The sequence below is a fragment of the Engystomops pustulosus genome, chromosome 4 (genome assembly GCF_040894005.1).
Source record: "Engystomops pustulosus chromosome 4, aEngPut4.maternal, whole genome shotgun sequence".
NCBI classification, from domain to species: domain Eukaryota; kingdom Metazoa; phylum Chordata; class Amphibia; order Anura; family Leptodactylidae; genus Engystomops; species Engystomops pustulosus.
In genome coordinates, this window is record NC_092414.1 from 71,098,390 (window position 1) to 71,220,285 (window position 121,896).

General features: G+C 40.0%; 1 protein-coding gene across 3 annotated transcripts; it reads left to right on the forward strand.

Annotated features, from left to right (window-relative positions):
- Window positions 1–60,416: 60,416 nt before the first annotated feature.
- PPARGC1B (PPARG coactivator 1 beta) lies at window positions 60,417–117,146 on the forward strand. Of its 3 annotated transcripts, none has more exons than XM_072146207.1 (12): window positions 60,417–60,534; window positions 97,488–97,655; window positions 99,332–99,526; window positions 101,896–102,012; window positions 102,264–103,302; window positions 105,058–105,094; window positions 105,695–105,759; window positions 106,231–106,915; window positions 107,442–107,517; window positions 110,486–110,604; window positions 110,743–110,897; window positions 112,149–117,146. In XM_072146207.1, exons 1-12 carry the CDS (start codon window positions 60,463–60,465, stop codon window positions 112,250–112,252), a joined length of 2,832 nt encoding a protein of 943 aa, XP_072002308.1. In that variant the 5' UTR covers window positions 60,417–60,462; the 3' UTR covers window positions 112,253–117,146. The 3 variants fall into 3 exon arrangements, with proteins under 3 accessions (XP_072002308.1, XP_072002309.1, XP_072002311.1); XM_072146208.1 differs by having other exon boundaries at window positions 107,445–107,517; XM_072146210.1 differs by having other exon boundaries at window positions 105,698–105,759.
- Window positions 117,147–121,896: the final 4,750 nt, after the last annotated feature.

Consider the following 121,896-nt stretch of genomic DNA (forward strand, 5'->3'; position numbering starts at 1 on the left):
CTGAGAAGTTGCTACTAAAACTTCAAACCTTCTCACATCCATAAAAATAATGGAAACGTAAAACAAATTATGGATATAAAAAGAAGACCAATGGCAAAAGGTTTCTATCAAAAAAAATTTGTGGTATCACTTTTTGTCTAAAAATTATAACATTTGAAACTTTGAAAATAGTCATTTTTTTCAAATTTTTCCTAAATTTTTGAATTTTTACCCCCCAAAAAAGGAACGGATCACTGAAATGACACTACTAACATAAACTACAATGTCTCACGAGAAAACAATCTCAAAATCACAGAGATATCTTAAAGCGTTGAAAAGTTATTACCACAGGAAGAGACACTGGTCAAATTTCCAAAAAAAGTTGCGAGCCTTAACCTGCAAACAGGCTGCGTCCTTAAGGGGTTAAGTCCCAATTTTACAAAAGCAAAACCTTATTTAAGATATTTCTCTATAAATTATTGACACAGAGCCTTTAAATCTGTCCTCCTCATCTGTAAAAACTTTGTGCTTCTACTGGTACAGACAGGTTCACATCCAACAAATAGTATTACTGGAGTGAGATCTATTTCCCACTATATACTGAATACTCGCTTCCCCACAGTGATGCGAATTAAAAAACTAACACATGCTTCTCTATAGTGCTATATTTTGTGACTGTGACAGTCACAAAACTTTATTTGTGATAACCTTTTTTCACATTTTTTTTTTTACAGGACAAACAAATAAAGAAATTCCAGTTGATATTCACATATTCTTTTCATAGGTTTATTTAACAGGGGAAATTTACTATGGGTTTAGAATCCCCCTTTTCTTGTGCTATTTGTGAAACATTTACTGTGGTTTTAAAGGGGTTTTCAAATTTCAATCCCCTAGTGATGTTAACACAATAAAGATCATTTTTAACCCTTTACTTCCCAATTTTACTAGGTTTTATTGCTGTTTCAGCCCATATCACTCTCCAGGCTGCTCAGTGCAAAATTCCAGGCTGTAGGTGGCATAATGGGGCACATTTACTAAGGCTCCGCACAGTAGTGGTTTCCCTACTATTTCCGATTTGCACCGCATTTAACAGGGGTGTTGGCACACGCGATCGGATTGTGGTGCAATCGCGCCGACTTTCATGCAACACAAATCGGGGGGCGTGGCCGTCGGACAACCTGACTGATTCGGACTAAGCGCAGGATTTAAAATTCAAATTGTGCCCCATTGTACCCCATGATTTGGGGGATATGATAGCGCTATAGTAATAAAGATGTGTTATTATTATTAGGCCGCACATGGACGGCAGTAATGACGTTCTTTTTACAGCGCATAAATGAGTAAAATAAATAAATATTACAAGAAATTCTATGGTCAAATCATTTCTTTTGCACCTTAGACTAATGTCACAAAGAAAACGGCTTTACTGTCCTATTTCTATTGTTCACGGACCACCACCATGATATATATTGTACCGCTTATTAGTGCATATTAGAGGGGGTGAGGACTGAAACTCTGTGGGACCTTCACCTACACAGAGAATTAAGAATCCATTGATCATACATTCCTTCCACTTTAAGTCCAGTTGGCCGTTTAGGGATCTGCAGTTTGTCCTGTTCATTTGTGAAAGAGGCGTTGGTACGGCAAGGGTGGGGGCGTGCGTGTATGCTAATATTCTCTGACACACTCCAATCAGCTGCTGACAGTGTCAGAGGAGGCGTTCTGGAGCTAATGTGTATGCGCAGAGCTGTATGCTACAGCGAGTGAGATCACTTTCCTTGCTGCTTCTCCATGATCCGGTGCAGCAACTTTTCTCTGCACAGAGTCATCTTGGCTCTGCGCAAGTTTTTTGTGCCGAGGGAAGCAGCTGCGCCAGGGTCGGTGCCAGCACCAGGCTTATCGGGGCAACTGCCGGGGCCCAGTATATAATATAGCCATGTGGGGCTGTATATAATTAGACTATAGGGGGCTTTATATAAAATAACCATTAGGGGGTTCTTTGTCATGGTAAACTAGTAAATATTTTAGGGAACAGGAGACTGTTTTTGTTTTTGTATTCTTAATGCTGCCATGTGAGTTCACTGCAAAGGGGCCCAATGAGGCTCTTTCACCCAGGGGTCTACTGAAACCTGGAGCTGGCCCTGAGCTGCGCACACCCAGCAGATAGAGTGACCTCACTTACTGTAGCATAGCAAGATGACTGTGTGTGCAGAGCAAAGTTGCTGCACGCCGGGATAGCGCAGCGGCACCCAGCAGAGTGATCTCACTCATTGTAGCATAGTAAGATCACTCTGCGCATGCACATTATCTCCAGAATGCCTCCTCTGACACTGTTTACAGATGATTGGACTGTGTCAGAGAATATTATCATACAATCACGCCCCACCCTTGCTGCAGCAACGCCTCTCAGACAAGGTGAAGATAACAATGGTCAGAGATGGGGGCTCGGTAAAAGGCCCTCTTAAGAAATGCTAGATCTCTGTTACTTGAATCTATGTGAATAGGTCTCTACAGGACAGGGAAGGAACGAAAAGGCATCACTTAATCCCATTTTATTGTATGCATTAGGGATACAAAAATAATGTAATAAAATAAGCTTGTTATTTATCAAGTGAAATACACATTTACTGATAAATAGCTAATGTGCAAAGCTAATCGTTGTTGTGCCGTGTTTAATTACGATCATTGTATTCATCATGCTGAGATGTCACTTATAGCTCACTGTGAGAACATTGTAAATGAGTGGAACAGAATCATTCATGTTTACAGCGACAGCTTGTATGAAGGATACCGCACAGTTAAGCATTGTGGTTTGTTCTGTGACAACCTTAATCAACTGTGTATGATTTACTACTGATCCTAGATGCTGCATTTCATTTATTAGTTAGATAACCATCCAAGTACAATCTGTTGGAGCCTCTTTAATGAGCGTCCAAAGATGTCTTATTTTATGATCTTCCAGGTGGTATGTGAGAATCTATTTTCTAATTTGCACTTATATAAGGAATGTGAATTGATGTGTTGATTCCAGTAGGTACTCACATGTTCTGCTGGTCGAAAAGAAAAATGTGAGTCAAGCCTGTCCTGTTATTTCTGCTGTCTTAAGGGAGAAATGTGTAGAATCGAATCAGAGAAGCTAAAATCAATGATATATATATCGGTTGATATGATTTAGGGCAGTGGTGGCGAACCTATGGCATGGGTGCCAGAGGTGGGACTCAGAGCGCTCTCAGTGGGCACTCAGGCTGTTGTCCCATGGTAGAGTTCGCCAGACAGGGAATCTCCTGCAGTCCCAGGACTTGCCTTGCTTAGCATTATTTAATGTGAAGCATCTCAGTCTAGCTAAGACTGCAGGAAGAGAGATGAGGTGTGGACAGGGTCATGTTATCATTGGAGCTCCTTGTGTCTGACCCCTGAATCTTCCTGTTCCAGGGGGCTGTCCACGGAAGCTCCAATTGCAATCCAAATTTCCTCTCGTTCTGACAAAGACATTGGTGCCCTCTGGTCCATTGAAAGCTGTGGTACAGTACGGTGCAAGAAGATTGCAATAAGTCACTGCTTGAATTGCTGTATTGGCACTTTGCAAAAAATGTGCAGGTTTTGTGTTGCAGTTTGGGCACTCGACCTCTACAAGGTTCGCCATCACTGATTTAGGGCATGATTTCTGAGTAGAATGTAAAGTAAATTATGATAGGACTCCTAGGAGAGACACTGAGAGTCAACATACATCCAGTTAAAGGGGTATTCTCATCTGGGCATTCACTTTCAGTTTCATTAATCTGCCATGTATAAACATTTCTTCAATTAGATCTTATTAATAAATGTAGTCATATGGGCCCTTAGAAACAAGACTCTGTCCTTGGATAAGGCCACCTCTGCTGGAGAGATTGCACAAAGAAACAAAAAGTTTCTGAATATTAAATGTCCGAGGAGTGGATGGAGAGGCTGGGCAGTCATATTGTATTCCTTCCTCCATGATAACCACTCCCATACCAGTGGATGGAGGGACATGCAGATGTCCTTGGACATAAGAGTGGTTAACATGCAGGAGCAGTATCCAGTGGAAGAGAGCTGCTCACTGGAAGTCCTACTGCATTCAGGTCATGTGACCAGCAGCTCCCCCTATTAGTGTCTTGTACTTACCCTGGTAAAGTTTGTTATAAGTGGCCAACCCCTCTAATAGTTCCCAGCATCACTTGATGTGCAATTATAAGTGATTATTGCAAGGTTTTAGAGTTCCGTTTACTCTAAAGCAATGCCCTGTATTCCAGATTCATTCAGTTTTTTTTCACCACAAGGCAGGAAGATAGGGGGAGCATAAGGGGTAAGCACCCAAGGGTTTCATGATATTCGGAACCTTGGGATTTTCAGACCCTGATAACCAGACCTGTTCAATGCATAATATTCCTCATGTGTGACAAACTTTATTGTAACAGGATATCTGCACTGGCTGCCGATATTCACTCATCTCATTTCCAGATGGAAGGGGAACAGCAGGACAATGTATCCCAATGTGTGTGTATACAGTGTGATACGTCCTTGCCCTCCATTATAAGGACACCATTGGGAATCCTTACAATTTATCCTTAAAATGGATAGAAAAAACTAGATGCAAATATAGCTTTAATATAACTTAACAAATAGGCCATTTATCACCATCCTGAGATGGTACATTTTTTTCAAATCTGACATGAATCACTTAAAACGGTCATAACTTTGCTTAACATCTAGGTGATTGTGAGATTGTTTTCTTGTGACAACATTTTGGGGGGGATTTCATAATTTTGTCAGTCGGCGCCATAAAAATGCAGACACAAATGAGATCTGCACCAAAATCTTACATGGGTTGCGCCTGTTTTTCTTTTTCTTTTGATTTCAGACCATTTTTTTCCTAGTCTGTTCTATGCCAAAAATTGCGCCTAAAAAATCCAACAAACTCAACATAAATGTGGCGGATGATGTGGAAAATATAGGCCACGCCCACATGCACCAAAAAAAGACGTACGAGTCGGGATAGTCGGAAACATCTATTCTGTCTGGCGGAAACGCATTATAAATGATCCGCAACACTTTTGCGCCAAAGAAAACGAGAGTTCCCAACACTTTTGGTGCATATACGATAAAACATCTCCCCCTTTGTGTTAGTTGAAAAATTCGGGGGATATGTTTTGCGTATTTTTATGAATGTTATTTGGTGAAAATTTGGAAAAATCTTGATTTTTGAAATTCAAAATTTTCTACTTTTACATCTTAACACCAAAATGACTTCACCAAGTGGGTCCAATAATTTTGAGATTTATCGTAAAGATTGATGTGGATGCGGTGATACCAAATATGTGGGGGGTTTTGTGTCATTGTACTGTATTAGGCCGGTGACACATGTGGTGTTTTGAACCCATTTTTAAGCTGTTCGTTAAAAAAAGCATGCATTTTTTTACCTTTTTTAATTACGATAATTACGATTAAAAATGGGCCAAAAACGGGTTCAAAACGCCACGTGTACCACCACCCTTAGAATTTTATGGGAAATGAAGACTCTCACTTCATTTAATTATTTATTTTCATTAAAAACACTTTTTTTAAAAACTGTATTGAAAAAACAACTGCGCATGCTCAGTAGGTTACAGCTGGTTCCTGCACACAGATCGTGCAGCCCCAGGGGACTTATTGGATCCTGGGGTGCCATTAGAAGATCGGATCCCCCTGGTAAGCAGCGCATGCAATGGGTTAAAGAGCTTCTGTGTTAAACATCTAGCAACATTGTGGAATCCTTAACTTCTATTGAGTGTGCAACAAGCCTGCTAATGCATGGGATAGGAAGGTGTTGTGAAAGTGTCCCTCTCCATGTTAGTAGCTACCTGGTGAGATTGATGACCTCATTAGGAGGTCCCTAGCATGAGAAACTTGGTAATTGCAGCTGTATCATTCTGCCTGGAAGATCAAGAGTTAACTATACTTTCCAATTAAATGCTTTGTAATTGCTGTGATGGAAGGGGTGTGTTGGTTGGACAAGTGCCTGCCACCTCATAAGGGGGAGTTTATAAAACCCATTATGGGTGGAAGCACATGGTCCAGACTCAGGGAGTCAGTACAGAGAAGTGTGCAGCACATGTCAGTGCTGCAGAAGTCAGTTTTCCAGACCATAAAGCAGAGGTGTCTCAAGCTAGCTGTCTGACACCTTGGGCAGTCAGGATACTAAAGCCCAGAGCAGAAGTCCACCATCTGGACTCAGCTCCATCTCTACTAGCCCAGCCTGAAGCTATTAACCAGGCAGTAAGCAACCACCTTCTTGCAGACCTGCACTCCGACCAGCTATCTCCTTCCAGTTGCAGTCTGCTGATGTTTAAGGCCGTTGCCTGCTGTTCGCTGTATAATAAACTGTAAGCTATTATACACCGACGTGCCTCTGTGTAATCCCTGGATTAGGCTGTTCACCATAACGGGCTTCCCATCCTCCATTATCAGGAATCCCTATCTACACATCAGGGTTACTCCACTGAGAAACCAGGCCTATCAGCAGCTTCCTCCATTTTCATGCACACACCACCTGCTGGAGATCTGCCTGGCTCTGAACAAGGCCTCCATTTACCAAGCATTACGTGCCCAGGGCCGCAACAGACTGCCACGCTGGTATTATGGGCCCCGGCTTTATCCAGGCCACAAGAAAGGCTAGGCCCCGATGGGGAATGTTGCAAATGTTAAACACAAAATGTGTTTCAGGGCTCTTAGCCTCTTTGTCAAGCAGACAAGACTTATACTCTTTAAAGGGAATGATGTTTAGAGAGAAATAAGCAGATAAGAAAGAACATTCCCATCCCATTTCCCCTAAACTCTACTCCTCTGTGAATGTCATATTGCAGGGTTTGACTGGATATGCTGTAGATGTTTTGTGCTTACCCTCTTATACACTCATAAAGGTGGAACTTACAGCGTAGGTGGAATTGGCCTCTAAGACCAAAGGAGCTTTTCTCCCACAGTTAAACTAGAGTCACGATATGGCTTGGAAGGTTATAAGCTTTTCATGCTGCATCATTACGAGAAGTGGTGGATATCTAATATTCCAGCTTCTGCTTTCAGATGAGTCAGTCATAGAGCAAAACATGATCATGTAAAAACAGTGGAATTTTTTGCTATGTGTAAGAACTTCCACATAAACAGTACTCCGACTTCCTAAGTTTACCATTGAATATTAGCTTTTTTAGTATTAACTCTTGAAAGCTTTTTAAGGGAGTTTACAAACTCTCAAATCAAAACAGCAATGTATGTAGGTCATATTTCCAGGCATATATTTTCCATGTTTACCAGCAATTTGTCCTTTTATATTTTATCTATATGTAAAAAAGCTTTTTGGTGCACCATGACCATGCTATTCCTTCTGGTGTATGAGTAAACTAGGAGGCATATTCATAGCCCTGACCCACCAAGAAACTAATTTGTATAAAAATAAAGATTGCTAGCCACAACCATAATTATAAACATAATCATATGTAATAGTTTCTTCTCACACAATATACTTCCATGCAATTCTATGTCTATGAAACCTTTGTCCAACTTTTATTGTTACTATCATTATAAAGTGTTATCATGGTGAGTCTACCAGTATCAAAATCAAGCATGATAAAAAAAATTACTCATCCAGGCACTGTGACTGTGGTAATCCTCTTGTGATTGTTATGCATGGCCTCCTTCCTTCTAAATTAAACTTTTAAAATTATGCTTATGAGTTAAATGGGCTCTAGGGGTGTTTTCAGAGCCCCTCTGTGCTGCAGATTCATAGGCTGTTACACAGTCTTCCCTCCCCTTTAACTCCTTTAGCACTTCCCCCTCTCTTTGCCAGCTGTAATTTCACACAGCGGGAGGGAGGACGTGTAACAGTCTGTGTAGCCAAGGCACAGATCTCCACTTTCAGATGATGTCAGACTAACCATTCCACCCCAGGAACGCCCATCTGACAGGAGATAAGCTTATTAGCATTTAGGGCATTAAACTATCCTGATACTCCCTACTATCAGGTGGGTGCTCCTTGGTTGGAGCAGACAGTCTGGCACCCCCCATCTGACAGTAGAGATGTGAAAAAAATGGCATTGATAACTCAGGGACAGTGTGGACTAGATAGAAAACTAGTGCTGACAACCAAATCACAAAAAAGCATCAATGTAAATTTATTTCAAATGTATTAAGCAATGGATGTCTGGATTTCGAGTCACATACAAAATTGAGTGGAAAATCACACTACAGGCTGATCCAACTTTGATGTAATGTCCTTAAAACAAGTCAAAATGAGGCTTAGTATTGTGTGTGGCCTCCATGTGCTTGTATGACCTTCCTACAATGCATTGGCATGCTCCTGATGTGGTTGTGGATAGTCTCCTGAGGGATCTCCTCCCAGACCAGTACTAATGCATCCGCCAACTCCTGGACTCTCTGTGGTGCGATGTGACCTTGGTGGATGGAGCGAAACATGATGTCGCAGATGCCCTGCAGGGTGTTGACTGTAAGCACAACCCCCACTTGGTGTACTGTCCTGTCTCTTTGTAGTGCCTCCAGCCTTTCGGACACTATACTGACAGACGCGGCAAACCTTCTGGCCACAGCTCGCATTGATGTGCCATCTTGAATGAGCTGCACTACCTGAGCCACTTGTGTGGGCTGTAGAGTCTGTCTCATGCTACCAGAAGTGTGAAAGCACCACCAACATTTCAAAATTGACCAAAACATCAGCCAAAAAACATAGGTACTCAGAAGTGATCAGTGGTCCCCACTTGCAGAACCACTCCTTTATTGAGTGTGTCTTGCTAATTGCCAATAATTTCCAGCCGTTCGCACAATAGCATGTGTAAATGAATGTCTAAGTGTTGCTTCCTAAGTGGACAGTTGAATTTCATAGAAGTTTGAGTTATATTGTGTTGTGAGCAGGGCCCTCACTCCTATTGCTTCACATAATTATTATAACAGTGTAACATCTTATATTGCCTGTACCATATAATCTGTAAAGCGCTGTGGGATTTGATAGTGCTATATAAATAAAGATTTCTTATTATTATTATAATTATTATGAGATAAAATATTTATCATTGAAATAAAACAAGTCACAGAATGTCCTAGAAAGTGGTTTGTGTTAATAGCATGTTAAGCAACAGACACAAATATGTAGCAAAAATCACATGAATGGAGGATTTTGTTTGTAACCTTGATGTATCCAGTCCTTCTGGGTGAATACATCGTTCCTGGTCAGTGACACCACTTGACCAGAAGGTTTAGCAAACAACAGTCATAGTATCTGGCTCCAAAAATCCCCAGCCCTTCTTCTATGAGTGCAAACTCAGTTTGACGTGCTAAAACTGGCAATCAATGTGTATGTGCTATTGGGGAAAGTATAATAAACAGTGTTCTTATAAATTTTCTTTTGCTCATGATAACATTTACTAAATATCTTTCAACAGATCTCAATATCTAGACCAAGCAATAATATGAAAGTGAATAGTTACAAAACCACAAATTAAGAAAGAGGTTAGAAACCTGGTTCAAAGAAAAAAACTTTTAAGACCCCTCAGGTACAAATAGTAACTGTCTCCAATTGTTCAATGAAATGATTCTAAAGGCTCAAACTCCAGTTATACAGAATTTGTGTATGGCACATTTTACTATATCATATACTATACTGTTCTTGCAGGAAATATAATAAAGTGTGACACATTAGTAGTGACAAGTGATTCTTTTTGACTTGGGATTTCTTCTGCTTGACCTGACATCTACTACTGCTGCTACAACTCCACGCGTCTTGACTTTGTCTTGTTTCTGACTATCCTCTGCTCTTCACACCAGTACCACCAGAGTACCCACCTGAGTCTGTTGCCATCTATACTGGAACTCATTTAGCAGATAGAAACCAGGTGTTTCTGTCCCAGCCAAGTCCAAATCTTTGTAATGGGAAGGAATATATATTGAAAACCGATTGACTCACAAAGACAATTCCAGCGGGTCCACAAGCTAAATGATAATATTAATTTTTATTTATATAGCGCCTTCATATTCTTCAACGCTTTACCAATCATGGGGGATATAAACAAATAAAATAAGACAAAACAAGTCAAACATAGCCATATGGAAGGGATAGGAGTAAGGGACCTGCTCACAAAAGCTTACAGTCTATGAGGATGAGGGGGTGACACAAGAGGTATAAGAGATAATAATAATAATTCCTTTACTTATATAGCGCACACAGCGCTGCACAGAACTTGCCAAACCGGTCCCTGTCCCCAATAAGGCTCACAATCTAATCAACCTACCAGTATGTTTTGGAGTGTGGGATGGAAACTGGGGGAACCATAGGAAACCCACACAAACACAGAGAGAACATACAAACTTTTTGCAGTTGTTGACCCTGGGACGTGAACTCAGGACCCCAGCGCTGCAAGGCTGTAATGCTAACCACAAAGCTCTGCTCATTTTCACACTTTGGAGGACATTTTTTATACAGATTTCACATTAAAAAGGAAAGTCTCTAAAATACATTTCATACCCTACCTGAGAGGGCTGCTAGTTTAATGTGGTAAAATCAGGTGACAGGGTCCCTTTAAAATCCCCTTATGCATATTTGTGGACTGTCAAGAGGTGTGACTCCACCAGAATATGCCATCAATGAAAAGTCCTGGCACAACCCTTAGGAAAAAAAGAAAAACAGAAAGAAAAAAAGTCCTGGCTAAAATCACTATTAAGGCCACTAGAATAACATGGGCTGCATTTGTAGAATGCTTCAGTATTGTGCCGGCCAGCTGCCAGTTCTCAAGCACATTAGACATGTCCCCTCACTCTCAATGTATTTTGTTGTAATCACCAATGTTGGACACTGGTTCATTTTGGGATGACCTACATATCTTCTTCCAGTAAGTCAGATGAGAACATTCCCTGTGTTGTGGCCCTGTTATTCTAAGAACTAATCCAGCCCTGAGGTAAGAAATGCCAGCTAAATATTTGTGTCCATCCTCAGTGGATCCCCGGATGCAGATACATTGTAAAGCTGTCATATTGGAGCAGGTAAACAGGCAGCAATGTAGCGTGTAAGAGAACTTTACTCATCAGCATCACTGTCTTCATTGTTCGTGGAAAACAGCCGGGAACACAAGCAGGCAAGTAAGTAATGGAGGCATGGAATTCCATAACTGAGGAGGATATTATCAGGATTATTAGAAATAGATTAGATTGTGGGTTAAGCCCATGAACATAAGCAAGAACTATTCACAAAAATCTAGTGCCCTCAAGCGCTTTTCAGAAGTCTTCTGAACCCTTCTGAGTTTGGTGAAACCAGTCAACTTACAGTGTGTTTCATCATGACCAGGCCCTGATCCTAATTGTTTTCTATGTAAATAAGACCATGTAGAGGGGTCCTCCGGCATCTTCCTCTATCTTTTCTGCAATGTTAACTAATCTTTGCTAGGCCAAACTTGTGTATGAGCATGGGGGATTCATGAGAAATAGCACTTAGCTGTCACCTATTGTGTATGGCCGCCTCTAAGCTTCTTCCTATGATAGGGGTAGTATAACCTAGGGCAGACTAGTGACAGTACCAATTATCCATCCCTTTGACTGTGGATGCCTACCCTCCACCCCTTGATGTCTCCTCTACTATAAGGCATGTAAAATCTAACCAATTTTTAATTTCCAGCACAACGTATTCAAGCATGGTAATTAATGAATTGTTTTATGTGTACTATTAGCGGCAAGTTTTAAAATTTTACCATTTCAGTAAAAGTCATGTTTTAATATATCTGCACTATTTCTTAATATTTGTGGCTATAATACTCCATGCATTTGGCAATATTAGGGATCTGAGCTAGATGGACCCTTGCTGTGAGCTGATGTCACTCAGATAAAAGTAGGGGGCCCCATTGAATGTAGCTCAGACAGTGGTACACATAACTATTCTAAATTATCATTAATATTCTAAAATTTCTCCTACTTACATGTTAGCCTAGCTACCTGCCCAGCTGGCACAGCGGCAGTAGTACTGACTACTACCGGTAGTACAAGTTGGCACGCCAGTCCCACGTGCCACTGCTTCCCTCCTGTCGGACATTGCTGGTGGGGCCCACTTATAAGTAAACTGGTCGGGAGTCTGGCCATAGAGATAATCTGACCCTGGATATCACTGTAATTGTTCTTCACACTGCTAGAACACCAAAAGAGATGTCCAGTGTAGGGAAATTACACTGAATTATTATAATCCAGAATTATTTTTAAAAATAGTAGAATTTTTATGTCTAGTGTTAGAGCATAGCCACAGACAGTACAGAGATAGCAACTGCACTCATGCCCTGGTGCTTGAAGTAGGATAGAGCCCATTTTACTTCATAGAAAATAACCAAAATATTACAAATGGTACATGATACATAGGGAACTGCACAGCTCTGGTACTGGGGCCCAAGAGCTACAAAACTGCTCATATACTGATTGATTATCATCAGCAAATATTTCTATCTTTGCCAAGAACATATTAGAAAGATTGGATAATGATCTGCCCACATTTTAACCTAATCTGATGGAAAAGATGAAAACTAGACTGGAACTGAATGTTCTCTGTGCCCAAACAAAGTACAAATCAAAGTTATATATCTGTATGTATATATATATGTACAGTATATCCAGATGGTTTATTTATGTATTTATACTATTGAATGAAATTACATTAATTAAAAAAGTTTAACAGAACATATTCTCATGAGCTCATCAAAATGATAACTTTATTTTTTTATTTTTATGAATTTATTTTCAAGTATAGGCATATACCGTTTATGACATAAGGTGGTAACACGCCCATTTCATGGTTATTGACCTCCGATGGCTTGGTTGATGTCAATGTGTATTTCATGGTTAGAAATGATGAGACAGGTGTTTTTTCTTTTTCTTGTAAAATACCTTACATTGTCATACTGATTTTGGGTGCTAGCAACCTTGAACATTTGTCTGACCTCATCTTTATAACACATTGACCTTTTACAACAACTGGTATAGGCAAAGCGCTAACATGGTGATTAGTGGACAATATTGTGGGTGTTAGCTACTTGTGTGTCATTTGGTACACCCAAATGGAAAAAAGTCAAAGATAGGTTGTCTGCCCTCTTCATTTGCCTAATACAATCATGAATTGGCATGTGCTTCACTACATATATACCTTATAATAAGGTATAATAAACTATGATTGACCTCACCTATTTCATTTCAAGCTTTACCTGTCTGTACACCTTTACCTGAAGAAGGAAAGAATAACATATTTAGCTATATCCGGCCTCAAGAGAAACATAAATGACCAAAGATGTCAATAAAATATATTGAGATGTACACAGCTGTATAATGGCACCGTACAACCTCGCACTGTACTTAGCCAAGTTCGGATTTTTATATTAGATCTATGATTTCATAAGAAGGAATATGGATTTTTTTTTTCTGTATTTCATGAAAATTTGACAGAAAAGGATTATGCAGGAGGGGAAATGTATACACAATAAACCCTGTATAGAAGCATTTAGAGTGGGGCCTAGCAATAGGGATCTGTGCTCTTCCAAGTGGGTCAGCCAAAACCATGTGTCAGGATCAGTGGTAGAGGACCCACTGTACCACCGTGGATGACGATGTAAGCTGACACCTGGGACCGGAGTCTAAGTGGTACCCTGTTTTCACTAGAGCCCACCGCAAAGCAGGTTGGACTTGTTGTGAGTCGTACCACCAGGTTGTTCCACTGGCACGACTGGCGTAGTACAGAAACGTAAGGCAAACTCATGGTCAGGGACAGGCAGGAGGTCGAGACAGGCAGCACAGGATCACAGTCGGGAACGGAATCAAGGTCACAATGGGAAATCAGGATAATCATAGAGGGCTTGGAATACAGCTTTCTCTTAGGCAAAAAATCACAAAGATCCGGTACAGGGGCACAGGAAGGGGCTGGGAATTTATCATGGAAGGCGGCAGGTCAGCGCCAATTATCAGCGCGCTGGCCCTTTACATCTTTTCAAGCCTAGTCGGACCACGGGAGCCATGGAGACCGCCGCTTGAGTCAGGAGAGTTGAGTTCTCCTGCAGGCAGGCTTTGGGGGCACTGGAAGGCACATTGGAGCGCCTGCGACCCTGGATATGAGTCACAGGGGCACTCGTGACACCATGCCAGTTTTACTATGTCATAGTATTATTTTAAGGTAAGGAGACTTTTACCACAATGGCATTTGCACCATTTGCAATGGCATCTGCACATGTTTAAATTCATAGGTTTTCAGATTGATCATTATATTTTGCATTTATTAGTTACAATCTTTCTGTTCTGTCCTGACATTCCTACCAATATACCGATTACTGATTTTCATGATTTTAGGTGGATCACTATACAAGCCTATCAACTTCTATATTTTATTCAGACATAGCTGGTGAAATAATACAATCTGTTTCTGTACTATACTGCTAATACACATATAATGATCTCATTGATGATTACAAGACACAACTCTGATAACTGTACTTCGGTATAAGCAACTTGATCATTACATGGTGGTTCTATTTACACATTTACTTGAGCTGTGAGGTAATCTTCTTATATTTGTTATCCATGGACTCCTTTCTTCTAAAAGAAACTTATGCTACCAGTGCCTCTTGTGCTGTAAATTCACAGACTGTTACACTGTGCAGGAGAACTCCTTCCTCCCACTGTGTGCTAAAACTCCATGATGACATCTGATATATTCGTTACAAACAAATGAAGCACTATTCATATGGAGGTAAGTTGCAAAATTATTTTCTTTATATAAATCAATTTTCAAACAATACAGGTGTTTTTAATGGCAATATAACCAAATATATTCACCTTTTTTGAATATCACAGTCCATTTCCTCTGATGCAAATATTCAGGTCAGGGTTTGGAGACCCAAAGCTGATATCGCTGTGGGACTAGCCAAGTGTGATATTGTGCTGATTATCTGTTATATTCATATCAATACAGCTACCCTTATTATTCAATTTGTTTTTAAGTTTTCATTGCCTGGAGACCAAATGTATATGTTTACCTTACATAAGGGACAAAATCTCCAAACTAAGCTCATGAAGCCACTAATGACCGTAACCTACTTGAAAAAATTGAGTAATGCATACAATTACCAATATTTTACACATACACACAATAAACTGCATTTAATAATCTGGTTCTTTTACAGAAGGTGTAGAAGGAAGGTGATTGGGGCAGATAAGAATGATATGGGTAATACTCAAGTTCAAGATCTAACTTCTGCTTTTGCTGAATGCCCATTAAAGTGATGAAACAGTGATCAGATTTTGATGTACTTTAGCTAGTAGACTTCCTGTTCTGAAAATGCTATTTTAATAGGGGATTTAGAAGTTTAAATAAATTCTGGACACACTTGACCAGTTGCAAATGTCACCTGTTCCTCACCACTGAGTCTGCAATGTTAATAAGCTCAGCAGTCCAGTGTTTGCCCAAAGGCTGACTTTTTGCTTTATCCTTGAGACACCTTGATAAGTGCAATAGGTGTGTGGTTACATATTCCAATAAAATGACCCTTTCTCACATAAAGGTAAAGCAATACTGCAATAAGCAGACAACCTGGCACCAATGGTAACAAGTCAGGGGTTACCACCAAGATATAAAGTAAACACATTTAATGGACTTCTAGAAAGTGTGAAAACAGATTGAAAACTTTGTACATTAGATAGCAAAGAAACTACTGCAGTGATGTGTGTGGATATCTGCTGCCTCAACAAATATTACATGGAAAGAACCATGTGCTGAAAGGAAACCTTTTATCTTAAAACATATTGGGGCACATTTACAAAGGGCTGTGCACGTTCTTCTAGGCTAAAACGGCTTGCACAGGTATTTAAAAAGTGTCTGCGCTCGCGACTCTTTTGTGGTGCAGCTGCGCTAGCCTCCATGTAACACAAATTAGGGGGGTTTTCGTGGGACAGTCTGGCTGATTTGGACCATGCATTGTATTTAGCTTGCAAATTGTGTCGCACACCCTTTGTTAAAGTTGCACCACAAAAAAGATGGTGAACTCTGTCGGGCCAGTGCAGGGAAGCGACTGATTAATGATTTCTGGCGCACGGTCTTCGCACACAGCATTATACACAGGCAGAGCACTTTTGGTGCATTTTCTGACTTTCTAAGTAAATGTGCTGCGTTGTAATACTGGACGGGTTAATATCTGGGACCATATCTTGAAAATGATCACCCTTTACTCAGAACAGATTTCATTTGAAAAATTTTAAGTTGGACTTTATATTATGTATATTGCACCCCCCAAAAAACACTTTCCAATGCAGATTTTGGTGATACCAGGTGTAGATATTCTGCATATATCAGATATAATGGAAAGATTTCCAAGTGCCCATTGATTGTGATTATTCCTGATTTTGTCCTTCAATAACTGATGCAATAAGGTAGTAACATAACTGAGCTGTAACCAGATTTTTCCTGCTTTAAATCTTTGTTCAGCTACTTTCTCTGTATGCTTACTTATACAGGGACAACTTTAGTAGGACTACCAACTATTACACTATTCTATGAGGATTTTCTTGGGAAAAAAAAATAATAGCCTATCCATCCACTTCAACTGTAGCCAAACCTGCAGGAGGCAAACATGGCTGCTTTATGATGTATAGGGATCATATAGCAATCATATGGCAGGCAATACAAATAGAATGGGGTGTTCAAAGTCATACCCACAGAAATTCTATATTATCTATGGATAAGCCATTTATATGTTTTACACTTGCTGTGCTTTATGTGCTATGATCATGACAAAAAAAAGCTTGTAAATCATTTGTGCGCGTGTGTATAGTACAACACATCTGTTTGCAATATTATCTAATACATAGTGGATATAATCAGTAAGGAAATTAGGGAGAGAATTGGAGGACGGTTCCTGGGGTGATATCACTTAATCAACCAGACAGGTAGGAAGAGCAGAACCTGCTCACCTGGTCACCACCTTGGGTTTAAGCTCAGAGGAATATAGGACTGCAGTTGTGAGACAGTGGCCCCAGGAAAACCACTGCCAGTGGTCTGTGGTGCAAAATCACAGGGAAGAAGTGATCTGTTTTTTATTAGTCCCCCAAAAAACAAGGAGTCTAATCCAGAGAGGCGCCAATGAATCAAAACAGTCCAACAGCAAGTTGTGGGAGAAAATGTTGCATGAAAAACTTACTTTTTAAACTAAAATAATAAAAGCCAAGAAAACTTTTAAGTCCTTGTGGTTGGACTATTAGGGTTCTGTTTGAATTGAGCAGCGCCTCTTTTTATTTTTTGGCTACCTGTTTTAGCCATCTTCTGCCCTGTAGTTAAAATCAGTAGGTTACATATTGCATCTACTATATTATTTAAGCTGATATAACTACTGATAGACCCAACTTGTTCTCCTAATAACCTGCACACATGTGCTAGCACCTTAGGCTGATTGTTATGGGAAACGTCTCCTAAGCTGTCTCCATCTTTGGTTGATGCAAATTGATATTAGTTTATTCTTATGTTCTTATGTTATACAATCAGTTGGTCCAAAAAATTGCAAAAGGAAAAAATGCAGAAAATAAACTTGTGGGAGGATGCCATTAACAGCAGTGCATGTTGGAGGCGTTATTATGACAGATACTGATTGATTCTGTACCAACCATGATGAGGAACACCTCAAAGTTGGTTACTGGTAATTACTTTATATTAATCCTTGTCAAACCCTGTCTAAAATTGGCAAACGTGTTTATTGCCGAGTCCTAATATTCCCACCACTGTGCATAGAGAGACCATAAACAGAATAAAATATAATGAATTCTAGAACACCTCTCATTCATGCTCTATGTTATCACTTTTCATTTACACAGGAAACTCAGAATACAATTCATTCCCATGTAATTGCTTTGTTTTATTGGGTTGCACTTGCCAAATCTTTTTTATGGAGTTTTGCTTTGATTTGTTGAAGTTAAAGTTCCACTATATAACTGAAGGTCAGGTTTATTTGTGCAGTCTGACCAAATCCTGCACTTATCTGGTTAAGGATTTAAAGCTACAGTCAAGGGCAAATAAAATAGAGCCTGTAAATTTACAAAAGTATAAACTGGTGGTAGGCTGACCATAAAAGTGCTTCTTGGATCCACAAAGAATGAGAAAAGTAGGTAGAGGTTGATGGTCTGCACAAGTAAACAACATTTACACACCAAGACATTGGTTTACATATGCAGCATACCTAGTGGTGATGACCTACCTACCAACCTTACTTTCTCCTAGTAGATTTCAGGCAATAGCCAACATAGGGTAAAGCTATGTGACACTGTGGTGTTGCCACAGAACTCTAATATTGGACCATTGACTGCATGCATCTTCTAAGACGCTACATCAATCCTCACTTTTGGAGATGTGTGTGCTAACAGTCTAACAAAGATGCCTTAATAATTTGTGCATTTAAAGAACCATCAAATAGTTAGAATATTTAAGGCATTGAGGGTTCCTACACGTAATGAAGTCCCCTCCTCACTATAATCCATGGTCAAACCCCTCACAAAATTAAACGAGTTGTACAATGATTGCATGTTATCTCCCATCCCCAGGATAGGACTATTGGGATCCGCATCAATCAAGTGCAGTAGGTTGTTTTTTACAGCACCAAACACATCACCTAACTATCTTCATTATTCACAAAGACAGCAAATAGGAGTAATGGAGATAACCAAGCTCTGTGATCAGCAATTTCTGACACTCCCATACTACTGAATTAAGCAGCAGGTTGCATGCCCAACCTATAACATTAATTAGTGAGAATGCGATTTTGGAGGTTCCAGAAGTTGAATCCTCACATATCAAATGGTTGTCCCTTATCCTGTGGATAGGAGATTAAATTCAAACTTTATACAACCCCTTTAACAATGACCCAGTATGTAACACATACAGATATACCAATGATTTTCTGTAATACGCATTGTGTTTAGGGACCTGCGCCTAAAAGGGCGTTCCAATGCCGATTCGGATCATGCACCACATTTAAAGGTGCACCAAAAAAAGTTGGTGCATGCCTCCTGAGCAGTACAGAGTGCACTAGGTTAATGAGCATCATGCGCCAGTATTCAATAATCTGGCGCACTCGCCGCCACTACTTTTGATAAGGAAAGGAACTACTTTTGATAAATCTGGGCCATCATGTATATAATTTTAACTTATGAGAATACATAATATAATTTACTTTCTATTATATCATATATATCGGTATCTATAAACATTGTATGAATATATTTGAAACGTAATGAGTCTTTGATGAAGCTGACATGTATCTGATTTCATCTGCAGGAAGAGGCTTGGGGCTTACCAAGTGTCAGTGTGTCCCTTAGGATCATTAGCATTACTGGAGATTACATTAATTCTCCACTCTTTGGTAGGGGAAAGGTCACACTCTATAACCCCGTGTTGTCTCTCAACAGGGAAAAGTCTTACCATACAAATCCAATACTTAATAAATACCAAGATTCAATTCATGCATCCACAAGTTTACATCAATGGGCTTTACCCAAGTTCACTTTTTGGTTAAATGAAAATTTGCAAATATTTTTCTATAGAATTCCTACTCGTTTCAAGCTCCTTCATTCTCTCTGTTTTAGCCCTGCTAGAAACACAATGGCCCATATTTATCAGTACTTACTTATCTTAAAGGAGACCACCTCAAAAACATAAAAAACCTATTAATACTCACCACCGCTCCTCTTCACCTTGATCCATTGGCTTATGGTTGTTTTTATTAGTGGCTTCTGTGGGTTATTCTGTGCCCTACTTAAGAACAACCGACTTACAGACGACCCCTAGTTACAAACGAACCTCTGGATGTTGGTAATTTACTGTATGTTAGCCTTAGGTTACAATAAACAGCTGTAACCGTTATCACAGGTGTCTGCAATTAAAGGGGTGTTCTCATCTGGGCACTTACATTCAGTTTCACTAATCTGCCATATATAAACATTTCTTCAATTTAGATGTTATTAAAAAAAAATGTTCCTGTGTGAAGATAATTTCTCATAAATGTAGCCATGTTGTCCCTTAGAAACGAGATAGTTTCCTCGGATACGGCCACCTCTGATGGATTGAGTGCACAAAGAAACAAAAGGTTATTGTATATAAAATGTCCTGGAGTTACTACATGTCCTACAGCCGCCCTGTGGTAATGATTGTTGAATCCTGGTGGTCCGGCAGGACTTTATAGCGAAAGTCTGACCACCGCTGCCAGAGTGTGATGTGGTCGTATCCGAGGAAGCTATCTCGTTTCTAAGGGACAACATGACTACATTTATGAGAAATTATCTTCACACAGGAACATTTTTATAATCAACATCCAATTGAAGAAATGTTTACAAATGGCAAATGAATTTAATTAAATGTAAATGCCCAGATGGGAATACCCCTTTAAGATTTATTGTTAATTCTGATTCTTATGACAATCTTGCCTGATTGCTGCATACACTGGGGCATAAAGATTTCTTTAGGCCTTAAAGAATGGAAGAGTAGGGAGCTTATTGTTTAAGTCTCTTCCATATACTTTAGTAATATCAACATCCTAAAAAAGTAATTGAAGCATCCATCTTTAAGGATGAGAACTTCCCCCACTGCAAATCAGCTATGTGACATTTGGGTGCACCAGAAAAAAAAACAAGTGGTCATGATGGTGCTAGAAGCTCTGTTTGTTATATGTATGTAGCCATATATATATATATATATATATATATATATATATATATATATATATATATATATATATTGGGAGGGTTTTTAAAATATTAAACCTCTGATGCTCACCTATCTCTGTGCTCTTAAAAAATTGTCAGCTCACCTGGACATCAAGATTTATTCAGGATCTTTTCAGCGGTTTGCAGCGGATAACCCGGGTCTCGGGCAGGCGACATAAGAAATAAGAAGAAAAAACTCCAGTTCCCGCTTTTAGTAAAAATACTTATCTTCCAGCTTTATTTCTCAGTTAAAAAGCAGATACATAGTAGGCAGAACCACAGGGAAAAATGGGAAAACAGAGCACAAGACCCCTGCTAGCCTACGGGTTTCGATGTATCTGATTTTTAACTGAGAAATAAAGCTGGAAGATAAGTGTTTTTACTAAAAGCGAGAGCTGGAGTTTTTTCTTATTTCTTATATCTCCGTGCTACTGTTCATGCTTGACACTGCCCTAAACTGCTGTGGTCTGTGCCCTGACACATGTGGCTGTTGTCTGCACCATGACCTCTGTACAGGCAGTTCTCGGGTTACGTACAAGATAGGTTCTGTAGGTTTGTTCTTAAGTTGAATTTGTATGTAAGTCGGAACTATATATTTTATCATTGTAACCCCAGCCAAGATTTTTATGGTCTCTGCGATAATTGGATTTTAAAATTGTTGGGTTAACAATAAATCTTCATTGCAGGCACCTTTGATAACTGTTATAGCTGTTTATTGTAGCCTAGGGATTAATTAAGTACAATAAATTACCAATTATCAGAGGTCCGTTTGTAACTAGGAGTCTTATGTAAGTCAGGTGTTCTTAAGTAGGGGACCGCCTGTATAGAGAAGCTGTAGTGCCGTCCTGATCTGCTACAGCCTGACACACATGTGGCTGTGGTCGGCACCTTGACCTCTGTATAGAGAGGCTGCAGTGCCTTCCGGACCTGCTACAGCCTGAGGCACTGTATACAGAGACTGGCAGTGATAGACTGCATAGTGGCTGATTGGGGGTGCAAGAGGAGGTGAATATAAGAGATTTATTATTTTTATAGCCCCTCCCCAGCCATACATTATTTTTTAAATTCCTGTACAAGCCTCCTTAATCAGTTATACTACAACTAGGCTTAATATACTGTATATGTTGCTTGGAAAACCCCTTTAAGGTAAGCTTTAAAGAAAATAACTCTGGCGCCATTCAGATCTTAGGCTATGACTTAATGTGATAAGCCTGCGGGTAAAATATCATAAAGTGCGAGTTTAAATGCAACCCCCAATAGCAGCTGTATGAAAGTAAAGTTCTGATTGCTGAGGATCAAAAATCATGCAAATGGAGTTCAGCTCAGTTACAAAATCCTGCAAAACAAGTAGTTTACATTTTATCTAAAGTAAAACAGTAAAAATTTTAATTTTAACTCATGAGACTTGTTGTCATTGTGGGATTCTAGGATCCGATCTGTCGTTCTTTAGATTGCGTGGTTGAGTGTCTCAAATCGCCCTTTACCAAGGCGCCTGTGCAGTTCAATAGCCAAAGCTCTACATCCGGACTTCATTGAGTAAGTGCCGAAAACCAATGCGCATGGACAGTGCAGCCAAGACTTGCTAAGGGGCGATTTAAGACACTAAATCACTGGCCCATGAGAACCTGTGAATAGTTTCCCAAATCCCCTTGACAGGTCCTCTTTGAACATAGCCAGACAACTTTGGACGTGGGGGTGGCAGCTGCTATCGGTTAAATAAACGTTCAGATGTTAAAATAATTCTTAAGCATTCCGTTCACATTTATAAAAATGTTCATATCATTGCTATTAATTGACAATACATTTTAAATCTTTACACCAAATACATTCCTATACATGGGGCTTCCTCATTCTCTCACAAAGGAAAATAAACACCATTCAATTGGATTTCATATTTCCCAATCATTTTGTCAGAGGTGTCTTACCCCTCTTTTCATAAAACTTGTTTTGCATGTTTTGCTGATCTGAGTCTACATGTATATTGGGGATAGTTATCAGCTAAAAAATTATTTGGCTGAGAAATATCTAAGTCTATTGACCTTATCTCCAAAGAATCAGGCAATACTACAACTTCTCTAAGGAAGCAAACAAAGGGAGGGGTATCCATAGAGCCTATTCTCAAACCTGACAATTTTTTTTTACTTTTTAAAAAAGTTAGATTGCTGCCGGCTTCTTTTGGATATCACAGTTGGGATTGTACAGCATAGCGAACATGTAATTAATTTGTTTCCTAAATTATTACAGTTTGTATAAAAAGGTGCCTCCTATTACTATACAATGTATACCTGCTTAGTGATACTTGTCCTGCTGAACAGCATTCTCCAGAGGGGGACATTTAGCCTGGGCTGTTAGACACATAGTAAACTGGATAAGTGGATTATAGTAACAAATTTAATATGAATGTGAAATGTTACTGCTGTTATTTTTTTACTTCAATTATCCAGTTAATGTGGCTTTGTGTGTGCTCTATTTACTAAACCTCCATGAATATCTGCCACACTTAGACAAACAAGGCAATATTGTATTATACTTTGCTAGTGTAGGAGAGATTTAACTTGGTAAAAGCACAATTAGAAGTCTGAGATGATTTTATAGGAATAATAAGACAAGACGTTCTGATGTTGGAACAAAGCCTTCTTAAGGTCATATAACCTTCAGATGATGACCCTGTACAATTCAGATTGAGATTGAAATTTAATATTATATATATATATATATATATATATATTTACAAATAACATCTAAAGAGCATAAATTCCAGTGCACAAGTAAGGGGGTGTACCACGGCCCAATCGCATCAGTGTTTCTATGGAAATGCATGTGATCAGTAACCAGCACCCACTGTTTTTTTTGTATTGTCTAAATGCAAGACATCGGGTGCTAGTTACCGATCGCATGCATTTCCATAGAGACGTATATGCAACTGGCCTGTCACATGCCCCATGCGCTTCGATTCCGTTTCTAAAAGGAATTGAAGCTTTACACGTGACCATACCCAAAGTGAAAATGGGCAGGATTTGCAGGAGATAGACGGGTGAGTTGTAATTTAACAGTGCCCAGTGCTCACACTAACAAAAACAGAACAAAACAAACTGAGATATGAGCACATACTCAGTTATACCTAAGAACAGAGCATCACAGACCCTATGACCCAGTCTCAAGCTTTTGCTCAAGTCTTCATAGTGATTTAAAGTTTTTCGGCTTTCTTCCATAATAACATGTGGAATTTAGGAAAAAAAAAGTTAAATTTTGGTCTTATTTGACTGGAGCACCTTCTTAATAATAATATTTAAGAATAATTCATTTATTTATATAGTGCACACAGATTACGCAGCGCTGCACAGAGCTTGCCAGATCAGTCCCTGTCCCCATGGGGCTCACAACCTACCAGTATGTTTTGAAGTGTGGGAGGAAACTGGAGGGACCGAAAGAAACCCACTTAAACACGGAGAGAACATACAAACTCTTTGCAGATGTTGACCCTGGGACTTGAACCCAGGTCCCCAGCGCTTCTTCATTATGCCTGCTGTGTTCTATACAGAGCTTTGTGCTAACCGAAATTTAGACTTCTTATGACTTGCATTCACAAATGACTTTCTTCTTGCCACTCTACCATAAATTCAGATTTGTGAGACCGTAGGCCTCTTGGCTGCTTTTCATTGGCTGTGCTGTCAGGTTAGGCGGATGGCCATGTCTTGGTATGTTAGCTGTTGTGGCATATTCTTTCGATTTGTGGATGATGAACTTTAGAAGTCCTCTGTGAGATGTTCAGAGCTTGGGCTAAGTTTATAAAATCTAACCCTGCAATACACTTTGCCACAACTTTATGCTGAGCTGTTTGATGTGTTCCTTGGTTTTTATGATGCTGTTCGTCCACTTATGTTCTCTACAAACAGCAAGTCCTTAACAATACATCTGTAGTTATACTGTGAATAAATTATATAGTTATACTTTTAAAGACAATTTGATACACTGGGGTACATTTACTTAGGAAGTACTCAAAGTACTATTCCGTGTATAATTCTCAGTGCAGGGATTCACTAAGATCGTGCGCCAGAAATCATGAATCATGGCACTTCCCCACAGTGGCCGACAGAGTCCACCATCTTTTGTGGTGCACCATTAACATAGGGTGTGCAACACAATTTGAAAGTTAAAATACGTCGCTTGGCCGAATCAGTCGGACCGACCGAGAGCACACCTCCTAACTTTTGTCACATGGTGGCTAGTGCAGCTGCCCCACAAAAGGGTGATGTGAAATACAAATTTGGCGAAGCCACCAAAAGAACGTGCAAAGTCCGAAAAACTGTGGAAATAGCCCTTAGTAAATGTGCCCCACTGTGGATGATATATAATTCTCTTTTTTTTGTCTATGTGTGGCTTTGTTTTGGTGCAGGTGTGGTACAATTGCTGTTTACATTGCTCTAAGTGACAAGTGACAAAGTCACTTTGACACTTAAAATTTTCTTGCACCTAATTCTTTGAACTTGCATAGACAAGTTTTCAAAATAGAACTGAATTCATGTATTTAGGTGCAAGTTTTGGTGGAAATTGATTCCACTCCCTATCCCGGGTCTATGTGCTGCAACTTTTGACGTTTTTTTGGGACTTTTCATACGACTGCCACAAAGAACCCCCATAACATAAGATGTCAAATCCTTATAGTTTTCTATATCTCTGCTTGCTGTCCTTCTATAGGAAGCTTCTATGTTTATTTCCAGTGGATAGAAATCTGACCATGGTCATGTGATGTCACACAGGTGCACGGCTCATTATATCACACAACTCTGATTACTCACTAACGAGCCGTGCACCTGTGTGACCATGGTCAGATTTCTATCCACTGGAAGTAAACACAGAAGCTTTCTATGGAATGACAGCAAGCAGAGATCTAGAAAACCATGAGGAATTAATACAGAGAGTACATTGGAAAATTCCATACTTTTTCACCATCAAAACAATTAATTTGCTGAAATGAGAATACTCCTTTAAGGGGTATCATCGTACAGAGGGCTGGAAATATACGCACACCATTACAATTTTTGTATAAGAAAAAAAGTTTAAAAATGTATAGAGTTTATCAACATTTAATGTAGCAGGTAAATTCAGACAATGCAGGCTTAGTCATGAATGTGTGTCAGAATTATATGGTACAATAGATGAATGCAAATTGGATAGGGGAAAGCGAACAATCAAGTGATATCTCTAACATTTAGCAATCACAATTATACTGAATACAACATAGTTACAGACCTGTAAAGCCAGAAGTGCTTCTGCCTGAGGTCCTATTAACCGGTTAGGGACCAGAGTAATTAACCACAGACTAAACACAATTTTTGAAGGAGAAATACAGGATTCTTATTTTAAAACAGTTTTTGGTCTGAATTTTTACTTTGTTGGATTAAAAATTGATACAATTGATACAGTACTAAAAATTTATGTTTTTCACATTTTAGCTTTTTTTCTGTAATAAAGCGCTAAACCTAAAATAAACATATTAATAATATTTTCTTTGAGGTATATTTTTTAATGAATTAATTTATTTTTTAAACATTTGTTTATATCCCTAAAAGGTTAGACTAGGCCTTTGGGATTTTTTTTTTCCTTGCATTTTAATTCTCCTCTGTAACTGGGGTAGCTCTGCAGCCCCAGTAACAGGTAAAAAAAATCAGAGTTTTCTACATACACTGCAGTTCATATAACATTTGGAAAAAAGCAGCATTTACTGTGAACCATAAATGATGGTAATGCCAATTATATCAGCATGTACAAGGGTCTCCAGTTTTAAAATGCCCATCAACATGGGAAAAAGATCTTTACTTAGGTTCCCTTTATACTGCATTTAAAGTATATGCCTGGTAGTAGAACTGGGAAAGTTTAAGAGTAGATGTCAAATGTATCCACAGATGTGGATACACGTGCAAGCAGTTTGCATACGAAAGAATGTGCAAAGTCTGACAGAAAACTGGACAAGGTCCTTAGTAAATGTGCCCCATATTCTTAACCAGGATGCAATGTTGCTGCTAAACATGACTATCATTCAAGGAGACTAAACCTTTAGTTTTGCTAAATAGAAAAGGATAGGTGACAATTCTACCCAGGAGAGTAAGTGCCTATCCAGAGAAATTAAACAGTGTGGACTATGGGGATGACATATACCGCTGTATGTCTCTCCATTGACAAACTTCAGAGGCCACAATTCTACTACACCATTCATAGAAACAGCTTGCCACTAAACCTATGTCTGCTTTCTTTAATTAGGCAAGGGCATGAGATAAGCAAAAGATAAAGTGCAGATTAGCTTTGTGTTGCCTTTACATAGCAATATTTGCAATCTCTTGTAAAACAAGGTTTCATTAATGATATAGCAAATCATAATGTCCTTTTCAATCTGTTTCAAAAAGATTTGTTCTCTTTCATACATGAAAGGCACAATAGACATGGTTTACAGAGATATCACAAAGCGGAAAAGAATAGAATAGCTTGGATACGAAGAGGAGGTGTGTGATAATCCTGATGTGAAAATCATGGTAATAATGGAGCTTTATACTATAAATGAAAATTCTAAAGAGATTCATATATGAGCCCACTGTGCCTAGCGCTGTATGGACAAGGACACACTGTACAGGAACTGTAGTGAGCTACTATGAACAGTACATGTGTAGGGTGTAATGTGCCAAAAGCCAGATGCCACACAAGTGATATGGCAGCTGTTTGGCTGTGCTAGTCATTGTCAGAAACAGACCTCTCCAGAGAAAGATACAAAGAAGACCTGAGCTTTCCGGTGCCGCTAGTACAGTGATGGCGAACCTTTTAAAGGCCGAGTGCCCAAAATGCAACCCAAACCCAACTTACTTATAGCAAAGTGCCAACACAAAAATAAAAAAAAACACATATGTGTTAAATATAGGGACTTGTGTAATAAATTGCTGTCCAATGCTCGCCTAAAACCGTTGTGGACTAGTGATGGGTCATTCACGATGTGTTTACGTGAACGATGTGAGCCGCATCACCTTAGTGAGCCGATGGCTCACTAAACCCTTCCCCTAAACGGCTCACCAAGCCCCCTTTAACCCAATAAAATCGCGTTCAAAGTGGAGTGGTATGGGGGGACTGATTGGCCTGTGTCTCCCTATTATATATTTAATGGGGAGCCTTCAGGAACCAAAAGAACCAGCTCTTCTTAGTGAGCGGAGCCTAATAAGCCAGCTCACTAAGAAGAGCCGAAATTCCCATCACTATTGTGGACTGTTCAGGGGAAGGATTGGGGGGGGGCAGAGCTTGAGTAAACCTGCAGCTGATTGGCTGAGGCTGTGCTGTCAGCCACCTCAGCCAACCAGCTTTATAGATAGAATTGCCCCATTTTAATATTGATGTATTTTATATGTGACCCCCAATCCTATGATGTGAGAGCAGATTTATCAACCTGCTCTCTTCTCCTGGCCGCATTGGTTTTTATGGGAGCCACAATTACATTCAGTGCTCCTAGACCGAATGCAAAGTTACAGCGCATGCGCAGCAACTCTCCATTGGTACTACAGGAGTGACTGATACTTTCAGCACTCCCCGGCTGAATGCGTCTTGTTTCGTCACTCCTATAGACATATGTTTAGCAGGACAGGAGGAGGTTCATTGGAGACTGCGCGTGTGCCCACAGGAACGGCTCTGCATGCCAGCTGTGGCACACGTGCAATAGGTTTGCTGCGCTATTAGAAATGCCAAAAGAAAGGGAGAGCGTAAGGTCACATATGACGGAACATGACAATATTACTGCAGATAGTCAAACTTTTTTGTAATTCACAAGGACTTTGTACAGTCATGAACAACAACAATCTTTGATAGGAGAAGGAAGAAAAACAGTTCACAGAATTAGACAGGCATGACACCATGTCAGAGTCCAGCCAAAACAGGAACATTGAAATCTGCCAGCAGAATTAGAAAGCCCCTTGCTGTGGTTTAACACACTTTTGATATGGTCACTCGTGGTAGCTAACTGAATGTCAACAAAAAACAATAATAAAGATAAATAAACAAACCAAACAAACCAAATCGCAAATCACATTAACGATACCTGCTATTATTCTCAAATGTGCAGAATTGTCCCTTGTCACATTGTACCACCATTCTGAATAATACATGTTTATAACTACCTTTCCCTATTCCAATTTTAACTCATCAGATTTTCCATGGTTGAATTTAAATGGAACCTATCAGCAGAAATTGAATGAATAAACCCTTCCAGATCATATTTCTTTAAAGGAAACCTACCACTTGACATGGTAGGTGTAAGATGCATACACCGAGCACCAGCTTAGGGTGAGCTGGTGCCAGTCCTTACTTTCATTAGTGTCCTAAACCGCTGTATCGCGGTTAAAACACTTTTTATTCTTTACACCCGAAGGAGGATCGGCGCACCGTGCCGCGCGACTGTGCGCGCGCCTACATAGGAAATGCCGGGGAGCTGCGCGCACTGTCGCGCGCTTTGTGCGCCGAAGCTCCTTCGGCTGTAAAGAGTAAAAAGTGTTTAAACCGCGATACAGCGGTTTAGGACACTAATGAAAGTAAGCACAGGCACCAGCTCACCCTGGTGAGCTCACCCTCACGTCAAGTGGTAGGTTTCCTTTAAGTGTGGTGGCATCACTTAGAAAACAGCTTTGGTGTGAACACCCCCAGAATTCCCCCTCCCCTGTGATTGACAAGATGCACTAGACTTTAGGAAAGCCCTTTAGTGATGTCAGTGAATGCAGGGTAGACAATGACAATACAGGGGGATTTCTGGAGCAGGGAGAGCTTGATTGCTGTGCAGAACTCATCCAGGTTACTTTATACAACCAATTTACATCTCAGTTCAAAGAAGATTTTCTGGGTGATGTCACCATACCGGTCCATGAAAGAAACATAATCTGAAAGGTGTTAAGATGTTTCACAACATATTGATAGTGGTTTATAAGGTCAAATTCTGCTGCCAGGTTCCCTGTAAGGGGATTTTCCCTGGAGTCTAAGTGGTACCCGGTTTTAACCAGACCCCGCCGCAAAGCCGGTTGGACTTGCTACGGCGTGGTACCACCAGATCGCTCCACAGGTGCGACTTTGTCCGCGGTGGCGGCCAAGGTGAAGTACAAAGTCTTATAGCAGAACCGTAGTAATGGACAGACAGGAGGTCTGGACAGGCAGCACGGGATCGAAGTCAATAACGGAACCGGGGTCACAACAGGAAATTGAAAATAAGCACAGGGCATCAGGAACAAAGCTTTCTGTAGGGCACAAGGCACAAACATCCAGTGGGGTGTGCAGGAAGAAGCTGGCTTATCGGGGATTTTGGGAATGGCCAGCACCGATCAATGGTGCACTGGTCCTTTAAATCTTCAGGAGCCGGCGCGTGCACACCCTAGGAGGCAGGCACGTCAGAGCGCTGGAGCAGGAACGAGGACAGGTGAGTCAGACCACTGGGACGCTGGGGCATGGAGAGGAGCACCAGTGAGCCCACGACCCAAGACGTGCATCGTGAGAGCACTCGTGACAATGCTATAGGGAACATCTAATAAAGGGGTAATGCCTTTCTAAAGCTCTTATTCATCTAAAATGTTCAGCATGATAAAGCCTTACTGTGTTCACAAGGATTATCAGCCGGCTTTCCAATGATTCATAAACATGACAGACATTTTCTGGAGACCAAATTAATTTGCTTATGTTCATATTGCCAGTACCAGATATTGCTCACAGCCTTTCGTAAGAGCAAGCGTGAACCTCATTAGCCTCCATCTAAACAGCTCAGGGTTCATTAAAATTTAAGTTGTCATTTTAATGTGTCCAGAATTCAGCAGCTAATAACGTATACACTGATTTTCTACAAGGAGACAGCAGTAACTTTAATGACAGTCACTTGCAAATCATGATATTATACTTCCTTAAAAGCTGAATGTTCAATATATGTCATAGTGCACTTGAATGTTAAATTATGTGCATTTTTAGTTAGCTAAAGAGCATTCTCACCAACCCGGATATATGGGTTATCGAGTTCTCCTCCCAACTCAAATATTCTTATTGGTTTGTGCACTTTTTAGGTGTATTTCATTGCATTTTTTAAAGAAAATCTACCAACAAAATCAAGCATGGGCAAAGCTAATGCACTTACTCATAGATCCAGGCACTGTGACTGTGGTAATCATCTTATATGTGTTATCCATGGTCTCCTTCCTTCTAAAAATCAATTGTTAAAATTATGCTAATGAGTCTGAATTTAATATATAAGAGGATTACCACAGTCACAGTGCCTGTATCTATGAGTATGTGACCCTGGTTTATCCGGCTTGATTTTGACGGTAAATAAAAAAAAAATAAACCACCTTTGCAAATAGTCTTAAAATTAACATTATACTGTATAATTCTAGACCTGTTTGAGTTCTAAGTAGTTCTATGGTTGAACTTGCAGGCCATGTCTGTGTTTAGTGTGCAGTGGTTACTATTTTTACTATAGGACAGTGATGGTGAACCTTTTAGAGATCAAGTGCCCAAAGTGAGACTCAAAAATCACTAGCTTTTCCCAAAGTGCCAACATAGCCATTTAGGCAGTAACAAACTTATTGAATCTTTGAGCTCCAATCCGACACCTTTTCACTCTTCGGACAGGACCAAGCAGCACAGGATGGGTCACTTTACAATAGCAGGGCACTACTTGGACTACCTGAGACTGCAGGAAGATGCCATGTCTGGCAAACTCTGTGCCTGGGAGACAGTCTGAGTCTGGGTGCCCACAGAGATGCCTCCGAGTGCCATCTCTGGCACCAGTGCCATAGGTTCGCCACCACTGCTATAGGATATAAAGGTGCCTTCTGATTTACATCTTGAAATGTTATGTTTGGGTGGCTTCATTATTGCAAGGGTATATAGACATGAGAACGGGTGTTGTGCAAAATGTGATACAAATTTTGACACATACATAAAAAGTTATTGTTTAACCGAACTGCCAACTCTTTACAGTTGATTTGCAAATGCAAGAACATGACTGATCCCAACAGGTACAAACATGACTAATGATGTTCAGCGCAGAGCCTCTCTCAACATGTATTGATTTGTTAGGGCCCAGTGTGTATTTGCAGTAAAATCCACACAATAATTAAACTATAGCTTTCTGCACAAGGATAAGACTTTAGATGACACAAAATTAGCAGACTAAAATGCTAATTCTTTTTTTTTTTGGGAGGGGGGGGGGGTGAGGGACAACAAATCTTCCACTGTTTTTTAGGCTTTTATTTTATGGCATGTGCCATATGGTCTAAATGACATGATGATGGTGGGGAGTGTCATGTTATTTCCTTAAAGGGGTTGTTCACTTTCTGCAAATAATTTGTAAAATTTTACAATGTAGATCTTGATGAAGCTTCATTGTCTTCTTCCTGTGTATAAAAACGGTTGCATGGTCATGTGATGTCACACAGGTGCCCAGTTCAATATAACACAACTCTCTGTGATATTAACTAGTGTACCTGTGTGACATCACATGACCATGGACTGATTTTTGTCCCTAGGAAGTAAACAATAAAGCTTTCTATAGATTTACGTGATAGAAACCTAGAAAACCATAAGGAATTGATACAGAACCTATATTGGAACATTGTATAACTTTTGATTACACAAACAATATCAATTTTTTGCTGAAAGTGAACAAATAAAAGTGAAGGGAGGAGGGTTTAAAGGGTTATTCCCATTTCAGCAAATAAATTTTATTGTTTAAATAATGAAAAGTTATACAGTTTTCCAATATACTCTTTTGTATGAATTCCTCACGGTTTTCTAGATGTACACCCATGCCCCTCCGGCCCATCCGGCCTAGGCCGTGTACGCGTACCTGCTCCCTAGGGTGTGCACACCGGATCTCAAAGATTGAAAGGGCCAGCACATCGCTGATTAGTGCTGGCACTTCTGGGTTTCTTTTAAAGACCAGCTGTTCCCATAATCCCACGCCGGATCTTCAAGCCATCCTATTTCTGTGTTTCTGGTTCTGCTTTCCTGAGCTCCTGTGTGTTCCCGTGTTCCTGCTTGAGCCTGACTACGAGACTGTCTCCTGCAAAGGTACCTTGATGTTGGCTGCCACTGTGGGCTAGTTGCACCTGTGGATGACATGGTGGCACCCCACCGCAACAAGTCCATCCCGCTTTGCGGCAGGCTCTGGTGAAGACCAGGTGCTACATAGATTCCGGTCCCAGGTGTCAGCTAGAACCACCTCCAGCAGTGGTCCAGAGTGCCCACTGACCCCGCACCCTGACATTCCTCACTTCAGAAATCCCTCTTCACTGTAATTGATGGTCCTACATCCAGACAGATCACCAACAAGATTTCCTTCATTCTTAGGTGAGAAGAGCTTGACTTCAATGCTGAGCTCTCCACCTCCGTGACTTTATACAACTGATTTACATCTCAGCATAAAGTTGATTTTCTGAAAGTTGTCATCACACTAATCCATGAAAGAAACATTATCTGGATGGTGTTAATCTGCTTCGCAACATACTGTTAATGGTTAATTAGGTCAATTTCTGATGACAGGTTCCCTTTAAAACATTTTTTTCACATTTTTTACAATTTCCTCTTTTGTTAACTAAATTTACCATTGCTCATTCGGACATGCTTAAGTGACAATACCTCCAACATTGTGAATTGTTTACCTTATTTGTAGACAACATGATGCTATATTTACGAGAGCACTTTGGAGCCTTTTATTTCCCAGTGAAGAGATAGGGGGTGATTTTCAAGATACAGAGGTCAGAGGTTATTATTGTGTTTACTGAGAAATGAGATAACAGATTCAATTTCTCACAGTTGGTGGCTGAGAAAATATTGGAATTAGACAGAAACAACCATGTTCACGTGTATTAATGTTTATCAGTGTATGTATGCCTTGTAATTTGTAATGTCACTGCCGTGTATATTGATAAGTAATATGTTAGTAAGTAGATATAATAATTTATTAGTAATATGAAAAATTACACAGACCAAATACTGAACATACATGCTGGTCCCTCAAGAAGGCTGATAAACGGGAAATAAATGGGAAGAGGAGATCCCAACTTTTTACTTCTGAGACTTTCAAAGCATGGTATTTGTACATTAATTTTTTAATATCGAATGGATCATTATGATACAGCCTGTTTTTACCAATAAAAAATGCATTGAAAAAGTAAGACCAAAAAAACGGGGCCAGATCACAATAGAATAAATATACTTTGTTAACAAATTGCTGAGCATGCTATCTTGTGGCATTCTTATTCTAAGCAGATGTTTACCAAAGAACAGAATGTTATATTCTGAAATTTTTCTGTTTGTACTGTATAGCCTGGAAAATAATTATATTATACAAATAAAGACAGTATAACAAAAACACATAATTATAACTAAAAAGAAATATTTCTAAACATTTGGATCTCGCTTTATAACTCATTATAGAAACGACAAATGCATCACTGCTGCTGAGTAATGTAATTTATTCTATGGGAAACCTTCACAAGTATATATTCCCCAAAAACTTACTCAGAAGGCCATTGGTAAGGCATCAACTTTGGTAGGAAAGACTTCAAGACTTATATGGAATATGCACCATCAATGTTCTAGGTCTTCTTTTTCATAAAAGGTGCAAAATAAAAAACACTGGCCAAGAAGAATGATATGCTTGGCAAAATATAATTTAAATAATTAGAGATATAATTCATCCATAATTTAATTTTAATGATTACATTAACAGTTTGTCATAAATCTGTTATATCTGTGACTGCATCATCATCTGAGGATGGCTGAAGATGCGGTGATAGTGCCAGGTTGTTTCATTCTGCCTCTTCCTAGTCTGAACACTGGTATATTCATTCTCCTTGCAACTTTGATTGATTTGCATCACGCCCATCTCCTGAAGACTCTGGTCAAGTTTGCTAGTAGTTAACATGCTGTGATAGACAGAATCTCTTCCTTCTCCCATTGTCATCCTATCTAATGTCATAGTACCTTCCATACTGGGCAATGGATTCTCATATATGGATCAGTACTCATTACCTGCTATATTCTTGTAATTGTACTTGGCTACCTGTGTTATTCTGCCCTCTGTATTCTGGTATATTTGGCCCTTTGCCTGTATTCTGGACTATTAGTTTGCCCAGTGATTTTGTACTGCATTGTCCTCCGTCTCCGTGTCCGTGTTTGAACTTTGTCACAGATAGAAAGTAAATTGTATAAGACAAGTACTGATGGTGGGTGAATTGTAACAAAGTACCCCTGTGGTGTTTGATAAATAATACATTTACAGTACATGGAATAAAAAAAACATGTATGACAAGTTACTGTGGGATTCAATATGCCTCCTTTGAAGTTTCCATCTCCCCTGTTCATCACCATTGTTGTAGAGATGGGCTGCCTTCATAGTTGGGATTATTATGCACTGCCTATTTCCCTAATATTTACACAAATGCTGTTGTTTATCAGCAAGAAAATTGAAATATGATATTATGATATATGAAGACAATAAAATGGCTTAGTCTGTGATGCTACACTTAGTTCTGTATGTAAAAATACTATATGTAAAAAATGAGTCATCATTTTATTGTCCATCAAATCCCCCTGCACTTTTATCAAGTAATCTTGTAAGCAGCAGTGAGTCAGGCCATTGAAACAAAAGTTTCCTTCCTAAAGCTTTATCAGTTTCCTTATGAATTATTTATAAGTTCTATGTCTTATGAAGCAGGTGATAAATTGAAATGGAAGTTACCTTATACAAACCAATGAAGAAAAACTTCATTCTTTCATTGTATGAAAACACAGCATTTGGAAGAGATAGGTAGGTTAAAATGAATGCTACCTGGAGCTATTAAAGTAAAAATGTAACAAGCAAACGAGAGTAAGATTCAGGCATATTGGTATCTACAGCTATATCCAGGATCATAGATTTGTTCTATTAGGTCCTATTTAATGTCTAACTGAGCAAGAGGATGAACATTGTTCATGACAAGACTTCAGAAGTTAGATGGTCCTTAAAGGAAACCTACCATGATGAATCTATCTTTGGAACTAGATCTGATTGTAGATTCCTAAGCCTGCCTCTGCCCTAATCTGTAATTTAATAATCCTGGAAACTAATCTAACTTGTTAAAAACTTTATTTTTTATATGTAAATTAACTGCAGAGGCTCCCAGTGCCTGACCAGGCTCATACACGCCCCATATTACTAAAATAAAGTTTTTAACAAGTTAGGTTCGAGGATTATTAAAGGAAATCTACCATTTGTTTTCATGGACTGTGAACCAAACATACCTTGAGAATGCTATAGCCACACTGATGCAGAAACATATCTTGTTTAATCCCTGATCCCATTGGTTTTGCTAAAAAAAAATTATAAAATTCTGGACCTTGGGAGCTGGGTTGTATGCTGGCTGCCTTTCATAAACACATTACACGGAGCTTCCTGAACTCTTCAGACAGGACTAATCAACTTGAGCTGGATGACTCATTTACAGCAGCTGGGGGATGGTTCAGCAATTGATTACTTCTGCCTGACAAGGACAAAACAGTGGGGCACACTTAGAAACTCGGAAAATGCACTAAAAGTGCTATTTCCGAATATAATGCTGCGCCAGAAATCGCGAGCCTGTCACTTCCCCGCACTGGCCCAACAGAGTTCACCATCTTTTTTGTGGTGCACATTTAATATAGTGCGTGCGACACAATTTGTAAGTTAAATATGGTGCTTGCTCCGAATCAGTCGGACAGACCGACCACACGCCCTCTAATTTGTATTGCATAGAAGCCAGCTCAGCCTTGCCACAAAACGTGCACCACAATCGCAGCACAAGCCATTTTAGCCTAGTAGAACGTGCACAGTCTGACAAAAGTGTGGCGCAAAGCCCTTAGTAAAGGTGCCCCAGTGATTGCATCATTCTTTGGATCAGTGCATAATTAGGGTTAGAGGAGAGCGCCGGGGCAGCTACAGCAGTGAGTCTCATTATCATAATTTTATAAATGTTTTCAGCAAAACCAATCAATTAAGGGATTAAACAAGATATGTTTCTGGATCAGTGTAGCTACAGCATTCTCAAGGCATGCTTGTTTCACATTGCATGAAAACAAATATGTTCACCAGGACTATCAAAATGTTATGTATTAAGCACTAGAGCATGGATTGACTGGTCTGGCACCATGCTCCTGCACTTAGTCATGGTCTCAGTGACTGCACTGGAGGTACTCGCACTGACATCGATGCATACGGAGAGGGAGGTGACGTCACACAGGCGTGATTAATTAGCAGTCCAGAGCGCTGGACATCTTATCCCCACGCTCCAGCCTGCTTATTATAAGTCTTTCCAGGCAATTCTGGGGTGTCAAGATTAAAAAAGAACGGGATGAAAAGGAGCATAGGTGAGTATGTGTAGTTTGATTTTTGTTAATCTTAATGGTAGTTTTCCTTTAAATGTTGGAAACAACTTTCTAAGATGCTCATAGAGCTGAAGTCTATATGACAGACTGTTTTCTGACATTACCCACTTGTTGTTACCCCTATGTTGGAAAGGTCATGAATATCAGAATGGTGGCTGTCTGACAGTCAGACATTCAGCACCAAAATGAACACAGAAATTGGAGAGAGAAAGAACAGCTAAATTCTCTTCGTGGAGCTAGATGAGTAACTGCATCTCAACTCCCATTCAAGTGAATGGAACTTGAGATAACACAGCCCAGTCACGACACAGAATAGAGCTGTTCTTCCAGACTTCTCTGTGTGTAGAGTCCAGCTGATCCCTCTCTGTGCTCTGGTTAAGGTTACCTGAACTCAAACATGTGCAATTGCGGACTAGAAACAACAGACTCATGTGTGATCAGTGTGTATGGTCTGCTCACACACTGCTGACAATTGAAAGAGATTGCTTGAGCACCTTATACACTGGGTTATTGAAACAACAGCTATCACAGAGTGAACAACAATGGTCCTTGCATGTAGCCAAAGCCTGAAGAATTGTGTATGCAGCAGTTAGTGGAGTGCCTTAAAGGGGTGTTCCCACCAAGCAAGTCAGGCCCTATCATATCGAGACATGAGTGGAGCAGACGGCCGCGCATGTCCGGTCTCCTCCATCCACCTCTATGGAGCTCATGGAGATTGCCAGAGCTGACAGAGAGATGACTACAGCAGAATGGGCATGTGCTGTTTGCTCCATATATCTGACAGATCCCATCGGACCTCCCGTTCTTGTGATCTGTGGGAGTCTCATCAGTTAGATCCTATCCCTGCAATTGCACACAAGAGGGTTGGGCCCTCTTCATACACCCATTGCTAACACCCTTAATCAATGCTGGCAGACCCACATTAGCATTTAAATGCCATGGTGCATGGGTGATACCATCTTGGGATGGATCGTCATTGTGACGTCATTTGGGTGCTGGTGACAGACTATTGTGGATCCAAAGGAACATTCCTATATACTGCAATACAGTAGTATTGCAGTATATGTTTGGATCAATGATACCCCTAGGATGCAAGTAGAGGGTCTAAAAAAAAACCCAAAAAGTAAAAATATATAAATTTTTTATAGAAAAATAAAAGCTCAAATTACCCCCTTCCTTTAGAAGTGACATAAAAATAAACAAATATAATAATAAATGTGTTCCATCCAAAAATGCTCAATTTATCAAAATATGAAAAAAGTTATTTCCGGCAGTGAGCCCCTTAGATAAAAATAATAAAATCTATATAAATATGGTATCTCCATGATTGTACTAAGCCAAAGAATACAGGGGAAGTGCCATTTGGAGTACACAGTAAAAGGTGTTAAAACAGCGACAAGTGTATTTTTTTTTCAATTTCACCGCATACAAAGAATGGAATATTAAATATTATCTCTAGGAAGTACAATTTGTTACTCAGAAAACAAGCACTCATACAGCTCTGTACACAGAAAGTGGGGAGTGAAAAATTGAAATACAAAAACAAAAAAGATGTTAAAATAAATTCTTTCCCTTTTACTATTAAAGGAAATCTACCATTTGATTTCATGCATTATGAACCAAACATACCTTGAGAATTCTGTAGCTACACTGATGCAGCAGCATATCATGTTTAATCCCTGAGTTGAGTGGTTTTGCAGAAAAAACAATTATGACATTCAGAACGTTGGGAAAGCTGGATTGCTTGCTTCTTGCAGTACATAAACACATTACACGAACTGTCTGCGCTATTCCAGACAGGACTAATCAATTTGAGCTGAATCACTGATACACAGCAGCTGGGGGATGGTGCAGTGATTGATTACTTCTGCCTGTCAGTGATTACATCATTCTTCTGAGCAGTGTAAGAAGAGAAGCGCTAAGCCAAGCAAAGGAACAACAGGGAGTTATTATCCTAAATTGTATAATTGTTTTATAACTAAACCACTCAGCTCGGGGATTAAACAAGATATGATACAGCATTAGGGTAGCTACAGCATTCTCAAAGTACGTTTGCTTCATAATGCATCAATCAAATGGTAGGTTTTCTTTAAGAAACTGTACGTTCCTTTAAGAAGTTCCTAGAATGAGAGCAGCATTTTCTATTACATTTCAACACAGCAGACAAGTGAAGTGGTTTCAAAACTTTTCTCAGAAATTCAAGATATACAAGGTTAATTCTTTAAAAAGAGAAATGTTAAGGGCAGTTGAAAACTCACAGAAGGGCACAAGAAGCTCAGTATAATTTCAGCGGTCTTAGGGATCGTTGATCTTTATGACAACAATTCATGCCCTTTGGTTACGTTGTCAGCATTCAATTTAAACTATTTCAAAATATTTTATAAAATGTTTCAAATATCTTCTGGACAATTCTGGTGAGTAAAAATGTCATTTTGGAAAACCAAAGTGTATAATAACAGTAACAACACTGATATTTAGGAAATTGCTCCTAGTTTTCTAGCTAAATGTGCAGATCTGCAGGTCCAGATAGCACTTTTTTAGGTCACAAAAGCAGATTTTACTAGAGGGAGACACATAGATCCAGGCACCGTGACTGTAGTCATCTTCTTATTTTTGTTATCTTCCTTTGTTATTTTAAAATTAAAGAATCATAGTATCATAGTATATACTGTAAGGCTGGAAAAAGATATAAGTCCATCAAGTCCAACCTTTTTTTACCCAATGTAAACTCTTAAAATTTTTCTAATAAGCCAGGGGGATATTTCCAGCTCCCCTCAATGATGTTTTCTCACAGGCTGTTACAATGAGCAGGACAGCCCCTCCCCCCCCCCCCCGCATTTCCTGTTGCTGCTAGGTTACACAGGCAGAGGGAGGAGGGAGAGGGGGAGACATATACTTCTCATTGTGACAGCCTATGACACTGCAGCACTGAGAGGCTCTGGATACACCTACCATAGCCTCTCAGACTCATTATCATAATTGTAAAAGTTTATTTTAGCAGGAAGGAGGCCAAGGATTTCCCCCCAATTTCTGTTGCATGAAAGCTGGTGCCGCTGCGCCAAAATCCGATTGCGTGCGACACAATCTCCTGATAAATACCTGTCACAGCGGCGCAAATCCCGAAAATGTTGGGAAGTCAGATGGAAATGCGATCCACGGACCCTTAGTAAACGCTAGTCTTGATTGCAGCATGCACCTATTCTATGATGAATTGCAGGCGTCTTCATAAATTGACTCCAGTTGGGGATTGGAGTAAATTTTAAAGAGCTGTAGTGAAAATTAATAAATCCAGTAGGGCCCATTGGCTCTACCCTTTTCTTCCCCCCAACATACTCCTTTTCTGGGAACTGCTGAGGGTGCCAAAAAAAAAAGCTAAATTTTTACAGATGTGATCAAATGGAATAGAAAAATAAGCCATCCTAACAAAAATGGCGTAATAATCACACAGTATAGTTATGACTGTTGTAGCATAAAAAAAAGGTGAGCATAGCATTTCACACCCTCACTATGTCACACTACCCTATGGTGCATTGAACTTGTTTATTTTTAATAAGGATATTCCAAATTGCACCATATTTATCACAGTGGTGATGCTGGTTGATATATTTTATTAATCTTTAGGCTGTTGAGTCTAAATTTACACCATTATTATTTTGCTCCAGGCTTTTGCACAGTTTTGGTACATGTTAACCCATATCTTCTATTCTGCAAGTAACACTCCTCTCCCACGCACCAATGTTGAATGACTGTGGTGCAAGCCATGTACTCCATTGTGTTCTCCATTGCTGTAGATTTTCATCATACTTTTGTATATATTCTCAAGGCTTTTCATTTTTCTTGTTATGGGTTGGGTGTGAATATGTCTTTGTTTAATAATTACAGTTATTATACAATAAAAATTTTTCTGCTTCACTATAAGCAAATGAAATCTTAAAAAAATGAATGATTTATAGCAAGTCTTCAGGCTGAAACAATACCCCCGTCTACTCAGCTGTTCTACTATAATATATTGCATAGCAGTGTAACAAAATACTACATAAAGTACCTTTTACTTGCTCGGATGTATAGGTTTTGTCAGTGATATCTCATCTTACAATGGAAGAGTTTAATATATTAATAGGAAGATCTATATATAGAGGACTTGCTGTGGTATGGCTTCTTCTTGCACTTGTTTTAATATTATGTTGTTGCTTTTATCTTAGAAACACTTAATACTCCATAAAGCTCTCTGTAAAGGCCTATATCTGTTAGGTTTATGCTACTGGTCTGTTGGTAAATTTCCATGACTCAATAATACAATGTGTTGGTAAAAGGGTTGCTAATGAAAGCTTCACATTGAAAGCCATTCATTAACAAACTACTTTTGGTTTGCTTTGATGCTGGGTAAGATAGAAATGTAGACTGGTGGGAAGAAAGGATTAACCAGCACTCTTTATAACTCTATAAACTTTCTGAGTGTGGTGTGCTACATAAGTGTTCTGTGGGTACCGATAGAGTTAAAATTGGTAACAAGAGGCAAAAAATGTATCGTAAGGAAAGTTCCTTTCAAATATGTTATATTTCCCCCCTCATTAGGGGAGAGGGGATTTTACACCTCTTTGAAATTATACATCTACATTAGATTAATCCTAATATAAAGTAATGGTACATTTTTCAGACACTTGCAAAAGTATATCTATTTGTAATTAATTGTAATCTATTTCTAATTATTTCTATTTGCCAAGACCCATCCAGCCCACATAACATAAACATACCACATTGACTTCTCAGATTTCAGACATTAATTAGAGTTAGTGCCAGTGCTTAGCAGATGACAAAGTTGTATTATTAGGAACTGACAGAGGCAAATTGCCAGGTGCACATATATGAGCCAGAAAGCAAGCCTTCTGCTGTCTTACACTTATTACATAACATAAAGCTTTTATATAAGGTACATTATTACAGTAAGTGCCCTTCTATATAACACATTGATGAACAATCACAATCGCCCCCTAGTATATAGCCAGCCAGCCCATGCCCTCTAGCATATAGGCACCCAGTCCATGCCCCTACTATAAAGCCAGCCAGCCCAAGTCCCATAGTATATAGCCAGCCCATGCCCCCTAGTATATAGCCAGCCATCCCATGCCTCTAGTATATAGCCAACCCCTGCCCTAGTATATAGCCAGCCAGCCCATGACCCCTGGTATACAGCAAGCCCATGCCCCCTAGTATATATCCAGCCAGCCCATATCCACTAGTATATATAGCCAGCCCCAGGTATATATCCATCTAGCTCATGCCCCCCAGTATATAATCAGCCAGCCTCCTGCCCCCAATTTCCAATATGTAGCCAGCCAGCACATGCCCCCAGTATATAGCCAGTCCCCTGCCCCCAATATATAGCCAGCCACCTCATGCCCTCAGTGTATAGCCAGCAAGCTCATCCCTCCTAGTATATAGCCAGCCCATGCCCCCTAGTATACAGCCAGCCAGCTCATGCCTCCCAGTTTATAGTCAGCCAGTTCTCTGTCCTAGTGTATAGCTAGCCATCCCAAGCCCCCTAGTATATAGACAGCCCATGCCCCTAGTATATATCCAGCCAGCCCATATCCACTGGTATATATAGCCAGCCTGCCCATGACCCCAGAATACAGCCAGCTCCAAGTATATAGCCAGCTAGCTCATGCCCCCCAGTATATAGTCAGCCAGCCTCCTGCCCCCAATATATAGCCAGCCAGCACATTCCCCCAGTATATAGGCAGCCCGTGCCTCCAATATATAGTCAGCCAGCCCCCTGCCCCCAGTATTCAGCCAGCCATCTCATGGCCCCCAGTATAAAGCCAGCCCTCTGCCCTCAGTATATAGCCAGCCCCCTGCCCCCAGTATATAGCCAGCCACCTCATGCCTTCAGTGTATAGCCAGCCAGCTCATGCCTCTTAGTATATAGCCAGCCCATGTCCTCTGGTATATATAGCCAGCCTGCCCATGACCCCAGAATACAGCCAGCTCCAAGTATACAGCCAGACAGCTCATGCCCCCAGTATATACAGCCAGCCCATGCCCCCAGTATATAGCCAGCCAGCCCCCTACCCCAGTATACAGCCAGCTAGCTCATGACCCCCACTATATAGTCAGTCAGCCCTTTGCCCCCAGTATATAGCCAGCCAGCTCATGCCCCGGTATATAGCCAGCCAGTCCAAGCCCCCTAGTATATAGTATATAGCCAGCCAGCCTCTGCCCTCAGTATATCCAGCCTATTAAAAAAATAAACTCTGTACTCCCCTTTCCAAAGCGCCCTGCAGGTATTCTTTTTTCTTCCTGTGCTCCAGCAACAACAGTACCCAGCTTGCTGGCTATGCAAATATTATTACGTCAGCTGCCTGCTGACATCATTGTATGTGCATGGCCATCACACACAGTCCTGTCGCTGCCAGCGCACACGCTATGATGTCATCAAGAAGCTAATGTCATATTCATTGCTGGTGTTGTACATGGGTAGTTGGGAGACATATTTATTTGTATATTTATATCATATAGTGTATGTAGTGTGTGTATAGTAATAAGTATATCAAATGCATGTATGAAATGCATATATAGAGTATGTGTATATTTCTGTATAGCATTTATTTGTATTCTGAAGTATAATGTGCAAGATGGGGACGGATTCAAGTATAAGGGGCTCCGATCATGCGAGTCTTGTTATGCCACTCTTGGTCAATTAATTTTAGTTTGAATTTAGTTTTTTTTAATGTCTGCTTCTGGTCATTGTCATGCAGGGACACTATGTTGTCCTTTTCACACCCATAGTACTGTACTTAAGTGCAAGAAGAAATTTTTTAGGATGCTCACTATTAAACCTGGAGACCACTATTAAACTTGGTCAAGTATTCAATACCTTTGGCTGTGAGAAAACATCATCATCATCAAGCTTCATCCAGCTTCCACAATCGAATGTGACAGTTCCTTCAATTTCTCAGATCGGTAGATAGACCACTTTTGCCCTCGATTCTTCCAGAACTATTGGCACCCTTCCATTAAAATCTTATTGAACATGTTTTTTTCCATTGAGCCTTTTGTGCATTCAAATGCCATCAGCGGCTTTGTTGGCAGCATTGATTGCATGTGTTATATGTGGGGGGGAGCTGAACCCGAATCCAGGGGACCCGAAGTTTGGGGGACCAGCCCCCAAAAATGGGCTATTTATGATGATCTGTAAAAAACGGATGCCAGACTGAAGCAAGCTGTGAAATACAGACACTAATGTCTGTTTTTTTACAGCAGCTTTTGGTCACAGGTACAGGTAGCCTAAGTCACGCTGAATATATAATAGACTACAGAATACTTTTATTGGTAGATTTTTGATTTGATTCTCAGACTTCTGTGAGCTAGAATAATAGATAAGCTGTATATTGTCTTTATAGCACTTTGTTTTTTGGTTCATGCTTCTAGCCACATTGTACCCGTGTGGCTGGGAATACATAATCAGAATGCTGCATTTCAGTATTAGATTGTGCAGCCTGCAGTGTACATGGAGTGACTGAGGAACACTGAGTACCTGGCTACTAGACTTTACAATCTCATTTAGGTGATTGAGGGACGGGTAAATAGATTGGCTTGCTTAAGGTCACAGAAACTGCTTTATTAGTATTGCTCTCAAGACGTCTGCAAACATTTTGTAGAAGTGAAGAATGCTGCTATTGTCACTGTAGCAAGATTAGAAGCTAAACATCTCAATAAACATTAATTGAACCTAAAATCAGTGAAGTGCAAAGGCAATTAAACACAGGAAAGGAGGTTTGGTCCACAGATAGGAGTAAAATAGAGTTTGAACTGGGATATCTCTAAGGATGACTGCTTCATCATAGTTAGACTATGCTGAGTAAACCAATTGGCAGAAGGAGGATTGGTAAAAAACGTTATCAAAAGGGTCGTCACTTGAGGGGGTGAAGAGGGTGCAGTCACAACCGGGCCCAAGAGTCTTATGGGGTCCTTAAGAAGTCACTTTCCTACACTAAGAGTAGTACTATAAATCATACATTATAATCAGGCCTGGCATAGACTTTGCCCTGGAGCCCATCCATTTCAAGTTATGCCACTAGTTATCATGTAACTTAAACAATCCATATAATAACATAGCTTGGAGTCTTTCAGTGACTTTTAATAACCTTATAGGATGTAATTACAAAATAATATCCACCAAGCCTCTGTTTTACTGTAACCTTTGTTAGACAGACACTGATAAGTGATGTCCCCAGCTATATATGCTATATACATTTTTCTACTATGCTTAGTGATGTGGTGATTCTATGGAAAAGTTAATCTACCCACAATATATTTGTAGTAATCCGTGGCATTCCAGTATCTGCTGTCATATTAATAGTTTTAGGCAATTGCTTTATTAGAATCCAAAAATGGTGTATTCTATAAAGTGGGGATAAGTGTACGTATGAGGGTAGCCACATTCAACCACCATGGAGGCTCTCCTTTGATTGAAATTAATATCTGTAGGAGTCAGAAAGATAATGAAGTTGAATGTCTTGAGAACCAGTAGTGGCGATACTGGAGCGGTGGGGGGAGTTGTATGTACAGTTTTATTATGTCACTGCCGTCCTAGAGCACCCATTTAATGCTGTGGCCCTTTCCCATTTTTTACGTTCCTGCTCTTTACTCCCCTCCTTCCATACACCAGACTTTTTTTTGTGCTTACAGAGCCATATGAGGGCTTGTTATCTGTGCGACAAATTATACTTACTATTGTCATTAACCAATTAAGGACCAAGCCACTTTAGGGCTTTTGGACAGAGACAGATTTTTTAATTTTCCCTGTATCACTATAAGTGGTTACACCCTTCGAACGCTTTAACATATCCAGGTAATTTTGAGATTGTTTTCTTGTCACAAATAGTGCTTTAAAATAGTGGAAAAATTTGGTTGAAAATGGAAATTCTCAATGTTTAAAGTTCAAAATAGTTTGCTTTTCAGACAGATAGTCATAGCACCCCAATAACTTCATAACTAACATTTCCCAAAAGTCTGCTTTATGCTGCCATGGTTTTTCATGCATCTCCTTTTTATGTTATGGCGTATTGAATTGTGGGTGGAATTTTCACATTTTTATGAAAATCGCCTAAACCTATTTATACATCTTTCAAGTGACTTTGAGAGGGTAAAGCCCCATAAATTACCCATTATAGAAACTAATGAAACACACAGATACCTGACATATTTTTATCAACATTTTTGGAGCATTTTTTAGTTTTCTTTTTTTAATATTTTAGTCTGCCTAGTGTGCATGAACCTTTACGGAGTCTCTCTGCTGATTTGGCTCTCGGGTCTCATAACAACAGATCATGGCTACCATTGAAGTGGCTTGCATTTGACATTTAAAAGTTTAAATAGTAGGTGTTTTGGGGGAATTAATAGCATATTAATTGAAATAGATACAGTAAGTGTCAGGCATGCACTTGAGCCTTTACATTATTCTTTATTAATAGCTGATACTGAACGATATGGACAAAAAGAAATGATCAACTAATCAACCTACGTATTCTGCAAAGATCTGGTCCCCACACAGTTCTATCAATGCCAAAATAAAAATAAAGGAAAAGTATAATCTGTTATAAATATAACAGAAAAAGATATACTTCTTGGGCAATTTTTTTATAGCGACTTGACAGAATTGTGTAACGCTCTCAGGGGCACATTTATGCATTTCTGTTGGACTGACTTGCACAGGTATTTAAGAAGTGTCTGCGCTGCGACTGTGTGCCGTCGGACGGTCCAATTGATTCAGACCGTGTGCCGTATTTAACTTTCAAATTGTGTTGCACGCCCTATATTAAAGATGCACCACAAAAAAGATGGTGAACTCTGTTGGACCAGTGCGGGGAAGCGACACATCAAAGATTTCAGGCACACAATCTTAGTGAATAGCATTATAGACGGACAATGCACTTTTAGTGAATTTGAGTGACCTTGTAAGTTAATGTGCCCCTCTATGTTAAAAGTGCACCAAAAAAAGTTGGGCACACTTCCAGTAGAGTGTAGGGTGCACCAGATTAATGACCATGCCTCGATATTCAATAATCTGTCGCACACTGCACACAGAGCAGTTTGCACTACTTTTGATCAATGTAGGCCAATGTATTATCACGGATATTAATTGCATACCTTGCACTTTCACTTACTATAGAAAAGTTAACAAACCACAACACTCCATAAGGGTACAAATAGATGGTGCGACCATGAAGCGGCTGTGATGCAGTTGTGATGCGGCCAGGAACATCAATTAAGGAACGATGACAATAATTCATAGCAAAATTATCTTTTAGTGACAGTTTTGTTTTAAGAGTACATGAAACTATCACTAAACAATCATTTCGTTATGAATTATCATCACAATTCTTTAATTGTTGCGGCCGACCACATAACAAATGCAACATGGCCACTTCATGGCTGCACCGTCTATTCACACCCAGAGGATTAGTCACTGGAGAATATCATTCCACCTGTTAATGTAAGCTGGTTCTGCAGCAGCTGTGTTCAGTTTCTCTACTGTCAAAAATGGTTTTGATTAAACTAGCAATAAGCAGCTGCTAAATCCAGTCTCATTGTATTACTAGTGCAGTACAACAATTCAGTAATGTTTTTAACAAAAAGGGTAATATGAATTTTGAATTGTGATGAACCACTCCATGGTTAATAGATAAAGACCTCATGTGATTTTGATGTGATCAGCAGCTACAGAATTGGGGAAATATCCTGATTCATATTTATGTAGGATGTTGAGATTTTTCATTGCAAAGAATCCAGTGGAAGAAACTGAGGCGATTACTTCGTAGTAGGGCCTGATAATGTGTTTGACATACATACTTACAATTCCCATAAAATAACAATTCTGTTATTATTCCCCTTATCAAGCGGGTAAACAAATAAATTAAAAAAAGGAAACAAGAGGATGAGAGTATAGTACAGTATAGACCAAGAATAGAACCTTTATTAAACACAGAAATAATTAAAAACATCTAAAAACACATGTAAGGTATGTGTGACCCCCAACCACATCCAGGCACAACAATATATTGGACAACTATTTAAAAATAAAGTAAGAGTGGAAGAATGATGGTAGGGATGAAAACCCCACACATATCAGCACACTCAGCACATATTTTTCTTACTCGAGCATAAGCCGAGTTTGGGTTTTCAGCACATTTTTTGTGCTGAAAAACTAGGCTTATACTCAAGTATATATGGTAACTTGTTTTGGTTATATCTCCCTAGAAAGCTGAGAGTCTATCCATGTGCGCTTATACCCCTGTTATTTGTCTCCCTATCATCATTCTTTCTAGAGTCGACTCTTACTTGTCACAGGTGCTCCCGTGACCCATATCTCGGGTCGAGGGCTCACCTGTGACCCTTCGTCCTCGCTAGGGCAGCGCCCTCTTACCTGTCCCCGCTCCTGTCTCCGCTCCATCGGCCGTGTGTGGGCGTTCTTGGCTCCTAGGGCGTGCGCATGCCAGCTTTGAAAACAACCTTATCTAGTTGATGTGCCACTAGCCAGCTGGGCACTTTGCGACTAGTGCTGACAGATACATACTATGCAAGGCCCTATCTTCATAACGTTACTAATAAATGCCTCTCTATGACTGCTTTCATTCAATGAAGACCAAAGGGTGGCAAAAAACCCATTCTATAACATTATAGCATTATAAAATTATAGCCATAACCATCCATGAGGATGGTAGAGGATTCCAGCATAGTGAACATCAATGCCATAGGTTTTTTACTGTAATTAGAAATGACAATGGAAAAGAGTAACAAAACCTGAAGGATAATAGAGGATGGAATCCATACCCCAAACGTATGTTTCAGATCACTCCATACTTGGGGTGACACGTCGGGTACTTTGTTACTGTACGTAGGGTTTTACCTTGTCAGTAATACACTGTTAGTACAAAGTCGGGGTCCCATCCCAGTGTGTTCATGTTTTGTTTTAATTTGTACTTCACAGGGTACTAAAGTACAATAGAGAAGTACAGAGGACACTGCATACAAGTTTATTAAAGGGCCAAAGCCACTCTAATAAATGTGATTGGTAGCGGAGCTTGAAAATTCATAAAAGAAGCCTGCCCAATGATAAATATTACTACTGTCATTGTGTCAGGTTTCGGGGTCAGTGGACCCCCTGGACCACTACGGGAGATGATACTAGCCGACACCTGGGACCGGAGTCTATGTGGCACCTGGTTTTCACCAGAGCCCGCCGCAAAGCAGGATGGTCTTGCCGTGGCAGGAACAGGCACAGAGTCAGGGCAGGCGGCTGAGATGCAGAGGTTAGAGGTCAGGTCCGAGGTCAAAACACCAATACAGGCAGAACAGAGAAGTGGTACACACTGGGAATCTTTCACAGTGGCAGTGAGCGCAAAGATCCGGGAATCCAGGGAACAGCCAGGCTTTAAGGAAACCCGGGAGAGCCAGTGCCGATCAGAGTTGCGCTGGCCCTTTAAATCCTGGTGTGCCGTTGGGCTCGCACCCTAGGGAGTGGGGACGTGCGTGTAGACCAGGCCAGACAGGAGCAGAAGCATGGAGAGGTGAGTTTGCTGCTGAGGGCCGGGGGGCAGAGCCACGGGTGTGCCCGCGATCCGAGACATGGATCGTGGGGGCACCCGTGACACACTGTTCATTTTGCTCTATTTGGTTGATATTTGTGACCTGAATTGAGTTAAAGGATGATTTTTGTAGTTTGTGTGTTTTATGGTTGAAACAGTGTTTTTTAAATTATGAATATGCTGATCAATGAACCAGACAAAGGTTCCTTATGCAGTGCAGTATGGCCAATGTCCTTGTGGAAACATAGCATGTCAACTATAGATCTGTCAACTATAGATCTGTCAACAAGCCTTTGTTAATTCTCCTGGTGGTATTGCCACAACATATGAAGGGAACTGATGGCCTTTCCAAGCGGATTGAGAAACAGGACAGGTGGTGGGATTAGTCAGAAGGTCAAGTGAAAAAGAAAATAAGAGGGAAATAAAGATCCACAAGTAATAATGAGAGAAACATATACAGCCTGTAAATGTAGCCTTCAAACCTGATTTTCACCAACGGGCAGAAAGCTTTATATCCTGTGCTTGTCGCACCTCTAACTACTAGAACTGGACAGATGGAGTAGTTTAGCATGTCACACTACCCCCTGCTGTGACAAACCACCGCAGAAGCTGCTTTGTGTTTATAAACAAGACAGGTTCAACTAAACATACCGGCAGTACCACCCTAACGGCTAGCCACCAGCACAATGGCCTGTCAGATGCTGCAGACACTTGAGACAAAGTATCATGTACTTTATTATTAGTTTAAGGAGGCAGTTCCTAAGCATAGGCCATTGTTACTTGTATACAAAAATTTACAATAGGTGTGAAAAAACACTAAAGAGACTTTCTGAAAGATATTTATTGTGTACTATCAAAGCCACACGCCAAAGCATAAGTGTGATTTCTATTCACAGAAATATTGCAATATTTGGAAAAGTCACTTAATGATTAATGTTTAATGCCCATGGCCTACTTTTGTTTGCTGTAGGTATAAAGGTGCTATAGGTGTTATATACACTCACCGGCCACTTTATTAGGTACACCATGCTAGTAACGGGTTGGACCCCCTTTTGCCTTCAGAACTGCCTCAGTTCTTCGTGGCATAGATTCAACAAGGTGCTGGAAGCATTCCTCAGAGATTTTGGTCCATGTTAACATGATGGCATCACACAGTTGCCGCAGATTTTTCGGCTGCACATCCATGATGCGAATCTCCCGTTCCACCACATCCCAAAGATGCTCTATTGGATTGAGATCTGGTGACTGTGGAGGCCATTTGAGTACAGTGAACTCATTGTCATGTTCAAGAAACCAGTCTGAGATGATTCCAGCTTTATGACATGGCGCATTATCCTACTGAAAGTAGCCATCAGATGTTGGGTACATTGTGGTCATAAAGTGATGGACATGATCAGCAACAACACTCAGGTAGGCTGTGGCGTTGCAACGATGCCATGGGGCCCAAAGAGTGCCAAGAAAATATTCCCCACACCATGACACCACCACCACCAGCCTGAACCGTTGATAGAAGGCAGGATGGATCCATGCTTTCATGTTGTTGATGCCAAATTCTGACCGTACCATCCGAATGTCGCAGCAGAAATCGAGACTCATCAGACCAGGCAACGTTTTTCCAATCTTCTACTGTCCAATTTCGATGAGCTTGTGCAAATTGTAGCCTCAGATTCCTGTTCTTAGCTGAAAGGAGTGGCACCCGTTGTGGTCTTCTGCTGCTGTAGCCCATCTGCCTCAAAGTTTGACATACTGCACGTTCAGAGATGCTCTTCTGCCTACCTTGGTTGTAACGGGTGGCGATTTGAGTCACTGTTGCCTTTCTATCAGCTCGAACCAGTCTGCCCATTCTTCTCTGACCTCTGGCATCAACCAGGTATTTCCGCCCACAGAACTGCCGCTCACTGGATGTTTTTTCTTATTCGGACCATTCTCTGTAAACCCTAGAGATGGTTGTGCGTGAAAATCCCAGTAGATCAGCAGTTTCTGAAATACTCAGACCAGCCCTTCTGGCACCAACAACCATGCCACGTTCAAAGGCATCAAATCACCTTTCTTCCCCATACTGATGCTCGGTTTGAACTGCAGGAGATTGCCTTGACCATGTCTACATGCCTAAATGCACTGAGTTGCCGCCATGTGATTAGCTGATTAGAAATTAAGAGTTAACGAGCAGTTGGACAGGTGTACCTAATAAAGTGACCAGTGAGTGTATATATAATTATACAAACAGTCCCTCCAAGATTTTGATTGAAGAAAAATGGCAGCACTCCGAGATAACTTGTGAAACAAGGAGGTACTGATTCATTCCAACAAGTGTCAAGCTACGATTCGGATCCTATGGCCTGGAGCCTTCTTAAAGCTAGAAGAAGGCTCCAGGCCATAGAAGCCCTACGTAGCTTGGAACATGTTGGAATAAATCAGTACCTTGTTTCACAAGTTATCTCGGAGTGCTGCCATTTTTCTTATATATATATATATATATATATATATATATATATATAATATATATATATATAGTATTATACAGATTCTCTAAAGTGCATTGCCTTACTAGTTATAAATATTATAAATATTATAATATAATAATATTATACATGTTATAAATATTACTCATTGCTTAATAATACTTGAAAGGAAATCTATCATCAAAATCAAGCATGAATAAACCTGGGACACTTACTCAGAGGCAATGTGACTGTGGTGACTGTAGCCATGACCTCCTTTCTTCTAAAATCAACTTTTATAATTACGCTCATGAGCCTGAAGACCTCTGTTAAGTGTTTCCCTGCAGAGTCACAGGCTGTTACAATGAGCAGGGAAGGTCTCCCCCCCCTGCACTTCTTGCTGCTGCTAGATTACACAGGCATAGGAAGGAGGGTGAGAGCAGGGGGATGTGTGAGACATGTACTGCTCATTGTAACTTCATGTGAAGCTGCAGCACTGAAGGGACCTTCAGATTCATTAGTATAAAAAGCATAAACTTAATTTTAGAAGGAAGGAAGCCATGGGTAACAAATACAATAAGATTACCATATTCACAATACCTGAAACTTATGAATGTGTGTTCCTGGTTTATCATGCTAGATTTTGATTTTGATTTTTTGCAACAAGTTTTCCATCAATGACATTCATTTAGTATTTCGTGCTGACATTTACGTGTATCTTGATTGTATTTTGTTGTGTTTTATAGTATTTTCTTTTGTACAGTTGTGTTCAACTTTATGTTTCTATACAGTAGAAGCTAAAGGATCGAACATATACTGACAAATTGTATGCCACATTTGTCAGTTACAGCTGATGGGCACTTTAACATAGGCTCCCATAAAAAAACTACATGTGTTTGTCATTCTATTGAACTGGTAAACTATACAGCTGTACTAATCATAAATATGTTTGGCCATTAAATTCTAGAGGAACATTTGGGCTAATGGGGGTCATTTACTAAGGGCCCGATTCGCGTTTTCCCGACGTGTTACCCGAATATTTCCGATTTGCGCCGATTGTACCTGAATTGCCTCGGGATTTTGGCGCACGCGATCGGATTGTGGCGCATCGGCGCTGGCATGCGCGCGACGGAAATCGGGGGGCGTGGCCGAACGAAAACCCGACGTATTCGGAAAAACCGCCGCATTTAAAAACCGAAAAAGTGTCGCTCGGGAAGCGCTTACCTTCACCTGGTCCGAGGTGGTGCATTCCGGCGCATTGAGATGATTTTCAGCGCAGCAGCGCCACCTGGTGGACGGCGGAGGAACTACCTTCACAAATCCCCGCCGGACCCGAATCCTGTGCAGAGAATGCGCCGCTGGATCGCGAATGGGCCGGGTAAGTAAATGTGCCCCAATGTGTTTGCATTACCCAAAATGCTTCTCCTGAATTTTCCGCTCCATTTTGACAGATTGGGGCAGATTTACTTACCCAGTCCATTCGCGATCCAGCCATTCGGGTCCGGACGGGATTCATCAAGGCAGTTCCTCCGACTTTCACCAGGTGGCGCTGCTGCGCTGAAGTTCCCTGAAATGCACTGAAGTTCACGATCCTATCCTGGATGAAGGTAAGTGCAAGCTCCGCGACACAATTTCCTTTTTTTAAATGCGGCGGTTTTTCCGAATCCGTTGGGTTTTTGTTCGGCCACGCCCCCCGATTTCCGTTGCGTGCATGCCGGTGCCGATGCGCCACAATCCGATCGCGTGCGTCAAAATCCCGGGGCAATTCAGGTACAATCGGCGCAAATCGGAAATATTCGGGTAACACGTCGGGAAAACGCGATTGGGCCCTTAGTAAATGACCCCCATTGTTGTAAGATACCACAATCTTCTACATATACCAAAAAGCAATACAAGCAAAGAGTAGTAAGAGAGGTATCACATCCTTTTACCACTTGTTGCATAGTAAATCTTCTTCCCTGTGGATATCAGGCTACATTTTTTGATGCACGGAAACCTGGAGTGTATCTCTGCTATCACTGACAGTCTAGTTTCAGCATTGTGGCAGGGAAATAAAATCCTCCTTCATTGGGTCACCATAGAAACTCATGGCATCATACCGACATCATGGGGTTTCTGTTTTCATGTGGTAAAGGGGTGAATAGCAAAGAGTTGCCATCTGCCAGTTACATCACTGCCATCAGTCAATTATATACAGAGAAGACAGGATGCACATCTGATATCTTTCCTAAATCCTTCAATCTAAACCAAAAATGATAAATATTAAAAAATACAGTAGCAAAAAAATGGCCACTTTTTGGGGAAAAAGCTAAATAAATAATAATACCGCTCACTGTACAAGATATTACCAATTATTGTAACAATGCCAGGCATATCATTTCTTCATCCAGAACTCCAAGCACATGTTTGGCAGACTGCACACCTCTCTTAGAAGCTTAGCAATCCTTAGAACAGAATTGTTGGGCTTGTAATGGCAGACTGGATTTCCCATTCATTAGAATACTTGACTGTAAATCAGTGAGTTCCCCTAATATTAAAGAAGTTTTGTAATACCTGGAATATTCCCCTCCCTGCCATTTCATCAGCCAAAGAAGACTGAAGGAGAGTACTGCCAATAGAAAGTCAGAGGAATTTAGCTATTCAATTTTATTACTTTATTATATTCTTCCCCTTGAGCAAATTTGGCCTGATCTCAGAAAATCCCTTAAATCTTAATGGCTTCTTAAGAGCACAATAAGTCGTTACCTATTTATCTGCTACATATAGGCAAATACATACATGAATAGACATGCATTTTCCTGCAGCCCTCTTCTTCCAGTCCCATACACCAGGAGTGTAACTACCGCAGTAGCAGCCATAGTAGCTACTATAGGACCCACAGGGTAGGGGGGCCTATCCAGAGAGTGCTGAGTTCATGGTAGATGGAAGACCACCTCAATGCGCTGCCACTGTAGATGCTGAGCACCAGACATGTACAGTATTACATCATATGGAAGTCATTCCATCCATCCCTTCCTGTTATGGCTACTATAATCTGCAACAGCTTCCGGGTTAGTGAAGAAGTCGTGTCAGCGAGGAGAGGAGGAAGAGCTCCTAGCACAGTATTCTGAATAGCAGAATGAGATGAAAGTTACCAGCTTGCTGTGTGTGCTGTGTTCTGTCTTCCTCCTCCCCAGCTGTTTCTTCCTTATACTCCTGTCCAGACCCCTTCACTGGCATCCAGGGATTGAGAAATGAGTTGGATCTTATATCTACCTGCAATACACACTATGTAAGTGCTTGTATAGATAGAAAAGATGTTCAGAAGATAGTGTATAGAACAGAACTGCCAATAGAAAGTCAGAGGAATTTAACTACTGAATTTTATTACTTTATTATATTCTTCCCCCTTGAGCAAATTTGGCCTGATCTCAGAAATTTCCTTTAATCAAAATAGCTCCTTAAGAGGACAATACTTGGTTACCTATTTAACTATGAGTATGAGTTTATTACATAGTATGGTGTGTAGTACGGTAGTTACTAGTGTGTGAAAGTGTATAAATATGTGTGTGCGTGTATAAACGTTTGTGTGTGATTATATACATGAGCAGGGCCGGATTAAGGGTGGTGGGGGCCCCTGGGCGCAAGCTGGTGGGGGCCCTTCCAACAATGATTTTGGAGGTTAGTAGCCTGCCAGCCCCCCTGTAGTATATAGCCTGCCAGCCCCCCTGTAGTATATAGCCTGCCAGCCCCCTGTAGTATATAGCCTGCCAGCCCCCTATACCTGTATGCTAATTACCCAACAAATATACTACCAACAAATATTGATAGTATATAGCGTGCCAGCCCCCTGTAGTATATAGCCTGCCAGCCCCCTGTAGTATAAAGCCACCAGACCCCTGTAGTATAAAGCCACCAGCCCCTGTAGACTATAGCCACCAGTCCCCTGTAGAAAATGGCGATCTTGGTGATCTCCCCCAGCGAAGGCAGCTGTGTCTCACTGACACAGCTGTCATCCTAGACCCCTATGTGCATTGCGAGCGGCCGCCGGCCGCTGCGTATTGTGCACAGAGACACAGAGCTGAGCTAAGTCGCTGACTGTCCGAAACTGGTGGGGGCCCCTTAAAAAGTGATGTCCGAAAGTGGTGGGGGCCCCGGGGCTCGAGCGCGATGAGCCCCTCCTTTAATCTGGCCCTGTACATGAGTGTACTTTGCATTGCATGAGTATATTAGGTTGGTTTGCCATCAATGTTGCACAATCTTTCAGGATCTATACAGGCAGCAAAATACATATTTTGTTTAAACAATGGAAATGGATGTCAATTAGCATGTCAGCAGTCAACAGGACACTGACAGTAAGTAAGGCTGGTGACATTTTGCATAGTGGCTGCGGTTTTGCCACAACAGATAACTGGCAGTGATTCACATTAACGACAAAGTGGATGTCTGAAACAATTCAGCAATTTTGCACCGACTTGTTTTTACCACACCCCCAAATCTGTACATGCTACGCCTATTTGTAATACATGATAATATTGTCAGATACAATATTTTACTCATGGTGGGAAAACAACCTGACAGGTTATAGATTATTGGAAAGAGGTGCTAAACTTGGCCTTGCCCCAGATAAAGGAGAACCTAGCTACATCATTTTAGGTTTTATGGGTCCAGTTTCAGGTCCAGTGGTGGGTGCTAACAGCGACTCTGCTATTAGCTAATTTGCAATGGATATTGACAGTAATGTCAAGTAATCCCTGGGCCTAATGATTGATTTACATAATAGCTGACAGTCTGGCCATTGTCATAGTATCATATGGAGGAGTCAGTGCACATGACTGTTGTTTTTGACTATGCTGTCTGTTCTGTAAGAAACGAAAGTCCAGCTCACCACCACAGCCACAAATCCTTGGGTGCACGGAGAGACACGTCAACCCCTCAGCATACAATTGGAAGGATACTCCAGGACATCCATGGGATAAGTAAAATCACTTGCAGTTTATTGATTCCATTTAAAAAAGTACATGTAACATCACTTCATGGATAAGGACGCAGCAACACCAATACGTTTAGTCCCGAGGGACTTTGCCATGTTTCAACTAATAGCCATGGTCCCATGTATTTCTACAGGCTCATGTACATGACTGTGGTTTCCATGGCCCCACGTATGAGCCGACTTTCTGAGCCACAAAACTCAAAGTGGATCCTAATTCTGTCCGTATTTGCGGCCCAAGAGCAGTGTCTGCGCATGCGCACTGTCCATATGCGTTGCAACTAGAAGTAGCTGAGATACGCAAACTACTTCCTAATTGCAATGCGTATGGAGGGTGCACATGCGCAGATCGCTGGGGCGCATCAAGTCACCAAGCAGCTCACTGTGCATGACAGAGGGTTTAGCACAGGGTGGATGTGGGAAGGGGAAGAATTGAATATTGACGAGTGGGGGGAGAGCGGAACCTGTATGCTAATTACCCAACAAATATTGCTATTTGAAATTAGGCACCCCCCACCCCTCCTTCATTTCAGCAGGAGACTCGTTGGCAGGGAGCCAGGTAGACTTTATCATTGGATAGTGCATGAACGGAAGGCAACTAAGGTATGATAATAACATGTATGGAATGTACTTATCAGTGCATATTAGAATCTGTCACCACTGAAGTTTAGCCTTCTGGTAACAGGTCCCTTTAATGAGGACTGTTTTAGACATTTAAAATCCTACAAACAAAGTAAAAGTCATATTCCAGGCTGCAAAAACTCCTCTTCCAAAATTCATGTAGTTTACCAGGTCTAGAAACAAGATTCCAGTACTGGGAAAGGAGAAAAGTTTGCTACACTAAAAGTAGCTTAGAACCTTTAAAGGGAACCTACCACCACGAATCTACCTATAAAAGTAGATCGGGTGGTAGGTGGATCAATAGGACGTGACGCCCCTGCACTTTTTTGATAACTTTAATACTGGTAACATGTAAATTTTGTTAAGAGGCTACTGGGGCATGGAGTAGCCGGAGGTGAGGTTACACGGCGTGGCTACTCTACGCCCCAGTGGCGTTGCCCCTACCTGAAATCTTCGGAGCGCAGCTCCTCGTAGCTACATGCCCTTGTCCGACGAACCTGCCGTGTGTGCATGAAGATTGCAGGTTCGTCGGACGAGGACACGCAGCTAAGAGGAGCTGTGCAAGGAGTAGCCACGCCGTGTAACCTCAGCCCCGGCTACTCCATGCCCCAGTAGCCTCTTAGCAAAATTTACATAATACAAGTATTAAAGTTATCAAAACAGTGCGGGACGTGAGGATTAGCCCTTAAAAGGGCTATCCTCACGTCCTATTGATCCACCTACTACCCAATCTAATTTTATAGGTAGATTCATGGTGGTAGGCTTCCTTTAAGATCCTTCCAGGAAATCCTACATATACACATGATTATTTTTTTCTCAATCTGAGGCTCATAAAAAGTTATGGTCTTTTTCCTATATTTTATATGTAATTATGACTACTTTCAGCAAGAAGTTAGCTATTTATGGCTGGCTTTGGTTTGCAGATCAGACTGGACCTTGCTAATGTAAAGACCATTCCCTAGCATTCTTGTACACATTAGGTTTCAGCACACCCTTTTTATTGTTGACAAACACCATAGTTACTTTATCCAGGGTCAGGTAATGTATGTTTGCCTCTGACCACTTGGTTATTACAAATTTCATTGTAAGATGTTGTATGACTGCTCAGACGGTTGTGTCAAGAGGTTCTGCAGCAGCTGAGGTGTGACATACAGAGCACCCTGTAAATCAATGTGGAATGTAATATATAATACAGGCGGTCCCCTATTTAAGAACACTCGACTTACATACGTCCCCTAGTTAAAAACAGACCACTGGATATTGGTAATTTATTGTACTTTAGTCCTAGGCTACAATAATCAGCTGTAACAGTTATCACAGGTGTCTGTAATGAAGATTTATTGTTAATCCTGATTCTAATGACAACCCAAAATATTTTAAATCCAATTGTCACAGAGACCAAAAAAGTTCTGGCTGAATTACAATGATAAAATATACAGTTCCGACTTACATACAAATTCAACTTAAGAACAAACCTACAGACCCTATCTTGTATGTAACCTGGGGGCCTGTATTGTGCTGCAATGTATTAAGTAAGTGCTTAGTTGGTCATTACTAAGAGGTTCTGGAGAAACAGATTTATTAGATAGGATGAACCCTATAATGTATTCTGCTATTTATTATATCACTAATGTGCTTCAATGTTGACTGCTGAATTCAGTCATCACAAAGAGGTTCTGCAGCAGCTGAGCTTTGAAAATCAGAGACCCCTATAATGTATTATGTGAAATATAACAACTACTGTATTCCTCAGCACATTATATGATTGCAGTTTTGGTCATCTCTAAGAAGTTCTGCAGCAACTGAGGCATTGTGCAAATGATCATATAACTACCATGCTACTAAATTGATAACAACTGCTGAGCCACTAATCTCAAAGAGGTACTGCAGCAGCTGAGTTGTTCCAAAAATCCTGTGATGTAGTGTGCAATACATTTTATAGCTACTGCAGTCATGTCTAAGAGGTTCTGCCGCGGCTGTGATCCCAATATTCACAATATTATTTATCTGTATATATGTACCGTGCTGCAGTGTATTATATAACTTCTGAGCCGCTCATCTCTAAGAGGTTCTGAGGCGGCTGTGATCCCTATATTCCCAATATTATTTATCTGTATATATGTACTATGCTGCAGTGTATTATATAACTGCCGATCATCTCTAAGAGGTTCTGAGGTGGCACCTACCAAGGACCCTCTAATGTGTTGTGCAATGTATTATATAAGCTCCATGCACAGTGTGTTACACAACTGCTGAGAAGGTAATTTTCGTAGAGGTTCTGCAGTAGCTGAGATGAGAGATACCAAGAAGTCCATGCTGTATTATACAACTACTATGCTGCAGTGTGTTACATAACCGCTCATCTCTAAGAGGTTCTGCTGCAGCTGAGGTGGGGAATACCAAAGAATTCTATTGTGTAATACATTGTATATAACTAATATGATACAGTGTATGATAGTGTGGTCATATCAAAAGAGGTTCTGCAGCAGCATCTGAAGTTTGACATCCCCTAAAATATACAGTGTAGTAGTACTGTATTAGACAGGTGCAGGGCTGGGGTGGGCACCCTGGTGGTGGCAGAGGGGTCCGGTGCCCTGTTGCTGCTGTGCCTCCCCTCTGCCGGTCCTCCCGCCTCCCTCTCCTCCTCCTCCTTCTCTCTGAGCTCTCTAGTCTCCTCTCAGCCTGGGAGCTGCACTCGCTGAAGATGGCGGACTGCAGCACACTGCTGGATGAAGCGCTGGAGTCATTCGTGTTTAGTTACCTGACTGACAGCCCGGTAAGAGCAGCTCTCCCCGGGCACAGGTCGGGCACCTGACGTCGGGCAGTGGCTGGCGCTGGCACTTGGTGCATTGCTAGTGAATGACAGGTGGAGTTGCCCATTTTTCTGCGGGCACCCCGTTAGTGCACCCTGCTCTGCAGCTGCTTCACGTGTACATTTTCCATTCTGGCACTTTTTACCACTTGGTCAGACCCCTCAGCGCCCCACAACGTGACGGGCATGCATTGGCACCCCATATTCTGGGGGAGCAACTCAATGCAGCATGCTCCTCCAGTGCCCTCTATATGCCGGGCGCCCCACTTCTCCCTTCCCTCACGTGTCCCTCTCTGTGCCCCCCACGTGCAGCCCGCACCCCAGTGCATTCTACCTGCTGGCACGGAGGTGCCCGCACAGGCTGTCATAGGCTTCATTCATTCCCGGTGCTCTTACACGTGGAGCGCACCGCGGGCGCATGGTGCCCACACACTGTGTGCCAGCAGTGAGCACCGGGTGCCCGCTTACCCATGCGGTGTGAGCAGGATGTAGCATGCGGTGCTGGAGGGGGCGTGTAGCCGGCCTCTGCCTATAGCAGCCTATACTAGCGCTCACTTTTACAATCTCGTGTCCATGTGGCACACACTGCCAGGCAGGGCTGTGGGCATCTGGGCTCCGCTGCAGTTATGTCATTTCACATTGATACTCCCTGCCTAGTGTGTAGATGTACAGCAGGATGTGCAGTGCTAATCTGCTGCTATTGTTACTTTGTTCTAAGTGGCTTCCTCTGTGCAGGGCATCCTCATCATATGGTGATCAATCCTAAAACTATCCATCCATGCCAGCACCTGCTGCAAAGAAATCTTAGAATATTGGGAGATCTCCTTAAAATAGCGTAATCCGTAATAAATATGGCGCTTTGTTACTTGTATACCACGTTAAGGTGTGACTATAAATTTGATAATGTATGAATATAATAACATACGTTTGTGATATTGGCAATGCTCTTTTGTCTGCTTCATTGTATGTTCCATTTTTATTGCCTATGACCATGTGCTCTAGGAGTGTAATACAAGATGTGTGTATCCACTGTGTATCATATTACCATCCCGCTATTCCCAAAGTACAAGCGCAGAACAGATAAATCTGACTATTTGGTGAAACTCATCCCAATAGTTTACATAGGGTTGGAAGTTTATCTGCTGAGTGATCTTTATTCATGGGGTAAAATGTCTCATTGTAACGCGTTATGAAAACGTAAAGCCAAACCTGATGCGGCCACCTTCACTTTCATTGACTGTAGTGATGGCCGTGCTATCCTGTGATCACTGGCTACTTGATATGTATTCTATCCAAAATTGCAGCAGAAAATGCTTCAGCTCAGCTACCCATGCCCATAACATGTCAAGCTGCTGCAGGTAGATGTGAGGGCACAGCCACCCAGTGCTCTGTCTACGGTGCTCTTCTGTGCCCATTGTCCACAGCAGCATTTTGTGTTCTGTGAGTCATAGCCCTGTCAGTTTCATAACATCCCTACATAATGGTTACAGAGCAGGGCTGAGCTGGGCATGTGTGAGTGTGATGCAGCCAGCTCCAGGCTATTATTCCAGGCTTTGAAATCCTGCTATATTGACATGTAGAATGGATAATGACATGATGGCATGAATCATCTCCAGCGAGTCTGCAGCAGTAGGTTCCAGGTAGTATCTTACTCAGTCTAGATTGATCAGTCCCCCACAGTGATGCTTGGCATTTACACATAGTATTTGTTTGGATAAGAGACACGTATTGGCTAATTCACACTATGTCGCTTTCTAAAGCAGTGCCAGATATGGTAAACTTCAAAGCTTGACATAAGAACTGTGGTACGGTAATGTCTTTTATCTGTATAGGTTGCTATAGCAAGATGCCTTTGGATCTGAAACTTAAATCTCATTGTAAAGCAACAGTGAAACTCTTACCCAAATCTTGGTGCCCATAGTTCTATACACCTATATGTAACCCCACCTTATCCCATTTGTTGAAAATAGCTTACCCTTTTAATTGCATTAACAATCAATACATGGTTGATATAAAGTTCAGACAGATATCGAGATCCATTGGATATTTGGCTCCTGGAATTTTAGACCTATACAATACATATATAATTTTAACATTTGGCTTGTAGTTTAGGGCCAATATGAGTCTCGATGTCTTCTTAATGTTGATATTAGTTAAATAATTGTCTGGATATACCACCTACTGATAGGAGTGGGGTGGTGGCCATTAGATTGACCATTGGTCATACATCCATCATTATTTTGTCTGCTTGTGGTTTTCAATTCTATTTGCTCCCTATCTCATAGACATAGACCATCAACCTAGACATCCAGATCATATAGAATACGTCACAATTAATAACCCTTGCTGTGACTTGTGGGGCCACAGTTGGTATTTCTTCATTAGAATCTGCCAGACAAGACATGTCATAATGTGGCACACATTGCACAATATTGTGTGCCTGCCCTCAGTATGAAGGACCTAAGGATCCCTCCCTCCATTCAAAGATTACGATGAACAAAGGTTATGAAGTATCTTGTGAAGCAAGAAGTCTCGTGAACATCACTAGTACTATGAAAATGTAAGAACTGGATTAGATTACTGAACAGTGAAATGGAGATTACTGGCGTTGTCAGTGGTAATACTGGTTTGCTTAAAGGCTCACTGATGTGATTATCCGGGAAGGAAATATGTAAAAAACGTTTCCCAGGGTGGGATAAGGAATACTTTGCCTCAGTGCTACCTTGAAAGGCAGCTCCCTATACATGAAGCATGATTTACAAGAAGCCTAGTGAAAATAGAGATTTTTGGGGTTAAAGTCAGGCCTTTTTAGATTGTATATTTTTTTTTATGCTTATAAATTTATTCCATTTCCATATTTACCGCCTTTTGTGTAGGCTCCAAGCATGTTCTTTATTGCTTTTCTGCCCCACAGGCTACAGCCACATGAAATAAGATTAGAAATATAACCCGGTATGTTAATCCCTTCACTGGTCTGACTGAATGGATGTTGCAAAAGTGATTAAATAGTCTAAGCCGCTGGTAAAATATTATCCAGCGCGCTTGTGTGGTCAGCAGTTGGTTGGTACTAGTTAGGTGCTGGAGTGGCGTGTGCTTGTTCTCTATGTAGTCTCTGATGCAACTACGTGTAAGGCTTCCTGGAGCAGTCACATGCTTTGTAAATTATAAATGGAAGGCGTATGCCCTGACTGCTGCTGACGTCCCTCCTTACTACCTCACCAGCCCCCTTTACTCCCGCCCCGTGGCCTGCCTCCTCCTTACTACTGTATGACGAGTGAATGGAGCAAAGTCTGCTTGAAGCATGTTTCTCTATGAGATGAAGGCTTACCAGCAGAGTGCCTCCCCCTGTCTGTCTCTTCCTCTCTAACATGTGCTCTGAAGTAAAGAATTTACACATTTCAGAAATTTGTGCCTGAAATTAAATTCTACCAATTTGGATACCACTCTGTTTGGATTTCTGCAAGCCCTTTTAAAACACAAATCTACTACACGTTGAGTAATTTATTGAGCATTTTTTTTTTGGCCGCCAACATATTCTGATTTTTGTTAGTGAACTTTATTGAATACAATCTGAGTAGACGACAGCATTTTAGAAGAATTTGTTTGAAAAAGTTTTTACAAGTTCGAGTTAACAAGTGTGGTGATAACGCTAAACTTGCTGATGGGGGCAATAAATCCATTTTGTGTACTTATATGGCACTATCGCGCAGGTTAATTGACGTGTTTACGCCTGTAATTCTCTGTAGTCACCCAGATGCCATTGAAATCCGATTTGTATGCTATGCCTGGAATAAAAAGCTCATGATTCCAGGCACTTGTAGATGTCTGAGTGGAAATCTAGTTTTTTAACCTTCAGTACACATTGTAAGTTACCTCAGTGGCATAGAGTTCATTAAGAACTGATTAACCAGTACATATTCCAGAGTGCGGAGCATACATTTATCAGGAGCTAGATACCACCGTACTAGGCATTTGGACGCTATGTCAACCCTTTTTAATTACTTTACAAGTAGAGTAGTGATAATGCAGACCTGCGGGCGCTGGTTAACCTGTAACAGAATTGGAGTAAGCTTGTAAGTCTGCTGAAGGGATTTACATTGTATTTCTCTAAATCTCTTTGGAGTTTATTAGTAGGAGGCTGGGGCTCCAGGGCTTATTATTCAGGACATTCTTTGGAGATGTTTTCTTGTATACTTGAAGTGGTTTCTGCAGATTGTATGAAACGTTGGCCATGGTTTAAATTGCTGTGATTTGCATATTGAGGGCTTACTAGGCCATTTTGTATGTGGGAGTGTGTTTAGTACCTAAAATGAGATGGAAGTGAAAAATATTAATAGTTTAGTTAATATGAAGGTATAGTCTAATTTGGGGGAAAAAGTGAAAACCAATGACCTTTACAAAGAATTGCAATCCATATTGGATGCCAGCTGCCATTGTCTTTCTGGATATTCCCAGCACTTCCAGTGTTTTTCTTCATCTGTTTCCTACTGAGGAGATAAACAAAGAATAGATCAACATGCAGAAAGAATAAGTAATTTTCACCATCTCCATGTAATTGGCAGCACCCCAGCCTCCTGCTGCTTGCTTCACAGAATGTGACAGAACTGCAGAGATTTATTAGGCTCCAGAACTGATAGGAATTGCCACATTTTCCACCATTGCTTATGAAGTAATAAAGTTTCTAATTTAGTTTGTGTCTGTGATATTTTTTTTTTAACTGTTAACTAAAAAAATGGAACTATTTCAGTGATTACAACTGGTGTGTTAGCATTTCACTTGGCTCGCAAAACAGTAAATTGAGTTGCCTGAAAATACCTGCTCATGTATGTAAATACGCATGACCGAAAGCCAAGCATCAATCATGGCATCAATCTTTCTCTGGTATTAACTAGTTTGCATATACTGTGGGTAAGCAAACAGTAGGGATGGTTGGAGACAACTTGAAATCTTTTCATGGAATTTTCTTTGGTAATGGAATAAACCTTTATCAAAGGAAAGTGACAGGTTTATCAGATTACAATGTGTTAGTAACCCCAATGCTTTCCAGGAATGTGCTGAATATTAGGTAAACCATCTCTTCTTGGTGACCAGTGATGCCAAGACACTTAATGTCCTTTATAATCTGGGTATAATGACACTTGGTGTTTTAAGTATTTACTAAAAATAGCTAATTCTAATGGGCATTGTTCTGCTTCAGCTCTGCTTTGGAGTGCTTCAGCACTGGCACATTCTGTAAGAACACTGTAAGGAGCCTGGACATCTATGGACACCTTTGTCATGGGAATAAATTACTTTTACATACTTAAAATATGGAAAATACAGTTGCACATAGTTACAGGTACAGTAATCTGCCCTTACTGAAGACTTGGGTGTTGTCCTTCTGTTACATTTTATCTCTCGCTGGGCTCCTGTGAACATGGAGAATGACACTAGCCAGTAGCTTTCCATTTTTCTATCTATAAGCAGAATGGCTGCTAGTTAATTACTGGAGATGCATAGATTCTACAACATCCACATTTAGAAAAAATGTAAATGAAAACTATTCCGAAAGGTTTTTCACCGCTGCATTTAAAGGACATCTACCACCAGGATGAAGGATTGTAAACCAAGCACACTGACATACTGGTGTGTGCCTCCTCTATCAGGATCTTCTCTGCCCTAACCTTCCTGTGTCTTGCTCTTTACAAAAAGTATTTTTTTTAAATTATGAAAATGAACCTGAGGCACTCCGGGCTCCATATGTGTTAATGGGGCTTGGAGCCCCTTAGGTTAATTTGCGTAATTTTGAAGCTTTTTTTTTTTCTTAAAAACCAGGGCGTAAAAATCTACAAGAAAAGTGGATTCTGCCAGTATGTCAGTGTGCTTTTTTTATAATCCTTGATCCTGGTGGTCGATGTCCTTTAGGAAACAAATAAACAATATTACAGTCCGTGCAATAATATGAAGAACTTATAATACATACTTATAATGTTATTGCTTTGCTGTGACTCCATATATGGTGCAGTCCATCTGCACTTCCCCCTTTACTTATCTTGGAGGAGTCCATTCAGATGACCTTGTTTATTGTTAAAACATGGGAAATATGTCATAAGCGTGATCCACAAAAGAAACAAAGTGTTGTCTATAAATAACACTCTTTACAAAGACACATAATATATCACTGATGTAGCAGCACAGGAGCAGTGTATTGAGCGATATATCATAATGCAGACAAGCAGTAGCAACCAATTTATCCTGCATACAATTTAGTAGTGAATGGTAAGTTAGATTGTATATGTATATAACTATATTATGGTGAAGGGGATAGTGGACAGCTTTTGGACACTATACTATTTGGTGGCCCTATAAGATTATAGATTGTTGATACACCCCCCCCCCCTTCCCCAAGCTTCAAGGTCGCTGTTGACAAGTATCTAATATTTAATACCCTTAATCCAGGAATACACATCAGAAAGACTGAATGTTTGATACAGGATTAAAAGTAACTCTCAGAGGAATAGAAAATTAGGCATATGAATCCTTCACGTGCCAATGACTGCCATCTGGGGTGTGTTGGGCTGCCTCCAGCCACATTAGCTTGTGGTCCATTTTGGCAAAACGGTTTTTTTCAGGTCATGTTAACCTAATTTTCTAAATTAACCTTCTAATATTTCCACTCCAATTTAGATAACTGTTAGATATTCACTATTAGCCATACATTTGCATGAACAATGTTTGCTAAATGAGAAGAGTCAACTTGTAGCAGAGTAAAGATCTTCTTTTCTTTACTGTCCTGCCTCGTCCAGTCATCACCTTCATTACTGGTCAACCATATGGTTACATCCAGGGACAAGCTTGTCTGAGTTGTGGCTGCACCATAGTCACTCCATGTGGACCCAGCGTTACACGTCACGTGTCTGAGAAGGTGACAACTTTATCAAGGAGTGACTGAACCTTGGATGCTTTACTCTTTACTGGAGCCCAGTGCCAATTACTCTGAGACAAAGTGTAGAAGCCATGTGTACAAGTCTTGATATGCTATTGACACGAGATTAGTTACTGAAGCTTTTTTCCTGATGTCTGCACATTTTAATCAGTGTCCCTGGAAGTGTTGAATATTTCGCGGAAGACCTGAGTCTTGTAAACTACAAGCTGTTGCTTCCACAATGAACTCCTTGACATTTACGTATATGTGTTCTTTTTAAGGCTGGAGCTTGGAGAGCGAGCGTGGAGAACACAATGATTTTGAACTTTACCGACACTTTCTAAATCCTTTGGTAAAATAATTGGAATTGGCTCAGTGCATGAAAGGATTTGTAAAGTTTGCTGCAATTCTTGAACTTTGCCACCAGTGACCATAAAACACATTCCAAAGCATTTCATGAAAGTCACATTTAGTAATATATTATATCCCCTTAGTTACTTTCTCTCTTGTGTGGCACATTCTAAGCGTCACTGCAAAATGCCATTAGAGTTCTTCGCCTCTGGGTGGCGCTTCCAACATGAAACCATTTTATCTGACATTTTACCTTGATTAATTTCCATTTCGGGTGCAGTTAAATGTTTATTGTATGTATGGACTTTAACCCTGCGGATCTGGAATGGCTTACTCTGACTATATAGTGGGGCAGATTTATCAAGCTTTCTAAAAGTCAGAATATTCTTAGTTGCCAATGGCAAACAATCACAGCTCCCCTTTAAAATATTCATGAGCACTGTTAAAATGAAAGCTGAGCTGTAATTGGTTGCCATGGACAACTAAGAATATTCTGACAGCTTAATAAACTGCCCCATTGTGTTAGCCATAGGTATCATGCCAATACCATGTGCATTGTAATCACTGAAGACAGATGCAGAACATGTCCATCAACATGCATCCCACATATTATAGTCGCATGTTACCTCTCGCTTTAGTAAAATGGTTTATTTCTACTAGTTGCGGTGACAATACCTTAGATAAATCACTGTAATGGAGACCTTCCTCTCCACACGCCATGTATATCCGGAGGAATAGCATTCCCTGTATATTGTTCCTATAAACACTGCAAATTGGAGACTCCACAGAAGTGTGACACATCCTGCTTGCCAGAGGAGCATGTGACTAATTTCTAACTTTCCCAAACTATGTTGAACTAACAAAGGTTCTCTTTTTTCAAAGAGATTAAATAGGAATTGTTACCCAGTTTTCCACAGAACCTGAAACACATTTGTCTGGATATACCGAGGGTGCATCATATTGTTTTGACATAACATAACATAAAGGAAACAAAGTGAATTTAGAGATTGATCCTCAGGGCTCACACGCGCTAGTATTGATACCATAAGTCCAAGATCACGATACGTGAATAGTGCCACACTGCCAGGGATTGGGATACTTGCATCTTGTTGATATGACAGTTCCAGCCATTGAAACTACCCTTTGTAGTAGATAAGTCTCCCTCGTAGATCTCCTTAATGGCTTTGTGTACCCTAATGGTGTCTGGATTAGGACAAATACAACCCTTATCAGATTTCTTTCTATGGTAACTTGCATGGAAGAGCAGTAACCATGCTATTCAAACAGCCTAGATCTGTTTTATGTGTGATTAATATGCATGATTAGTCTTGTACAATGCTGCTCTTGAGCTAAATAAATCATATAATTTGTACTAGTAATTGCCAATGCCAGCTGGCAGCAAGGGTATACAGGGCTTGTCACATGTACACCATGTACCAGGATTCTCCCTAATGTAATAAATGGAGTCTTGATGACAAGTGAACGCACCCCTACTCCTTTCATTCCTGGTAACTATTCATGTGCTGAATGAGGTTCAGAGAAGCGAAACATTGATGTTGGTATAGGAGGAAGCGAGCAGATTATTTACTAGTTATCTGCTAATCGATCTTATAAAACCTATGGACAAGGCTGTTTCGCTGCCACATAAACCTTATCGCTCCCTTCTCTGCAGTGTCAGAGGCCTCCAAAATCTAATAATTTATCATGTGCTATGTTAAACCTCTTTGCCCCTTTAGGCTATAGGCACTGGGAACAACCTTGGTTAAATAAATGTAGGTTATTCATTGAAAGCACAAGGGCAGCCAAGCATTTAACAAGATTGGTTCCCAGTATTCCCCCCTGGAGATCATGGGTGCTTTTTCATTTCCTGCAGATCATTAACATAGACTTTAAAGGGTGTCACAGGCGAAAGCTCAGGCGCTGGATTAAGCAGAGCTGCCTGGTTTACCTGTATTTTGGGTGTGCTACATATGCAAACCAGGCTTCCTGACTGTCTGCAATGCTGGTGTTCATATGAGGAAGTAGAACTGCACGTACACCGTGTGTCTTCACACCACCGCAGCAGACAAACCACGCTGAACTCAATGGATTATTATATTGTACTAACCCTGCTGCTGTTCTAATTCTATCCTACGCCTTCTCGCTACACAAGTCCCCATCCTACGCGCACATTTTTAAAAGCTCTAAACGTGAAAGCTTTGCCTACTGTGATATTCTACTGCTCGGACCTGATATTTGGATTCCATCAACATGAGCCTGGCATGAATTTTGACTGTTGCATATTTTTATGGAGCTCTTTGATTAGATGATGAGATAAATAATGCAACATCACTGGTTTTGATGGTGTTTAATGCATTAGTAGACTACCTAGGTTACTGCAGGCATCTGTTTATTTCATGTTCAGAAAAATAAAGCTGTGACAATGACATTGGAGACTGAAACTGTGTCACTACTTTTTCCCTGGGAAACAAGGGATTCCTTGCATCAGGTGTCACCATAAAGCTTGGGGCTCTGTACTTGGCACTGTGAGAGGCGGGGGGTCATGAAATCCAACAAGCACATGGTCCTTTTTCTGTCCATCATCGGTATAAGCAATCTCTTATCTGATTTCTAGGGGTCTGACACAGGTTATAGAAGTGAATGGAGCAGTGGCTGAGTATGTGCGCTGCTTTGGAGGGTGGTAACAGATTTGATTGGGTTGCAGTAGTCAGACTTTGACATCCTTTGATTTTGTCCTGTGTCAAATATTGTAGTGATCAATGGTAGCCCATTCATCTTAAGCAACACTGAACCATCAGGATTGGATTGAGTAGCTCCCATGATCTATAAAAGTGGCATAGTGATGTTGCAACAATGATACGACTAACATTAGGTACTGCAACCCATTAGCTATATGGGATTTCTTCACAGCTGCATTTACTATTATTAGCTGTGATTTTGGGATTGCAATGTTATACGGCCATAAGCCCTATCCTAATTGTTGATAAATATAAATGCATCTTAAAATTTGAAAGAGAGCCTGAGGCTTTCTTTCCTCCCGTGACTATAACATAATTGCCCGCATGGACAGCATGTCAAATGTTCAGTTCCGTTGCTTTGTATTTTTCATCCTTTTTTTCCTGACACACAATGAATCACACTGTTCACAAAGCAGAACAAAGCACTGGACTTTGTTTCCACTATAAAAACCCCAGTGCAGAGATCTTGGGACATAGGGAGGTTGTGAGTGACTGCTTCCTTGTATGTGGTTTCTAAGAGCGCTAGGCCAGGATTTCCAGATTTAGATCGCGTTCCATTGCTGGCTAAAGTGCTGTGTGACAAGTCTTGTGACTCTGTATCAGACTGGAATGCATGAGAGGGGTTGTAAGGCGCTGCCTCTATTCTGCTCTCTTCAGCTGGGAGAAGGTTTTTTGCGATTTCCTTTTAAAGGCATTATTCCAAACAAAACCTTGCTGATGTTCTTGGGGAGGGTGAACGCTCATCCTTCTGCTCGCTTCTTTTATAGCCGAATTGCAGTTTAACCTCTGATTTGTTTTAAGTGGGAAATTGCAGCCTCTTAGTAGTACATTTGTTCTATAGTCTTCTCTCCAGCATGTGACGTATAACATATGCACTGCAGAGACATGATATGCAAGCAGTGCAGAGCTGCATGGACGTCAGCCGCTGACAGTGATGTGCAGCAGTGTTTTGCATAGAGATGAAAGCAGTACTGGCGAGCGTGATCACTATGCTTAATGTGTATAGTGCTTTCTGTCCAGGGTCTGATACTAAGAATTGATGATGGAAAGCTTTTTACTTGGTGTATTCCTCTATAAATGCCATGCCCGTGGTAGTAATTCTTAATATTGTACCTATAATCAGACTTTATGTATAACTAGGCTGGTAACCTTGGGAGAAATGGTGATCTCACTGATTGTCATGCTTCCCTGTATTAGTGCACTTCCAGACATGGTCATCGGTTACAGATTAGGACTGCCCACTGGACCCCCAAGGACAGGAAGCAATTATTTAAATCAATACATTATAATACTCAATATTTCCCCCCCAAACTGTGTCAAGTCGCTTTACCCCTCCTGCCCTGTAAAATGCCCTTCACAGATCATATTTCCTTTCAGGCAATAAGACAGCTTCAGATGCAATTTTTGTAACTAGTTTTATTTGCTGGCAATTTGTTATCCTGTTGAACACATGAGTTATACCACCAACCAATGGGGGCTCCCCCTAATCATCCCAAATGCCACAATCCACAACCCATTAGCATCTGTAGGGAAATAAATGGTCCACAAACTAAGAAGCTAGGCAAGTGCAGCATAATTTGACGTCATTTTAGCATCTTCTATCTCTAGACATAGTTCATGCCTTGAATGCTGAAGCTTGCGTGATATTCCAGCCCGTGCTTCACTGGTCAGTAAAATGAATAGTGCGTCCTATTCCCGGAGGATGTGCTTTATTTGCTTTACGTTCTGTGATCATGTGACTGGCGTGCTTCTTTCAGGTGCGTGATGTGAATGAAGATGGGGATAAACATGGGCTGCAATCTGTTATCTAGCCCTAAAAGCTGTGTTGTTTGGTGTGTCCATGGTGCACAGGTGGATGAAGGCGAAGCTCAGTCAGCGTGACAGATTTATGTTTAGCTGATGGTGGAGACATCTGGACTAATGAGAGGATAACCTCTAAACCGGGTGGACACGAGGACTGCTAATAAAGGAGGATTGTGGAAGCATACTTTAATCTATGGACGTCTTTCCATATGTACCAGGTCTATTATGTGTCCGTATATATGGAGAGCCTTCATATAACTACCAGATTAGCTTGTTATCTTCCACCATATAATACAGATCATGGAGCTCCTACAACAGATTCTGTACTGTCTTTTCTAAGTAGTTGCTAGAGGCCTGATGGCGAAGATCATTACCAGAAACGTTAGACAATTTGGTAGTGCTGACAACATATGGAGGACAAGGGGACCTCGCTGTCAGTGTATGTAACAGTCTGCATTCTGAATCCCAGCACTGCACCTAGTCCTGAAGAGGAGGCCACCCTTGATTATATCTTTATATAATAATTATTCTTTATATAGCGCACAAAGATTATGCAGCGCTGCACAATGCATGTCAAATTGGTCTTATATGTGTTGTAGCTTGAAGATCTGAATGATTCCCTCCCTTACAGCAGTGGAATATTTCTTTATTTTAACATGGTGGGCACTGCTTGCACAATTGGATACATTTTTCCATAAAATAGTGTAGCCTACTTCTTTATTTTCTCTTAATGTGTATATCAGTATACTGACATAAACCAGCCAGATGGAGGCTGAGGCCTGTTTTGGGATAATGTAACCCTATGGATACATAAATATACATCATAAACCTTGGTGCTATATACACTGATCACACGCCGGTCTAATGTTCACCTACTAAACTAATACTATACACTCTGTGTTGTGTGACTATCTTCTGCATGTGCTTGTAGTCAGCTGACCATAGCAAAAAACATCAATCCATTGCTGTCCTTAATGGATTCCATTTCTGGATATCTTTGGGTCTGGGGAAAGCTTTTTAATTGTGCAGGTGAAATGGGTCATTTGTATTTTTTTTTCCATTACACATAGTTCTGATGAAATCATTTTTAGCAGCAAGGATTCCCCTGAACTTGCTTTGAACTATGTTCCAGTTAAAAGGGGGTGAGGGGGCTTTTTCTTCCTTGAATTATACAGCCTTTATTGTACTAAATTTAACTCAAACTTTAAATCGACTTCTGTGGTACTGAGAATCTGAACATTTCTGACAGCTGCAATGTCTCTCTCTTCTTCCATTGTCAGTCTATACTGTCCATAGGTTTTATCTATGAACAGATGAAATTGACAGCATGTTATTAAGCTGTCTAGGGAGGTTACTGTATGTACTTTGGTCTGGCGAGCTCTTGTTATAAAGGTAGTGCAGTGTGTCCTAATATACAAGATGATTGGCATGTGTCTACTGCCTGGCACAGTGTGGGTGAGAGCTATCCCCGTACAGGTAAAATGGATGACTATTTTACTATAGAAGCCATTGTACTTGGTAAAGTCCTCTTTTCATAGGAAATAAAATTTATTATCTACTTTTTCTTGCAATTATCCAGGATTTACAGTAAGTTGGTGTTGACGTGCTAGAACACATCCATTGTACTTGTTGTACAGTTATCACTATGACTAGGCAGCATCTGCTTTACGAACTTTTAGAAGACTTGGTTGAACCTGTGTGTCACCTATAAAAGAGCAGCATTCTTGGACAGGAGCCAGTTTATATATTTCTTAGTTATTCCACTAGTTACCAGAAAACAATAATTCTCTGATGAAACTCGAGAAGTCCCCTCTGCATACAGTGATCATACCAGACATTGACTCTAAACAGTAGCCGGCCTATTACCAAACACTGACTTGTATAAGTGGCGGCAGTTGTTTATTTTCAGTCAAGAAGGAGGCATCAGTGTGCGGCACAAAGCTATTAAGTCAGGTTGTTAACATACCCCGCATTGTCAGGAGAGCAGCACAAGACGTCCTGTGCTGCCAGAAAGCCCAGTTATTTTAGTAACTGCCTTCTCAGTCTTTTATGGATTGATCCTCAGATCTTTATTCTCATCTACCTGCTGTATTTTTATACTTTCAGGCTAGGCATATGCTTTACTATACACAACAATGACCTAGCTTTGGCTTAGAAATAAAACACATACTTTAAGCTTTGGCCTTGTATTTTAGACCATAATTTCTAAAATATTTCATGTAGGTTTTATTTTTGGCCAGCTGTAGCCAGCGTACCAAAATGTTATCAGATACAGGCAGTCCTCTGGTTACGTACAGCATAGGGTCCGGAGGTTTGTTCTTAAGTAGAATTTGTAGGTAAGTCGAAACTGTATATTTTATAATTGTAAATCCAGAAAAAAAAAAGTTTGCCCCCAGTGACAATTGGAGTTTAAAGATTTTTTGCTGTAATGGGACCAAGGATTATTAATAAAGCTTCATTACAGACACCTTACAGCTGATCATTGCAATCTAGGATTATAGTAAAGCATGCAGAAAGCTTCACCAGAGATCATAGGGGTCTGTCTGTAACTATGGGTTGTCTGTAAGTCGGGTGTCCTTAAGTAGGGGACCACCTGTATATGTGAAATCAACTTTATCAGGAACATAAGACTCCTATATGTACAGTATGCAATAAGCTCTTGTGCTCACCCTAGTGGTGGCTGCAGGTATGTCAGAACATAGTTCACATAGTAAATGCTATATATATATAGAGACGGTTGACTATATTTGATGCCAAGCCTTGAGTTGAAGACCTACTTGGTTGATTTTAGTTGTGCTGCAATACTACACCCGCACAATAGAAAGAAGTGGAGCTGTCACACAACTTATTTTAGTCTTCCATTTAACAATTTGTCTTATGTATACACTGCTTATCTTTAGCTAAATGCATCATCAAAGAAATGCTTTATTTTTTATTATCCAAAACCATGTGAAATAGTTTTCCCTGGGAATACCGTTTATTTTTTCCCATTCATTGTCAGGATTTGTTTCAAGCTAGAGCCAAACTGGATGTTTAAATCTCTGTGGGAAGATTTGGACTTGGCAGCGGCGTGGAGACAAAATAACTCTGAGACTACATATTGCACTTTACTGGTTATTGGTGCTTAGCTAAAAATGTGAATTGTTAGAAGAGCAAATGTTCTGGTATGCAGCAAGCCTGTGGCAAAGGATACACAAGATATCTTGGCTGCCTTCAAATGGCACCAAAGCTATTTGCGGGGCAAGTGACATTCTGTTTGGGTAGCCTCATCTTTACTGTTCCAGAAGGTGGGCTGGGCTGCAGTTTTCAGCTGGTTGTTTTACACTGCCCCCTTGTGGGTGTGTTTACATGTTCACTACTTTACTTCTTAATATCTTATCATTATATCTCAAAGCTTGGCTCTGTTATTTTATCCTTTTGTGTACATTTTTTTTCTGGTAGGACAATTTAGAGCAAAGGTTCTCTTCGATGGTCAAATATCACTGTGAATACTGTTTAAAACTCCATTTTTTTACATTTTCCACTTATTGAACAAAAGTGCAATGTGGACTCTATGGTAATAAATGCTCCTGGAAGAAGCTGAAACTAGTTTGTAATGGAGAAGCTGCCTTGCCAAGTCTGGCTTATCTTGATTCCAGGGAATTACTGTACATCGCCAAGTGATATCAAGATGTTTAATAGTTACACAATTCCCCTTCGCCTGGCTGAACCTGTAGTACAACCTTTCAAGAACTGCAACAATCGAGCTCTGTGATATCCCCTCCTTCTTTCCGTTGGTCTCTAGGATTTACAGTATACAAAGAAAGGCTAGGCCCGGGGTTTAGGGAGGCAGTTGGTATTACATCACTAATTCTGAAGCATGCCAAGGCTCATTTTTGTTTCATTCAGCATGAGATTTTTTAAAAATTTGATTATTTTCTCCTATCACTTTTACTGGTGATGACTTCTGGTGCAGTCAGTCTTCTCCTTAATCTATAGGAAGGGGTAACTGTGACCTCCTGCGAATGGAGCAGCCAAGTCAAACAGCATTTCTGTGGACTATAGCAGGGAGCCGAGCACTAGAGTTCTGCACAACTACTTTATTAGGGACAATGAGAATGGCAACACCCAGTTGTCAACTAATTCATATAGTTACAGGAGGATTAACCGAAAAATGGCATGACACAGAGTTATAAGGAAATATTAATTGTATTCTGATTAAAAGTGGTTACTAATACAAACATGTTGGTAATTTTTTTTAAAGATGGAAATAACAGATGTATCTATCAAAACCTATTTCCCACTTCTTGGATGGTGACCAAGTAAAATCTAGCAGAAGTATTAGCAGCTTCATCAGGAATTCTTAGAACCTGGTGCTTGCATCATATTAAGAATTGCACAATCTTAATGCTGTTAGAAGGATTTTTACATCCTTTTTATGGAAGGGATGAGTGAAAATGGAAGTGGAACCTCAGATCTATATGTGACTTTATGATCACAAGATAAGTCTCATGAGCAGAATAGAGTACTGTACTAGATAAATTGTACCCAAAGCAACCTGTAGACTTCACTCCTGCCAGTTCAGCATCACCTACAGATGTGGACTTTCTTATCTATTTTGAGCTTATGACTGTACTTGGCCTTTAATATCTGCACCGTGTGTTTCTCTTAAGCTCACAAAAGCAAAATAAAGGGCTAGAGGTTAGATGCATGCTCATGTATCCTGTATGGTGCGTTCTAGTTACAAGGCTGTCTCAAGAGCAACACACAATCGATTATGCAGTCAGTAATTGGATCTCCTGTAGTGGCAAGAGGAAGGAGAATTAGAAGTTAATTCATGAGTAAGCCTATCTATTTCACCCAAACCAGTGACAATCCAAAAATAATGAGCCATGTACAGTGGCGTAGTGGTGACGCGCGATGCTTGGCTTTTTCTGTCACATTCATACATTGATGTGAACTGATTTTGTCTTTCATTCCTTGCAGAAGTATATTTTTAAGGACTAAACTGTAAATACTTAATATTTATGTCCTTCACTATATAAAAATATGGTTTTATACAACATGTGAAAGAGCTGCTCTCAGATGGGGAATCTGGGCTCTCTGCAATCCTTGATAATAATGCACAGCAGCCCTTCTTAGTGATTTCCTTTTACAGTATAGCTTGGTGGCTGCTTGCGAGCACACGGGATCTCTGCATTCCTCCTTCTTGCCTTGTTTGGTCCTCTGCTCTCTCTCATAGGCCCGGCCTCATCTTATGTGGAGATGAACATGCTCTACTTAATACTCCACCGTATAAAAACAAATATAGTTACATTATTTGGAATAAAAAATTAAAATTTTTCTTATTTATTTATTTTTGGTGCAGGACTTATTGCAGTTTATGAACACTAGATGAATGCGTGTAATTTGTATTCCATTGGCAGTAAGCTTGTTTTGGATCAATATGAAAATGATTTGTACACTGGAGGATCATAAATCAACATTGGCTCAGTAGGTCACATGGAGATTTTGGTCCTTTGTGTTGTTTAGGATGGAAAGTAGTTTAATATAGTCTTGGAGTACAAAGGTTTAGATGACTGCAATAGAGATCTAAAAATAAAATGTTCAGTCATGAAGATATTATTATATACGTTTCTGCAATTACCATACCAGAACTAGTTATATAAAATATTGTCCAAAAATGGCCAATCCCCGCTTGTCTTATGACATTATCAATGCACATAGGGCATCATCAGTCTATAATTCAGAATCCAGACAATGGGGCACATTTACTAAGGTATTTAAGAAGTGTCTGCGCCACAATTGTGTCACACAAGACCCTTTTGTGGCACTAGGCATAATGCAACACAAATTAGGGACGTTCTGGCGTACCGTGCGCCAGATTTATCATGCAAAGTCCGACAGAATTGTGTTGCACGTCCTATGGCAAAGGTGCACCACAAAAAGTTGGTGAGCTATAAGAGCAGTGCAGGTTGCACCAGATTCATGATGAATGTGCGCCAAAAATGAGGAATCTGGCGCCCCCTGCACTATACACAAACTGCATTTAGTGCAATTTGCCCTGTTCTTAGTACATGTGCCCAAATATGTATCGCAGACAGTGTAACAATAGGATCAAATCTGGGACATTAGGACTTCATGCCAAGTAATAGTGGCCCCATAAGCAGATCTGAGAGTACAGCATATGGAGATGGGATTTTTCTCATCTGTTTAAAATATAGACAAGTCCTGACATTGACTGGTCCACCAGCGCCAACTGAACGCGTCTGGCTGGATGTGGTGTGTAAACAGCATTGTGTGGACACAGTAAACAGGATTTGTATGTGATGTATTTGCTACTTTGTATACAGTGTAGACATTTACCTGTCTGAGCCAGCAACCCTGTCAGTTTGGTGTAAACAGGGCCTGTGCACAAACCCCAAATGAATTATTAATATATCCATAATCAATAATGTTCAGCCTGTCCCTTTACACTTACAACATAGGAATTTGCAGGAAGGCAGGCAACAAAAAAAATAAAAAACCGTCCTGTCTGACAAGTATATACAGACTGCATACCAAACATAATACACGTATGAGGAGAAGAGGGGCAATTGCAACACAACAAATACAGACATGTAGATGATCTAGCTGCTCTAGGACTACGTGCCAAATTTCTTAAGGTTAATGCTGCTATTGATAGGTTGAAACACGCTGCCATGTACAGTACACACAGAGGGACGTCATACAAATAATTTATGGTGTGTTTTGTAATTTGTACATAAGGGTATGATACAGCTCCCCTTGTGTTGGGCGTTAGCCATGCTATAACTTTATTCTTAGAAATAGCATTGCAGTGTGGAGTATGGACTCCCGATAATTTTCTGGTCAGAATGGTTAAGGACCTACTCAAGTAGCTTATGTGTTCACATCTGGTGATTCTTTGCAATTCTGTACCAATGCGCCAGGCAGTGTACTTACTGGCACCTCATACAGAATGATGGACCAGTAAACAATGGATATGAGCCTACCTACGTTTACATTTACTATAGCTTTTGGTATCCTTTCATATCTTATGGTATAGTGCTTTTAATAGAAGGCTTTTATGCCAGGCCTTGAGCAGAAGCAGCCTGCGGCAATGCAGGTTTTCTTAAGGGAGGTGACGGAGCTGTCCTCCGCATGCGCTCCGTTGGGCAGCGATAACAAATGAGTGGGCTATATTTAGACACGCAGTGTGTAGAATGATCACGTGGCAGTCAGCACATTTTACTATACCGTGTACTGTATACAGTCTCACCTCTGTCCACTGTTCCAGCCTGCTCGATGCATCTTCTGAAAGACATTTACTATTGTGTCAGTAGAAAGTAATGTGAAGGACGCAAGGGTCTACCTAGAAGCAAATGAATGACATTCCACATGAACGACTTGTTCTTTTCTGAAGCTTGGCTTGTTTTGCTTTTCTACCGCTTCAACTTAAAGGAAACGCAGGAGGACATAATTGATTTTCGGCACAAATTATTGTGATGATTCTTTTTTTGGAGCCGGCTGATTTGTCTTGTGCCTACGTAAAGTGTTGCCCTTGCCAACAGTTAACATATGTTTAGTTATTTTTGGAAAAGCAAGGTTGTAATTGAGCATCATCACTTTCCCAGCATCCCCCTTTATTGCAACCTTTGGGTTAACAAGAATGAATTATTCCCTATCAATCATGCTGTCAGCCTGCAGGATTTGTATAGAAGATGCTGCAGCTGCTCAGGATGATTCCCTAGTGAAGCTGGCACTGCAGAATTTCCCCTGGCTTTAAAGAATAGGAGATTCATATACTGTATCTATATTAGTATTTTCTTGTATATTTGCTTATTGTATCATCTTGTACATCAGTGATGTTCTGAGCTCAAGGCTGGCTTATTTCTTTCTTTACTTTTGCTTGAATGAGAATGTCATCTGTTCCATCTAAAGAGAATGTTATCATTTATTGAAGACTGGATCACATATCAAAATATCAGCAGTAATCTGAAACCATGATGCCTTGGTCGGAGGGTCCCATTTCATGCTAGACCTGGCTGCTCATGACTAGCTGTGCTATCTCCACAAAGGCAGCTGGGACAATGACAGAACAAGGATAATATGATAGATGGGAAGATGACCACAGGAATAGCTTGTATTGTTTAGTTTTGTGGTATCGGGTATTGTAGAAGAGAAAAGTCAGCGATGAGAAATGAACTCAGCGTTACAGTTCTGGCTAAATAGATTATGAGGACGCCATTTTGTACAAGGAATTGAGATTGGGATGCATGACTTGAAGATGGGAATCTATAGTAATATACTAATTGTCCTCCATATGCACATTAGCGCAGCTATTTAGGAATCCAGTTGCTAGGTTTCCAAGATGATTTGCATATAGAAAGATATTAGTTATTCACTAATGGACACTGTTCACCATTGAATGAATCATTGGAGCGTCTTTTCTAATTTAACCAGCAGGTCACTTGGTGTCCAATAAATTGGGCTTCAGTGTGTTGATTTCTGGGTTAGTGGTTTTCAGAGTTTATTAAAAAATCTACAGGTGGCCTACTTGCCTTCTCCGGGGCTGCCGTTGTCCTGCTCCATTGTCCGTTGGTTTGTTTACAACTTCTGACAGCCTGGCACGCCCACCCGTCCCAGCGCCTGATACAACCTAAGTTTTAATGTGCGCCAGGGACAGTGTTGCCGGTGAGTGACAGCTATCTCTTTAGGAAGTCCATCACTGATCCCACCGCCTCCTTTACTACTGTTTTTACGTATAGAGATTTAGATGAGTAAATGACCAGTGTACTAAATCTGTTCCACTCAAGTATCTACCTCTCTCCTCCCTGCTGCCAGGTACTCTTGTAAGAATATGTTTGACACCATCAATTACCTGCACAATTGGTCACTGTGCCTACAGCTTTTTTTTGTAATTTGTGTCCCTGAAGCTATTAACAAAGTAGTCTTGCAAGTTCTGGCTTTTCCAAATGAGGGCACATGGGAAGAATAGACTTATTCTGATCCCTTATTAATTTTGTACTGTCGTAGGTATTCTCCTGGTGATAACTCAATATGGAGGACAATGCAAGGTCTCTTTCCCTGTGGTTTCTGCATCCTGTGTGGCTAGTACACTAAAGTTTGAACCTTCTCTTCTTATAATATTATATTCACCATGAAATCTGTGTGTGTGGTATTTACTGGTCGGAACCTAGAATAACTGAATGGAACGAATGTTCATGCTGAGTTCAGTTCACAATCATTGAGCAAATGTAGAGAGTTTTTCCAGAACAAATTTGCTCATGGGCAACATGCTTTAAGAAGAGAATCTAGAGTCCCCTATTTAGTATTATTATTATTATTCTTTATATAGCACCATAAAATTACTGCTTTACAAATCATAGGTGACATATACAAATATAATATTACATGACAGCCCTATACTTTTATAACTGCTACAGTCCTTCCTGAAGGACTTGACTGCAGCACTGCCCGTACCTGTGTACCCCAGGTCACTGCTGCAGCCAATCACTAGCTTCAACAATCATGTGCTATATATATAGACATGTGCTATGGTAAAGTTATACCAAGCATTTGGCAACTTTTTTGAATATTATCGAAAACCCTCTGAGTCCATCCTTTCATGTGATTCAGACAAACACACCTTTTACCCACCTGTACACAAAGTTATCTGGGTACATTGAACCTTGTCACATGAGAAAGAACCTCCTGTGTGTAGTGTTTCATTATAGGCCTAAAGAGGTCTCTGGATGTTGTATTCAGGACCCGTATCATACAGATCCGAAATCTTCCTGAGCCCTCGAGTAGTGTAGCATTGCTTTCGGCAGAAGTGTTAAATTGCCATTATCTGCTAATTAAAGCCAGCGCTACTCATTACTCAGAAGTGACAACAATATTGTTTACGCGGCTGGAACTTAAACCTCCAGGAGGTGAAGCTGCTGGTCACATCTAAGAAGCTTTTAATAAGCAAAGTAATAGTTTAATTATCCAGGGAGATTTTTATTTTCAGGCAGTCTGACAGATACTTCATGAAGCCAAATGAGAACAAAATGGAAGTGGAAACATCAAGGCCTTAGTGATGTTGGGGATAAAGTCTTTGTAGAGAGTGCTCGTCTGACAGTGTCTTCAAGAAAAAGGACAATAAGGAAAATTGGTTTGAAGAATCTTCTGCAATAGATGTGAGAGATTCACTTCTGACCTATTTTTTAATGTCTTTCTGCTGAAAAACTACTCGCTTATTTTCTGTGTCCATTAAAGTAAAAAGATGGCATAGACATCGTACAGCTACAAATGGATCCTTGACAAGAGCTCTTTTAATCTGCAAATGTTCATTTTGAGTCCAGGACATAAGGAGAAAAATATACATATTTATATACAAATGAAAATGGAATATAAGGTGTACCATGACTGTATGTAGAACCAATACAAATGATATACTTATGTACAGGCGGTATTATGTACTGTACAAATCTTAATCTGATGCAATCTAATGTTGTCTTTGGACGTGGATGACCTATTCTGAGGAATTTGTTCATATTTTGCTATATATGTGGTCATTACATCCTTCATCGCCATTGACCATAAGTCTGTCTGTTTTATAGGATCGGGGTTATTTTGCTTGCAGTTGCCCTGTAGAGTAGCTTGATGTGAATCTAAAATGACTAGCTATCACATCACCAGCCCCCCCAGTCTTTAAGGCTCAGCTCTCTTCAACGCTACATTTCAAACTCAAGAGGTTTCTCACGAAATATTTTGTGGCATCTAATTCATTACGTGCATGAGAATCGCTGGGAGACCAAATTGGAGGCAGCCATTTCTACCTTAATACAATAGCCTAATGTATCCCTTTGATACTAGTGTAAAAAATTGGGGCAGGCCATTTACGTGATTAGGGACATAATATCACCTGGGTGCTATCACCCGCAGGACAGGCAATCCTAGTTCTATATAAGTGCAGGTCCCAGAAGTGAAGCCCAAAGCTATTGGACATTTATGGCATCTTGTTGATATGACATGAAGGTCTGAATTGGGACATTTCCTGTCTGCTTATGACCTCAAACCACACTGATGGGGAGAATAAGATTACTGCCAGACAACTTTGGTAGCGACTTATCTCCTGTATAGTCCTTCTCACCTACAATCTCTTCTGTCTGCTGAAAGTCAGGTAGTCACTTTAGATGGATGACTAGTTCCAATTAAATTGGTGGGGTTCAGTCAAGAATGATCTATTGTGGAAGGGGCTTAAGTTCACATTTTATGTTGCGTTTTCGTACAGAAACTTATAGTCAAGGCTTGGGAATATTAAATTGTATATTGTGCCCAACATTTATAATGTACCAAAAGAAAAAGGGGGGAACATTTTTTCTTTTGGTACAGCACAATGGAAATAAAATCTGTACACAAACTTGTTAATCCTATATACTCAATGCTTACATTTTTGCTATGTTTTGGGTAGTTGTCTAAAATTTACATTAATCTTTCACCATTTCACCAAATGTTTACATAAATGACAAAAATGTGACAGTGACCCCTATGATAGCTAAGGGGCAATGCATAACTGCGGTCTTGTGACATGAAGGCTCCCTGGGTGCAGTAATTGTTAATTTTAATGAAGACAGAGCCTGCCAGAGAAATACTTCAGTCAGCTAGTTTATCCCAGTTTTTGTTGGTTTATAAACTTGGAGAAGAATGATGCTTGGCTTAACAAGGGCAAACTAGAACTGACTGGATAGGCCTTAGAGGTTACTTCAAGGAGTAACGTGCTGAGCTTGTTTACTAGGGAAGATGTCAAGGTTGTTAGTGTTACAATGGGTCATGCTGTATGAAGACTGTTTCATGAAATAGGAAGAAATCATATATTGATATAATCAAGTAGTTTTTCTGAGAACACCTTGGCAGATATGTGACGTGTGTATGATTTGTTGCTCTCAATAGGCTAAATATAATAACAATTCTTGAGATTGTGATAACTTTTAATGTAAATGTTCTGTAACTGCACAATACCATATTGTAAAAAGCAGAAACAACCCCAATAGAACACAATAGAAGACATTTGGTCACAAAACTTTGTTTGTAAATCTGCCATGTGTAAAGCTTGTGGCTACCTGCACTTGATTAATGCTACCGGGTCACAAACAATAGGCCTGTGGTCCAGTACTTGTTACATTGGCTTGTGAAGTCCACTTATGCGCGATGACCATAGAAAAGATTGAACCGCAACATGGGCAGGGATAGGCTTTGTTTTGTGATTTGGACTGTCTGCTTATACTCGGGCCATGGCCTTGTGTTGAAACAAGGGCTAGCACATGGCCAGATTTCCATTTTTTTATTGCACCATGGTGTATGATCATTTCTTTCTGTGTGTTGTAGTTCTCATTCAGATCTCAGGTGTGAAGGAATGGCGGTCTTACAAAAGCACAGTTACAGTTTTGCAACTCTTCCCATCCTTATGTGCCTCCTGGGAATGGGAGGGGGAGGACAGCTGCACATGCCAGACTCTGCATCTCTGCAGTGCCTGAGAAAGTGGAGTGTGTCATCTACAGCACACCCACTGATGCTGGGAAATGAGGTTTTTAAGGAAGTTCTTCTCAAATGACTTGTTTCCAATCACTTCTCTACTGGAATGTCGATTATCATAGGACAGCCAAATTGGCCATTTACAAAGTATGGGTTTGGTTAATATTCCTAAAATCATGAAACTGATTCATAAATATGTGATATTAGACAGTTATATTATAACAGTTGTAGTATGGTGTTTCTTTTCTTTTATAACAGTAGTGATAACCATAAACTGTGGTTTCTTGTCCTTTACAGAAGATCTATAAATGCTCCTTGACGTGCTGAAGGTTAAATGTTACAAATGTTGCTTAGGCCCAATTCTTTTACAGCAGAACTCCTTTCAGGATTTATTTTTAAAAGAATATTGATGTTATCTCTTCTCAAGGGCAGACGTGATATTGACTGGTTTTACTCTAGCAGGAAGTCAACCTGTGCCCGAGTGTCAGGATTCTAGATGTGAAATGTAACTGCCATTGATAGGTCACGTTTACTCCTGTGCTCCCCTGCTATTTGTAGAGATATCATAAGCTCCTCTGACTTGCCTAATTTAATAAATGCATGCATTCCCCTCAAAATAACAATTCTGAAACATCTTTCCTTAAAATGCTACAATGTGCCGTAACAGAGACATTTAAAGGAAATCTAACAACAACATTAAGCATGATAAAGCAGGGGCACTTACTCATAGATTCAGACACAGTGACTGTGGTAGCCTTTACATATTTATTATCCATGGCCGCCATCGTTCTAAAATCGACTGTTATGATTATGCCAATGCGGCAAAATGGCTGTGGGGGGGGGGTGCGTTAATGGAGCCCCTCCATGCTGCAGCTTCTCAGGCTTTTACTCTCTCACTCCCCCTGCTCCCTCGGCACTTCCCCCTCCCTCTGCCTGATGTAATCTCACTGCAGCAGAGGAAATTTCAGCATACAGCAGGAGGGGGAGTGCTTTACCATTGTAATAGCCTGTCAAGCTGCAGCTCACAGGGGCTCTGGTAGCACACTCAGAGATCATCTGGCTCATTAGCATAATTAAAATTACTTTAGAAGGAAGTGTCTAATTCTAAGAATAATTCATTATTCCTGGTTTATCATGCTTGGTGGTAGATTTCCATTAAAGGGGAAAGACACTTCATGCTTCCTCTTTGTGTTGACAATGTGCTTGGGGGGGGGGGGGGCAGGAGGGAGAGAACATTGCAGTGTGCAGACAAAAGAAGCTACTCCTGAGAAGAATCCGATCATAGTAGATTTACGGTCATATCCAAGGACAACCAAAATTCCTTGGATGCTTCACATCCAAGGAGGTCTAATGGGGATGACCTTCTTTTTTGCGGGGGTTCTGTGGTATATTTCACAAAGGCTTAAAAACTAGTACCTTCTACTGAAAATATAATGCAAAGATTGTGCTAGATTCCCAGGCGGATTTGTCCATCAGCTTTAAGCTCTGTACAGAGGATAGACATATGGCACTTGTGCTCAGATTACTCTTTACCTGCGTTTCACATAAACAAAGGCAAAAACTTTTACTAAGATGCAAATTGACCCCAAAAAAGTAATGTGTATATCAAAGATAAGAGTTCTGACTTTGAAGCCCCCTAGAAATATCTTGTTTAAAGTTGTTTCTTAATGGAAATGTTTGTGCCGCGGACCTTTTTGCACCTGTTTTCCTGAACTCTGTGGGAGAAGGGCTCACGGCTTCCTTCTAAACATTAAATATTTATAGATGGGAGAGCTATTCCCCCCAGAGAGACGGCAGCTTTGCTTATAATTATAATTCAATGGTTGGTGGCATTCAGACAAAGGAGCCAGCAATTCCTATTCACTCTGACATTTTATCCAATACCATAGCGGGAGGTCCCACTGCATTTAGAAAGTGTTTGCATGTGACATTAAAAAGCTGTCAAATGCCAGTCTTCATCTCCACAGTGGCGTATTTTTATCAAACTTGTGGGAGTAATATGTGTTAACCAGACGGGTAAGGCTGAGCAGAACTACACGTTATCCCCGGTTTAACCATTCTAGTGAGTAGGCTTTGATACATTACTTGCTTATGGCAGAATCAACCATGCCTTTTATTAATTCTGTAATATATAGACCCCCCCACCACCACCTATAAATTGTCTTTGTCCCTAATGTTCACATTTTGGACATGGGCAAAAGTCTTCCACTTATGACCATTATCGGACAGATGAGTAGAAACTTGGCACTTGTATAGGCTAAATAGGTTATAAAGAGGTAGAAGTCCACTGTGCTGTGGCCAGCTCACGTGATGAAGTAGGAAGGTTTCTAAGACTGTACAAAATCCCAGAAGAATTCCTATTGTTAGTTGGGACCACAGAGGGAGTAATTGTGGCGGATTAGCCACCATTAATGAAATGGCAGTGACTAAAACCCTTAATGTATACTGACCTGTGCTGCAGGTTATAACTTTTGCAATACATACATTGACAGCTGCGACTGACCTGTATCAATACCGTCAGCCAAAAACAAGATTTTGGCAACTTTCAGAATAAAATGCTACTAAAATGTGTTAGCAGCATGTCCGGCTTGTCTGGTCCTAGCCTTAATGTTTTGCTTAGCGGAGTGTTTCTTAACTGTTGTACATCGCCTCTCCTTAGTGCAGAGTCCAACAAGGAGGAATTTCTCTAGAAATGGAGAACCAGTTTACAATTGTACCAGATATCAGTTTTCCAAATGGGATAAGACAATGATTAGTCAGTGTTTGCAAGTAGTAAATTCTTAATTTATTACAAGGAATATTTTATCCAATCTCATTTCAGCCCTTAGCCAGAAAGGACTAATGTGCACGGTTAGGAAACTGTACCCACATACCTGAGGACTGAGAATATAACACATCTTATGTGGATAAACCTCCCGAGTTCAGAGTTCACGGTTGTACTATTTTTATGCTTTATTGCAGTCAGCGAGCTGCTCTGGTGAGCAGTGAAACCAATGAGGCAGGCACACTTTGGCATCTTTGTTAAAGATTTACTTACTTGCCACGTATTAACATTTGGCTAGAAAATTAAACAACATATACAAAAGCTGATCCCAGAGTATAGGGTTGGTACACCAAATGTCCAGTTTTTATTCAACTACATTACTTCTTTTTTTTTTCTATCCAGCAATGTCGCTGCATTACTTTGCATTGCATTATGGGGACGTACAAAAAGAACGGATGCTGCCAAAGTTTCTAAGAGGCTTGATAGCATTCCATTGTAATATACTACATTTACTGTGGAACACCAAATGGTTACATTACAAATCACCATAATGTCTTTCCCTTCCTTCATCCCTTTAATGAGAGTTCTTGCTGGGTAATGTGGGCATTTTGTAAGCTTTAAAACCAAGCAGATGGTTTGTAGGCTGCATTAACAAGGCTTTCAGAGAAAGCCGCCCTGGACACTTTGCTCGGCTATACATCATACTGCTATGGATGGTCTGACTTGCTGGATTCCGGTTATACACAGGGTATTGTTTACAGGGTTCTGCAGTCATCAGTACTGTACAATTAATTACACTGCCTTGCTAAGCTGATTTGGAACAGGCACTTTTGACCTACATTGCTTGCACTATATGGGTGTTTCCAATGATAAGGTTTTATATTCATTCTAGATTTGTAGATCATAAGGCTGCAAACAAGATAGAATTAGTCAGAGAGTTTCATATTTAGCTATCTTACGGTTATAGTCATACCTAGCAAAATTCTGCAGAAAAGGTTTTGTTCAAACTGCACCTGCATACCGTATTTTTCTCAGAAATCAAAGGTGCGCCTTATAGTCCAGTGTGCCTTATATATGAACCGTACTTACAGACAACGCTTCCTTGAACAGTGCACAGGTCTGTCGCCTGCTGGTCATTCATCCTTATAATCAGGTGCGCCTTATATATGAACCTAAACGTTTTAGCAGGCATTTATTGATGAGGCGCCTTATAGTCCGGTGCGCCTTACAGTCCGAAAAATACGGTATATATTAGAATGGGCTCGTTTCTGCAGCATACGCACATATTTCAGTAGGCCTCATATAGAAGGCCACGTATAATATACTCTTGGAGTACAATCACATGGCCACTTGGACTAAATGTTGCCGTTAACTTGCCAGGTAATAAGATCAGGTTGTGAGATTTTTTTAGGGGAATAATGCCTCCATTTGTGGAAACTACCTGGTTGGTAATAGGCCAGGCAATAAAGGCATACAGAATAGCCCTCCTTCCTACATCTGTAAGATTATGGCAGTGTTTTCATTCATCCTTGAGTAGAGCAACTTGTATTACAATTTTAAGGCAAATTACAACATGTAGTCGTGTAGCACTTTACTTATCATAATTTACCATATTTTATTATTTGTCTCATGAGCTAATTATAGTTGGGTTTACACTTGGGCTGAAATTGTTATTGTTGTATCTCTGCGGCCAAAGGGATTTCATACAGTGGTAAACACATGAGAATTACCACTTATCTGGCAAATAGTGGTAACAAAAATCATTTTACCTCCTCAATTGATGTTTTGGTTGGAAGAAGATAACTGCGTTACAGGGCGACCACTACTCTTGCTGCCCTCCTCTGCTATACTTTTTCCCCCAGAGGGTTTAGAGAGTGCCCTTTAATGGTTACTGCTGCGTCCTGTTTATGTCTTTGTGGTCACATGTGAACCATACAGTATAAATATAGCTATTCTCTGACTTTAGGACATCAACCCGTGTGTCTTTCCATTTAGGAGCTTGCGTCTCTAAGGTGATATTTCCAGATGATTGTGTTCCCTGTATCTGGATACCATGTTCTGTACACGCTTAAAATAACTTGTGGCTCAGGGGGACAATATAACTGGTTATAGAAAATTTAGTTAGACAGTTCTTTACGAAGCACAGGTGAACACTTGTCCTTTGTTTAATTGTGACTAAAGGGTTCAACTGAATATTTGTGGTGCATTTTGTCAGCTATACAATTTCATAAGGCTTCACCCTAAGTAATATCTTCTAAGGTTGTATTATTATGTATTGGGAGAATATAAAACTATAAATGTATATTTATATAGTAGATAGGTTACGAAGGACTACATCTCACATGGTGACGTTTAAGATGTCATATCTGACAGAAGAATTTGAAAATGGTGCAAATGCCAAGAAAATGTTGGGAAAAAAAAAAAAAAATTGCCTTTGCAAATGTAAAAGACTGAACCATCACTTATTTCACAGAAAGGTAGACCATAAAATCCTTTGCCAAAAGAGATAGGTGGCCTACTTACAAATTGAGTTCACCTGGCATACAAGCACCATGCCCTCATCAATGAGGACAAGGATCTTGTTTGTGATATATCCTTCCTGAAGGTTCTCTGTATTTTATGGGAAAAAAGGAAAAACTACAAATATCAACTTGTTGGGGATCCAGCTAATCAGTTTCTGGTGATTATTTTTTGCCAATGAGATATTTGCTTCCATCCTTTAATTTGTCATAAAGTTTTGTCCAACTACATTTTTATTACCAGTTTAATTCCCTGTGTATATATTTTGGTTGTATGTATGTATGATTTTAGTTAGTATCTTTGCCCTTTTTAATTAGGTCTAAATTTCTAAATGTATGTACTCAATATAATAAGTTACCAAATGGCAGAAACCATTTTGGAAAATGCTGACTGTGTCCTCCATTTTGTACAAGAGCCTCCAGTCAAGTGTGACAGAAGGAAGGGAAGGTTAGAAAATGGTGTCTGAACTTTCGGTGTGTTCACCATTCAGACATCTTTATTACTGGCTGAGCTTTTCTGTAACGTGTACAGTATAATATTGCACAGCGTTACTCGTCCCTTCAGCTGCTGTCTAAGGAAACTGGGTCAAAGTTCAGCTGACACATGAGGAAATGCCACGTAAGGGAAAGACCTCTAATATACACATAATGCATACATATATATTTCTATAAATGTTTATTTTTTGTGTGCAGCTTAGTCACTTTGCTAAAAGGTAATGAACATCCCTGCTACTCTTTACATAAGGTGTGAGAGGCCCCAGTTTCTTCCGTCGGCAGGTAGTTTGATTTGTTTTTCTGATTTTTTCTTTAAAGTTTTTATTTCTAGTTTGATCGTTCGAGGTTCCTCCATTGACTTGGGCATGTTCTTGGCCAGAACCCCTGCCACACGGCAGTGTACTTGAACATGCCCAACACACTTGTAGGCAGGTACTTCTAATCAATTGATTACGGCCCTACAATTTCAGCTTTCACATTACATTAAAAATGTAATTTAATTTGGTCAAATCAAGCAGGCCACTTAGTCGATAAACTGTATCCAAGCAAAGTGATTGCCTCTAGTGCTCTCATGTATTTGTAAGAACAGGGGCACACATCCAACCTACGGTATCCTGATTTCTCAGTACAGCACCTTACCCTCCAAAAAATAACCACAGCCTAAGAAAAGTATTCAATAAGTCAATGTCCCCTTTCATTGCAGTGAGGTTGTAAAGCTCCTTATTATATAGACAGAGTTTTAAATGGAGCCTGTTGTGGTGATTGGACATTAAACCGAAGCCGAGTTTAGGTACAGTGTATGCAAAAATGAGGCCAGGGTGTAGGTACAGTGCATGCACAATGAAGCGGTGGTTTAGGTACGGTGCATGCACAATGAAACCAGAGTGTAGGCACTGTTTGTACTCAATGAAGCCGGGGTGTAGGTATGGTCATATACAATGTGGTGGTGGTGAAGCGGTGGTTTAGGTACGGTGCATGCACAATGAAACCAGAGTGTAGGCACTGTTTGTACACAATGAAGCCGGGGTGTAGGTACGGTGCATGTACAATGATGCCGGGTATACTGTTCTCGCTTCATGAAATCACTTTGGTAGCTCTGGAAGTACCAGATGTTAGTCAGATGCGCACTGTATTAATATAATTTTTTGTTTCCTTTATAGTGGCCACGCACAAGGAGTTGTCCGTTAGTTTATGCCCCAAATCACACTCTGAGGATCCCTTTAAGGATGTGCCCTGGTAGTTCAGATAAATTATCCCATGTATTGTGCAGGTGTCTGTTACAGAACTATGCTACCTGCTTATGTGGTTTATATATAACAGATCACATGCACATTTTTTTTGAGAAACTCCATCAAAATTGTCATCTTAAATAACCGCAGAAATAAATAGCTGATGTATATAGGGACAAGGAAAACTCAATTGCTAAAATAGGTTGTTCTTGAAGTCACTTGTTTCTTCCTTTATTAATTATCCATTAAGAAAAGCCCTAGATACAATGGGTATAAAACACTTTACATAATGAACTTTACATTGGAACAGAGACAAATATAATTACACAACAGAATTTTCTCTTTGGGTGGTTGCCAATAGAAGTGTAACTTGAGTTGTTGAATTTGGGCAATCCTATTATAGCCTGCTACACTGTCATGGAAGCTAAGCTGGGGTGGTTGTCTGGGTCATGGAGCTGGGATAGCTGGATCAGCTTTCTGTGACTGTTGTATATATCCGGAGGTCCATGACAACAGCGCACATGTGTAAAGAAGAAGCGGCTTCCTATGCAGCTGTCAATCTTCCTCCTTCTGATGAATGAATGGTTATGGAGGTACAACCCCTTCCATACCCTAAGTGCACACATACTGCATCCTCACTTGTATGAATGAACCATCTGTCTGGATGATAACTAGTATGGAGATGAGTGTATAGCCAGTAAGCATATGTATTCTTCTTTCATTAGCATTTTCAGTGTGTGTGAACTGTTAGTCACGGTTTTAACTCCACTTGGGAAGTTATATTTAGTGCTCTATTTCTAGGTCCTAATTGAGCTGAGTGGGAGAGTTTTGTGTCAGCTTTTACTGTGATTTTCACTGAATATATTTGTGTAGTATGTACCTGCAGAAAATGATAAGGCCTCTTAAAGCGAGTAGGTGGTTAGATGTGTAGACGTAAATTTGTTGCTAGGCACTTTGAGTTATCTTCCGTTCTCCTTGGAATTTTACTATGTCGGCAGAAAAGGCACAAAGGGACATCAATATTAAAAAAAAAAAATCGGCTATGTGTAGGGTACGTCATAATATTTCCAGACATATTTTTCCATTTTTTTAAGCAACTTTTTATCTTTAAGCAATTGAGCTTCTGGGTGTACCAGTGTGGGCCATATTTGCTAGTGCACCTATAAATTTTATCTTTAGTCCACCTAGTATAGCCTGGCGTGACCCCCTTTAGACTACATTCACAATTTGTGTCACCAGATTAATCAGTAGTTTACAGTTCTCATAAAAAAGGAGTAGAAAGATCAACATTTAGTACTTCTCATTTTCTATACTATCTGGCAGGATGCACATCAATTGGATAGTTAGTATATCAAAAGGATCAACATCAAATATTAATTGTGTTGGAGTATCCACACCATGAAAACCACGCTCCCTTTTCGGAGCAGGGTCGAGAGTATGTGGAAAATCAATTTTTTTTTTCTGGTGCCGATCACTAATAAATGGGTCGGAAAGCAAAAAAGGAGGTGGGAGTGCCACAAAAAAGCCAAAAAACCCTCAGTTAATGTCCCCCAGTGCTTTTTATTTATGGAGTGATTTGGGACTCCCTTTATTAGGGTCTTTCATATAACGTACAATGTTCAGTCATGGTCTTATCTCTATTGGATTAAAGGTTCTCTTGAGAAATACAACCAATTATGGAAATAGTATGTCAATGCAAGATATTTTTCACGCTGAGCAAGATGGAAAGAAAATAGTGTCCGGTTAATCTACAAACCAATACGGTTGAGATGGGGAAGTTCACACTTAATATCTTGGATATGTGTTTAAAACTAAAATCGAAATCCTCTTTTAAACACAAGAAAAAAAATATGCAAAGACTTTTTTTTTTTAAAATGTGCAAGTAATTTCCATTGAAAGCCTTGGATTTTATCATCTTCGGCGAGCTATCCTATAACGCCTCCTTTCTCTCGCCACAGCAGCCAATATGAAAGCTGTTCCTGTGAATGACTTTCTGATACCGCCAGCTGCAATCACAGACAGCACATTGTACAGTCGCGACTTTAGGTTAAATTGGAAATATTATATCAAATAATGAATACAACAAAGGTTAGACAGATGGTCACAATTCTTGCTGTTTCTGAACTGCAGTGTCCTCATTTAACACCATAACATCTGTTAAAAACCTATTGCTGAAATTTTTATAGTGACCTGGGTTTGAGGGATACCCCTCTTTTTGCTGGGTCCGAGGAAGACTGAATGTGTGGCAGACATTTTTACGTGTTGTGGAGCTATAATTCGGTCACAGAAACTCATACGAATAGTTCGTTTAAATACGACTTTGTAAAATAAATGGCAATGAATAGATCAACTCCTAAATCGATGGGGGCACATAAAACCATCACCTCTGATTACATGTGATATTGATTCGTCATTTCATGATTACTCGTCAAGTAGAACATTTTCGTCATTGTTTTTTTTTTTTCTTGAATTTGATGGGGGATGCTGCTTATCTGGATAAGTTACTCCTGAAAACTTGTATCCCTTACCTCTCGCTTTACGTAATGCAAACAGACAGTGAGAGTGTAGAGGAAACAGCCACTCTAGGTACCAGCTGCTTTCTGTAATTAGAGAGATATATTTAGCTTGTGTTCCCAGAGCATAGAGCTAAGTCCTACGCACATCACAAGGAGGGAGGGATGTGATACACAAGACAGAGCTTGGGCCTCCTCTTTATGCTTTGTGAACAGTGAAACCTATTTTAACACCTCTGCTGCCTGGGTCTTCGTCAAGTGGCAATGAGTAGGTTAAAAATGGAATTAAGAGTGAAGATGGTAGGAGCATTGGAGATGGAAAGCATTATCCGATCTTCAGAAGTAAGCTGTGATTTCATGTAAGATAAAGAAAAGGCCTCTTTTCACTTTATTAGATTACCCATAATGAAGTAGCCCTTTCTGGTCAACATCAAGTGAATCTTAATGAGACTGAGCAGGATGGCCATGAATGACAAACTAAACGTGTCAATGGCTTCACAGCTAAGAAATAGAACGTATGTGTGTAATTGTTCTCTCTCCCATTGTGTTTCTGCATGTACGTTTATGATAGTAAAATTTGTTGACTATCTGAAAGTCTTGTCATTGAGCTTAAAGAATGGCTTTGCACATACGATAGTTTCCTACATTCAGATAAGATTATCATATCATAGAGTCATCACAATGTGTATCCATTAAGGAATTCCCAATTCAATCAGTTACCATTACACTCATATCATGGAAGCTTTAGAAAAGAAAATCTCATTATGGGAGGATGCTCCCTGCAGCTACCCTACACATTAGATTGCTCACATGTGTATGGGGGTATCCTTAATGTGCGTCAACTGCAGATATGATGGGAAATCCATGGGCTATGACAGACGGCTTCTCCATTATTTAATGTGTCTACATAAGTTTGTCAATCTCTGTGTGTGTGGGCGGAGTAATCAGGACTCTCATTATCTCCCAAGAGTCTTGTCATGATTTTATTCAGAAATTCTATAGAGGATCACAAAAACTTATACCTACATAACCTATGTAATACACAGCTCAACTTCTGCCAGTCATATCCCACTCTGTTCACTAGGTACCAACTTACAGCACTATAACTGACTATAAAACTACAGACCGTCCCGGGATACATACAGGATAGGTTCTGTAGGTTTGTTCTTAAGTTGAATTTGTATGCAAGTCGGTATACTTTATAATTGTAACTCCAAAATTTTTTTGGTCTCTGTGACAATAGGATTTAAAAAATGTTGGGTTGTCATAAGAAGCAAGATTAACAATAAAGCTTATTTGCAGACATCTTTGAGAACTGTTATAGTTGATTATTGTGACCTAAGGCTAAAGTACAGTAAATTACCAACATCCAGAGGTCCATTTGCAACAAGGGGTCGTTTGTAAGTCAGATGTTCTTAAGTAGGGGACCACCTGTATATTGTAGTGCCATCATGGCTAGAATCTGTGTTCAAAGAAAAAAGAAACTTGGAATATTGCAACCCTGTATGAAATCCACTTGAATTGAAGACCTTAGGGTACATTCGCATGGCCGTCTGGGGGGATGCGGCTGCATATACGTCCCCTTTGATGGTAATGGTGGTATGGTACGGCGTTAAGGTGCCACACATGGTCTATCTTTCCTGTTCTCTATGGAGGTCACCTTAGGCAGTGAATGTATCCATGTGTATCCTGAGAGCTCTATCAGGAGTAATTTCTTTGTTATTTGACCAACCAGCTATTTAGTTCATGACGTCTTTGAATTTGTTCATCCCAGTTTTACGAAAACCATACCATTAACTATTACTTATACATATCCTGACCGATGGTAGTCTGTAATACCAAATAATTAAAAAAAAAACATTGCAGATTCAAGTCTGGCACTGGAAATTTGCCAAAATCCCCTTATTGTTCCGATTATTATAGTACATTTCACAGATAGGGACTACATGACTTGCTATTACCCTGTATACTGGACAGGTAGACATGAAAGCTTCTATTCATTACTAACAACCACCCCAGTCCACTGCCGCTGCCCAGCTAAACATATCTTTTAATCAAAGTAATGACACAGCTCTCAAACCATACATTGGGATTCTACATCTGAATATTGGATTGAATTGATTTTTAATACCAGATATTTTAAGTCCTCTATTTTCTGATCTAATGTGAAGGGACAAATCTAATTAAAATTGATCGTCCGTGTCATTTTTTTTTTCTTTGGCTCACCGAAATTAAATTTGTTTTCTTATCTTATTACAAATTTATTTAAAATGTGCATTTTTAGTAAGAGAGGGAAAATAAATGAAACCAAGATCATCATCATTGCTGGGTGTAAAATGTGGTACATTAGCCTACTGAAGAGATAAGCAAGCACAATAATTGTATCACACATTATCTCAGGAAGAGAGATTCTGTAAATAAGCCTAAAATAGACAGCAACTATTATAGAGATGGATGCTTTGTCTTATGACAATTCACGTGTTGGAAGAAAGCAGTTGTGTGTTCGCAAACAATGTTCTTACAAAAATGTAGTTTCTGCTAGGAATACAATGGCTCTTTGTCCTGCCCGCGGGGCCAGCCAAATAAACTGTGCATTTGTGGGCAGCGTTGGATTATGCTATGGTGTGTGTAATATGTTTTAGAATGGCCTTGGAGTATTTTAATTCAGGAAATAGGTTGCATACAAGATTCTCAGTCTGACAAACTGCAATAACGTGTTGCCTATAAATGCATTTTTTAGTCATTGGAAAATGTTCCATTTCCTAGTGTTTCCCTAAATACCCTGTTTGCTTCTCATGTATTGAGATGTGGAATTTAGCACAGCACTTGTTTGGAGTAGGCATGGAGCACCACTGTTTTGCTGTTACATAACATGCTGGATACTTTCTAGAGAAGGAATGGCACTATTCCATGCCGGCATGAGCACAGAACACTTTGTCAGATGGTTTAGGCTTTCTAAGTGAAAGCCGGACTTTTCTTTGCTAGATGTTGGAGGCCCACAAAACTATTAATTTGCTCTCTGCCAATAATAGAGCTTTCCTGATGTCCTAGAGAGCGAGTTATTTTACTTATCTTCATGTGTCCTTTGCTTCTCTTTCAGGAGCCTGGAGAGGAATCGCTGTCGCTGGACTTCCCCGAGTTCGATCTATCACAGTTGGATGCTGGAGATTTTGACACTAACAGCTGCTTTAATGAGTTACAGTGGTGTAATGATCAGTCGGAGAATGAGTCCAGCCAATACAGCACCGATGACTCTGAGCTGTTTCAGGTGACCAAACTCAATATCTACTTAAACTAGTCACAAATTGTGCACCTTGACTCAAAATTAGTGTTTTCTCCCTTTGTCAGGTTTCTTTACTTCATCCCAATTCTCTATTTATTACGCTTCTTATATGTAATTTGGGGTTATTTTATGTTCTTCCCTTCCAAATATTTTGTCCTTTGTCAGATTTGTATTACACATAGGACTTTTGAATGTATTTTTCCACTTAGATTTGTTAGCACAAGTTTAGATTCTCTGGAGATCTGTTAAATGCAGAATACCGGATGTTTGGGAGTTTATGTTTAAACACCTCTGATGTCTCGGAGACTGCAGCGAAGTCTGTGAGAGGACTAAGGGGATTTGGAAGCTAGGTTACCAGCAGGTTATAGCTAACACAAGTGCCTGACTCAGAAAATGGTTTAGATCTTGCAATAAAACTGCAGAAGAAGCGGAAAGCTTCTCTTCTTTGTGGAATAATCAATCAATTCCATCTCGATTTCTCGCTACACCCTGAGTCAACTTTAGATGGCTCAATCATACGGGTTCTGGGAGACATAAACATGAAATGTACTGAAAGTCGACATAAAACATTAGTGCACTGCTTGTTTCAGGGCAGTTTTCAGTCCCCATTTTTCATGACCTAATACACTGTATGACAGAATGTCTGATACCCAAAACCTATAAATCTCTTGCAATGGGTCAGACGTCATTTTTATGAATAAATTCTCTCTGTAGTGTATTTAGACATTGATTTTATTATTATAATGATCAGGCAACAATAAGTAGCCAGCACTAAACACAATTATAGTGGGTTAGGTATTTTGTTAAATGTATAAAAGCAAAAACATTCTTGTGTTTGGCAAAAGCTTATCATCCTTTTTCCATTCATAACATATATGTCAGAAAAAATAGCTATTAACATATGTGTTTAGCAATCAACTATTGAATGTGTATGGCCAGCTTAAAGCCTTTTTCCCATAAAAGTGATGTATGACATATCATACATGACATAACATGATGTACTATGAATCCATTCTCTTAAATTAACCAGACTACATAACTTCTATATAGCGAATGGGAGTTTAGTAAAGACCATTGAAGACATAGTTTCACTTTTCCCAACATGGAAAACTTGCATATTCCTTATATAGGGACAGGTGTCAGGGGACTGTATCTTTATTACATTGAGGTTCCGTAGTCAAAATCGTGTACCAGCTTTCCCCGAATTAAGGACACCCGATTCACAGATGACCCCTAGTTACTGACAGATCTCTCTCCCTACTGTGACCTCTGGTGAAGCTCTCTGGATGCTTTACCTTAGTCCCAGACTGTAATGATCAACTGTAAGGTGTCTGTAATGAAGCTTTATTGATAATCCTTGTTCCCTTGACAGCACAATATTTTGAAAATCCAATCGTCACAAATTTGTCTTTGTCTGAGTTACAATTATAAAATATACCAGTTCCGACTTGCATACAAATTCAACTTAAGTACAAATGTAAACAACCTATGTTGTATGTTAACTGGGGTCTGCATGTACTGTTTATATGCCAAACATGATATCTGGTGGGAAAAGCATTTGCTTTATGCTGTATTTTTTTTTACAGTCAAGTAGTAAATCGGATACAAATTAATGAGAAACATGATCTTCATCATATCAATGTCACCGTTTCTCTTTTCAGATTGATGGGGAAAATGAGGCCTTGTTGGCGGCCCTCACACAGACACTCGATGATATACAGGAAGATGATATCAACTTGTCAGCCTTCATATCCTCTGGAGATGGGGACCTCTACCCCGCACTTGCCCTTTCGCCAAAACCCAGCCGCCCAGCTGAGTTCCCTAAGAGTCTAGAAACTGAAGATGAGCTGTCTATAGTAAGAACCACTTCCTACTGTTTAAAGTGGAAATGGATGAGGCCCTGAATAGCCGCCTGCATGGGTATGATAGGCACCAAAGGTCTGAATTTTTTCATTTAAGGCTTTAAAAATATACAAAACTCATCCATATGTTGTTTGTTTAATATGTACTTATTAGTATCCAAACCAGAGATGTTTCCTTTTAGCTGGCAAATCACAAACTGTCCACATATACTGGAACTGGACCGCTTCAAGTACCCTAGAGAGGCCTTATAATACTACCTGCTGGAATTTTTCCCTATGACATGATATTTAATCACAGGGAATATTGTCCCTTAAAATTACCTAATTTTTAAAATATTATTTCTAACTAGCAAAGTTTCCATTGTTCGTTACTTTTAAGATTTGCCATAAACATGTCTTAAAAACCATACAGGAACCAAACGGAGTTACACATTTGGTTTTTTTTTTCTATAACATTGTCATTTACCCATTTTATCATCACAGTTGTGTTTCCATTGGTAACATAAACTGCAACTTATGCATTAAATCAATAAAATTATTTTAGTTATTTTCACTATACAATACAAGTCCCTGGTATGAAGTGAATTTATAATTGTAAAGGACACATTATAAATGGCCATTTTAAAATAAACACATGGTTTAATATGATATATTTCTTAGATCAAAATTCTCCTGCTACATCACATTCTTTTATGTTTCTACTTCATTACTTTTTTAAAATCCAGGCGATGGATTTTCCATGTGTTCTTAACAAGAATGGCATTAGGAACTTGTACTCCGTAACTTTAATGTATAATTGAATTTTTATATTTTATTTGGTGATTTTTCTACTCTGCAGGGGTGTACCTATTTATTAGAGAGATAACTTTAAGGCCCTTTTACAAAATAACAATAATGAAAAGTTGTTTTTACCTCCTAGAAAATTAAAATTGTAAAGCTGATGGTGCATCCAACTTATTACACGGTTGAGCATGCTGGTGAAAAGGATCATTTATTAGCTCAAAAATGACATACCGGTATATGCTTAATGGGATCTGTTTTGCCCATTGTTCAGCATCTGTTTCAGCTCTATGATTATAAAACTGTAGGCAGGATTCAGCATAACAAATGTGGAATTATACATAAGAATATGTACTTCAATTTAGTCTTACTTTTAATTTTGCGCCCACTGTATGTTCCTGGTTGTTGTATAATAAATTAATTTATGACAATATTCGCTTTGCATTATAATATCATGAATGGAAAAAAATGACCTTGATCATGGTGGAGAACTTTATTCCCTGATAATATGTTACATGGAATTTCCTGTAATGGCCATTCTATTGCCCATTTACAGGATTTCTGGTAATCTGTAGAACACCTTACTTCCTTGTATGATGGAATAAGCAGGGGTTTGAATGAAAGTGTGACCATGTGCAAGGCGTGTGCTCGGCCACCACTTCACGTAAACTGTTCCTTAAAGCATTAGTGTTTTGAGGTGTATCCGGGAGCTCAGAACCTATTCTTTAATAGTGGGTGAGAGTCTCAGTAGTAGGGACTCCCAATAATTAAACACTACAGAGGATAGATGCCAATGGATAACTGCTTTAAAGGACATCTACCACCAGGATGAAGGATTGTAAACCAAGCACCCTTACATATTGTTGTGTGCCCCCTTTGGCAGGATATTTTTTTTAGCTCATTATACCCTCGTTTTTACTATAAAAAGGCTTTTAAAATTATGCAAATGAGCTGTTAATGGAGCCTGGAGCCCCACAGGCTTATTTGCATAGCTTCAAAGCATTTTTTTCTTAAAACAAAGGCATAGGAAGCTTAAAAAAGAGCAGATCCTGCCAGAGGGGGCACACACCTGCATGTAACACTGCTTGATTTACAATCCATGGTCCTGGTGGTAGATTTCTTTTAATACTCATGCAGTGCGCTACTAAGCTTCCACATGAATTTGTTGCAGCAAACTCCCTGCATGTGCCCACACACACAGAGCAGCTGAACTGGAACTCAGCATGACAGTTCAGTTCAGCTGCTCTGTGTACAGGCCGGTAAATCTTGCAGTCATACAGCTAGTTTGTTGGAACAAGCCTTCTCTTGTACAATCTACCTAACACTGTTGTTCATGTTAGCAAAAGTAGTTTTGGTCCCTGAAATGTTCTATTGTGGTCTATATGAATGCTAAATCTTGCCATGTTATCAGACTACTAGTAAATAGATGATGTCTCCACATGTGCTGTGCTCAGAGGAATCTGGGGAATGCTTATGTAATTGAAGCAATGCTAGTATTTTAGCCATGTATTTATAATATGTATTTAAGCTTTTCATATTTCAAATGTATGGTCTCTGATGTGTCTTCACTTAACCTCTTACAGCTTAAGAAGTTGCTTCTTACTCCAGCACAGACGCCTACAGGCTCTGATGCACACAATGAGAGCAGCTCTCGACATCAAGGAACCTCAAAGGTCCGTCTTCAGCGGCAATGTTTGAAGGTAAAGTCATCTTCTGTACATTCATGTTACTATTGGCAGTGTAATGGCAATGAGAAAATGTATTCAGGGTGGATCAGCAATATATTAGCATATACTTCTTTTGTGTATTCCCAATAGTAACATTCCAGTATTAGACTGGAACTACTACTAATTAAGTTTATTCTAAGGTTTGCTATGCCCTGCACAATTCAATAAATTTAGCTTCACAAGTTTAGTTACACTTTAACAATTAAGGTTGCTTTTTCTTACAGGTGGAGAGTCCAACAGAAAGACCTTCTAGCATTCCTCAAGCACAGGGCAGAAGTTGTAGTGAACTACACAGACATTTGGTATCAGCTACACGTGTCCCTAAACCTTCAGCTACAGATGAAAGCAATAATGAAGAAATTGATCCAAATGAAGAGGAGCACAGTGAAGAAGAGACTGGGAGCTCCTCATCAGTGAATGCTTTACAGGGTCAGGATCCACAGTTCACTTCTGAGACAGAAAGGCAAGCGGTGCTAGACCTCATCCGGTATATGCACACCTATTGCCTGCCACCCAAAAAACATCAGAGTGATGAGAAACACCAGCAATCCAACATTCTCTTAAGGAGAACTAAAAGCGATTCCACCCATACTTGTGGAAACAAAGTGAACATGGCAAATGCCAAAGGGAACTGTCTTGCTTTGAATATGCTTAAAAGGACAAGACAAATCCACTCTGGGTCCTCAATTCTGAAAGAACTTCTAGCTAGAGACGTATGTGAGGACGTCAGCAAGCCATACCGGCTGGCACAGCCAGTATATGCAACATTTTCTCATTTATCTTGTAGCCGATTGCCGCAAGATAAAATAGAAGGGGGATTGGGAAATGGGATCAAACCTGTGGAGAAAACTGAAAAGCCATATCTGGCTCTCAGGAAAGAGAGCCGATGTATGGGAGCAGTTTCTGGAAGCCCAGCATATACTGCTCAAGAGCAAGTGACCCATAAATCTGCTTCTAAACAGGAATGCTCTGTTTATGTGAGACGTTCAAGCAGACTAAACCCAGAGTTCTGGTTTAATGATGAAGCCTCCCCACAGACATGTATAGCACGGACAAACGCTGACAACCAGCTCCCAGCAGCACTCAACCTTTGTTTGACAGCAGAACCATTTGTTGATGAAGAGCAGGTTGCTGAAATAGAAGTTGGAGAGTCAAATGAAACAAATGGCCAAACAGAACTGGACAGAGCTCTACAGGACATCCTTGAGAGTAATGCCCCAGAAGCACACACTGACATTGCCAACCAACAGTACCAAGCCCTAGGTAAGACAGAACCTAAAAACCAAAGGTTTTGATTGACTGCAATAGCGACATGGTATGATTTGAGAGCCATGGTGAGGATTTTATTTGCTAATGTCATGTATTTTGGTAATCAATGCATCAAATGAAAACCGAGGGAGAATACCATCTTACCGTAACTATCCAGCCAGTCCTTCTACAGATGTAGGATATTCTAAAAGTGCACATAAGATTATACCATGGAGTATACCCGCACAGTATACCCTGCAGTAGAAGCATCTGCATTAGAGGCTTTGTTAGATGACTCCATGACAGATTCAGACAATCTGTGCGGGAAAGATTTTTCGTGTCTAGAAAATTGACACTGTCGTGGCACAAGACAGCTCAGATTATAAGTCAGTGGGACTGTTGTCATGGATCTGTCATGGGTCAAAATCTAAAGACCATAATGCACAAGTGAACTGGCCCACCAAATAGTGATTTACCACCCCTTGCATCTAAAGATTTTCTTAATTCAAAGTTACCAAAGGGAACCTAACACATGGAAAGTGCAGTCTAATCCACAGCAGCATATTACATAGCACCAGAAACTGAGCAGATTGATGTGTAGTTTTGCTGGAAACTATTTAGTATTACTTATCCTTTTATCCTTCTGCTCTTTCTATGAAATATTCCCAGATTTCCCTAGTGGAGCATCAATGGCTTTAGGTCTCCACATGTCTATAAGGCTGCCTTAATTGGCAAACTCTCCATGAGGAGAACTCTTACTTCCTGACCCTGCTCTTTCTATGCCGAGAATTCGAGAATGTGGTCCTATCTGTGATTATCTATCTATGCACATCGGTGGGAAGGATGTTAACTAATAAGACCACCTCCTAACATGGAAAGAGCAGTAGCAGTAGTGTTTCAGCTACTTCAAGAAGGCTGCAGTGAGCAGCTAAGACGTATGTTGCATCCCATGCAAGATTATTCTTTGCACCATTTTAAATGAATACATTTAGTTTCTCCTGTCTTCAGGTCAGACTAACATCTACAATTGAAAAAAGAATTTAAATATAATAATATCATACGTGTCTGACAAATCAGGGGATTACATAAGATAGCATTTGGTGCTTTAGGCCTCCTATGATTTCTAGAACACCTCTTTAAATCAGCTAAATCTATTTGGCACCGTACAGATAATTGTTGCTGGAAATCCTGAGACAACCAATTTATCAATGGTCCTTATAAATAGGTGGCCGGGTGCTCAGAATGTTGTCCGAAATCTCTTGAGTAGTACCGAGTGAACTGTTAGCTCTTTCAACATAGTGATGTTATATGCTCCTACTTCACCATAGGTAATGAGTGGATCTGCCTTCAAAAGGGCTTTTATAGCCACTTCATATATTTGGAGGATCTTCAGTAAATGATCATTTTGACCATAAAGCTCTACCAGATTCATGTAATGTGATGTGACCAGTAAACATGAAAAAATCAGTTTTGTTATCAGATTTGAGGTATTGGAAAGGATATGATGATAATACAGTGAGCCATGTTATGGTAGACATAAGGTTTTCTGAAGCAGAAGGCAGTGTGTTTCCAGCATACACATCTTCTAATAATCCCTGGTATAGTGCAGGTAATTGGGATTTCAGCATTCTAGTCAGACCAGGATTAGATCACAAATGCGCCTGTTAGTTTACTGTAAGCTGTAGCGCCACACAGTGGGCATAGTCAGTATTGCAAGGAATGGAGTTTGTCCTATTTCAATACAATAATAATTTACTTTTATATTTTCAGATAATACCAGATGCTCCCCATTATCCCTGACTGAAAGGTAAGCACTTTTTATTTATTAACATAACACATACAATATTTTTCTTTAACTGATTTTTGTGTATATGTATGTGTGTGTATATATATATATATTATATTATATAGTAGCACAAGTAATTCTTCATTGGTTCATACTGCCACCTTGTGGGGGAGGATTGCTCCTTGTCAGTTTAAGTGCATTTAATATTATTATTTATTTTTATGTTTAAAACACTGTTTATATGGATTTGATACAAATGAAAGTGGTTCACATACGTAAATCGGATACCAAAATGATCACGTACGCCTCTCCCAAATGGTAACATCCAATTGTCACCCTATTTATACACAGGAATAACAGAAGAGCAGACCATCTTTTAATTCTAATAACTACATGATAACAAATGCTAATGGGGAATACTATTATTTTAATACCAACACATGTTGTTGTTTGTAAACCCTACAACTTTTTCATGATCCAATTCTTTAAGAACACACATGTTCATAAGTTTACAGCTTAAAAAACTAGTTTGGGTTAAAATAGTTGTAAAGGATAAAACTATTCCTTTTTTGTAAGTAATGCATTAGATAAATTAATTATTATTTCTCTGATATTTTGCAGCAGCTCTGCCTTTGAAAAGAGGACTTTTGAGCAAGGACTTACTGTTGAGTTGTGTGGGACTGCAGGTACTGGCTTTATTCTGTTATTTGTCTTTTTACATTTAATATGAATCGGTTATCAGTTTGTCCTTCCAGCTTGAGGTGTTTTTAGCATTAGCAAATAGATGCAATAATAAAATCACTCTTGCAGGGCAGCCCATTGAATTTGTGTGGCTGCCAAGTATGTGCCATGCCACTCCATTCAATTATATGGGATCGGCCTGAGATAGTCGAGCACTGTGCATCCGGGAGCATGCTCGGACTGGCGCCCCAACCATTAGTGTGAACGGGATCACAGGCATTGTAATCCCTTTCTCATGATCAGTGTAGACCCTCACCGATTCTGAAGTTCTCCCATATCCTATGGATTGGGGATCATTTACAAAAGTTGGCAAAAACCATTTATATTTATATGCCAGACAACCCCTTTAATAACTAGATTTTTCATGAACCATAGCTTGAATCTAATGTGTATAAAATGAATTTTTCTTTCCAAAGGCCTAACCCCACCGACTACTCCCCCATACAAGCCTGCAGAAGAAGACCTGTACAAACCTGAGATTCATGAGGAGTCTGAAAATAAAGCCATGTCTCTTAAAGAAGAAACCCCTGATGTATGTCTGTCTGGAAGTAGAAAGCTTACAAAGAAGCAGCCAGATAGGACTGAACTATTTGCACATTTGAGTCGAACAGAGCCCCTTCCAGCAAACTCTCCTCCATTGGGGATTAAAAGACCCTTTTCTCGCTCTTTTGGAGACCATGACTATTGCCAAGTTAAGAGATCAGATACTGTATTTCAGAGAAAAATCTTGAAGTCTCTGGTTCTACCAAACTATGGGGAAAAGAAAAAGAAGCAGCTTGAACCTACACTAACACAGAGGAAGGTCACGGGAAACAACAAGGCGTTAAAAGACCATGAGATCCGAGCCAGTCTCACTAAGCATTTTGGTTTTCCTGATAATACTCTTAAAGAAGAGGATGATGTTACATGTATTAACTCTGAGAATGACTCTGTTTTTGAGGACAGTGACAGTGACTACAGCTCACCAGATGAGGCCAGCCTGTCACCTCTTAGAACAAAGTCTTGTTCCAGAAGGAGTCCCCAAACCAAGCTACAGCACCATCTTCCAAGTCGGAGCACTTCTAGAATTCTAAGTTCCTCTGACAGCAAGAGGACTCACAGGTACAGTTTCTGAGTGTATAAGACAGGACATATCTAAAGTGTGTGCATCCTTCCTGACTTGCTTTGTACTTGTGTGGGAACCCTGATCTTCTGTACGCTTTCAATATTTTACGAGCATACCATTTTCTAACGGATATATTGAGATACCTTTTAGTGGAAGTAGCAGATTAAACAAATTCCAGGTGGCGTCAGTTCTCCATCGTCTGCTCCCCATAGAGACATATTTTTCGTGCGTACATTGCTTAGCTTGCTATAACCTTTCAGTCTGCCATATCGTAATGTTTTCTCGAGCTAAGGCTTCAGCTGGACGCCTTCTATCTGGTCACCGCAGATGAGCTGGCCCAGAGGTTTTCTGCAATACTATGATTTATGCCTTTAAATAATTCATTTCTGTGACATGTTTTTTTCTTTGCATAATCCACCTTCTGGCTTCTCTGTGGGTGCTGACAATAGAAAATGAATGTATGAATATATACATATAACATTACTGATTTTGATTCACATGTTTCTTGTATCTGTACTTCAGCAGATGTGAAAGCAATGAGCAGAGACAGACTGGAAACTTGAGCCAGAGGCAAATCCAGCGGCGGCAGAAGGCAATTGTAAGTACTGAAGCATTCTATACATTTCCTTCATCGAACAATCCCTTCAATGCATCAAAGCAAGACAAAAGGCGCGCACATTTTATCTAAAAATAGGCCAGTGCAGTACACCTACATAAAACGCATGGCCTCTGACTGTAGCTACTGTGAAAGGCATAGGTTTCCCTTGAGATAGACCAATGCCTTAAACCTTTTTACATTGCAGAGGTGTTGTATACAGGGTTAGGCCGTGGGAATTCAAACTTCTAGCTAAGCAAGGAAAATACTCGTAGGGTCAGTGAACCTTTCTGACACAGCGGCTTCTGATAAAAGTTGTATATTCGTTGGGTCACCCCAGCAGCAGAAAGGCCAAGTGTAACATATTATATGCACAGCCAGCAGTTCCTAAAATACATTACCGGTGCTGGAATTCTTTATATAATAGTTTTATAAAGAATGCACTACAATACTTGAAGGTTCACACACTTTCCTAATATGTGCAGTTCAGTCTTGTATAACAGCATCTACATATAGCAGTTGAACAACTTGCTTTATACCATGCAGATGTATGTATGTTCTGTGTGTTCCCTGTCATGCAACCCTCCAGAGCCATGTGCACAAATTCCCTTATATATCAGCTTTTTTCCCTATTGAGAGTTCAGTGAGCTGAAAGCCATTCCTAAAATTGGCACCAGCCAAAGGCAAGTGTCAGTGGAGATGAGAAGAAAATTGAACATGCCTTGTGTTCTCTTACGTCCTTTCTGATATTTGCCTATAAGTAGCTCCTGCGTGAGCTGTCAACACCATTACACATCCTCATTATAGCTCTCTGCATGTTTTTATTTTTTGCACGTACCTTAATTGTGACACTAGTCCTAGTGATCTACAAAATATTAATCTACTGAATACACATAGATATAACTATATGTCTGATACATGGAGTTGACGATCTACAAAAAATGTAGGTGTATGATTAATGGAGTTTATTTTGTTGATTTGATGGAGTGAATTTTGTCTTACCGTTATATCAATGAGCTGTTTAGGTGTGCGGTCCAGCCTGGTACTTTACAGTGCACAAAGCTTGTAGATTACAGGGGCATCAGACTCATTTCCCAGGGGGTCCTATCAGTCTCATTTGTTTAGTAGTTACCTTTCCATTACATCAGCCCTTTGAGGGCACCCACAAAGCTGAACATATGGTTAAATGACCTGAGACACTGCCATGGCAAGTGTGCCCCTACACAGTAGCCAATAGTCAGTGTTCCCCATAGAATTCAGCAGCCCACCTCCCCCTGCTGTGGAAAGAAAATAAAAACATTTGCCCACTTTTTCCCGTTCTCCCAAAGCTATAGCTGTCTTCTCCTTTACTCCTGTGAGCGTTGGCAGACATGATGTGATGACCTCATCATGTCTACCGGCTTCAGAGCTGGTTGTACGGCCGCCGCACACAGGATTAAAGAAGACTGCTGTCGCTTTGGAAGTGGGGAAAGGTAAATATCGGAGTACCATGTACTGACTAGCGCAAGTATTGATTCTATGGAATATAATGTATGGTGGTCTTATGTTTTTCATGGAAGACACATTCCATTGTGTGGCACCTGTTTCAAAGCTTCCCCCCTTCTCTGTCACAATCTATCCATAAACTTCTGTCAATAAAAGTTGAAGAAAATCAGAGCTGTAATAATCTACATAAGATAAATTTGGTATTTCTCCACTTACCCCCACCTCCCACTATAATCATTGTCAAATATCTGTAGTTTGCAGAATTTGAGATTAAACCTCCATAGAAGAATAATGCATAATGTTCTTACCCAACAGCCAAAAGCTCTGCAGCTACTGAAATTTAAATGGACCACAATGTCCTTCAAAATTACACCGCTACCAGCCAAATGTATTGGAAATTCAATAAAGGGAGACTAGTGCAACCTCTTCACATTGTTAATGCATGTTTCATAATTCAGCAGCTTTAAATAGGATTTGTCATTTTGATTTTGGGAAGTAAAGATCAGCTGATCATATGAAAAGCTTAAAATATCTACATTAATAGAAAATACATGAGGCTTCTACATAATAAGGCAGTAAATATTTGCACATTTAGAGTAATAATCAATTTGTTTGGTAAAATACAGCTTCTGTAGATGGATGATCTTACATTCTGATTATATTGTTATACAATGTAGTGGGTATTTCAAGGAATCATTGAGGTCCTCAGAAAATATCATTATGGGAAGAGTGGCAAGGATCTGATCCCTAGAAGCTGATGGCCCTTGTTCACAATGGGGCTTTACTAAGGGTCCCACGGCCGTTTTCCAACGTTTTCGGGGATTGTGCCGCTTGCACAGGGATTTAGAAGGGTATTTGTCGCATCAGCGCTGGCTTTCATGCGACAGAAATCAGTGGATGGGCCGTCGGACAATCCGACTGATTCGGACAGAGCGCAGGATTTAACTTTAAAATTGTGCCGCAAGCCATGTATGTACATGCACCGGGAAGAAGAAGGTAAACTCCAGGATATCGGGCGCACAATGTAAGTGAATCGCGGCAGAGTTCATTCTCGTCGGACACTCCGGATCGGGGAATGCGCAGGATCGGGTAAGTAAATGTGCCCCAATGTGTGGATATTGGACTACAACTTATACCCAATCAAATAACCTTTTCCTTAAAATAGGCCAATATTTGTCAGTCCCTTTTATAGTGCATCCAAAGGGGCATTTTATAACTCATTGCGGAGTTCTGCATGCTGAACAGATGAAAATGTATTGTGATATTCACTGTAAGAAAAGCTTCCATCATTCTGACTGTACAATTCTGTACTGTACAATGCCAACTTGAAGCAAAATAATTGCAGGTGCCATACCAAAGGCGGGATATAAGGATTTTGTTTATCTTTTTGGGCGTCTTGTAGCTTAGATTTACAGCAAATTTTGACTTGTCTATTTGTTCAGATCACACTACTTTCTTTCTGACTTTTGTTGTCTTCCTTGTTCAGGATGAAAGGCGTCTCATCTGCATCAAAAACCTCTCCAACAGCATTAGCGTCACTGAGTTGAAGAGGAGGTTTGAAGTTTTTGGGGAGATCACCGAATGTCTTGTGCTTTATAGAAGCAGGTACAAGCCTATTCCATAACTATGTGCGAAGGCGCAGTTTATAACCCGCCATACTGTATATATGTGCTTTGTTATTTGGAGCATTATTGGAGCATTATTAAGAGCATTAAGATATATTCCTCTTGTCTTGTATTGCAGGGGAGAGAAATACGGTTTAATTACGTATCGGTATCACGAGGATGCGGCATTGGCATTAAAGAAGGGCCCTTCCCTAAGAAAAAGGAATGAACCCTCATTTTACTTGAGCTATGCAGCGCTCAGGCATTTTTTTGGGACCAAATACACTGATCTAGGTAAATTTAATGTCCATGTAAGTTACATGTTTGTGGGAAAGCTATGCATGTGTAGACTATCGCATGATACCAATTTAGGTTTCACAAGCCTAAAACTCAAATTATTGAGTCAGAATACAACAATTAATGCCTCTATAGTAAGGCCTCACTATGATAAAGCTATTTTTAAAGTCACAGTAAAGGTTTTATATCTGGTCTTGTATGTACAAATGTACAAATTCTTGCCAAAATGATTTGTGTATAAATATCAAATGATTGTTTGGTTATTGGTGGCATGTATTATGTTGATATTCAAATGTTCCTTCATCTAAACGGAACAATACTGGGGGGTAAACGGACAATACTTATTCCAATAATCTCTGAATGTCGATGTAATCAATGCATGAAAATGAATTCTTGCATTGTATCTGGACATGAAAGATGAATGTATGCTTTGCATATATTTGTGGGAGAAATCTGCTGTGTAATGCAGGATCTGTTATCATGAAGCAGATTTTTTTAGCTCCACGCTTAAAGGGGTATTGCCATGAAGACAAGATTCTTAAATATACTCAGGATAACAAAATAACACATTCTCTCATAACAAATTTTATAATTCACTGTTATTAACAAAAATACAGAATTTAACAGATATAATTCCAATCTGTCTCTATCAGTCCTGGTGTATGCAATTTTGGTTGCCTCGTGAACCAACCATAAATCTTCTTCTGACTAGGATCGGGCAGGGAAGATTCTTATTATGAATGGCTTCTCTTGTCTGCACGCTGCAGTGTCTCTCTGCCTCCTGCTGCATTCCAAGACAAGCTCACACACAGACACTGACAGACGCTTCCTGACGGCAAGCAGCCGTGTAAGGAGACTTTTTAGTTTTTAGCTTTATTTAGCTGCAGATTTTACACACAAAAAGGAACCCCAAAACTTTTTCTGTTTCCAACTATTTAGCTAATGTTCTAGTTTGCTACATCATAGGAAAATACTGTGTGCTATAGACTGATTAGACATATTTGTGCGAGAATATAATGCAGAACACACCCTCATAGAAAATTATCAAGAGGAGAAGTGCGTATTTTACATGACCATGACAAGTTCAAATGCAGAAAAGTAATAGTTTATAAAGTAGTACGCCTGGAAAGTCTAGATGTACAATGCCATTTCCATTCACTAAAGGCAAGGAGCATCCTGAAAAAAATGAACAAAACCTTCGTTCACATTTGACAGACTTGTGAAAATGTTTTATTATCTGATCACCAGATTCAAATGCAGCAGAGCCATCTTCGGCTGGGATGAAGAACAAGTACGAGTCCATGGATTTTGACAGCTTGCTGAAAGAGGCACAGAGAAGTCTGCATCGATGACAGCCTTATTATGGAGGAGTACCTCAATACCTCAGTCAAGGCACTTCCAACATGTTTACGTTTTCGAAACAAAAGTGGAATACAGATCTAAAAGACTTTATCCTTTGAATTGATGTTTACATTGAACAAAGCTGCTTCTGTATGTGATCTTCCCATGGTGTTGCTGTCTCACTGCCACATTTGAGTATCCTTGCTTTTTTTTGGGTGCGTCTGTACACATAATGTACCTTCCTTTCCCCTCGTGGTTGCAGCTGTGTTCTTCATAACCTTTTTGTCTGTAGTGTGTAAAACCAATCATCACAAAAACCGTCTTTTGTGAATAGTCTGGACGACGAAACTACTTTTAAAAGAAAAATCTATATTCTTTAAAAAAGAAAAAAAAATTATTGTATTTATGGTTCACACGTACTGTATTTCCTATTGTCGTTGGCTTCATTTTGAACTATGCACTCTAGTGAGGTGTTTGCAAAAGATCCGATTTAATCCTTGTACATTACAAACCACTGGGCATGAACAGTAAGGCCGGAAGATCCGGGCATTGAAAACTATCTAGATCATAGGTGGGTATTTCATTTTCCCACAGGGCCACATGAGAAATTGTAATGGGTTTAGGGGGCCGTACTAATATACTTAACTCAGTTCTGCCCAATACCTGTATACTGTATTCAGTATATAACCTATGCCTGTATTACAAAAAAACAGTAAACATTACAATGAGTCAATGAAAATACGTAGGAGCTAATTGCATCATTATTTAATGATGGGGAGCTCAAATTTTTCAATGAGGTTAGGTGGGCCGGTCAGAGATAGAGGGCCGGATATGGCCTGTGGGCCATACAATGCCCAGGTCTGATCTAGATGATCTTGAAACTGATATTTGTAAGGACACTGGATCTCCACTTGGAGACCTTCTGCTTATTTAGTTGTGTCTTCAGTGCTTCTTTATTTTTCTTCTTCGGACTTTAACCTTCTTCCTTCTAGATTCAAAAGAAATAATTTTTGTGAAAGTCGCACAAATAGATTCAGCGTATCAGTGAATGAAACTAATGCGTGTTGATGTAATGTTCACATTCCTATAGCGCAGAAGATGATGCTGTTTCTATGTGGCCAGTCCTCTAGTTTTCACAATAGCCGATCAAAACGACTGTCATGCCTTCAGTATTTAACAAATCCAGTATTCCTCAGATCGGGTCCTGTGTCATTGCCCTGTACCCTGATCCCTGATATACATGTACAATTGATATTTTGTCCTGTCACATACAGTACGACTTATTCCCAAAGATTTTCGAGGAGATTATCCTCCTCCTCTCCTTATTGTATGCATTGAATTCACGATATCATGACGTGATCCTGACAGCAATACAAAGCTGGAATAATACCCGCCATATCCTGACCGAGACAATAACGTTTCGGGGTTAACATTTTAGCTTAGTATAAAAGCCATTCTTTCCAATTACACGGGAGTGTTGTAAATAGCGCCATCCACACTTGAGAACCGGGACTGCTGAAGCCGTTTTCTATATGTTTACCAGGGTAGCATAGAATGTAGGATTTAAGCCATTATGCGTAGTTTAGGAAACATAGCCTTACTTCAATAGTTACCGGTAGATATCTCCGGTTTTATTTTTTTATGTTTTGCCAAAGTTTCCAGCAGCTCCCGCAAACCCCAGGATTGAACTTACCTCTTTGGCAAACACCTTATTGTAGATCTGCCTTTATCTGTCATAGTATTCCCATACAATGATGTTTACATGTGATTGATATATAGTTTACTGTAGAAAACAATATAAATATATATAAATATCTATAGAAATATAAACAAATATGCTGTTGCCCTTAGGGTAAATCGTTCTGTCCTGTGCAGTGCCGCTAGTTTTGAGAACAGTATGTGGAATATTCTCTGATAGACGTCTACAGTTTACACAAAGCACATGTTGCATTGGGGAATCAATTGTGCAAGGGTTAAAGATCAATAATTCAGCTTTCTAGCAGGTGTTTGAGTGGCAGGTGGGTGACTCCTTACAGCCTGTACATGGGCGATGCATCTGCTGCTTTTAATGTCCGCTAGTGCTTCCTTTTGTTGAGCAGCTTTGTCTGGCTCTCACTCTGACAGAGGACAGGATGGCAGAATCTTTCATGACTATTCAGTCATAACTTGGTGTTTGAACTGTAAAAATAATGTATTTCCATGAGGCCTTTAGATATTATTTAACAAGCTTATTGTCCAGCACTTATGCAAAGCGTACACGCACAGGTAGTCTCATTGCGGGTCCACCAATATTATCTATATTTGATTTTCCTAGGTTCTTTACATGGTGTGCACTTAACACCTATGAATGTATTTCATGCTAGATTGTGGCCTGTGATATTGGAGGATTTTATAGTTACTATTGTGGTTTTACTATCCATTTACAGGACGTGCTGTTAGTCATTATATCTATATGGACTGTTGTTTCTTGAATTGGGTTGTGCTTGTACCTTTTTTTTTTTTTAACCAAAATTGAAATAAGGTATGCAAAATTCAGAAAGTAAAAATCTACCCACCTATTTGGTCATAAATAGAGTTACCCAGACCATCAGATCCTTGGTAGAGCTCATGTAACGCTGGATAAGGGGCCAAAATCTGATGCCTAAAATTATTTTTTAAATTAATTCTTTTGGAGAAAACTATATAAAAGTTTTAATTGATGGTCATTCATTGGCAGAGTATGTACCTGTTGTACTTACTGTCCAGTTTATGTTTGGACAAGAACAGAGACAAGTGATATCACGGGATCATGTGCAATGGCGTCTCTTGATGTGACCTGCTCAGCCAATAGAAGAAAGTAGTTTCATAAACGGCCCCATATGTATACCCAATCCCTGTATATAATATATATATATTATAATGGTAATGTGGACCTCCTCAGTTGCTGGATTCTTTGTCGGCAATGGGCCCCACAAAACAGTGCCTAACGGTAGATAAAGCAGAGGTGCAGCCTATTGTGTGCCATAACCAAAAACTTCAAAAAATACCAATAGAACTGCTCTGTAACCCATATTCAAGAATCAGTGCTGTCCATCTTTGGGACTTTAGCCCTTTTTTCTTTTGTTGACTACTGGTATTTATATTTGGAGTTCATATGGTCTCAGATATTACTTCAGAATTATCCAATAATTTTAAATATCATTCAATATGCAATGTACCCCAAAAAATGAAAGGTTAACGTAATGGTTAACCTTTAGAACAATAAGTAATATGCTAGATGTGTCAGTTGTAGAATGTCCATCATACGTATAGACAGCATGGAGACATGACACTACTATATGAAAGGACAGGCATATTATTATTTCAGGCCAATATTGTCCATGTATGGTCCTGTATCATGAATGAAATGGCACCCAAGGAAGCTATGTACCAATCTGAGCACATCTAAGCCAAAACAAGATGTTTTAGCTACTATTAAAGCACCTTGAAGCTCTAATATTAAAAAAATGGAGTATTTTAGAGTTAATCTTTTTGGATGTGTATATATATTTTTTAATCTTGTCCTTCATTAAAGCCACTAAATTATTATTACTTTGGGTAATGTATTAGTCATCCTAATTCTTATATATTTAAATGCATATTTGATGTGAATCTGAGAATTCTACAAAATTTGAGGAAGAGCAAAATAGCTGCTCCTTGTCACCTAAACCTACGAGTCGGGAAAATGGGAATAGTTAGTATGACTGAGCCAAGATTGGTTTCTATTTGTGGCCTGCCAGCAATACTATTTCCTGGGGAGTTTTCTCCAAAAAAATAAATTAAATAAATACATTGTGTTTTTAAAATGGACTATAATGTCTATTGATGCCCAATGGGGACAGTTCAGTTTATTCTGATTTTTTTTTATCGTGTCCATTGTTTTGATGTGGTGTTGGTGTTGTCATAATTCTGTACAAAATGCAATTATTTTTTTATTTTATTTCTCATTGTGTACAGTTTTTTTTTACATTAGTGTGTAAGACTTTGCCTTGTTTGTTATTCACCATCAATCCTAAGCAATAGCATAGAAGAGCAATCCGTCCGTTTTCTGCCGAACTCCACCCTCATTGACGTTAGCATGACCCTGCATTTCCATTTTGGAGTCACCTTGCATAGCTTTCCAGCCACAGCTGTCTATTGGACCATGTTAGGAATATTGCTGGTTTGGTGCTTTACGTTAGGTAGCCATGCTCCTGAGCTTTTAATCTAGAATGTAATAATCTAGATGTGGGTGCATGGGGCATTTCTACTAATAACATAAAGATGATGGATATTTTGTATATAATGTGTTTCGCTAGGAAGGTGTATGGATTTTCTGCCGCACCATATCGGCTGTGTTATTTATAATTACAGGATAAATCTATTTTTTTTAAAGAACACTGCTAATTATTGAATCAATGGTTAATATGTATGAATGATTTGTTTGTTGTATTATTTGTGGTAGAGGGTTTTTTCTTTTTATATTTCACTTTTCAAATTTTGTTGTATCTTTATTTATGTACCATACACTTACCTTCAGATGGTATACACTGCTATGCCATTTCCCTCTTTTTTATTTTATTTTTTTTGTGTTGATTTAACTGTCTACCTTATAAAAAGAGAATGTTTTATTGTATTTTTACATTGTCAGATCCTATAGTTTCGTAGATAATAATTTAACCAAAATCGCTCAGTGTATTATCCAGTGAGTATAAAATATATTTTAAATTGTGTAAATACTTTCTGGACTGGCTTATTTTACTCAAATTCTATTCCTCTGGATAAGGAGTTTCTTGTTTACATTACAAAATAAACTGTAGAATCTCTACATTCATGTACTGTAAATAGCAATTGTGTTCAGCCTATGAATAAAACAAAACCGTGAATGGTAAAAGTTTAACCACTAAACCTGTGTTTTCGGAGTGATTTGTTTGCTTTGTTTCAAGGAATACTATATAAACCAGTGATAATGTCTTAGAAATAATACATCCTAGAAAATTATCACAAGCAGTCAAGTCCTCAAAGTCGCCAACTAACCATATATACTCGAGTACAAAAAAATGTGCTGAAAAACCGTAACTCGGCTTATGAGTCAAGGAAAAAAACAAAAAGTGAACTCGCCTTCTGACGCTCCCCGGCATCCATTGTGGCTCCGACATCGGGTCCTGGTTCGTCACAGTCTTCGTGACGTCAGCTGCATCGGCACACACTATGATGTCAGCTTGCGGCTGACGTCATTGTTCCTGCGACTGGCAGGCTATATACTAGGGGGGCTGTGACCAATGCATTTCCCACCCTCGGCTTATGCTCGAGTCAGAAGGTTGTTCCAGTTTGTGTCAAAATTAGGGGTCTCTGCTTATACTCGGGTCGGCTTATACTCGAGTATATACGGTAATTTATTTGCCATTTTAAAATTTTGAACTCTTATAATTTTTGAACAAATAGTTCTTTTGTATCTGTAAGATGGTAGAAGGCTTTTTTTTTATTAGCAATTTTTCCCATTTTTTAAAAACTATTTATCAGAAGACATACATTTTTACAAAAAAAAAACACAGAAGTGCTACAGATGTGGCATAAGCATAAAAAGTGTCAAAACAAGATATTTTGTTTGAGTCACACAGGAACCTTAAAGTGTAACCGTCATTTCAAAAAACTTTTGTAGGACAGGTAATTTTAAGCCCTTTTGCAATTGGCTTAGTTACCCCAATCTTGCTCCTTCCTATTGTATTCTGCAGATTTCCCCTAGATGGCAGTGACTGCTCAGATAGCTGTTACAATGGACATTCCGTCTTCATAAAGAAGACTACGGGCAGGAAACGCCCCCCTCTACCTGTACACAGCTGATCACCTCATGTGTCAATGCCCCAGCCCTAAGTCATGTGCAGGGAGAAGCCCTCACTAATGTAATAACCAAGCACCTTCATCTTCTCTCTCCTCAGCTTTCTCTACACTTGTGTATAACAAATAATCCACACAGACAGAAACTGCAGCCCCTCCCCCCCATCACCTCACACAAGGAAGTGGCAGGAGACAATCTCCAAGTCTTCATGCTGTCCTGTCATGTGCTGTGCTGGAGTGTTAGACAGACAGACCAGACCAGACAGACAGATAGGTCTGGTCTCATTGGTCAGCAGCATGCGCTTGTGATGAGGTGACAGGAGGCAGACTCCGCCCCTCCATCTTGCTGATTGTAGGTTTTTTGAGAGCTGGAAACCATGGTTGCTATGGGCCAAAAAAGATACTAAATGAGGACCAAGAGGCAAAATATTTTGAGGAATGATTCCCAGGGAGCAGAATTATGTATTTTATTTTTTTTTTGTTCAGAATGACGGTTACACTTTAAGGATGATACATTGGATGAGTGAAAAAGTTGTATTACCCAAAATACTGTAATAGCAGCCCGTTTAGTGAAATAAGTGCATATGTGGGCAAAGTTTTGCTCATATACCTATTTCGGCTTCATATGGTAATCTACACATTAGGTTATGCAAACAAGCAAATTATAAAAATAGACAATAGTAAATAACAAAAAAACATACCCATGGATCTCATACTATTCCAAAGAGCGAAAGGAAAAAATTGTGCTGCAGGAAGGTTGTCTCCAATTTTGTCCAAAGGGGACCAGATTTTAAGAAACTGGAAAGTGTTTTCATGTATAGATGCTGTCATATAATATAAAACAGAAAACGCACATAAATTGTCTCATTTAAGAAACTACACCCCTTACATTAATCAAAAAAGCTTTTTAAAAACTATATTAACCCTTCTTCGAAGTTAAATCAAGATGGAGAGGAGAGTACAGAGGAGAGAGGTATGGAGCTGGACAGTGAAGGGGTTAATTGTATGTGGTGTGCAAGTGATTTATGGTGTGGAGGGTCACTGTAGGCATCTGATCTCCTTTTCCTGTGAGGGAGAATGAGCAGATAGAACACCGATACTGGGATTTAAACCAGGGAAAGCCTGTTTTTTGCTGTGATTAGTCAGTCTGTACTAACTGACCAAACACAGCAATCGCTGTCTACCCCTCCCCTGAAATGTTGCTGAGAGCCTTGGCTCTCTGTGTGTTACCTGCTACTGCCCATTGGGGCCAGTTTACAGGCATCTATGAAGCGTGGATGGGGAGATTTGGGGGAGTATTCTGATTACTGGGTGTCCACCCTGCTGTATCCACACTACAACGATAGTGTAGCATCCATATTCCAGAGAGAGTGAGCATGGCCAGAATGTGGAACTCCATGTTCAGTTCTTCTCAACCTCCACTACCATTGGATATGGCACTCAGTACCAGGAGGCAGACTCACATGGTGAAAGACTATCTGTCCACAGGTATCTTAGTACTGAAGGGTCCTCCCGATTCAATCTCTGGGTGGGAGAAAAAGACCCGTAGCCAGAGCTTGCACATTATTCCTTCCAGATGCTGTTCGGCCTTGCGGCTAATTTGCTGTGTTCATCACTTCCAGTGGTGATCCAGGTAAGGGATCTACAGCCAACATGGACATACTCGCATTCATTAAAATGAGCCTGACATGGAACCTACGTCAGTTTGCTGAGCCAGCATCTAAATACGTCGGTAGCAATTGACAAATTCTGCAGTACTCAGAGCTGCTTTAATGGCAGTGAGAGGAATGGTTTGTGGTTTTCCCATTGCTAATTTTAACTGGAGGGGGGAGTGTCCAGCAAGAACAGAGGGGGAGACAATCTAAACGGCCTGTGAATCCGCAGCACAGAGGGGCTCTGGGAACCACCCCAGTAGTCCTTCAGACTCATTAGCATAATTTTAAAAGTTGATTTTAGAAACGAGAAGGCCATGGATAACAAATATAAGATGATTACCACAGTCACAGTGCCTGGATCTATGAGTAAATGTCGCTTTATTTTGATAAATTAGATTTCCTTTAATCTTCTATGTAAATAACTGGGTCTAAACACCCAGAACATCTTTAGCTGTATTAAAGGTATTTTTTATACATGCATTTTTTTACTATTATTTATTTGTTATAATTTTAAGTACTTTCCCTAACCCATTTTGGGCAGGGCATCTGCCCTGTTATTCCCACCATTTTTCAGCACTCAAGCCCTTACTACTCCCATTTTACAGCCATTTTTAAATATTAAAATTTGGATCTCTAAATTTATGTGATAACTAATTGCCTCTTTCATCCCTCCCGATGTCCCGCGCCGCTTTCTCTGTGGTTGGTGCCGCTGTTTGCCACACCCACATATCCCCATTCCCAGAACTGTATCAGTGGCCGCGTAGGTAAGTACAGCTTTGTTTTTTTAAGCAGCCCCCTCCCACCCACGTTGCTTTTGAAAAGTCTCGGAGATCTGTAATTGAACCAAGAAATTTATTGGGAAATTCGTGGTGAATTCTGAAGTGCATTTTAGGTTCATCCTAAAATTCCACTCACAAGCCAATTATTTATATATATTTATTTATTCAGAGTGTGCCCATGTGTCTTAGCCCTAAAATTGGATTACATACTAATCCATCGTTAAAACAAGGAAGTGTACCTATAGGTTCTGTTTAGGGGAAGCAGGATCCAAGATTGCATGAAACTGCCTCTTGGTTGATGTCATTTTAAGAGAGACACAATAGAAGAGGATGGCCAAGTTAAAGGAATAATCTAATGGCTGCAATGGGCTCTATATGGCATTTTTCCAGAAGACAAATAAAAAGTGCAAATAACAGAAAAAGTTGTGCCGGTTCACAAGGTCTTGTTGGGACTGCTTAAATGAGCTTTTCTTTGTTTTGCCTGGAATTTGGCTTCTACATTCATGATGTCTGTGGTATTTCAGTGAATTAACAATAAATGAAAATTACATTCTTACTTGTTGAAATTTATTAATTTTAAAACAATATTCCAGATTTCAATGTCTATTACAATCACACCATCTCAAGAAACTTTACAGGTATAGGTATATACAAAAGACTAGAGAGAAATGTGTAATATTTCCAGAACAGGTCCAAGACAAGATGGATCAACACTTGCATTGTGTTTAACTGGCAGTGACACTCCACTTCCCTGCTTCCCATCACTCTACTACTACTTTCAGTGGTCCTTGCTCCACTGCACTTGCTACATCTGTCCCGATCGTATAGGATCTCATGGGGGAAGTGGCTCAGCCGATCACAAAGTTAAATCACCGACCTGGCACAGGAAGTGCAGTGCAGCAGGGTCTGGAAGTAGCTGTAAGGGAGCAGAGAAAGAAGAAAGCAGTTTGGGTTTATTATGTTACAAGCCACTTACAGGGTCCCTTTAAGCATAATTTCAATTTACTGGAAAACTCATTTAATTCCTAACAATTTTGTACAAAAAGCTATTTACTGTTCCCCAGGCATTTAAATGATATAAGGCAGTGATGGCAAACCTTTTAGACACAGAGTGCCCAAACTACATCCAAAACCCACATATTTTTTGCAAAGTGCCGATGCGAAAATTTAAACAGTAACTTATTACTCTCTGCTGTGTCACATCTTTAAATTGTATAGGCTTCTGAGGACACCAATACAGTAGAAAGGAGAAAAAGCTTTGGTTATCATTGTAGCTTCCTTCTAGGGTCTTGGGCTGCCTGGGAGTAAGGCCTTGAGTCCTGTCTGGCGAACCCTGCGGTGGGTTGATGTCGCAGGTGCCCATAGAGAGGGCTCAGAGTGCCACTG

Coding starts and splice junctions, on each gene's coding strand:
- PPARGC1B (XM_072146207.1), top strand. CDS start 60,463: ATGGCGGACTGCAGCACACTGCTGGATGAAGCGCTGGAGTCATTCGTG. Junction 102,013..102,263: donor TTCAGCGGCAATGTTTGAAG/GTAAAGTCATCT, acceptor TTTTTCTTACAG/GTGGAGAGTCCAACAGAAAG. Junction 107,518..110,485: donor AGCGGCGGCAGAAGGCAATT/GTAAGTACTGAA, acceptor TTCCTTGTTCAG/GATGAAAGGCGTCTCATCTG.